The following is a 144,179-nucleotide window of genomic DNA, read 5'->3' on the forward strand; positions in this document are numbered from 1 at the left end:
CCCCTCCCGTGAGATACATTAAGGTATGAATTTTCTTATGTCATATATTTAATACTTGACTATTTGATTATGTTGTCTAGTTGATTTATTTAACATGGTATGGTTGCAAATTGGTTGAATGTTTGATGAATTGCATAATATGAGAATGTGTTCAAATGATATTGTTTTATGATGGTTTTACTTATACATATGTGTTGAGATAGTTGATATGTACTTGAGTGTAGTAGGTGACAATTGTAGTGTTATATCTAATGACTATAAATTGAATATGGATTATGACATGATTTTTAGTCTTGGTAAAGTTTTATTTCAAAGTGATAGATATTATTGTCTCGATATCTTGAACCTGTGGTTGACATGTGTGAGAAGTTGCTGGAAATATGCTTGGTATTAGCGTGACAAGGTTACAGTTGATGTGTTTATATAACTAAACCTCGATTGCAAGAAAAATAAAAAGGTAAAAGAAAGGAATTGGGAAACAATTCCTTAGGCTATGTTTGGAAACCCTAATTCCAAACGAATGTGTGGTTTGCACACAGGAAGTATTCTTAACCTTGATTTGTCTGAAATTATGTGGATATGTGATATATTCATGGGAATGTATTCGAAAAGTATATTAGTTAGTTTCTAGTTACAGGTGGATTTGTCAAGGGGATTGGAGTCCCTTGAGAGATGGTATGGACGTGTTCAACGACAAGACAACCTACTTGGGACAACAAGAAAAGGTATATGGTGTATTGTTATGTTTATTTATGCACTAAGATTTATGTATTTATGGAGGTATGTTGCAAGGGATTGCATGACAAAGGGACTGCCAAGAAAAATTGAAGAAGGCTCAGGTTGAGCTTTCCTTTGGAATCAATGGGAACCATGGGGATTGAGTCATGGTTCTATTATTAAACTTTTGCTTTTGGCTTTTTGTGATTTTCTTGTGCTTAATTTTCAATTTTGTTATGTCTAGTGCATGATCATGCCACTTTGTTTGTGGTGTCATATTGTTGTTGGTTTTCCATGGTTTTCTTATTTTATTATTCTCAACCTTTCCTTTAATGTCTTGAGAGCCTTGGGAATTGGTTGGGAAAAGAGGAAATTAATGGAACTTGATGAGAGTTGTGTGGTATCCAACACATGATGTAAGACTCAGATGAAGCTTTGTGCATGAGTAAGCGCAACAAAAGGTAAGACTATGACATTCGGTTTGAGTGGATGGGTCCATTGTGGTAAATGAATGGTGGTAGCAAAGTCATGAGAAAGGTAACCAAAAGGGTAGAGTAAATGGACCTGAGCCATTAGATGCCTTGATTATGTTGGCAACGACTATTATCAATGTTGTGCATGTTGTGCACAAATAAGGAAGTTCTCTTAACCTAGACCTTATAATATCCAGCAATTTTGTTGTGATCATGATTATGCTAATGTTTATATATGTATACATGTAGGTGTGTATGTATGTCATGTTTGACCAGGTCATCATGGATCATGACAATTAACGCTAACATTTATGTGTGTGTGTGTGTGTGTATATATATATATCATTGTCTAACACGATCATGATTTTTTATGCTAATGTTTACGTATATGTATGTATGTATCCATTCATCTATGTTATTGTCTGACAGATCATCAAGAATCATTCTTGTGGAAGAATGATTGCTTATGTAGGCAAATGGAATGAAGAAGTTCCTAGCTATGAGGAATCAAGTGGGAAGAGTAGTCATGACAAATATATGAGGTCAGTATCATGTGAATATGGATTTATATTGTATGCTTGTACTATTCCTATGCTTATGTTATGGATAGGTTATACCAAGGGATACATCAGCGAAGTGAAAGCAGTGTGGTCTGTGACATGCTACGATAAGCATGGATAAGATGTTGGAAGCAAGGTTTCTTGGTAAGGACAGTGTGGTTTTAGATGTGTGGTACTACTGTTGTGCATATGTTGTATATGTTGTACATGATGTATCTATGATGTGCGCACATGAGGTGTTGTCTATATATAGTATGTGTATATGTTGTTTTTGCAATGTTATGTACAAGATGGTAAATATAGTGTTGTGTGAATATTTCATATGGTGTTGTGTGCATGATTGGATATTCAGTGTTGTGTACAGATGATGTTATGTACATGTTGGATATGCAGTGTTATGTACAGGTGGTGTTGCATGCATGTTGTACATGTGGTGCTATGTAAATATGTTGTTGTGTGCATGATTGTACAAGTGTTTTTGTGTGCCTGTGGTGTTGTGTACATGTTATACAAGTGGCATTGTGTGGGGTTGGTGTTGTGTACATGTGGTGCATGTGGTGTTGCAAACCTAATGTGTGTGTGGTACTATTTACATGTATTGTGTACACATTGTCCAATGGTACAGTGTACATGAGGCATTGTGTACATGTTGTTCAGGTGGTTTCGTGTACATGTGATGCTATGCACATGTTGTGCAGGCAATGTGTTGTTCATGTGGTACTGGTGTACACATGGGATTGGCTGCATGTCGTACATGCTATGTTGCGGGCATGCAGTCCTATGTATGTGCATTGTGTAGTCATGGTATCATGACATATGCATTCATTGTGTTGCACTCTATATATGTATTTGTGTTGTGTTGTACACCGAGTGTAGGTGTATGTGTTGTATGTCAGGTGTAGGTGCATGTATTGCATGGTGTTGTATGCAGTGTGTGATTGTATGTGTGTGATGCACACTATGTGTACATGCACATGGTTTAGGAGAAGGCATTGGGTGTTTGTTTGGTGTGGCAACTGATCTGGAGTGCGTACAGAATAAAGACAAAGGTAGAAGCTAAGGATTGATGAAACGATAAGTATCATAATTTTATTTAGTTTTATTATGCATGTGATTTATGATTATGGTATATGATGATTATATATGATCTATGATTCTGGTTTAATATGGTCACATGTAATTTATGATGTTGATCTATGATAGTTGTGTTTGAGCTAAACTAATGTGATTCATGATGATTTTGTCAAATGTGCTAGTTTGACTTGTTGTGATAGGAAGTAAACATGATTGCAAGTATACTTTATTGATGAGCTACCAATGAGGTATGGTTTGAAGTTATCTCAAATTATTTTAAATCTAATGGAAGTTTTTGTTTGGCACAAGAAGCACAAAAATTCTTAGTTTGATGGTTGAAATCGACTACAAGAATTAGCAACAACAGTGAAAGAAATTGGAACATGCAATAGTATGTTGGTAAATCACTTCAGGAGTAGGACCATTATGGGACACTAGTATCCAATAATGTCTATTGATTTCCATGAGCATTCTATGACCAGTATGATGGTTTTTAGACATGGATATTCCTTTTTCTTTTATCTTCCGATGCGAGGAAGTATTGCCAAGGGATGGACTGCCTAGGATTGGGGTGTCATTGAAACTTGGAAGGTGAGTGACTCCATGGAAGGGGTGATCAGATTCTCGAGGGAATATGTAGCAGAGAAGGGAAGGTCGTGGATGTATTTTTTTTGGTCATTAGAATTTCCAGATGGAATAAAATGCACATTGAGAGTGCACCCTGGAACAATGAGAAGGTAATTGTTTGCTGAAAGGAAAAGTAGCTTAGTATTGTAGCACTAGACATTGGATGCATATTTGACTTTGTAGTTGATTCTGGAATTCCTGGGAAGGAGCTGAATCCTGGTATTAATTTGAGGGTAGAAGTGTGAGCTTCTGGATTCCCTTGTTGATTGATATGGGCATCGTATTCTCCTACTTGTTGGTTTAGCAGATGTGCATATTGTATATGTGGTTATTGTAAATACCATAATGAGTTGTGTTATAAAGCTCTAGTAAATGGTATGTTTCTCATGTTTTGGCAGTGGTCATTGTAAATATTGCAATGATATATGTTCTAAAGCTCCATGGGAAATATGTTTTGTTTTCAGTAGTATTGTTAGTTATAGGTGTCATTGAACACCGAGGGTGATGTTCCTCAAAGGGGGACGGTTCTATAACAACCCTGGGGAAAATTCCATGTAATAAAAGTAAAAAACAATAACCACGGTTGATGGGACATTTATTCCAAGAATAATCTTGTGCAAGACATCCTAGGGGGTGTTCATTTGGATGTTTATGGATAAGGAAATTGGCAAAGGCAATGGCTAAGGCTTTGGAAAGGAAAAATGGTATTGTTGGCATTATGATTTAGGTTTGGCACTATGGCACAGGTGTTGTACTTGATGGCAACTCACTCAAGTGTCAAAACCCTGTTCTGGCTCTCAAAATGATGAAAAATAAGGGGTTCGCAAGTACACCATTCAAAAGGTGCGGACCCGCAGGCACGCCATTCACCAAGTGCGGTCATGTCCACAGGTTATCCGAACAAAAGGTGCGGACCCCAGTCCACTCACTCCAATGTAGAGAAAGCGCGCACACATGGGAATTCTTATGTCTTCCCATGGTATTTAGCCCGACATTCATGATCCTATGGTTTTGGCCCGTGGTATAAGATCTAAATTATTGAACCCCTGTTTGGATCTCTTGTATTGGTTTTTCGATGGTTTTGTCCCATGGTGTGAATAAGGGCCTGCCTATAAAAAGGAAAGGAGATCACTTGGCTAGTCACTTGTGAAATTTGAATATCTTAAGATCTGAAATTTTGGGTGATCGGTTTTAAAAGCTAGATCTAAATCAAGGTGAAATTTAAGGCGAATCTATTGATAGGTAGTGATCTCTCGGGCGCATGATCAGATCTGTGGATCTGACTGACTGTAGCACATTGGAGGACTGTTAATTTGGCTCTATTCAGACGTCCGCAGGCGATCCACAGTACAGGTGCGGGGGTCCGCAGCGCAACAGAAGGTGCAGGTGCGGGGGTCCGCAGTGAAGCAGAAGGCGCTGGTACGAGGTACGCAACACAACAGAAGGCACAGTGTGGAGGTACGCAGAGGAACAGAAGGACCAGCTGCGGATGTACGCTGTCAGGTAGACTATGCAGGTGCGGATTTAAGCAGAGGTACGCAGTGCAGCAAAAGGAGTAGGTGTGGAGGTACGTAGATCAAAAGAAGGACCAGGTGCGGATCTGTGCATTTTAGACACAGAATAGTTGCGGATGTTCGCAGGTTTCTATTGGTGAAGTTGCGGACTTTTCTTGAAATAATTATTGGCTGCCTTTTATATATTGCTACAGAGTTCTGGGTTTAGATTACTGGTATTGCTTTTCTATTTACAACATTCTGAGAAGTTGGGTGATTCATTGGTTGATTGTATAAGGAGACTAGTTGATTCACATGTACTTGATGATTATTTGATGTTCTTGGATCCAGTCTAAAAATTAATGAAATGTGTTCCTTAATGAAGTAGAAGAGCTAAGGGGGTTGTAGCTCCCTTCCTGGAGAGACTGGAAAATGAGAGAGGGTTGTAGCTCTCTACAGGTTGCATCTTGCATATTGGTAAAGGACTGCACTGGTACAAAATCATTGTAAAAGAAGTTTCTAATTGAAAGAAGATAGAGACATATTGCAGTAGGTGGTTTTCACCCACATTGGGTTTCCACCTTATATCTGGTGTTCCTTGGTGTGATTATATGTTTTTCTTATTCTTGCTCATTATTATATGGTACTGACATACAAAATAATGATCAATATCTGAAGAATAAATTAAAGTATAAATCTGGAAGATATATTGAAAAGAATTTGATAATACTGATTCACCCCCCCTCTCAGTATTATTTCCAACAATTGGTATAAGAGCAGGTCCTTCTGAAGAAGCTTGATCGCTTGGAGGAAGATCCATCATCATGAGCAACTACGAGAGAGAAGCATCTATTAGGCCACCAATTTTTGATGGGACAAACTTCATATATTGGAAGGTAAGAGTTACTGCCTATCTTCAATCACTTGGTACAGAAGTCTGGGATATCATAGATACAGGTTACACTTTTCCTTCAGCAACTCCTACAGATCCGGCTGAAAAGAAGAAATATGAAACAAATGCAAAAGTAGTCAATACCCTATTAGGATGCCTATCTCAATCAGAATTTGTCAAGGTAATGTAGAATAAATCCGCAAAAGAAATATGGGACAACATTGTTCTGAGCTATGAAGGAGATGAACAGGTAAAACGAGCAAAACTTCAAACCCTCAGGATTCAGTATGAAAATCTCAGAATGCACAATGATGAAAGTGTGGCTAACTATTTCCTTCGTGTAGATGAGATTGTTAATTGTATGAAAAACTTGGGTGAAGAAATAAAAGACGCTGTTGTGGTTGAAAAAGTTCTAAAATCTTTGTCCCCTAGGTTTGAATCTAAAGTTTCTGCAATAGAAGAAAAGGAGAATCTACGAAACCTTACCATGTCACAGCTACACGGGATTCTAACTGCTTATGAAATGAGGAAAGGAGGACCATCAGACAGGAGAGAAGCAACTTTCAAGGCTTTAGGAAAAGGAGACTACTATGAGTTAGGAAATGTGTCATAAGAGGAAGAAGAATCAAATTTTTTCAAAAACCTTCAACGGGGTACTGGAAGATTCAGAGGTAAGTTACCTTTCAAATTTTTTTCTTGTGGGAGAGTCGGTCACTATGCTGCCAAATGTCCTCATAAGGATAAAACTGACAAAGGGAAGGAACCTGTTAGATGGAACAAGAAACAGAATGTAACTAAGAAAAGTTACTACACTCATGAAGATAGTGATGGTCTTTCAAATAGTGATGAAGATGAATGAGGTGATAACTATAAACTTTTAATGGCTCTTGAAGATGATGATTACATGGATGCTATAGATGTGGATGGCTTTTATGAAGAGATTTCTAGACTCAAAACATGTTTAGAAGAAAAGAATGTGATTATTGATACTCTGCAATTCCAACTTGATGAAAAAGAAAAATTTCTTAAGAAGTTAGAATGTGAAATTGTTGGCCTTAGAAAAGAAATTGAGAAAACAAAGGCTCTTAATCTTAAATTTATTAAAGGATCTGAAACTCTGGATGAGATTATCAATGTACAACATTCTCTACTAATCAAGACAAGTCTGGGGTATAATGGAGAAGCATCTCAAGCATCCACCTCAAAGAGTTATCTCAATCTAGCAAGGAGGAATGAGCAAAAGCCCAATGGAGATCACCAGGTAAAACAGGGATGAACTACATCAAGAATAAACAAAGACTACCAGGTAAATCAAGGGCAATCCACCTTAAGGATGAGCAAAAGCTACAACTAGCCACAGGTAAAATCTCCTCAATTTGCCTCAAGAATGGATGACAATAGAAACTACAATCATTTGGCAGGCAGATTTGATAATCGCAGAAGTTTCTTCAATGGACAATGTTTCTCTTGCCATAACTTTGGCCACAAAGCAGCTCAATGTGTTGCCTATAAAAAAATCATGACTAGAGAAGCTCAGAAACAAAGAAGTATGACTAGGATCACGAAAAGGACCTATAACAACTTTTCGGCCCTTGAAAATGAAATTGAATGATCTATTTGTAATAACTTTGGTCATGAAGATTCTGAATGCAGGAGCAGCTTTTGGCAGACAAAGGAACAAGCCTCAAGTACCAGAACATGGAGAATAAATGAACCACAACCAGAAAGATGTGGGATAGCTTTTTATGCAGAAGGACATGAAAATCAATGGTACATCGACAGTGGATGTTCGAAGCATATGACAGGTGATAAAGAAAAACTTGAATCATATAGTGCTTTAGAAAAGGGAAAGAAAGTTTCTTTTGGAAATGATACCCTTCCAGTCATAAAAGGAAGAGGCACTGCTCAGTTGAAAGAAAAAGTCAAAGCTGGAAATGTTTTGTATGTTGATGGCTTGAAGCATAATCTACTGAATGTCAGTCAGATGTGTTATCAAGGAACCAAGGTAATATTTCGATCAAATGGATGTAGTGTTCATGATCTTGATATAGAAAAAATAGTGATCAAAGGCAGAAGAACTCCAAATAATTTACACATATTTGAAGAAGGACAACAACAATGATATTTGAGCAAGGATGATGAACACTCGTTATGGCACCGTAGGTTGGGGCATCTAAGATTTTCACAAATAAGGAAAGCATGAAAATACCAGGCAGTTTGTGGTCTTCCAGATATCAAAATTCTAGACAACACCATATGCAAATCATGTCAGTTTGTTAAGCAAACCAGAACTAACTTCCCTGAGAGGGAAGGATCAGCCAGCAGGCCTCTTGAACTAGTCCATACAGATGTATGTGGTCCATTTAGGACAAGGTCACCTTGAGGAGAAGAATACTTTATATTATTCATTGACTACTTCTCTAGGATGGTTTGGTTAGGACTTATGAAACACAAAGACGAAGCATTCGAAAAATTCAAATCCTTCAAAGCCTTGGCTGAAAATGAATCAGATCACAAAATTAAGTGCCTCGGGTTTGACAGAGGTGGGGAGTTTACCTCAAATGAATTTTTCAATTTCTGTGAAGAACATGGAATAAGAAGGGAATTCTCTACAGCTAGGACTCCTCAGAAAAATGGAGTGGTGGAAAGGATGAACAGAATGGTTCAACAAATGGCTCGTGCTATGCTTGATAAGTCTGGAACTCCCACAACCTTGTGGGGTGAAGCTACATTTGTTGCGGTTGTTGTTCTCAACAAAACAAACGTCCGAGTGAACAACACTCAAACTCCTCATGAGCTCTGGTATGGTGAGACTCCTTCCGTAAAGCATTTCAAAATTTTTGGAAGCAAATGCGACATTAAGAATAATGATGAACAGCTTGGAAAACTTGAACCTAGAGCAGATGAAGGCATTCTCCTTGGTTATTCTCCCCATAGCAAAGCATATAAGTGTTACAATAAAAGACTTGGAAGAATTGTTGACAGCATTGATGTGGTGGTTGATGAAAAAGGAAACATTCCTAGGCAAGTAAATTATGAAAATATCGAAGAGGATGAAGACTACCCTCCAAATCAGACTGAAGATGAAGAAGAACCTCAAGAGGCACCAGAGGAACAGACAAGGATAGAAGAGAAGACTCCATCCAGGTATGTTCAAAAGAATAATCCAGAATCTCAAATCTTGGGGCAAAAGGAGGCAGGCGTACAAACAAGAAGAAAAATTGCAGAAGCTTCAAGCTATTTGGCATTACTCTCCTCCACTGAACCACAAAATGTAAGAGAGGCATGCAATATGAATGTTGGGTCAAGGCAATGGATGAAGAACTTGAGCAGATCGAAAAGAACAACACTTGGGAGTTGTTTCCTAGACCAAAAGATAAGAATGTCATAGGGACAAAATGGGTCTTAAAAAATAAGTTGAATGAAAATGGGGAAGTAATTAGAAACAAGCCCAGACTTGTTTGTAAAGGGTATGCTCAACAAGAAGGAATAGACTTTGAAGAAAATTTTGCTCCTGTTGCAAGACTTGAGGCCATCTGAATGTTCCTTGCTCTCTCAAGCTTTCAGAAGTTCAAAGTATTTCAAATGGACGTGAAATCAGCCTTTCTGAATGGCGACTTAGAAGAAGAAGTATACATTGAACAGCCAGATGGTTTCATTCTTGGAAAGGATCCAAATCTTGTATGCAGACTGAAAGAGGCTCTCTATGGTCTTAAACAGGCTCCAAGGGCTTGGTACTACTATTTGGACTAATATCTTCATCAACAAGGTTTTTCAAAAGGATTAGTAGATAGCAATCTTTATATAAAAATTGAAAAGGACAAATTGCTAATACTTGTTGTGTATGTAGATGATATTATCTTTGGCAGCAATGAAGAAGCTATGAGTCAAAGCTTTGCCTTGGTGATGCAGAAATAATTCGAAATTCTTTGCTTGGAGAACTGACATATTTTCTTGGATTGCAAATCCAACAAAATGAAGACGGTATCTTTTTGTCTCAAACCAAGTATCTCAAGCAGATCTTGAAAAAATTATGGCATGGAAGATTCAAACCAGTATGTACCCCCATGGTTACAGGATGCAGCCTCAGTGCAAATGATGAATCAGCAGCAGTGCATCAGCCAACCTATAGATCTATGATTGGAAGTCTACTTTATTTGACAGGTACCCGACCAGACATCATGCATGCAGTGGGAATAGTTGGAAGATTTCAGGCAAATCCAAAGGAAACTCATCTTCAGGTAGTGAAGAGAATTTTCAAGTATCTTCAAGGAACTCAAAACTATGTCTTATGGTATCCTAGAAATAGAGATCTCACCCTTCATGCTTATACAGATGCAGATTGGGCTGGAAGCGTGGATGACATAAAGAGCACAAGTGGTGGTGCATTCTTTATGGGTTCCATATTAGTATCCTGGTTCAGCAAGAAATAGAGTTTGATTGCTTTATCTATCGTTGAAGCGGAATATGTGGCTGCCTCATCTTGCTGCACTCAACTCCTTTGGATGATGCAAACCTTGCAGGATTTTCAGATCACTTGTACACCACCTATCTCCATCTTATGTGATAATACAAGTGCTATTAGTATTTCAAAGAACCCAATCATGCATTCAAAGACCAAGCATATACCTATCAAATATCATTTTCTTCGGGAACAAGTGCTTAAAAAAAAGGTCAATTTGGAGTATGTTCCTTCTAAGGAACAAGTTGCTGATATACTCACCAAACCTCTGCCCAGGGAGACCTTCGAATACCTCAGGCAAAAGTTGGGGGTTATTGATGCATCATCTTGTTGTTGAATCTCATCTGTTTCAGAGATTGTTGGTTGTACGCGAGTTTCATATGGGTTAGAAGCGTACATTCGCTGGATTATGGATTGGTCGAAGATCGAATGGCACAGGTTCAGGGGGAGCATATATTCTTATAATAATGCATTGTTGGCATTATGGTAGAAGAACTTGGAGGAGAAAGTACAGAAGGAGAACATGGATGCTGATCTGAATATTGCTGCTAATATGTCTCTATCTCTTTTGTCAAGGTCATTTATGGTGTATGGTGGATTATGGTTCTTCTTGAAGAAAGTTTCTTTTGCAGATCTAGTTTATAGTCAGGGGGAGCATGATCAGCAGAGCAGAAACTTTAGCAAGTTCTCAGGGGGAGTATGGACAACAAAGGAAGAGAATATCTTGGTCCGCCCTTTGCCCTTGATGTCAAAGGGGGAGAATCACTTTGAGGATCTTGGGGTTGCCATCAAGTCTAAAGGGGCAGATTGTTGGCATTATGATTTAGGTTTGGTGCTATGGCACAGGTGTTGTACTTGATGGCAACTCACTCAAGTGGAAAAACCCTATTCTGGCTCTCAAAATGATGAAAAATAAGGGGTTCATAGGTACACCGTTCAAAAGGTGCGGACCTCCAGGCATGCCATTCACCAAGTGCGGTCATGTCCGCAGGTTATCCAAACAGAAGATGTGGACCCTAGTCCACTCACTCCAATGCAGAGAAAGTGCGCACACGTGGGAATTCTTATGTCTGGCCCATGGTATTTAGCCCGACGTTCATGATCCTATGGTTTTGGCCTGTGGTATAAGATCTAAATTATTGAACCCTGGTTTGAATATCTTGTATTGGTTTTTCGATGGTTTTGTCCCATGGTGTGAATAAGGGCTTGCCTATAAAAAGGAAAGGAGATCACTTGGCTAGTCACTTGTGAAATTTGAATATCTTAAGATCTGAAATTTTGGGTGATCGGTTTTAAAAGCTAGATCTAAGTCAAGGTGAAATTTAAGGCGAATCTATTGATAGGTCGTGGTCTCTCGGGCGCATGATCAGATCTGTGGATCTGACTGACTGTAGCACATTGGAGGACTGTTAATTTGGTTCTATTCAGAGGTCGCAGGTGATCCACAGCGCAGGTGCGGGGGTCTGCAGCGAAGCAGAAGGCGCTGGTCTGAGGTACACAGCGCAGCAGAAGGCACAGTGCGGAGGTACGTAGAGGAACAGAAGGACCAGCTGTGGATGTACGCTATCAGGTAGACTGTGCAGGTGCGGACCTGAGCAGAGGTACGCGGTGCAGCAGAAGGAGTAGGTGCGGAGGTACGCAGAGCAGAAGAAGGACTAGGTACGGATCTGCGCAGTTTAGACACAGAAGAGTTGCGGATGTTCGCAGGTTTCTATTGGTGAAGTTGCGGACTTTTCTTGAAATAATTATTGGCTGCCTTTTATCTATTGCTGCAGAGTTCTGGGTTTAGATTACTGGTATTGCTTTTCTATTTACATCATTCTGAGAAGTTGGGTGATTCATTGGTTGATTCACATGTACTTGATGATTATTTGATGTTCTTGGATCCAGTCTGAAAATTAATGAAACGTGGTCCTTAAAGAAGTAGAAGAGCTAAGGGGGCTGTAGCTCCCTTCTAGGAGAGACTGGAAAAGGAGAGAGGGTTGTAGCTCTCTGCAGGATGCAGCTTGCGTACTGGTAAAGGACTGCACCAGTACAAAATCATTGTAAAAGAAGTTTCTAATTGAAAGAAGATAGAGACATATTGCAGCAGGTGGTTTTCACCCACATTGGGTTTCCACCTTATATCTGGTGTTCCTTGGTGTGGTTATCTGTTTTTATTATTCTTTCTCATTATTATATGGTACTGACATACAAACTAATGATCAATATCTGAAGAATAAATTAAAGTATAAATTTGGAAGATATATTGAAAAGAATTTGATAATACTGATTCACCCCCCCTCTTAGTATTATTTCCAATAGGTATTTTTGGCACATTTATTTATGAAAATAATGGAAACTAGGAGAAAGGAAGATGAAAGCTCACAGGTTTCATGTGAGGAGGAAATTGAAGGAAAATGATGGAAAATGAAGAAAATAGAGGCCTCATTGATAAAGTGTTATGAGGTTCAATTTCCCAGCTTGATCAGTTCATTTTGGAGCTCTCTTCTATTCTCTCTCTCTCACTCTTGAACACTTAAAATTTCTTGGAGCACTTTGGAATTGGAGAAAGGAAGGAAAATAAGGCAAGAGGAAGCAAAGATGAAGCAGGGAAAGGCAGGATCAAGAAGCCACAATAGACTTCATTGTAGGTATTTACTTGCATGTGGATCTTCCTTGCTAGATTTGGCATGCATGGGATTTCATGTGTTTCTTTTCTATCATGGCATGGGTTTTTCCAAGTGTGACAGTGTTCTTCAACCTAGCCTTTCCATTTCCTAATATCTTTGATGAGATGGGTTTCTCATATTCAGCTAATTTGGGATGGTCAGATGGATTCGAAGCTGAGTGGGGTGGATCTCCGAACTGACAAACACATGGTCTAGTAGTCCTTGAACTGGATTGTGGATGATGGTAAAGCCAGTGGCCTAGTAACCCCTAAACTATACTCTAGGTTGCGGTAAATCCAGATTGTGTGCCTCGGTGGGCCTAGGAATCCTTATGAGTGAATGGCGGGATATACAGTAAATCCAAGAGGTGGATTTCTCTTTGTTGGGCCTAGTGGTCCCAGAATGGGATGTATGGTAAATATTGGAGAGCGTGTCTCAGTGTAGGGCCTAGTGATCCCTAGATTAGACTGTGGATTATGTTAAAGCCTGAGAGACTAGGAGGTCCTCAAATTCCTCACGGTGTAGGTGGAGGACTCAGGTGGCATCCATGCTTGTTGGTGTTTTTTTTGGTGTGTTCTGTGGGTCCCACATTCATGCTTGGAATATGGTATAAGGGTGATTGGCCTAAGAGAGACTTAGCTCAGCCAATCTATGGTCAGGAGGAACGTGGTACTCCCATCTTCGGTTGGTTTATTACATTCATTAATGAGAAATACATTCCATGATTTTCATGTGTAAATGTATTGATGTATATGTGGATTTTATGGTTGATAGTTTTATGATATTTCTCTCCCTATTATGCTGGTTATATTTATGTTTTATGCCAGCAACTATGTATGTATTTCAACATGTTTTTACTTGTAAATGAATGGATAATGTATCTATGGCCTAATAGATTACGATGCAGCAAATGACATGAGGGAGGAATGGTTCATAGCAATTCTTAAAAATGTATGAGATCCAATTAATTTTGTTTTTTACACCTGTAGGTTACATGTTGATGATATGTTTGACGAAATTCCTATAATGGCTAGTAGGGGCTGGTTAAGGTCTTGTTCAACTTAATGCTTTGGCATCATTGTTTTCATGTTCTTTTACTAATCTTAAGCTATCATTCCATTCTGGGAAGTGACTTGGGCTCTATGCCTAAAAAAGTGGCTAAATCTCAGGGTCCCTGACACATAACTAGCAAATTAGGTCCCTGGTCCCTAGAACATAACTGGAAAATTGGGTCCCTGAATGCTAGCACATAAGCTTGTGAGAGTGACTTTGGCTTTCTAGACGTTGTCATGGATGTAGCATGAGAGAGGCTGAGGCGTGAGATGGTGAAAACTTCAGTAGGACCCAAGGGAAAGTTGTCTGAAGTGTTGGATTAGTTTCTTTGGGTCCTAAAGCTGATGTTGGATGATTGTGTGTGTTGTTTCCATCGATTCCACTTCCTTAACGTCACATAGGAGGTTGAATATAATCATAGTAGCCTCTTATCACATGTTTACCCCTGTGTGCTAGTTACTTGGGTATATGTGGGAGGAGGTTATCTATAGGCCAAAATTGTTTTTGGGGAGGTGCATAGGGATGATGGAAACATGCTCAAAAAATTTCAGGTCAATCCAGTCTACTATTTGATAGATATGGACAAAACAATTTTGCTCCAGGAGGTTGTCCTGAAATGCTACTGGAGGGACCAAAATTTCTACAAGAGGTAGATCTGATTGGAGAAAGAGTAAAAAAGTTCATGTTTTCTTTAGGGAAGTTTGACATAGGTCCTCCAATGATTCACTCATCACCCATCCATCACCTATCCATTCCATTTCAACAAAACTTGCTCAAAATTTTGACTTTTCCCTACCTCTAAAAATAAAAATAAAAAGAGGGAAAAACCACAAAAGCCATTTTTTTCAATTTTTCCAACATCTACTCTACCCCCTCATGACTCCAACCCTATCCTCATGGAATTTCATCATTACATTCAACACCATCATGCAATATAAATACTTCGAGGGAGGACTAAAAGGTTGGTACAGGAAGAAAAATCCTCCTGTATAAACCTGTGTAGTCACAATAGAAACCTATGAGATCTTTTTTTCCACCAACAAAAGCATGATGAAGGCATGTGTGCAATCAAGAAGGGAAGGAATTCCATCAGCAATAGTTTCCTAGACATCTTAGAGGCACCTACACACACACACACACACAACAAAGCTATCAGTCAAGGTATAATCAAGTTCTGAAGACATGCACGAGGATATCATGATGTATATAGCCCAGCAACAACATGTAATCACCTCCAGCAATTTGATCCACAAGTAGATACAGGTATGAAATATTCTTTACCTCTTTTCTTGAGCTTGTTATGGTTAGATATTTGTTGTCAATGCATAATAAATGAGGTTTTATAAGATAAGGATGGGTCAGCAGTCTCGGTCACCCTCAACCAGTTAAGTGCAGCTAACTTCCTCACTCATGCAATGTCGAAAAGCCAAATTTAGAAGGGTAATGATTACAGTGAGTGGGGACAGTGGTTCAAAAAAATGAAACTCATGTATGTCCCATGTCACCAAAGCGACTCAAGACCTTACCACAAAGGGAATATTATGTACTAGGCTCGACTTCATTGGCACCATTGTTCATTTCTAAAAAATAGTTGGAGGAAGGAAAATCTAGTGTTATTAGACTGCCCAGGGTACCAACAAGCTGTTTCAAACTCTGTTTATAGTTGCTATAGGAGGAAGCTACAAGAAGGTATGAACTGCTACATGAGGGCCAAGAAGAAGCTACAGGAGGAATTGAAGGGTGAAAGAGTGCCACAGTGACCTGAAATTGTATTCAAACCCTCATGCACATACAAATATATTTTGAAAAAGAGTAAATGGCTTCTTCCCTCCTTGATTTCCATACAATTGCATGACAAATTCTTCCTGAAGTTGGTAGCCTGTAATATACTTGAGAAATAGGTATTGTTGGAAATTAATGTGTAAATGAAAGATAGGAGCATAGAAAAAAAAATATTTTGTTTGATATAAATTATAGCATCCTTCTTCCTGACTAATAAAAAGGAATTTAATATTGTTTCTACCATTGAGATTGCTCTATGGAAAAAATTAAAATACACCCAAGTAGCCCTGAGAAGGAGCATTAGGATAAATAGGGGGAGATTTCAGCCAAAGGGGAAGTAACGTTTGACACCCATGAGAAGGCCAACCACTAGAGCAACCCCAGCTAAGAAACTCAAAGCACAAACTTCCATGCTATAGGAGAAAACAAGGTTGCTACAAGAGAAATAGGGCTACTATAGGAGACACAGTAGGTGTTATAGGAGACAACCTACCTGCTATAGGATTGTCCCAAGAGGAAAAGTGAGCCCTATATTGAGCATTATTGGCCACAAAAACCTAGAACTTTGAAGGAGTCTTCAAGGAAGGGGTAAGTACATGATTTATCACCTCTTGCAAACAAAATTATGTGAATTTTTGCAAAATTCCTCCACTAAACATCCTGTAGCAGAATCATAAAAAAAATGAATTGTGGAGTTTTCTTATAAGTATTAGAATTATGATAAGAGAATACACTTATTTTGAAATTGGAATACGTCACTCATCAACAAGAAGCACTCCTCCTCCTCATGCGATCCTAAATGCTCTGAAATTTATAATTGGAAGCAGGGTTCCCTTGCACAAACCTTGAGAACACATTGACAAACTTTGTTGACATGGCTAGAGAAGATTTTATTGACTTGAAGAGACATTTAGGAAGGGCTTCCAGAAGAAGAAGAAGAGGGTGGAAAAATAAAAAATAAAAATAAAAGATTGAAACAGAAGAAAAAGTGCCTAGAAAATCAGAACAAAGGATAAAACGAGAATAAGAAGCAAACTGAAGAGATAACCTCCCTACAATCCAAAAGAATGGCGCCCCAAGCCTCTCATAAGAAGCTAAGCACTAGGGGATCCATGACCAAACAACGAAAAGACAAATATGCCCTGCTACATGAAGGTAGAAAGATGCTACGAGAAGGCAAAAAGTTGCTCTAAGAAAGTAGAAAGTTGTTATATGAAAGTGTTAGACAGCTACAGGATAGATCCAGAGGCACTAGGGCCACGAATGAGGTACAATTAGGTCATTAAGTTGCTCAGAAGGATAGAAACACTTTCAGCAGGGTGGTATGATGGGCCTCAAAATTAGACATAGGCCCATCTGACCATCCTTTAGCACATTCAACCTCTCTTTTTTCATTAGATGACATATTTTTAACTTTAATATGTTCATTAGGAAGGTTTATAAATAGTTTCATATTTGTGCCTAATATTACTTATTTTTGTAGAATATTGTGAGAATATTGGGAAGATTATGAAGATTTGGAGGAGGAGATAATCTAGGGACTTGATCCCTACTACAGGAGGATCAATATTGGATAATAAATCAAAAGGATATTATGAAATTATTGCACAAATTCTAGAGCTCCAATGATTGAGAAAATCTAGGAATTTGTTCCATGTCATGTAATGTAGATTCCTAGTGTTGGAAACTAGATCCACTATTTGAGGGATTTTGGAGGGGAAATATTCCTCCTTTCAAGGAGAAGTTTTCCTCATCATTTTGTGTAAGTACAAAATATAATTTCCTCTAGAAGCACGTACTTATTAGTCTTCTTGTGGAGAAAAATTGTATTCTTGTAGTGCCACTTTCATTTCTAACAGGGATGTACTTGGATTGATTCAAATAGTGAAGTTTGGTGCCATTTCTAGCTTCTAAATCTTGGTTTCCTTCATAGGACTCTGAGTATCCTTTATTTTGGCCATCCTTGGAGCCTCAAAGCCCTTTTGTATAACATAATTTTCCTCTTTTCACTTCTTATTCACATGCATCTCTTGTTCTTGTTTTTCCTATTTCTACATTTAGTATTGATAATTTTTTGTTATGGATTGGATTAAATGGATGAAGTGAGTTCTTCTGTAGGTTATTTATAGATTCAAAAGCATTATTTGATCCTTGGAACAACTTTTGAAGGTCATAGTCATCATTTAGCTTCATTTGAGTTTATTCTACTTGAAATATATCATAAAACCATTAAAATTGATTAAAAAACAAATTACCCCATTACATTTTCACTTGATTAGTTTAGGCATTTGATAGGTTAAATAGCTTACGACTTCTCAAATTTCTAGATTTTAGACTAGTAATTTTCTGTTTTTTTTAGCATGTGTGAACAAGGGTATTTTGGAGTGATTTCACTTGGAATGGAGACTTAATAAATCCTACTCAATAAATAACAAATTCTTATCCCATTTTCATTTGATTTACTTGGTAATTTGGTGAGTTCTCTCCTCCTATAGCAATTATGTCTTCTCCTGTAGCAAATATGTCCCTTATTGTAGCAAACATGTAACACCACTTTCCTTCATCAATTTTGATCCCCACTCCAACTATGACTTATTCTAGATAAATAATGACCCTCATATACAATTCTATGATCAAGGAAAGATCCTAAGTCACTCCAGCGCTTCCTTCCATTCACTACAAAAATAAAGTAGACTTAGTTTCTTTATCACAAGTATCATGCAAGTCGGTTACTGATTTACAAGCAAGTGTGAACTAGGTAGATCGTACATGAAATTATAATTGGTAGTTTGGTAAATTATGCAAGATAAAATAGCTTTATTTATGCAAGTAGATTAACATTTGTCATTTCATGAATTTATTAGTTAGCATTTACAAGTTGAGCAAGTAGCATTTCCATTTCTTGAAAATGGAGTAACCATTTGATTTTTGCAATTAGTTTAGGATTTGATTTCATGACATTCACTCCATTGCATAAAATCAGAAAAATAAGGACACATTGTATGTTGCACATATAGTGCCAATACCTTTTAATTTTGTACAAACCCTAAGTTGATAATTAAAGTTGGTAGCCTTGGGAATTGCAACATTCTTATTGCAATTCTAAGGCTCATCAACCTAATTTTTCCTTTTCTTTTCCTTTTGTAGTAGCTTTGAATGTAGCTTCTCTGATATTTTTGATACCCACGTTTCTCATTTCATAGGTTGCTAGAATCCCATGAAGTTTCTCAACCGTAATATTCTTGAAGTTATACATTTCTTCTATGGTAGAAACTTTTGAATCGAATTTCGGAGTTACAGACGTTAATAATTTTTCAACCAGTGATGATTCTTTGTTTCTTCACCAAGATTTCTCATAGATTTCATGATGTCATCTACCCTAAGAAAGAAACTTGTGATACTTTCATCATTGTTCATTATGAGAGTTTCATATTGAATTCTAAGAATTTGAAGTTTGGCACTTTTTACCTTGATGTCACCTTCATAGCTTTGGATGATCTTTTCCCATGCAGCCTTTACTATATTTAGTTGCATGACTTTGACAAATTCTAATTCTACGAAGCTTCCTAACAGAGCATTAATAGTTTTTGCATTGGTCTCATATTTCTTCTTTCCTTCTTCATCTGTGGGAATTGAAGATGGATATTGATAGCCTCCTTCAACAATTCCCCATACATATGCTCCAAGTGACTGTAAGTAAGCTCTTATTCTTACATTCTAGAAAACTAGATTCGTTTTGTTGAACAATGGTGGCCTGATAGATATTGTCCCCTATGGATTGCTCATCTTAAAGAATCTTTCTTCAAGCGATCAAGATTCTTTCGAAGGACCTACTCTGATACCAATTGTTAAGAAAAATACTAGGGGGGGGGGGGGGTGTGAATCAGTATTTTAACAAAACTTCATTTAATTTTCTTATTCTGATTTTTGTACATGTTTATTATGAAGCAAACATGCATATGTACATGACTTTAATGCAAACAACTAGCGTATATCCAGTCAACCTAGGTTTTCAGTCAATTTTATCTTGAGCCAGTGTGTTAGTACTTCATCAGCATTAGATATATAGTAACCATATGTAGTAAGAACATAATAAAACATCACACATAAGCAACACATATGAACACCATGATTTTTAGGTGGAAACCCAATGTGGGAAAAAACCACCATCGTTGTGATCTATGTCTTCCTTTTATTATGATGAAATAATTCTTACAATCTTGTACTGGCTTAGACTCATACGAACATGTAGGCACCCACCTGCAAAAGGCTACAACCTTCTCTCATTCTCCATCACCCACTAGAAGGTATCTCCAACCCCCAACACCTCTTATGGACCACGTTTCATAATTTTTCACACTAGATCCACCTTATACAAAACATCACAACTTTTAGGCCACTTTTCATCAAATTTTTAGACTGGACCCACTACCACCATTTAAGCCCAATACCAAATATCAAAATTGAACTGATCAATGCAAAAAATACTCAATCATTGAACCAACTAAATCAACCAATCTCTGAACCAACTGAGACCCAAATCTATGAACTTATTTTCAAACAACCAAAGCAGTTATATCATTGTAACCAGAATACCAATATTGAACCCAAACACTACATCAACTCATTGAACCAACTAAAAACCCTGATCAATAAAATGTTAGAATATATACGACACTCTACTTTAGCAAATAAGCATGTATACACGACTTCCTTGAAGCATACTACGTATAGATTTCAAAACAATGAACCCTGAAATTGAATCACTATCATTCTAAACCAAACATTGAGTTACACCCTGAACCAATAAATCATTCTTAAATAATCACATAATCATCACAGATATATAGCTAGCAACATCATCATTCTTAAATCAATCAATTCAACTTTAATCGTCATTGTTAATCCCATATCATCAAATAAGCTTCATTAACAAACAACATAAACTTAGTAAGACTAATTAGACTGATCAAACATCTTATTCAACAAAACCCTAGCTTATATACACGATTTACACAAAACATTTCCCTGGGTATAAGCACTTTTCAAGAATCAAACCAACGTACAAAACTAAATCAATATGCGACTTACCAGCATTAAACCCACGTATGTACATGCCTTTTAGGTTATCAAACCATGTAAAAATATTCAATTATTGACTTATAGCTTCATTGTACATCAGGCATTCATAATAAAACCAATCTCTCGACATACATAATAAAACTTGTGTTAGACATAAATGTTACAAATCAAATCAATCAAGTATCAATGTAGTCATTTCATATCTATTGGATCTTATCCATCATCAAATTCTCGGGTGCATACTTAGTTTTAAATCAAACAATTCATTACTAACTTATTACATGCACACTTGCTTCAGATCTAACTATTCATGAAATATTCATCACTTGCACATCAGGTACTTTCATCATCATCTCCTTATATAGCTTATCCCTTGTCCATTACCATAGGTCAAAACCACACTAATATCAATGGTATTCTTTGACAGGATCAAATATCCATTATTGGGATCAATATTATGGGTCAATATCATGGTAAATACCTTTGGTATTTAGAATAACATAGTGCAAAAACTATACACACCTTTTTTTCTTCATACCCACATGTGTACGCAAATTTTCTTCACAGAACCTACGTAAACTTATTCAAACTTCATCTTTATCATTCCACTATCTCTGAACTTATATTGCTTTGTCCAATATTTCTCTCACATTTGTACTGGCCTGAATACTCATCCTACTACCATCATGTGACATGTTTATTAAGTAGGTTGTCATCAAAAGACAACTCATCAAGTAGGTTTCCATCAAGGACAACACATTAGTAATAATGCCAACACTCTTGTCTACAAACTAGACATTTACAAAATGCATGTCCTTTGACAAATAAACATCCTAAAAAGAGAAAGAAACCAATCAAGAAGCCTAAGGGATGGAAATTCCTAGCCCGACAACCTGATGCAGAAGAGGAAGAGGATCCCTTAACTGAGGATAACACAAATCCACAAGATCCCCCAACAAGTGAAGGAATCAATCAGGAAGGAGTGGTGGCAACAAGGTCGCACAATCCAGATGTGGAAGTAAATCTTAATCAAGAAATGCAGAAGGAGAAGGAAATCGAAGGATCCAAATGTCCTTATTCCTCTGAGAGCTTAGACTCAGATAAATAAAAGCTGAGGAAAACAACAGACAACCAACTAATCATTGTAATGTCCACTCCTGATCAAGGAGGATGGCAAAAGGCAGAAAATAAGAAGGGTAGAAAAGGGTGATTAAGCATTTTTTCTTAGTCCCAGTTTCTTCTTTCTAGTTGGTTCTGTCTTTTAGGTGCCAGCTAATGACTAGCCATGTAATTTTATATTTTATTTTTTTGTTTTAATTTTTTTGGGCATCAACTGAAAGGTTGATCTAAAGGAATGCGTATAGGCATCTAAAAAAGTAATTTTATTCCTTAAATTTTAGGTTGAATAAAATTACAATTTTTTTCAGGAGAAAAACATATAGATCTATATAAATATATATATATATATATATATATATATATATATATATATATATATATATATATATATATATATATATATAATTAGTTATATATATAATATTTAATTATATATAATTATAACATAACATAACATAATTATATTTAACTTTAACATATATATATATATATATATATATATATATATATATATATATATATATATATATCAGTATATAAGTTTCAGAAATGTGTCATTGATTTATATATTAAATCCATCATGAAAGGTGCGTTTAGAGTGAATAAAAGCATTTTGACACATTGTCTTCATGTGCTTGCACCCAGTACATTTCATGTGTCAAGTTCAAAAATTATAAGAACTTAAATTCTATTGGAGTATTTGGTTGGCATGGAATTTTATTAGTTTTTCAAATAGGCTTATTTCAATTTTTTACATATATATTTACATATTTATGCCCTATAAATAAAATAATTATTTAGAAACAGAAAAAAGTGTGAAGGTAGATTTTGTCACTTCTTCTTATTGTGTTTACATGGAACTCAATACTTTGGTTGCTAAATTATCAAAAAATAGATTCTAAAATTTAGGACTTCAGGCTAGATTATTCTGCTTGAGTTTAGAAATGGTTTTCCTATCAACATTATTTCTAAGTCAACATTTTTTCTTGGATTAGTTTATATGAATTATATGTAATAGTTTAGTAAACATTTTTTTCTTGGATTAGTTTATATGTATTAGATGTAATATGTAGAGGCATCCCATATATGCGCCCCAACTGTAGGTCATCAAAGTGTGAGGGGATCTATTATACATGGTCGAGCTATGATAGATCATGTAGCCCACCCAGAGTGTGTGTTACACTCATAGATCCTACCTCCAATGCGAGTTGGAGTGTTAAAGGAAGTTTTTTTGTCTCTACTGATGATAAAACTACCTCCAGTGGAACTTCTTCACCTATTTCAGGTACACCTCTTGCATTTTTAAATCCTCTTTAAAATTTATGTGATCATGTCTTGAGATTGTCTTTAATTTTTAAATTTTCTTCAACTGATGTGTTTGAATTTAATGTATATGTTATTATGATTCTAGTTTGTTAAATATATATGTGAAATTATGTTTATGATTTGTAACCACTCAACAGGGTGAAGCTGAGGATCACAATGCAACATTGATCCCTCTGTGGCACGATGCTACAACTCATATCACATTGGAGGATGTTACGTCCCAACATATGTGGATCACACGAGAGATGAGTAACATCCCAACCAGCTCACCTACTAGTCGTAACTTATTTGTAATGCTAGAAAACATCAATAGGTTGATTGAGACATACTATAGGTGGGGCCCACAGATCCGCCTCTTATAGTCCATACAGAGGATTAGGAGGCATGAGGTTAGAGGCCCACATACTTGGGAGGTGGTGAAAGAGACTACAAAGAACATTGATGTTTGTGGGGAGATGTTCAACATCCCTCCAGATCACCCTACTAGACATAAAGGTACGATTCCACTGAACTATTCTAAGAATTTTGATGTAGCCCCTATTGTGTATGATAAATTCATTAGAGCTTGAGGCCAGTTCCCCCACCATGACTAGGTTTTTCGTTCATTTTTCCAAGCATATATATGTATATTTCATGTTACATATGAGGTTGCATTGCACTGATATCGGATCTCATTATTATGGAGTTGTCTTGGGATGTACATATGATCACGAGGGAGCTCATAGGGACCCTGGGCATGTGCCAACACCTCTAAGATTCTTTCCACTACCGTCTCGAAGCATTGTATTGCGTGGGTATTGCTAACAAAGCTGGAAGAGCTATCGCAACTCGGTGTTGAGACTAGGGATACCATTGCATGTAACATGTGAACATCATTGGTCAGTGCGCATGTTGCATTGCATGGAGATATTAGCAGATCATCACCATTGCCTCGTGACTCGCCAATTCCTTTATATGATGATTCATTTCTCTCAATTTTATCTGTTGACTAACTTTTTTCATATGCATGTATGTATTGTGATGCCACCATGACACTTTGAGGGTGCATGCCCCGTGTGATCCACAAACCAGGTACATATATATGAGAAACTTTTGACTCTTATTATAAACTTATGCATAATTATTTATATTAATTTCTAGCTCGTATTAGATTGCATTTATATTAATAATTTCATGTTAACATGTAGACACAACCCAGCTACATGCATGATCTTATGAAGTCATCTGAGGGGGTAGTTGATCAATGAGGCCATCCTCCACTAGAGAATGTTTCCATGGGTTCTCCTCTACTCCACCTCCATTTCATAACACTCATTTGGAGGAGAGCCACTATGTACAACCACATGGACCAACATTTGAGGTAAAAAAATTATTCCTAATATTTGAAAATTGTTTTTTTAATTTATGTGTATAAGATAATTAATTCATAAACTAATTGTAATTTTTCATTCCCATTGTGTACATGGGCCCATATGCGGAGTCTTGTTGATGTCCAAATTATGTGGACACATCAATGGGATGTTGTGTATAGAGGCATTGATGATGCAAGCCTCAATTAATGAGCCATAGGCAAGGGAGCACTAAACCCAGATTCATTAGAACCCCATCCTATCTGATTTGCATTTAGACTTGACTAAGGTTAGTAGATTCATATATCTAATTAAAAATGTGGTTCAAAATCATTTATTTCCATATTGTTTATTTTGTACAAATAATGATCTAATTAGTTTGAATTTGACTGCATTATATTGTAGTACCAACTTATGGACACTTACTTTACATGGTGGAACTCACATAGGAGTTAAGGTGGTATATAGAGTGGATAGTTTGTATATTTTCAGACCCATTTCATAGGGCACATTTACATGTGATACAAACTTTGTATATTTTCATGCATGGACAAGTTATGGATGTACATGAACATTATTTCAGTTTATGGATTCTTATTATTTCAGTTGATGGATTTTCATGTGATATTTATAATTTGTATATATTTCATATGGATAGTCTATTGATACATTCATTATTCCAGTTCATGGATTTGTATTAATCTTGTTTATGGATGTTCATTAATTTTTTAAGTTTAAGGATTTGTTAAAATTATTTTGCTAGTTTAAAATTTTTTCTATATACTATAAATTTTATTATAAAATATAAAAAATTTGAATTCTTGTTTCATAGACTAAGAAAATACGTACAATATTAAGTTATGATTCAAGCCACTTTGATACTTAAAATGAACTAAAATATATGATGGTTGAATTAAGAAATACAAATAGGATTGAAATAAGTTTTAAATTCAATTTTAAAATATGTATGGTAAACAACAAATAAGTTTTATTCAATTTTATTTATTTTGAGGTTATCTACAAGAGCTCAGTTGTAATATGACATAATTACAATCTTACTATGATGCAAGTCACTTTGATACTTAAAATGAACTAAAATATATCATGCATCTATTTAATATTGAGCATGGAAAGAATTACAATCATGCGTCATATTGGCTTGTAGAAAGTTTATTTTAGTACAATCAACATGTATGTTATTACAAATCAAATTTAAAAATAAATTATTTGAATTTTGAAGTCATCCATATTGAAAAAAAATAAAATCTACATATGAATTTTTTGTGACCCACCCATATACCATTGCATGGTCACCTTTTTTAAGTATTTCAATCACTTTCTTATCTCAAGGTTCAATTAAAAAACAAAAATAGGATTGAAATAAATTTTATTCAACTTTAAAAAATGTCATGTAAACAAAAAGTAAATTTTATTCAATATTGTTTCTTTTGAGATTATATACAAGAGCTTAGTCATAACATGATATAAGTCAATGATATTGAAATTTAATATATAGGTCAAAAAAACAATATATGATAACATTTCTATAATCTTATGTAATGTTATCAAACTTCTTAAATTTTCATAGCTATCCAAGTATTTCAATCAATTCCTTATTATTGAAATAAGTGTTCACATTATAACTCAGTTGTTTGGTTGGCATTGATGTCAACCTAGTAGCATTGGTGTTGGATTTTACATTGATGTCAACCTAGTAGTATGTGATTGTTTACACACATGGTTGATTGGTACATGGTTTATTGGTTGATTGGTTTTATGCTAGTGAGATGGTAATTGACTTGTGCATTGGTTGCAGAACTTAGTGTGTGGATGCCTTGGAAGGATGTGGAGCTTCCACACCTAGTTGACAGTGTTAGAAAATTATATATTACAGAGCAATGGAACACATAAAATATATTGCAGAAATATAAACACAAAAAACACATAAAACAAGAGAGACATAGATATACTTGGTTCACCCAATTTTGGCTACATCCACGAAGAAACACCCAGTCCTTCCTTTTATATTATCTAACAAACTGAAGAGATACAACCTACAGTAGATCCATTGTACTTCGCTCTTCGCTCTCACACAATCTCCTCTCTCTTTCTCACTCAGAATACAGATCTACATAAACATGATACAATTCCCTCATATATAGCGAGGGGTTTCCTTCTAGGAAAAAACCATAAACTAAATATAACTTCTACCGTAAGATCTCTACCTAATGAACGACCCAAATTGACTATGAAATTACAACATTTTACAAGGAAATTTTACATCTATTTTAACTTCGTGGGCATTGCCCCCAATCCCATGCCAGGGGGGGCTCCTAAAGATCATTGCCGCCCCCCCATGGACCCCCCTTGTAGCGCAAATATTACGGGCATTGTTGCTACCACATTACGAACTGGGGTCCAATGCGATGATACCTCTGAATAAAGAAGATAATCAAGCTCCACACCCAACAATATCAAAGATTGTAAAGTCATGTTAATGGTACTAGGTGTGCGTATTGATGGGTTTTAGCTTGTACGATCAGTTGCAGGGTCTATTATCATTGATGGTTGCAAATGTTGGAGTAGTTGTGCAGAAGCTTGATGGCTTAAGTGTTGGAGCAGTTGATGAATGGCATTCAAGTCAAACTAGTTTCACTTGTAATGATGATGGAGTTGTGAAATTACTTTTTTGGAGTGTCGCAGTTGATGAATGGCATTCAAGTCAAACTAGTTTCACTTGTAATGATGATGGAGTTGTGAAATTACTTTTTTGGAGTGTCGCAGTGGATACAATTGGTCAAGTTGCTTTAGGAAGGTTGTCATAATGTTCCAATCACTCTCTTGAAGATCAGCTCGAGGAGGTGTTTGAAACAGTTGTAGAACTTGGATTTTTTAATGTATGCGCTACTTTCATGAAGGAAACTAGCATACATACGCTAGTCTTGTGAAGGAAAAGAGCGTATTCCACCTGGAGATGATTTTCCCCACATTCCTCATGCTTGTCATCTATTTTATGGTTTTTCAGTAGTGTTTATATTAGGATTTTTTATATAAGGCCAGAAAAAGGTTATTGTTCTTATAGAAGATGGTTAAAAGAGAATATTCATTAGGAAATGAATTTAGTGGCTTGACTGAGTCAAGAAGTAATGAACCAAACCATTTTCAACATATGAATAGAGCTCCACTATAGAATTGGAATTAACTATATTAACCATTTCAAAATATTACAAATAGATGTAGATTATGAGTCTATTGGGTTCATTCACTAGAGAACAAAGTGTGATGGTGGTACGAACTTGGAGAGGGTGACTAAGTGAAGAGTGGTATGTGAAAACTATGCAGAATATCTTTCCAAAATCACAATGATAGAAGATGGCAGCAAAACTTTGTTTCAGCCAAGATCTTATGCAGTATTGAAAGAGTGTGGAATGACATGTTAAAGAGTTTTAATAACCCAACGTTTTGGACTACAAAGTGAGTCCATCATCAGGGGAACGCTTCGTATCTTGAGAAGATACTATTTGAAAGAGTTAATGATTTATGTGTTTAGGTGAATAATATTTTTTGTAAAGTTTTAGTCGTCTTAAATATTAATATGACAATTTTGTTAATTAATTTTCCCTGTAAACGTGTGTAGTTATTATATATATATATATATATATATATATATATATATATATATATATATATATATATATATATATATATATATATATATATATATATATTAATGAAGGAATTTTACTTGAATAAAAGTAGTGTGCTTAATTTTAATTATCACGAAAAGTATGTTGTAAATAATTAATGTTGATTGTAAAGGTAATAAGGATTAATTAATAATTTAGGATTTTTTTTTTAGTTTATGCTTAAACTAATTAATTATATTTTGATTTAATTTTTAAAAGATTATTATTTTTTTTATATATATGACTATGCTTAAATTATGTTAATTATATTTTGATTTAATTTTTTTTTCATTTTTCTTTTATTTTGTTATTTTTATTTTTTATTTTTTTAAGTTAACTTGTGTAGTTTTATTGAGAGAAGATGTTGTAAGATCATTATATATTTAGAATTTATAAGGTGTAATGGGAGTAACTTTTTAATTTTGTTAGTTTATTGTAATTTAATGTTTATAAGGAGCGATAATATTTAAGATGTGTTTTAGTTTAAATGATCAATTTATTTGTTATATATCAATATTTAGTATACACTCTAATGAATTATTTGTTTGTGAGGCATGTTGACGTTTAGGTGATTAAAAGGATTCTTAGTGTAAAAATTAGAAACCATAGAAAAAGTTTATTATTATTAATTGTTATTAATCAATAATGTAACCTATGAATATTTGCATTAGAGAGGAATCTTTTTTTATTAATAGAAAAGGAGGAACTTATTAAAATTTGAAAGAGGTTAATACTAGAAGGGGTTAGTTGGATTGGTTTGTTAATAAAGGCTTCTAGGTATTGCTTATTTTTATGCCATCATCTCGGTTCATGTTATTTTTTTTTTTCTCAATTTCTATAACTTCCTTAATTTTCCTTTTTAAATGATGATCTTCTTTTATTATGAGTTTTGCTTCTTCAATATACATGTGGTGAGAAGAAGAACAAGCATGTTCTGCTAAGGTGGATTTAGAGGCTCTATCTCTGTAAAGGTCGGCAGTATGCTCTTTGACTCTGATGTTGAGGGATCTGCCAGTTTCTCCTATGTATTCTTTTCCGCAGGAGTGGGGGACAATGTATACACCTTTTTATAAGTTAGGGTTTATGGGGTCTTTCACAGAGTGAGTTAGTTGTCTTATTGTGTTGTGGGGAGTGAAGGCTACAGTGATATCATGTTTTTTTAAGATTTTTGCAATCTTGTCAATAGAATTTCCTTTTATGTAAGGGAGGGAGATTTTAGGAGTCCCTTACATAAAAGGCAAGTCCACTGACAAGATTGAAAATAGGTTTATGTGATCACAAGATCAGGGTGATCTTCTTTTTGGTGAATGTGTTAAGTGAATATTCTTTAATTTTATTAGTGACTTTATTAAGGATTTTGCTGCTTGGGACTTTTTCAATGATTTTGTAGCATCCACTTTGGTTAAGATGTTCTTCCATTTTTTTATCATATTCTAACCTATTCATGATTACCGTTTCATTGCCCTTGTCAACTTTTAAAATGACTATGTCTTTGTTAGATTTGGGAGTATTTAAGGCCCTTTTTTCTTCTTTGGTAATATTGGGTGAGGAGATGTTTCTTTGGTAAGAAGGATTGTAGATCATTTCCTTCACACTTGTTTATCATGTTTTCAACAGATTATTTTTTATGTATGTTGCATGTATTCTTTATTGGTTTGTTGCAGTGATTGAGTGAGTTGTGCAGATTAGTTTTCAATGGTTTTGTTATATGATATTGAGCCTATATGTATAGAGGTTGTTGTGTTGTTCTAGTTGAGAGATTCATATTGACTCCAGTTTGAAATATTGTGAAATGAGGGTCAAATAGAAGAGTCGAGTGGGTGCTCTAGAAAATTCAGTAAAGAGGACAAATTTGTTCATAGGTCTAATGGGTCTTGGGCATGGCTTGTTGATTAGATGGGTGTATATAGAGTCATAGATGAGGATGATAGTTCCCTCTGATAATAGCCAATTGTTGAATTGCTTGATTATTAATATAATTATTTAAGCAGAACAACAACAACAAGGGTGGTTTTTGACTGGGAGGGGGTTTTCCACCAGAACAAATTGGGCACATTTCAACAAATTACAAGAAAAAAAGGATAAATCATTTCAAGAAAAAAAAACTGCTAAAGAAGGAATTTCATCAAATATTGGTCCTGTCAGTTTATAGGTATAAAAATTGTTTTATGGGTATTGTTTCTTCTGTAATGATATTGGTCATAAAAGTGTTGTTTGTAGGATCTATGGAGCAAGGAGCAGAAATCAGATCAACAAAATATTTGAACCTTTTCCTACATTTCTTGAGCACATTAGATGTTATGTTTATGATAATGTGGGCCATAAGGCCAAAGACTACAAGTTTCCCATGTGTTTCAGGAAATCAAATCAAAGGAATAAAGTCATGCAAATCTAATCAACCAAGAAACCAAATAAGAATATGCATGCCAAAGATCAACCTCACAAAATTTGGAGAAGCAAGGAGTAGAAAAGCACTCCCACTAAAAATTGTGGTTGGCATGTTCTCAGGGGGAGAATATGGCTTCATTTTGGATTGCATGCAAATCATTAAAAGTGTTTCCATATTGAAAGTTTGAATGAGAATTAAGTTGCATGATTTTATAGCACTGGAAATTTTTTATTGCAAGAGATTATTTACAGATGGCACATGTGCAAGGGGAACATCTCACATGCTGTCATTTTCTAGTAATTTATTGATAGTATCTTGATCCATGAGATTGTTTGGAGGAGGTTTCTATGTTTCTCATGATGATATATTTATCTAACATTGGCCATTGCAGGAGCTATTAGAGGTTGAAGGGAACCTCCTTGAGTTTATATGCCTTATATGAGTTGCATGCAGTTGATTATTTTCAAATTGTTGGTTATTTTGAGCATTCATGCATTAGTTTAAATGATTAGAAGCCGCATTACATTTTCAAATGAGATCATTTTTATTAAGCTATATTGGTGGTGCTTATGCTCCATATGTATGCCTAAGCCTTTTATATAGTTGCTGGTTTTTGTTACATATGATGTGATGTTATTACTATCATATATTGATTCATTGGTCACCATGTTGCATGATCCCTCACCTATGTTCATTACCTCTATTGAGGAGATTGGTGGATATTTGGCCTATGCTACATTTAGTAGATCTACTTATGGTAAATTTTTGGTTCAAGTTGAAGATTATTTTCTGATACTTAATGGTTGGCATGATACATACATGATTTGGTGGTTTCGAGCTAGTACTAGTTGGAGTTTTTGCTAATCAAATTTATTGTTTCATGGATCCATGGTTCATTGCCATAATAGTTTGAGGCATATCTTATGATTTGAGATGTGTTGATTTGATTCCTTCTACTTTGAGTGGATGATTTTTGTGAAAAATGACGCACATATTTTTGACATGCTTATTGCCGCCATAGCATAGATCTATTCGTTTGATGCATTATGGATGATGTGAGATGATGGCCATATGTTGTTGTTGAATTTCATGAGCTATATTTATGTTGTTGCTGCATATTGGAATTTTACGATGCTTAGTTGATGTCAAGGTTACACGTTATTACTGCTCATTATTTCATATATCATGATGATTGGTTATAGTTTCCATCACTTCATATGCTCCTAGATGATTGTAGCTTGTTATAGATGGATCTATCTTATGCACATGGATGGTTGTATGCATGATGAGAGTTATGTATTGTTGATGATTTATCATCTTGTCAATTGGCCTAAATGTTTGTAGAGTTGGTTAAGGAGCTTATTTGAGTATGTCTTGGTGAGAGGCATGAATTTTGGTCATTATGTAACAACCACATGCTTCATATTGTACTTCATGAGCTTCAATCATGTATCTTGTTTATGAAGCCATGTAATCAAGAGTTCATTGAGTTTATGTTGTCATGAGTTGGTGATAGGAAGGTTATGAGTCATGTCAAGTTGGTGTTGTCATTAGTTGTTTTAGCCATATTTGGAATAGTGTACATCATGTAATAGTCATTTTATAGCCTTGTATCTCATTATAAAACCATGTACTAGATTGTATTTCATATCTTTGTTCATGGTCATGTTGGAGAAAGAGTTATGGTGTCTAGTATCTCTTGTTGAGGGATGAACCAATTATTTATGTGGGTTGATAGGTGTTATTTAAATCATGTATTGTATAAAATTCATATTGTATAGTCAATCCCTTGGTCATTGAGGTGTAGCCTTCAACTCGAAGGCATTGGTTACAGGATGATGATGCTCAGGGGGGGCATATCCAATATTTTTTTGTTGATCAGACATGGTTTGTTGTTGTTGCCGCTATACTATGTAGTTGTTGGTTTGGACGAGAGTGAGATTGATGTAGTTAGTGTTGTTGAGCTAAGTGATTTTGCTGGTATTACTACTTATGATGTGTTTATGCTCATATTACATTGATGTTGTTGATGATGTATTATTTGTTGCTGATAGAGAGAGTGTTGTTTGGAGACTTCCAGAGTTAGTCGTATTGTAGATATTTCTGGAATAACACTGTGTCATATGTGTGATATATCCAACATTTTGGATGGTGACTCCATGTGATACCTGATGATGGATGGATTCACCATCCGAAACGTTGGACAGATCACTCATATGACACAGTGTTATTCCAAAAATCTCTATAAAAAGATAAAGTGTTTCTACTCATGGTATTTGTTGTTGTTTCTCATGTTGTTGTTGAGTTGAGTGTTGTCATTGTTGGTTGAGAGTGATGTTCATGGAGAGTTTGTTTCTACTGTTGGTTAAGAGTGGTTTTCATGGAGAGTTTGTTGTTGTTGCTTCAGGATGTTGGAAATAATATTGAGAGGGCGGCGGGGTGAATCAATATTTACAAATCAATAATTTTTTTTCATTTCCATAATCGGATTTATATACGTGACTTCAATTAAGGAAACTGGCATGTGCACGTAACTGTTCTTAAGGAAACTAGCGTATATCCAGTGAACTTATGATTCAGTTAATTCATCATATGTTGATCTTTATTCAGTGCATCAGTACTTCATTAAACATTAAACAGTAACCATGTGCAATAATAACAAAATAAACCATCACACATAAGCAACACACATGAACACCAAGATTTAAGGTGGAAACCTAATGTGGGTGAAAACCACCTGCTGTTGTCATCTCTGTCTTCTTTTAATAATAAGAAAATCTGATTACAATCTTGTACGGGTGCAGACTCATACCAGTACACAAGCACCCACCTGCAGAAGGCTACAACCTTCTCTCGTTTTCCACCTGCTATTGGAAGGGAGCTACAACGCCCTAGCTCTTGTACTAGCTGATCCATTTACTAGTATGTAGGCGCTGACCTACAAAAGGCTCCAACCTTCACTCATTTTCCAGCTGCTATTGGAAGGGAGCTCCAACCCCCTGGCTCTTGTACTAGCCGATATGTTTACCAGTACGTAGTTGCCAACCTATAGAAGGCTCCAACATTCACTTGTTTTACAGGGACCATGCTTCATGAATTTTCAGATTGGATACTCCTAGATCACAACACCACAATCTGAAGGCCACGTTTAATCAAATTTTCATACTGGACCCATCAACAACATTGAAGCTCAAAATTAATCACCACTGCAATACAGTCATCAAATACATCTACATCAACCAACATTCAGTTAATCTGAACAATCAGATCACTGACACCATAACACTGTGCTGAACCCAAAAACCTGCATCATCATTCAAAACCAGTTGTAACCTCAAAAACCATGCATCAGAATGTATACGCTACTTGGATAAACCAAAACTACGTGTATATGCTACTTCTGTTAATCACACCTGCATATACCTTCAAAACTACTGCAAACATGAACTTTTGAATCAAGTCTGTACCAACCAGCAATATACTGAATATCTACTGTCAACTTACAGAGCTTTACACAAGCAGTGAAAAAGATTACTTCTTCTCACTTATACAATTAATCAATCAAATACCAACCTCCTTATGCATTCAGTTTTACATTTGATCAATCAAATACCCAATCAATCTCTGATATAACTGAAACCCAATCATCAATCTCTGATATAATTGAAACAATAAAACGCTGAAGCCTTTGAACCTCTGACACAACTGAATCAAACAATCACTAAACCTCTGACACAACTAAATCAACCATTCATTCAAACTTAATCAAATTCAACCAATCAACTAGAATAGACAGATCACTGTAACCAATACACATATTTGAACCCAGAACACTGCATCAACAACAAGAACTAACTGTAACCTCAAAAGGCATGTGTCAGAATGTATACGCTTCTTTAATGAAGCAAGCATGCATGTATATGCTACTTCCTTTTGCCCAACCTACATATACCTCTAAATATAATAAATCATAAAACCTCTGAACCACAAACTATACCAATCAGTGACATTCTGAAGATCTATTGTCATATTACAGAGTTCTAAATAGATAGAAACAAGGATCGCCCTTCTTTCTTAATCAATTAATCAATGAGACACAAAATCTTTATGCATTTAGTTTTACTTTTCAAATCAAAGAAGGATTCATTGATAGACAACAGTAAAACAGCATCAAAATAGTAGTATTGTTCTGATAGGACAGTCATCCCTGAACATCAAGATTTTCTTTTTCATATGCTACTTGGAAGATTTGAACCGGTATGTATACACACCTTCACCAAAGCAAAACAGCTTACAGATCTGCAAATACTTACTTCATAACTTCGTTGCACCTCCAGACTTCACACATACCCAGATTAGAACATTTACAGTGTAAATCATGTGTTAGCATTCATATTTAGACTATCCATGATCAAACCATATAATAATAATTCATTTTAGGTCTCATGATCCTAATCCATCATTAGATCTCATCCCCCGTCAACCGCTAAGGTTCATCCTTAGCTCAGATCAAGCAAAGCACCATATTTTCTTTTGATCTAACTCTTCCTAAGATATTCATTACTTACACCCTTGGTCTCCTCCTTATACATTTTTAGTCCTTTCTCAATACCTTGGACCAAATACCTTAGACCAATACCTTGGACCAAATATCTTGGGCCAAATACCTCGGACCAATACCTTGGACCAAAACCTTGATTTTCTATCCCATACGTGCTTTTCCTTCTGTGAAAGTGCGTGTATACGTATATGCTCTTTTTGTTCTATGGACGAGCGTGTATACACTGTTTTGACTAAGTGGACCTGCGTATACTTCTTAAAATTATTTACATCAACCTTTTTCTTTACCTTCTTTATTCTGATCAATAGACCTTAGTTCCATCTTCCTGTTCTTCTGTACCAGTGCCCTGTTACCTCTAAATAGACCTATTACACTGTGATTTTCCATATTACTTCTGAAATGATTCCTTTGAGCTGCCTGCATTTGTAAACACAACTGCCATGCATTTTGTCCCATCTAATATCTCTCATGTAGATTCATCTAGTTACATAGATTCATCTCGTTACCATATACACGTGAGTTGTTCTGCTACAAGTGGGTTTCCATCAAGTACAACACATACATCATAATGCCAACAATCACCCCCTTTGGACTTGATGTCAACCATGTTGGTGTTGATTACTGCAAGCTATAGAAATTGTTAGAGATAATAACCAACACCAAAATACTCTCCCCCTTTGACATCAAGGGCAAAGGGCAGACCAAGATATTCTCCCCCTTTGATGTCAAGGGAAAAAGGGTGACCAAAGTGAAGGCTTTCATATCTGAACAGCTGAATATAAACATTGATCATGCTCCCCCTAGGCACTTGCTGAATTTGTTGATTAAACTCCCCCTTTGTACATGCTATGATGTACTAAAATGTCCATGCTCCCCCTGAGCACATGCAGAGTCTGCAAAAATATTTTTCAAAAGAATAACATGACTCTATGACTCACCTATGTGAGTTTTACCTTCCTATTACCAATGACTCATACATACATCAATCTCCCAACCAAGTGGGGATATACCAAATTTGACTCATCGACCCAACCAAGTGGGGATATACCAAATGTTTATACATGACTGAAATATAGAAATTATTACATCATCCTTCCCATGCATAGTGGGGGTACAAATTACATCATATGACCAAAAAGGACTCATTAAAAGAATATAATAGACATAGAAATATTACTACATCATGGGCCTTTACATGACCTTTACATCAAATGATATACATGACATTTTTAACAAAGACCAAAGACCTAAATAAGACCATGATAGTCATTAGCAACTATCATACACCATATATGATCTGCACCATAAGCATCTGTCAGTAGCATCCAGACCAACAACTTGTATATGTCCATCATCAATTCTCAAGATATGACAATGTAAATATCATCAACCTGTGACAAAGTATGTCATATATAGATATCAACTCATCCTCTTGATCTCATCAAGATCAACTTGCTTCATTTCCTTAGTAGAAAGAGCCTTATCATAACCTTCCATGAATCAACTAAGCATATGTCATATCTCCAAGCAGTAACACAAAATCATTCACATCATATCATATGTATGTGAAAACACCATAGTCATCATCTATGATCATAACATCATCATCAAGAACTGAATGATCTTTCCACAAGAGCCCTCAATATATCAACCATGTATCATCACTAGGGAACATCCCACATTTGATAAGCATCAACCATGATAATCAACATGTGTGAGTATCAAACTTAACATCATAAAGTAAGAAGTCATCATCATTATGTGACTAAGTAAGCCATGTCTCTAAATATCCATGTCTTCAAATAGCTATGTCTTCATGAGACCTGCATTAACACCATTCTCTTGGCCAACCAATGATATTTATCAATATGCAACTTAAGTAATAATCCATGTATCCAACATCATGTGTATCCATCAACTATATATCTATCAAACCATGAGCTCATAGTCATATGTCAAGCTTTCTTGTTACCATCAACAACAACAATCCTCAACCATGTGAGAGCCAAGAACTATAGCAATCCTATATCATACCTACACCATATGAACTTTATGCATCTTTGAATGCATGATGACAGCAACATAAAAGAAATGAGTGGCTCATCATCAAATAATGAAGTTGTGTACTCAAGCTTTGTACTTCTCTTTGTCCTTGTGAAGATCACCATGTAAGCAACATATATGTATTGTATGCATCATCAAAAAGTCATCCACATTCATCCATAAATCTGATCTGAATAACAGCTATGTAACCCCAAGAAATACAAGTATCATCATCATAGGCAACTTATAACCGCAACATAGCATGATGTATCAAAACACTTTAGCCATATAAGCATAAAAAATCATTAGGTACCAACGACATAATGCCAACAATGCATTATTAGTTGTATAACATATTCTCCCCCTGAACCTGTGCCACCTATTCACTGTTAGGTCTGATCATTACATATATCAGTAAGAAATATCAAGGCATCATCATGAATTAGATATACATCAAGTCATCAATGACTTATGAGGATCAAAAGCACTTCTAACTAACATCCACATACAGTGGTCATCAATCATGAAGACATAAAAGATAATTTATAATTTTCTGAACCATATCAAATCACTTTCTGAGTTTGTCCCACTGTTTCTTCATCAAACCAACATATACGCGACTGTGCAACTTCTAACTTGCGTATATATGTGACTTGTCTTAACGATAACTGCATATGAGAATTAGGACACTGAAATTTCATACTTTTAGTTCCTTCTAAGTCTGTTTTTTCTGTATATTGAGCTATGCCACATCTTTCGGTCTGTAATTCCTTATTCTTCCATGCCTTGGAGAGTGATGGTGTTTGTTCCTTTTGGTATGTTGGCTGAAATTTTCTCCTACATTCCTTTGCTATATGCCCAAATTTGTTACAAGCATAACATCTTATATGTTTCATATTACCTCTATAGTAGTCAATGGCTTTGTGACCAAACATATTGCAAGAAAAACAATATCCCTTGAAGTACTTGGAAGCTGATGATGTTTTTGTGTGATGGTTATTAACTTCAACCATTCTTCTTCTGCATCTTGCTGCAATATGTCCAAAATTATGACATATAAAACATTCAACATTATTCATCAAAGGAAAGAACCGATTATCAGTTCCATAGTTAGGAGTAAATGATTTTCTTTGAAGACTTTCTTTCCTTGGTTGTTGATGGGGTTGGCCTCTTATCTCCTTGTTGAGGATTTCATATTTTGCACTAGAAGTCTTTGCTTCAGTTTGTGAGCTAGATTCTCCTTTAATAGTTTCATGAAAACCAAGACCATATTTGATGGTAGGAGACCTTTGACTACTAAGAATATCATCCAAAATCTTAGTACTATCTTGAAATCGTAAAAGCTTATCCTTGTCTTCTAATTTACCTTTTAGGATATTTACCTCAACTTGATATTTCTCTTCCTTTCAAGATACTGCTTCTTCATGATTTCTTCAGCTTTTCTTCCTTCTTCCACTTGTTGCCTTAATTCGAGAACTTTGTCTCCTTGTTCTTCAAATGCTTGGAGTAGTTATTCATTCTTCTTATTTGAATTTTTGAGATCTTCCTTTAGAGAAATGACCATAGCTTCAAGACCTTCACAATAGCTGGTTCTTTCTATAAGTTCCTTGGTTGTCGTGTCCTTTTCATTAACTTCATTTCTCAACGATGTCACTTCATCCTATAGCCTTTGACTTTGATCTTCCTTTCCTTTGTACTGCTTCTTTATTTTGTTTCCTTCCTCCAATTGGGCTTTTAACCTGGTAACTTCTTCTTTGTAGGCACAATCCCTTTTATCAATTAGATCTTTTTGATCTCTAATTTTGACTGTGAGCTTTTTAAATTCTGCCTCTATTTGATATCTTTCTCTTTCACCCATAAGAGTAAATTCAGTTGTTTCGTTGTCACTTTCATTATCTTTAAATTAACAGAGAAATGTATCACCAAAGGACAACAAATTCATACTTGATAGTTCTTTTGCTTGTTCATCTTCATTCTGAGGTGATTATGAATCTAAAGAGTTTCTTCCACATAATCCCTAACCGTTTCTCCCACTATCAGAGTTCCTTTGAGATGCCTTCTTCTTTTGAGGTGCTTTCTTCTTTAGCTTCTTTCCCATTCTTTTTACAAATCTATTTCAAGTGATCAAGCTTCTACCAAAAGAACCCGCTCTGATACCAATTGTTGGAAATAATATTGAGAGGGGGAGTGAATCAGTATTTACAAATCTATAATCTTTTTCATTTCCATAATCAAATTTATATACGCTACTTCAGTGAAGGAAACTCGCGTGTACACGCAACTGTTCTTAAGGCAACCAACGTATGTCCAGTGAACTTATGATCCAGTCAATTCATCATATGTTGATCTTTATTTAGTGCATCAGTACTTTATTAAACATTAAACAGTAACCATGTGCAGTAATAACAGAATAAACCATCACACATAAGCAACACACATGAACCCCAAGATTTAAGGTGGAAACCCAATGCGGCTGAAAACCACCTGCTGCTGTCGTCTTTGTTTTCTTTTAATAATAAGAAAATATGATTAGAATCTTGTACTAGTGCCGACTCATACCAGTATGCAGGTACCCACCTGCAGAAGGCTACAACCTTCTCTCATTTTCTAACTGCTACTGGAAGGGAGCTACAACCCCCTAGCTCTTGTACTAGCTGATCCGTTTACTAGTACGTAGGCACCAACCTAAAAAAGGCTCCAACCTTCACTCATTTTCCAGCTACTACAAGAAGGGAGGTCCAATGCCCTGGCTCTTTTACTAGCCAATATGTTTACCAGTACATAGGTGCCAACCTATAAAAGGCTCCAACCTTCACTCGTTTTCCAAGGACCATGTTTCATGAATTTTCAAACTCGATACTCTTGGATCACAACACCACAATCTGAAGGCCATGTTTCATCAAATTTTCATATTGGAACCATCAAAAACATTGAAGCTCAAAATTAATCACCACTATAATACAGTCATAAAATACATATACATCAACCAACATTCACTTAATCTGAACAATCAGATCACTGACACCAGAACACTGTTCTGAACCCAGAAACCTGCATCATCATTCAGAATCAGCTGTAACCTCAAAAACCATGCATCAGAGTGTATATTGCTCCTTATGCATTTAGTTTTACATTTGATCAATCAAATACCCAATCAATCTTTGATATAACTGAAACCCAATCATCAATATCTAGTATAACTGAAACAATCAATGACTGAAGCCTTTGAACCTCTGACACAACTGAATCAAACAATCATTGAAAATCTGACACAACTAAATCAACCATTCATTCAAACTTAATCAAATTCAACCAATCAACTAGAATAGACAGATCACTGTAACTAGTACATAGATCTAAACCCAGAACACTGCATCAACAACCAGAACTAACTGTAACCTCAAAAGGCATGTGTCAGAATGTATACGCTTCTTTAATGAAGAAAAATGCATGTATATGCTACTTCCTTTTGCCCAACCTTCATATACCTCTAAAGATACTGAATCATAAAACCTTTGAACCACAAACTATACCAATCAATGACATTCTGAAGATCTACTTTCATATTACAGAATTCTAAATAGATAGCAACAACAGCAAAACAACAGTATTGATCTGATAGATCAGTCATCCCTGAACATCAAGCTTTTCTTTTGCATATGCTACTTGGAAGAGTCGAACCAGCGTGTATACACACCTTTACCAAAGCGAACCAGCGTACAGATCTACAAATACTTACTTCATAACTTCGTTGCACCTCCGGACTTTAGACATACCCAGATCAAAACATTTACAGTGTAAATCATGCATTAGCATTCAGATCTAGACTATCCATGGTCAAACCATATAATCATAATTCATTTTAGGTCTCATGATCCGGATCCATCATTAGATCTCATTCCCCATCAACCGCTAAGGTTCATCCTTAGTTCAGATCAATCAAAGCACCATAAACCCATAACACGCATATTTTCTTTTGATCTCACTCTTCATAAGATATTCATTACTTACACCCTTGGCCTAATGATCTTCTCCTCCTTATATAGTTTTAGGCCTTTCTCAATACATTGGACAAAAAACACTTAGGACCAAATACCTCGAACCAATACCTTGGACCAAAACCTTGATTTTCCATCCCATACATGCTTTTCCTTATGTGAAAGTGCATGTATATGTATACTCTCTTTTTGTTCTGTGGACGAGCGTGTACACATTGTTTTGACTAAGTGGACTTGTGTATACTTCTTAAACTACTTTACATCAACCTTTTTCTTTACTTTCGTTATTCTGATCAGTAGACCTTAGTCCCATCTTCCTGTTCTTCTATACCAATGCCCTGCTACCTTTGAATAGACCTGTTACATTGTAATTTTCCATATTACTTCTGAAATGATTCCTTTGAGATTCCCTACATTTTGTCATATCTGTAAACACAACTGCCATGCATTTTGTCACATCTGATATCTCTCCTATAGATTCATCTAGTTACATAGATTCAACTCATTACCATATACAAGTGAGTTGTTTTGCTACAAGTGGGTTGCCATCAAGTACAACACATATATCATAATGCCAACACAGGAGAGAGAGAGAGAGTTATTACTACTAATGTTTGATGTCATGCTGCCATGAGGAGTGTTGTTGTTTGTTGAAGCATTATAATTTGAGCTTGTTGATGCATATGATGTGTTGCTATTTTGTTGGTTATGATATGTTGTTGTCCACAATATGTTGACGGTTATAGTTGTTGTTGCTTGTTGAGACACAATCAATGTCCAAGGGGAGTAGTTTCTTTTTAGCTATTCTTACTTGGATGAGCTCAGTGATTTTCCTTTGATGTCAAGGGGGAGTGATTGAGGATTTTTTCACAGGCCAGCTGGTTGGTTTAGCTTGGGTTGCCATCAATTCCAAAGGGGGATATTGTTGGCATTATGGCTCAGTTGTTTAGTTGGCATTGATGTCAAACTAGTAACATTGGTATTGAAGGTTGCATTTATGTTGGTTTTCATTGATTTCAACCCTGTAGTATGTGATTTTTTATGCACGTGGTTGACTGCTACATGGTTTATTGGTTGATTAGTTTTATGCTAGTGAGATGGTACTTGAATTGTGCATTGGTTGCATACCTTAGTGTGTTGATGCCTTGGTAGGATGTGGAGCTGCTACACCTATTGGATAGTATTGGAAATTTTTAAGTCATGTTTATGGTACTAGGTGTGTGTATGGATTGGTTTTACCTTGTATGATTAGTTTGGGGGTCTATTATGATTTATGATTGCAAATGTTGGAGTAGTTGTGGAGAATCTTGATGGCTTGAGTGTTGGAGTAGCTGATGGGTGGCACTCAAGTTGACCTAGTTTTATTTGTGATGATGATGGAGTTGTGACAATAATTTTTTGGAGTGTTGGAGTGGATATAATGGGTCAAGTTAATTTAGGAAGGTCGTCACAATGTCCCAATCACTCTTATGAAGATCCGCTCCAAGAGGTGTTTGAAACAGGTGCAGAACTTGGATTTTTGAATCTATACACAACTTTAATGAAGGAAACTAGGTGTACATATGATATTCGTATGAAGAAAAAGAGTGTATTCCACTTGAAGATGATTTCCTCACATTCCTCATGCGTGTTAGCTAATTTGTGGTTTTTCTGGCAATGCTTTTATTGGGGATTTTTATATGAGGCCGAAAAATGGTTATTGTGCTTATAGAAGATGGTTAAAAGAGAATATTCATTAGTAAATTAATTTATTGGCTTGTTTGAGTCAAGAAGAAATTAACCAAACCACTTTCATCATATGAACAAATCTCCACTACAGCATTGGAATTAATTGTCTTAACCATTTCATAATATTACAAATAGATGGAGATTATAAGTCTATTGGTTTGGTTCACTTGAGAAGAAAGTGTGATGGTTGTGTGACCTTGGAGAGGGTGAGTGAGTGAAGAGTGGTGTGTACAAACTGTGTACAAATTTATGCAGAATATCTTTAGTAGATCATAGTGATAGAGGATGGCAGAGATACTTTGTTTCATCCAAGATCTTATACAGTAGTGTGGTAAAGGATTATGAAGGATTTCAGATCATTTCCTTCATACTTTCTCATCATTTTTAGCAGATTATTTTTATGTATGTTGCATGTATTTTTTATTGGATTGTTATAGTGATTGAGTGAGCTATGTAGGCTGGTTTTCAGTGGATTTGTTATATTGTATTGAGCCTTTATTTCTAGAGGTTGTTGTGTTGTTCTAGTTGAGCGATTCAGATTGAATCCAATCTAAAATATTGTGAAATGGGTGTCAGATAGAAGAGTGGAGTGTGTGCTCCGAAAAATTCAGTAAAGAGGACAAATTGCTTCATAGATCCAATGGGTGTTGGGAAAGACTTGTTGACTAGATGGGTGTTTGTAGAGTCGTAGATGAGGATCATAGTTCTCTCTGATAGTATCTAATTATATATTGTATGTAATTCAATTGCTTGATGATTAATATAATTATTTGAGTAGCGCAACAAAAACAAGGGTGGATTTTTACCTAGAGAAGGTTTTCCACCAAAAAATTCTTATATCTTCTTTTGCATGATTATTTTGTTATTTCTCATGATTCTCGTGTGTTTTGATATATGATTTAATATACTAATGGGTTAGTGAAGATTGTGTTGCAGTAATTGAAAATGATTTTAAAAAGTAAATATACATTATCACTAATGATTCAACCCCCCCCCCCCCCCCCCCCCCCCCCTCCCCCCCCCCCCCCCCCCCCCCCCCCCCCAAGCAGTGAATACATTCCCAATGATAAGTTTTATTCAATTTTTTAAAACTTAAATATGATTGAAATAAGTTTTATGAATTTTAAAATATGTGGAGATGTAAAAATTACAAATATAAATTTTATTTGATTTTATTTCATTTGAGGTTATTTAAAAAATCTCAGTCATAATGCACATTGTCAATAAGTTTCTTGTGCTTACACTGAAATCAATGCATAATGTTAATCTAATTACCTTGAAATTAATGTACACCATACATTTAGTTACCTCAAATCATTAATCAACATCTTCATTGAAATCAATGCATCTAATGCAAGCAATCAAACAGGATAAGAAATAAACATCTACACTTAAATTAATGCATCTAATGCAAACAATAAAATAGGATTAGAAATCAACATCCAGACTAAAATCAATGTATATAATGCAAACAATCAAATAGGATTAGAAATAAAAATATACCCTAAAATCAATGCATCTCGTGCTAGCAATCAAATAGGATGAGAAATCAACATCTACAATGAAATCAATGCATCTAATGCAAACAATAAAATAGGATTAGAAATCAACATCTACACTGAAATAAATGCATCTAATGCAAGCAATCAAATAGGATTAGAAATCAATATCTATGCTAAAATCAATGCATCTATTTCTAGCAATCAAATAAGATTTGGAATCAACATGTACACTAAAATAAATGCATTGAAATCAATTCATCTAATGCAAGCTCAATCAAACATGCTTAGAAATTAACATATTTAATGAAATCAAATGCATCTAATGCAATAAATGAAATCGAATTAGAAATCAACATCTACATAGAAATCAATGCATCTAATGCAAGAAATCAAATAGGATTAGAAATTAGAATTTGTACACTGAAATCAATGCATCTAGTGCAAGCAATTTTCTTCTCTCTCTTCCCCCTCCATCTATATTGATTTCTCCTTCCATATATTCTTCTTTATCTCTCTACCTCACCCCCCCCCCCACAAACTCACATGCTCTCTCTCTTAATATCTATTTATCTCTCCCTCCCTCCCTATATATCTCTCTTCCTCTCTCTGTCTCTCTTTTTTCATCTCTCTATATCACTCTAAGAACACACACATTGTTTCTCTATATCTATATATATCTCTATCCCTCTCCCTCTCTCTTCCCCTTCTCTCCCTTGGTGTCCCCTTTTATCTCTCTTCCCTCCTACTCTCGTCTCTCCCTCTCTCTCTCTCCACCTTTCTCTATTTGTGCGTATTTATTCTTACCTCCCCTTGTCTCCCCCTCCAACTCCATCTCTCTCTCTCCCTGCCTCTCAATTCCTCTCTCTCTTCCTTCATCTCTCTCTCTTTCTCTCCCCCTCATTTCTCTCTCTCTCTCTCTCTCTCTCTCTCTCTCTCTCTCTCTCATCCTCCAACTTTGTTGACTATCTCCCTCCCTCTCTAATTCTCTCCCCCCCTTCTCCTCATATCTCCTTCTTTGTCTTTTCATCTCACCCCAAAACATACACACTCTCTCTTCGTCTCTCCCTTTTCTCTCTCTCTCTCTCCACTTTTCTCTCTCTATATGTCTTGAACTTCTTCCCTCCCTATCGTTTCCTCCAACTTCATCTCTCAAGCTCCCTCTGTTTCTCCTCCACTCTCTCCTCCTCTCCCTCTCTCCATCTTTGTGTCCCCCCTCTCTCTTTTACCCTTATCTTTCTCTCTCTCTCCCCCCCTTCTCTCTTTCTTCACTCCTCCTCTTCTCTCCCTCACTTTATCTCCATCTCTCCCTTGTCACTCCCTCTATGTCTCCACCTCTATCACTCTAGGTCTTTGTTCTTCCCTCCCATATATATTTGGAGCTAATATACATCCTAATATATTAATTACGTTGTAGGTATGGTCTATATTGGAATTGGGCTTGAGGAATTTTGATTTTCAAATAAATGAGTGGACAAGATTTTATTTCAAGAGAATATTCTTCATCTAATACATCATCCAACACATCATATGAAAAGTATTCGAACAGGTTTTCAGTTTCAAATGAAAGAATAACATATTTAATTTAAATATCATTTATATCACCACTTATCACATTGGAATCAAATGGTTTGATTTGGTTAATAGTGAGTCACAACAACTATAGAGGCAATCCATATCACTTATTTACTACATATTTAAAAAAGACACCACGAACAAATAATTGAAAAAAATTGCAAAATTTAGCACTTGGCTTTAACCAACCGACACCGCTCATTTGAATGCATTGACACTCTTACCTCACTCATGATTATATATTTATATTTATGTATCTCATAAAGAGTTGATTATTGACATTGAAATTTTAAATAAATTTATGTTAGTATTAAATTTTAAATTAAATATTAAGAACTTTTGTTTCTTTTATTTAAATTCAATAGATGATGTAAGTATATTTCTAAACATTTTAAGAATTAAATAATTTAATAAAAAAAAAAATTCAAACATTTTTAAATACTTTGACAATTTAAAAAAATAAATAAATAAATATATATATATATATATATATATATATGGATATATATACACAACAATTTAATTTTTCATATAATTCATTATTTCAAATGTGTGTTGTACATTTAAGTAGAGGGAAAATGATAATTTTTCATGGAAATCTTACCTAAAATTTTCCAAATATTAATGTTCGAGCTACCTCCATCAGAGATACATAGAGCACTTCATATCTTCCAATTGAAACTTATTAGGTTTTATTTCTTTAGGTAGCTTTAGGTTATGATTACTTTAGAATTTTACAAATATTATATTTTATTATTTTTTATTTATAAAAAAATAGGTTAAATAAAATTGACATATTGAGTCAGCTTGTATGACTCTTTTTGTGTTAATGACTTTTTTGCTAACACCTATGACATATATCAACCATATTTATTAATGTGGTTGTGCTAGTATATATTAATAATAATATTAACAATATTAAATTTTTAATATTAATATCGTATTTCATAATTTAATTTAATAATAATAATAATAATAATTTTTTAATATTCGTATTAGATTTAGTAAGGTTTCTACATGACATGATAACCAAAATTATAATAAAATTTAGAATTTTAATGTGGTAAAAACTTTTGTGGAAGATAAATTTATGATTCATTCAAATTAAAGTTATATGATAAGGAACATTTTTAGGATGGAAAGACATACTTACACATTACCCCCGTATTAGGTTGAACATTGTGCCTGTCAACGCAATAACATAAAAAATTATAATGTTGTTCATAACCTAAATCCAGTTGAATTTTCATTTTTACTAAAATAATGTCATATCAACTTGGGTAAATTATTGATGGATTAAATTTTAGATATTTAATGATTTTAAAATCTAAATTATAGGCTACCTAATCCGTGTGACTAGAGGCAAATCACCTTGGAAAATTAACTACGGCAAGGATGTGGAGACCATCCCTCAACACATGGCGGACCCTAGCCTAATTACTGCACTCATCCCCTCACCTCAAAATGCATTGCTCACCTTTTCAACTGCGACATTATATTTTGTAGTTATTTGGCCTCACGGATATTTTTCCCCTGTCTTCCTTCCTTTGCGCCCCACGCTACTCCTTTTGATCTTAAATTTTTGACTCATGAGTCCTGAAACTTAATCATGAGTAGTGACAGAGGTAGAGGAAACTGCCCAGGTTGGGGTAGAGGGCAAGGTCGACCCCTTACCACCCTAGACAATGCCTCCATTTCCACCATGTTCAACCATAAAATATGTGATCATATTTGTGAAAACGTTGTGGTCATGGAAGAAGAGGAGACCCGTAGGGGATCATGCTCATCCCTTTAAGCTCTCTATAATCTCCTGAATCAACATTTCAAGGACAAGGAGGAGGACAAATCAAAATAAACTAATTGGATTGTGGAGCTCTCTACACATATCAGTCACTCATCTACCTTGCTAAAAATATTGGCCAAAGACCTCTACATTTCCTACCCTCCCAATGTCCCTTCCCCTGTTGTGTCTCCCATGTGCTCTACTCCTGTCAACTCATTCCCTACCCCCGCTCAAGTTGCTCCTCCACCTCCCTCTATGTTCCATGTCTCCCCTATGATGAATGAAACACCCCCTCCCCCCCCCCCCCCCCGCCCTGATCCAACCCCTGCAAGTGTTACATTTTGGAGGAGATACCAGAGATCACCAACACCATGCAAGCTAGTGGCAGCACACAAGCTTGCGGAGGCTCCAAATTGGCAATGATGTTGCTTCACATTGGCACGTGTTGCCCACTGACAACATGAAGAGAATAACGTTGGTTTCTTCTCTCTCATTTTAGCTGATAGTTTGCAAAACAACCTTGTTTTGGCTCAATGAGCCCCATTTCAACAACATGCTTTAGATTTAGCCTAAGTGTGCCCAATTTGAGATTGAGAAGCCCCTAGTCTCATTGCAATCAGCCATTGTCCCTACCCCTTAGTCAACTGTCAAGACATCGTGAGGCTCGGCCCTTCTTTGTGACAAATGGCTTCATTTTTTTGCTAAACTCTCTCAACAATGTAAAATTTGGTTTCCCCTCCCATGAGCAAATATATTATGATCACACACTCTGGTTTCCTCGCACTGAGGCAGAGATGGACCTCATTATTGTACAAAATGTATATTTTGTTCAGTTAATATAATATTGAAATCCTTGCTTATAAAAATAAAATCAAAATTACAAGATCCACAAAATATTTTATCGAGGCTTGATCGAGCTACATAGGTCGATTGAGCCATATAGATCGATCGAGACCCTGGTTAACAACATAAATGGATCGATCTATGGTTTAGGACCCTCAATTGAGTTATTTGAATTGAAATTTAAGTGCTCGATCAAGCATTTTATGTGCTCAATCGAGCTTCTAAGGTCCTAAAATCCATAATTTCGGCACCCCTTTTGCAAAATTTTCTGCAACACCTTTTTGTAGCCTAACAGACATAGGGAAAAAAATGTCCATTGGTGGAAGAATTGATCATGTTGGATTCATGAAGGAATCCTCTATCGAATGGCATATAAATTTGACATTTTCAAATTCATATGATATTTTTCATCTAATTTATTTTAAACATAATGCTTGAAATTTTTTTAGACAATTTTAAAGAGGCTCAATAAAAAATCAATAACATAAAATATGCACAGTGAAAAAAATTCAAACACTTGTCTGCAAAATGCAATTGAAATATTACTTTGCCAACTTCAAAAAATAATAACAAATCTAATTTTGCATAAAAAAAAAAATTAATATGAAAAGCCTAGTTCTCTCTATGTAGATCATGCTCATATATATATATATATATATATATATATAAATTACCCATTTTAGACTAAGTTATGCTACATGAACACTCACATACTTCTTAAGATGTGTGAAAAGTTGCAAGGGCAAGCATTTCATTTAATGGAGAATTGACATATTATACGACAATACAAAAAAAATCATTAAAAAATATCATTAGGACAATAACATAATTCTCAACAAATTGTCCTTTTACTCCAAATCAAAATTCACAATGCCTATATGAATTTTTAGGGCTTCAATTCGATAAAAGAGTATAATTTTGAAATTCCATCGCCACATTTATCCCAAAATTGTGACCCATTTTCATGCATTCACCCTCCAAAGAGACTATACCCATGTGTAAATCACATAATGAATAAAAAATGGATTAGTTAAAAACAATACTATATATTTTTGAATCCTACAGGCTTTCAGCAGTTTTGGATATGATGTACTATGTATTTCTAGTTTAGTTCTTACTTAGCTCTTAGAATGATGTGATTCAAAATCCATTTTTTGTGGACATACATGCTCGTATAAATTGTCAATTAGTGTGACAAATGTCAACATAGCTAGATGGCTCACATATGTAACCTCTTAGTCTCACCATGTGTGTGCCCATGACATGCCAAGAGTATGTGACTAACACATGAAAATCAAGCACCAAGAATGATAAGCATCAAACCGAAACAACCCACACTCAAGGATAAAAATTGCTTTCAGCACACGCAAAAGAAAACTAAAATACATATGTACAAGATGCAACAAAATTCAAGTTACATTATGTATTGCCCACCACTAGGCATATGCCAAGGATTCCTATGGATTTGTATGAAAGCATGGTCATTACTGACATCATATGGCATGCCGTATTGGGGTCATCCCATATGGAGTCAAATTTTCACATTCCTAAATGTTGATGATTCTGGTGAAAGCGAAAAATCATATAATTATCGAGAACTACCCAAGGAGATAAAAAATGAGTGGTCTCATAAGCTATTAAAACTCCTTGATAATTTTTATCAAGACACAATGGAAGTATAAGGCATATTTCAACGTGGGGGTTTGGATTGGAAAATTTAGTGGAAAGTTAGTAGTAGAGATCCAAGACTTGATTTAGTCCAAGAGTAAAACATCAATAGGTGACCCAAAAAATCCCCCCTTGGCCTGATTAACCATTTTTTTTTCCAAGCTCCACTATTTACAGATAGGGGAGAATAGAGGCATAATGAGGCATATCCTCCCTTTGATTACCAATTGAATCCATGACCTCCAAGATGATCTATTATGAAGGAAAATTTACATCAAGGGAGTCATGTCAAATAGGTGGAGTGATTTCCCATGTGGAAAAATCATCCTAATCATATTCCATATGGGATGAAGCTTTTGATCAACATTAGGAGGTGCTAATAGGACCACTAAAGAGGCACTATACACGCCTAGAAGTGGGATATTCTCACCATGTGATTCTATATCCAAAGGAGATGACACAATGCAAGGGTCACTAGACCAATTGGATCCACTAGTGATGGAAGAGGTCATATGCATGGGAGAAATAGTAGCATATGGAATATTGAATGGAGGCAAAGGAAAAATTCTCATCAATGAAATATCATTAAAAAAGTTCATACTGAAATTATCATAGCTTAGAGTATCCCCAACAAATAGCACCATGGTTCCTGTAGCAATCAATTTGGTCTTCAACATACAATACTCAAGTTGATCAATCCTAAAAATATTTTCTTGACAGGGAAAGAAAATAAAATGAAAGATAGATGACATGAAAACCTGGTCATATTGTCTTGATCATGTTTTTGTCATTCTTTTGTCTTGAAGATGAACAACACTTATAGTTAGAAATATCAACACAAGAACTACCAAAGTGATGGATCCAAAAGAAGAAGCTCAACATAATTCAAATCACAGAAGCCTCAATTGTGAAATACATGGAAACAACAATAACATAGAAGAGTAGAATGATAATATGACTTGATGTGATAACCCTAACCCACTTCCATCAATGTAAAATGTAATCAAATTTGACTTTGAGGGATGAACCCCTCCACTAGTGAACAATAAGGATTTGCATTGCATAGGACAACTCTGCAAAGCCTCCAAAACAAACATGGCACAAGGAACTTGAGCTAAATCCTTAGAAATATTGTAGTGTTGGGAATCTGTATCATTTGAGTTGTGTGTTGATTTATGGAGAACGCCCTTAGGTGGGAGAAAAATTCAATATAAAAGCGTATTTAGTGTGAGAGGTCCATTGGATGAAGTGGGGATGATCAGGTCTTTCTATGTAGAACTAGAATTAGGAGTCTCATATGTTTTTACTCTTGTAGACAAGTTTACTTTCTCATTGCACATAAGGATATGCAACAAGCCTCCCTAAATATTTTGTTCCTCCATGCCCCCAAGTGGAGGAGGGGGAACTATTGCAACCATTTTTTGTTGTGTTTGGATAGGGAATGGATGTGTCAAGATGGTAGGCTACTTCTTAGTAGTTGGTTGCATTAAAAGTCGATGAATCTCATTCATCTGAGGGAACTGATGAGTAATATGGTCACCCTGACGAATATTGTGAGTAAAATTGAATATATATCATCATTCATTCATTGTCCCACCTATGCTTGCTTGGGTTTGTTGTGTCCCTTAAGAAACTTAAAGAGTATTATTTTTATTTTTTTCTTCTTTTTTTCACTAGGTTGCTAAAATTCTTTAGTTGTGTGGACTACACCATAAGAATCTTATTGATCTACTCATGAGATTTTATGCTCTTGACCTACAAGAAGATACCAGAATACCAAATATGCAAAGAAATATGCCCAGAACACAGAACAATAAGAAATAACAGCAATTATTTTATTATTCAGAAAGGAAAGCAATGTTCACTTGCCTCTTCGAGGGGGGAACTTCCAATAGAGCTGGGCTCAATTACAAAATAAGACACGATGCTCCTCGAGGGGAATCTCTATACTTTATATAGGATTCATACATGTAATACCATGGTTCTTATGAATACCATGGCCCATTTGCAACTAACTGTGGTCCCTTCTTTAAATGTGGGTCAACCACTTATAATTATTAATATGGGCTTTATTGACTCTTTACTTAACTATAACTATGACTCGATCCTATTACATAAATAACGGGGTTAGGGTTGGACCCTACCCTAACATGCCCTCCCCCATAAGAAGAGCCTTGTCCTCAAGGCTACAGCTGCGGAAACTGCTAAAGGATAGTGGTTGGTTCCCAAGCCGCATCTTCTGGAGAGGTGTCTTTCCACTTGATGAGGACTTCCTTGATTGTGCGTCCGCGCAGGTGCCATTCTCATGTGTCAAGAACCTATTCAGGTTGAAGCCATATTAATCCTTCTTCATCCAATTTAGGTAGACTGGTTTGAATTCGGCAATGGTTCCCGGTCACTTTCTTGAGGCATGAGACATGGAAGACTGGATGGATTTTTACAGTGGGTGGCAAAGCTAGCTTGGAGGTGACTTCTCCAATGCATTGAAGTACCTGATACGGTCCGTAGAATTTTGGAGATAATTTCTGACAACCCTTATCTTTAAGTGATGTTTGCTTATATGGTTGCAACCTCAAAAATACCTAATCCCCTTCTTGAAATTGTCGTTCTGAATGATGTCGATCTTCCTGTTGCTTCATGTGATTTTAAGCTTGATGGAGATTCTCTCTGAGATGGGCCAGCATGGTTGTGCAGTTCTGTAGGAGTTGATCCACTGCTTATACCTTCGAGTATCCCTTGATATAAGAAGTAGGTGAAGGAGGGAGTTGACCATAAACTGCTTCATATGGAGTCATCTTGGTGGTGGCATGATAGTTGGTGTTATACCACCATTCGGCTAGATGTAACCACTATACCCATAGATGTTGCTTTTCTGAAGTGAAACACCTAAGGTAGATCTCCAGAAATTTATTGACTGCTTTAGTTTGACCATCAGTTTGGGGATGATAGGAAGTACTGAGTTGTGGTTGGGTACCTTGTAGCCTGAATAGTTCCTGCCAAAAGTTACTGGTGAAGATCGGGTCACGATCAGACACAATGGAAGTGGGCATCATGCAATTTAAAGATCTGGTCCATGAAAGATTGAGCGACCAAAGTCAGTGTAAAAGGGTTGGGTAGGGTGAAAAATTGAGCATACTTAGAAAGTTTGTCCACAACCACCATGATGACTGACTTGTTTCCTGACTTCAGAAGACCCATAATGAAATCCATAGAAACCTTCGTCCAAATAGAGGCTGGGATGAGAAATGGCTATAATGTGCCTGGGGATTTGACTATTTCTCCTTTATGGCGCTGGCATACGTGCACTCATCTACAAAAGTAAGAATATCCTTTTTCATGCATGTCCAAAAGAATGAACGTCGAGTGTAAGCATAAGTCTTCTGAAAGCCTTAATGGCCTGCAGTGGGAGATGAGTGCAACTTTGCCAAAAAACAGCTTTTGAGGGTGGATATTGGTGATATCATGACTCTTTCCTTGTAGCGAAGAATCTCATCCTGCCAAGAGTATCCCGCTGTGGAATTTGGATCCGCCTACAATTGATTAATGAGTTGGGAGAGCAAGGGATGTGAAAACCATTCCTTGCGAGCCTCTTCAATCCAGTCTAGAATGGGAAGGGAGATTGCGAGCAGGGTGCTTTCCTCCTCAAATTGGCATGATAACGCATCTGCTATGACATTTTCGCACCCTTTCTTGTAAATTATCTCATAATCATACCCCAACATTTTGGCGAGCCATTTATTTTGTTGTGGCAAGGATAGGCGTTGCTCCAAGAAATATTTAAGGCTTTGATGGTCTGTGTGGATTTGGAAATGTTGCCACAATAAGTATGGTCGCCAGGTAGCTACTGCATGTAAGATGGCCATCATCTCCTTCTCATAGGTAGATTGTCCCAGATTTGTCCCACTTAGTTGTTGGCTAGTGAAGACCAAGGGTTGACCTTCCTGCATTAAGACCGCCCCAATATTTGTACCTGAAGCATCACATTCAATCAAAAAAGTTTCGGTGAAGTCGGGTAGTGCTAATACGGGAGTAGAACACATGGCATGTTTGAGAGCTATAAATGCCTGTTGTGCTTCATCATTCCAAAGAAATGAATTTTTCTTGAGGAGGTGAGTGAGGGGTCTAGCAATGCAACCATAATTGTGGAAAAATTTGTGATAGTATCCCATGAGACCCAAAAATCCTCTCAAGCTCTTCAAGGTCTTTGGTTGAGGCCAATCCTGCATTACCTAGATCTTTTTGGGGTCCACCCTGACACCTTCACGCCCCACAATGTAGCCCAAATACTCAACTTCTTCCATGCCAAAAGAGCACTTGGACATCTTGACAAATAATTTATGCTTCCAGAGCAGTTGCAAGAGCAGATCTACATGCTGAAGATGTGTGGTCTAGGTGCAGCTATAGATGAGGATGTCATCAAAGAAAAGAAGGACAGATTTTCTGAGATATGGTTTGAGAAGGTGGTTTATAAGGCTCTGAAAAGTGGATGGGGCATTACAATGACCAAATGGCATGACCAAGAACTCATAATGGCCTTCATGAGTTCGGAAAGCAGTCTTTGGAATGTCTACTTCTTTCATGCAAATTTGGTGATAGCCCGAGCGAAGTTCGAGCTTAGTAAAGAATTGAGCCCCATTTAGTTCATCCAGCAAATCATTGACAACCAGGATGGGAAATTTATCTTTGATTGTCAACTTGTTGAGGGCCCTGAAGTCTGGACACATACGCCATTCCCCATCTTTCTTGAGCACCATGACCACAGGAGATGAATAAGGACTAATGTTAGGACGAATGATGCCTGCTTCCAAGAGTTCCTTGATGATTTTTTCTATTTCACACTTTTGGGAGAACGGATTTCTATATGGGCGAACATTTGGTGGTTGGGCCCTTGAGACCAAAGTAATGTTATGATCATGTTCCCCTCTCGAGGGTGGAAGCTCACGAGGCTTGTCAAAGACTGGTAGATGGTTGTTTAAGATCTATTGCATCTCAGGATGAATATGAAGAGAAGTGGGTTCGAAGGCCTGGATGGCATTAAATTGGGCTATAACTCCATGGTAGCCCTTTTTTAACAATTTTTCCATCCTATGTGAACTGATGATAGAGGGATCACCTGCCTGGAGTCCGTGGAGGGTATGTGTGTGGTTGTTCTGCTTAAAGCTCATATATAAGTCCTAGAAATCCATTGTGATTGGCCCAAGTGTTCGGAGCCATTCAGCACCCAAGACAATGTCACACCCTCCCATGTGTATGGAAAACATGTGGGTCTTTAACTGATAATCCCCCATTTGAAGTTTGACATTTTCACAGCGGCCTTCACATTTCATTGTCCCCCCATCGGCAATTTGGACCTGGAAGTTAGAGACTGCTATGACAAAAAAATGCACTGCTTCTACAACTCTTTTATGGATAAAGTTATGTGTACTGCCACTATCAATCAAGACTATTACATGGTGATGCTTAATAAAACCTCTGATTTTGAGAGTTTGGGGAGAAGAAATTCCTGCCAAAGCATGAAGCGAGACAACCAGTTCTTTAGGTACATTGTCCGGAGGGTACCCATAGGGGTTACAAGGGAGTCCAGCAAGCATGACCACCTCTTGTATTTCCTGTGTGCATGCCTCCCCAAATCCGTAGGTTTATGTGCTCAACGACAAATCCTATGGTTTAAAGATGTCGGAATACGTCTCTAGCCAAAAAAACAAATTGCTAAAAAATGGAGATCCCACTGGCCCTAGAAAGTTCTTTAATACCACTTGTTATCCTCTTGACCTACAAGAAGATACCATAATACCAAATATGCGAAGAAATATACCCAGAACACAGAACAATAAGAAATAACAACAAGTATTTTATTATTCAAAAAGGAAAGCAATGTTCACTTGCCTCTTCGAGGGGGAAACCTCCAATAGAGTTGGGCTCAATTACAAAATAAGACACAATGCTCCTCGAGGGGAGTCTCTATCCTTTATATAGGATTCATACATGCAATACCATGGGTCAATACCATGGTTCTTATTAATACCATCTATCTAATACCATGGCCCATTTGCAACTAACTGTGGTCCCTTCTTTAAATGCGGGTCAACCACTTACAATTATTAATATGGGCTTTATTTACTCTTTACTTAACTATAACTATGACTCGATCCTATTACATAAATAAGGGGGTTAGGGTTGGACCGTAACATGAGACATTTATTATTGAGAACTAAGCACAATTGCAGGGGCTTGTGATGTAATAATTAGTTTCCCCATTTGAGAAGTTTGCTGGCTCATAGCATCAATAGAGATGAAACCAATCACACAATTAGAATGTGGTCATGGTTTAAGTTGTTGTGAATAGAAGAATGGTCAAGGAGAATTTGGAATTATATTATACAAATTACTTGACTATGAATCAATCAAGTCCAGATGCTATGCACATAAGATGGGTTTCTTATTGGTAGCTGCCTTAGCTATGGTGGCATCCTTGGAAATTTTTGGTAGCAAGGATTAGGTGAACTAATATTTAAGAAATTATTCAAGAATCTTGGTCCTAGTTAATCATTTACATTACCTCACCTCATGAATATGGTCATATATGTGGATAAAGGTATTTTTCTTGAAGGTAGATAGGAGATCAATTTCAATTTCTTGCCACAAAGGTAATTCGAAGTGGTTCAGGAATTTTCATTTACAATCATGGAAGGATGCCTTATTGAGTTTGATGTACCATTTAGTGGAATCCCTAGTTAGGTCTTGTTGAAAGAGATGTAACCTAATACTATCATCCAAAAAAGAGTTTGATGAGCACCATAAATGGTATGTAGTAATATGGGTGGTCGAGTTCTCTCCCATATTTTCATTGACTGAAAGTGTATCAGGGGGTAATTTTATGAGAATGGGAGGCTACCAAGGGTCATGGAATATTGGACCATTAGTGATTTTATCCATATTTCGAAAATCAAGTGATGTTATAAATGGAATATTGGTTAAATGGGTATGGAGGTAAAGATGGAGCCCCAGATAAACCTTGTCACCCTTGCATACCATAGTTTTCGAAAGGATGATAGTAATCACAGGGATTGTTTGGCCCAAATTGTTAGACTCCTATACTTCCCCCAATTGCATTTCCCTCGAGGAAAAAGAAACTCATAAAATCATGGTTGTTAATGGGATTATATCTAACACTAGAAGGATGATCTCCTAGTGTGAAAGTGCCTCTATAAGTGTAAATGCTTGTAGGTAAAGTGGTACTAGTGGGAATGATGTCCCCAAATAAGTTATCTCGTTCAAAGGCATTCAAACCTCAAAAAAAGGGCATTCATCCTAAAGCAAAAGTAACCCAAGAATTGTACATCTCTCCAAAAAAAATATTGCCCCTAAACTGACTAGGAATAGGTGTAGATGACCTTAGAAGATTCCATGAAGATTGTTTCCTTGGGATACAGATCATGAAAATAGGGATAGAAAAATTATGCGGGAACAACCCAACTCTCATAAATAGAATTTGGCTTTCCCCATATTGAAAAAAAATATGACAGAAGGGAGGGATATAGATAGACTAGGAAAACTACTTGGGGTGGTTGTAGAAGCAATGGGTCATGGTAGGCCCCAAAGTGAGGAAAGATGAGTTGTTTAAATAAGAATATTGGACCTTATCCCATTGATCAATGGAAGCAAGTACATCACAAATGAAATCTCAAACATATATGGTGAAGAGGGTCCCACTTCTCCCATAGTGGAAGCACCACTCTCACCAAATATTTTTATAAGATAATAAGGAAAATATGTTGAGTAAATCAAGCATTCACTTGTAATAGTAAGGGGTCAATAGGAATTTTCAATGGTAGGTTGAAGTGTGGTGGTGGACTTTTATCTACTACTTTAAGGATCACCTCATCTTCCCCCTTTGATCCAAATGTAACAGTCTCGAGTTCAGTTTGATCTAAGCCCTCTGAATATGGAGTTATCCTAGTCTCTATGATGGTGGGCCATCCTCTTCAAGAGTTAGGTTACATAATTTTCAATATCGATGGATAGTTTTTCCAGCCACAGTGAATATATAAGTTTTATTAATTAATAAATTAAGAAAACTCTATGGCCAAACAGACTTGGACCAAACAACTCACAATATAAAAATCCCTGAGAGATGCAATAAGAAAACCAAGTACAAAGATACCTCTAGAAAGAAAATATGCTTGATGTGATCAAATCCCTAAGTAAATTGGACTAACAAAGGATTAAGAAGCAGCTACAAAACCTCCTTATACTAGTCTTTATTGACACAGGTGACCTCAATGAAGCTCAATGTCACCCCCAAGAGCATTGATATGGTAATTGACATATACCATAGGTATTGTGGAGACTTCCCACCTCTAATCATCTAGGTAAGAGCTCTAAAAGATAGATCATCAAGGTTACCACCTCATAACCAAATGAATGATGGGACACATTTTAGGGGCCATATGCATAGGTAGGGTAATTGAGTCCAAAACCTCCCAAGTGATTGCTCAAAGCGAGTCATATGTCTCTCAAAGAGATTCTCATTATCATGCACAATCTAGAAAAAAAAATGGTATCAAGGGAGTGGGGATGTCACACTATAACTTCCTTATTCAAATGTGTGCTTGACTCCCATGTGAGAGGATCTTTCCAGCAACTGTTTGATGTGGTAATGTATTTATGCTCTTTATTGAAACTAGTTTTAGTTTTATAACTAAAGATATAACCAAAAGTCTGTATTCATTTTATTAGCACTTTATTTTATGGTTGTTGTTTAATCAACGGTATGGAGTGAAACTAATATGTTGTGTAAGAGACTCAAAACCAATCTAATATGCAAGCTATATGAATAATGAAATCACTTTTTAAATTCGATGTAAACTAGCTAAAGGAAAACTACAAAGTTGTTTTATTTTCCCCAGTGACAAATAAAACCTCACAACCTCTCTTAATAATCTCTCTATATACAAAAAAATACTCACAAGAAACCAAATGATAAAATAATTCACGAATCAAATCAATTATTTATGCAAATTCAAAAGAACCAAATAAAATCACTCAAAAGCATCAAACTATGGCTATGAAATAAAGAGGTGTGAACTATGGCCCATCAAATCAGAAAAACAAAAATCTCACACATAACAGAAAGAAAGTTCCAATCTATAACTTAATGCAAGAAACTTGAAAGCTAATCCTATAATTATCTATAAGGGAAAATAATCGTAAACCCTAACAAGGGAGCAAGACTTAATACCCCACAAAAAAAAAAAAAAAAATCTTTGCATCTCTTCAAATTAGAAAGGAAACAAATAGTATTAAGAAGTCTAATTCAAAATCACAACGTCAAAAAAATGATCTTAAGATGAATCACCGAACAAGGAAATCAATAAATGAGAAAATATCACACAAACTAGGGAAAAGTGCAAGATGAAATCAAATTTCATAAGAAAAAGGGGTTGTGGACCATATCTCAAACAGATCTAGCCCTTCCATATTCAAGTAAAAAATATTGTAAAGGCTTCAAAAAAATATATGGAAATTCCATACAAAGTCTTCAATTATTCCATTGCCATGTCCCTATCATAATAGCCAATAATGTTGTCCTTCTACTTATTGCATGGACAAACCTATTAGATATCTTAAACATGTGCTTCAATGAGGTAACTTTACAAGAATTATATCCACTTTTTGTGCTCCAACTAAATTTTTCTTGGATTTTTATATATTACAGTGATAAATTCCTTGAGAAACAAGTAATGGCTCCAATTATTTATTGCTTGAATGATGGCACATAATTATTGATCATACTACTACTTTGTGTTGCTCAACTTCTCACTAAAGAACATAATTGACATACCCTCTTAGCTAAGAACCAATAAAATTGTTGTCTTGTTGGCATCACAATCCGCTTGGAAGACTTTCATAGAGTTTGAGAAATCCAACTATCTTCTCAATGACCTTCTTCTTCAAACATCCAAATCCATTTTGTGCTACTACGTTCCATAACTCTCATTTTCTCATGCATCTTGTTAATGGCACATACACACCATTGCAATTTCTAATAAAAAGAATCTAGTTAAGCCATGAAAGCTTGTTACCTAAAATGTAATTCTTATTATTGACCACTCCATTATGGCTTTTACTTTCTCCAAATCCATTTTCAACCCATTTTATGCCTCAAAAATCCTAAGTAGACAATTTCTTCCTTTCCAAAAGAACATTTTGTAGACTTATGAGCCTAAGATGACTCATACTTCTCTTTCTCTTTTATCTTGTTGGAAAATTAATGTCATACAACTAAATCACTATAAAATTGCCCAAAAAATGTCTAAACACTTCATTCATTAGTCTCATAGAAATTTTGAGAATGTTTTTCAACCCAAATGGCATAACTACTTACTTTCATAACCCTTCTTTTGTCCTTAAGACTATCTTCCACTCATCTTCGTCATTGCTTTCAATTTGGGCATATTCAAATTTTATTATTAAAGAATATACATATAGCAAATATGGCATCAATAATAAAAAATTAAAGCATTGTGTTTTCAACATACATCTACTCTAAAATGAAATACATAAATTTACCAATTAAGTTAGAGGAATGCAAATGAGAAAACATGCACCTCAAAAATAATGCTTTTCATTTAAAAAGTGAGGTAGAAAAATATAGCCAAAATAATTAGATATTATAAATTCAAGATCTCAAAAACAAATTTGATAAGAATTTATGAAAGAAGGAAAAATTTACAGAAATTACCTACAAACGAATTTGACCATGCACTTAAATTACCTGCAAATGGATTCTTAAAACACAGAAAAATATACAATGGCGAGAAACACAAAACAAATACACAAATATTTTCCCTTGGACCCCAAAAACGAGCCTACCAAATTGATTTTTCATTATATTCCTTTCAATGTTACAATACTATCTATATATATATATATATATATATATATATATATATATATATATATATATATATTGAAGCATCCATAAACCCCAATTCATGGGTAGAAAACCATCATGCCCAAAATCATGTGCAAAAACCATGCACAAAACCATAGGTAGGTCTTCCCACCTAATATAAGGTCCAAAAAACCATAGCATGTGCGGCTAGTCGTGAAAAGAATATAACACACACCCAACAATAATTATTGTGGGAGCCATTGTTGTAGTAGATCCCAGGTTCCGCAAATAAGAGTGCATGTAATCTCTTAGAGTACTTTAATAAATGTTAGTTGTAGAATTTGATTTCTATTGCATGAATTTACTGAGTAAAATTGATTATCAGTGGCTTCACAATTTTATTGTGCTAGAACTCTTTAATTCCATGGTAGTTCTTGCAAAAATGTTTATACAATCCCTGGAAGAAAATTTGAAAAAAAAAATATGAAATATTTTAAATGGGATATTGCAGGGGAATGTTTTTGCAAGGTTCAACATTGCTAGGAAATTTTTCCATTAGATGGTGAGCGACAAATGGAAAGGTTAAATGTCAAATATTTCATATGTTAAGTGACAAATTATAGACCCGCCCCTCATTAAAGACCCGATAGTCGAGGATGGTGAATTGCCTACCATCGGATTTGATTGTTACACAAGATCTCTTGGAACACTTGGAATAGATGAGGGTAAGTTAGTCACATACATGACAAATTGAGGACCCCACCCCCTCTTATCAAAGATCAAATGGGTAGGGGGTATGTGAAATAACTTGTTCACCATCAATGTTAATCAGATCATTTGGCACGGTTCAAAATTCGATGGTTGTTTAGAACACATTGGAGAAAGGTTATTCGGGAAATCCATATATCCAAGGAATGTCAACATCTCTTTGTGGACCTGAACTCCAGAAATATTAGAACTAGCCATTAAATTTATGGTCCCAACACCTAGTCATATGGTCATGAAAGTTAAGCCCTCGAGAAGTCAATGAGCAATGAAAATAAGAATCATCTCAGTCATTTGGACTGGATTTCCAATAATGAAAATGAAAATAATAATTCAATTTTTCGGAGCGTGTCGTCCTTCCCATAAATTGTGGATCTAATCTACTATAAATAAGCCATTTATGTTTGGAAGTGTGGTGTCATTTTGATCAAGGAAGTTAGAATTGGTTTCTTGTATGTTGCAGTTCGGTGTTGTGAAAGGTGCAAAATGATTGTGGCATGAATCTGTAGAGGACGTGTGATCGTAAAAGAGGTCAAAGGATAAGTCCAGAAGATGGTTATGAAGCCAAGTTGAGGATATAAAATAGGGAGTAATGTGTATAAGATAGGACAAGTACAAAAAATAGAGATAAAGACATAAACAAAGAGTTTAGTTAAGAATTTTTAGGTTGGTGCCTATTTTTCTCAGGGGTAGGCACTAGCAAAAAAAAATTAGGGGTTTAGTTCCTCCTTTTGGCTGGTGCCATAAAATCAACGTAACAATAGGTTGGTGCATACAACATCATCCATTAATAAAAAAAGTTTTGTATATATTTAGTATGTTTCTTATTATTGATGTGATTGATTTTATATGTGCATTAAAAGTGTTTTGATTTTTTAAGATTGGTTATTATATTGATTCTTCCCCCTCTAAGTATAACTATATTTCCAACATTATCTTAATGCTTTTAAAACATAAAAACAAAATGCTAAGGAATTCCATGTAATCTCTTACTTTCTTAAGGTTCCAGACCATTTCTATCTTAGTGGATGTTAATCATCTTCATCACTATAAATATTTTACATTAATTTATATTTTAAATAAAATATTTGTGTGGTGGATATCATCTATATCAAATTCCAAGGCTCTATGTTAAATTAAATCTATGATTGAAATTTAAGCCTTAATTTTAATTTGAAAGATAAGAGAAAATTAAAATATTATGAATAGGTGATTAACCCAAATCAAAACATCAAAATTATTTTTGTTATTTCTAATTTTGAAAAGAAAATAAATATTATTAAATTGAGAAGTAACTTTGACTACTTGAGAGTGAAACATATAGTTAAACAATTCATAAATGGTGCAATGTAATTAATTGAAGTTTTGTCATTTTTGTCCATGATAGATTTTTTTGCAGCATTGTGAATTTTATTTGTTTAAATTGTATTTTCAATTGCACAAACGGATGTAATGGTATGTAAAACTTCTAAAACACTCATTGTGAAAATTACAAAGCTCAAACTTACCATTCTAAGATATTCCTAATAAATTTCAAACAAAATTTATTGAGAAAAATGAAAAATATGAAAGAGGAATTGAATTTTCATAAAGTTTTAAATCCATTGAAAGAGGAATTCAATTTTGATAATGAAGAGTATTATACATTGTCTACTAACATGCTTAGAAATGTACTAGTAATGACAATGTGGTGCTTGCAAATACGAATAATTGAATGCATGTTATATTTTTAGGAAAAAGGATGAAGCATTTATAAAATGATTTCCCACTTAGACGTGTATATGGTTATCAGGGGCCATTGAATGAACATTCAACATTGCACAAAATCATAAACCAAGGTTCAAATTTGAAGTCGTTATTGTCTTTGGACAACTTCCTAGGTCCTCATAGAAGGGTATAAAATTACTTTCCATGCAAATGAAAATTAAAATAAAAAATTATTTGTCAAATTTAAAATGTAAATTATTTTTTACGTTTTCTATTGAAAGATAAGAAAACTTTTCATAATATGTTCTACTTGACAGTATTTTTATATATTTTTTAATTTATTATTATTATTATACATATATCAATTAAAAAGCAAAGAATATGTTAGGGTCCTATATTTTATATTATAGGATAAGCTGACTATTTGTTGTTGAGTTTTATATATGAGATGTTGTAAATAATATTTTATTCTGCAAGTTATTTCCAAAAGAAAAAATAAACAAAGGGGATATATATATATATATATATATATATATATATATATATATATATATATATATATATATATATATATATTTGTGTGTGTGTGAAAAGAATAAAAAACCAAAAGATATGAAAAAATAGAAACAAGAATGAAATATACCCCAAAAATAATAAGTGAGCAAATCTAAATGCCACTCAAAAAATGAAAAATTCATTAGTAATACCTTAGAAATTTTGAATAGCGTGTTGCTAGTCAAAATGCCACAAAGAAGTAGATTAGTTGTTTTAACCACATTGTTTAAGTGTGATTAGGATAGATTAAATAAAATTAGTTTAGATTAGTAAATAAATCAGCCACACAGTTTAATTTTTGTTGAAATAAATTAGTTAGAATAAAATTAATAGGCTTGCATGTTTAAATGTGCCTTTAGAGGTTACTTAGATAGATTTAATGTTAAAATGAATTGCTAAGTTAAATGGCAATTCCAAATTCGTAAATAAAGTTTTTTGATGCAACATATTTTTTCGCTATACAGTAAAGTGTGGTGCTTGTTTGAATAGCCACGATCCACCCCACCCGGATCAACGACAAGGGATCATATTCAGCCCCTCTGATGTTTAATCACAAGGGTGGGTCTGAAAAGGTGGTAATCCTCATTGACATGGCAGATTTTGGACATTTCATACCCCCCCCTGGGAGCCTAAAACCACTAACCACCCCTCCCCCCTCCGAAAACTACCATCCCTCTTTCCTGTTGGTGTTGACCATTGACTTTGTTCTCTCCCGTTCCACTTACATCCCGTCAGGTGGACCTCCTTTCCCCACCTTGCTCCTATGTCACTCCCTTTTCCCCCACTTCCTATCTACCACCTCATACCTGCGGACACCACTCCCCTTCCACCAAAACACCCTCCCGTCACTACTTCTTCCCTAATAGGATGCTGTCATCTGGTACTCCAGCCACCACATCAGCAAACCATTGAGAGATAAAAGTTATCTACTCCCGCCATAACGGACCTAGTCCATTGTAATGTTAAATTAACAACGTTAAGCCTGTCTTTTATATATAATGCCCCAAAACCTGTTACATCACCTCCTTTCACTGTTTCATGATAATAGGAAATGAGGAGTTGCAGTGCATGGTCGATTAGACAAAATCTGCTCTAGCATCCAGCCAGTTATCCCCGCCATCTCTGAGACCAGCTAGCATAACCAACCACCTACAACCAAGTACCTAGTTGTCAATTCACATCCAGATACCATTTTTCATCTATTTTTCTCAGAAAATTCTAAATTTACTTTTCTTTCCTCTTATGTCGTGGCACCTAAAGGAAAATCCAAGATCTCTAAGGACAATCCTATTTTTCCCCCACCATATATTTAGATCACCAACCATTGTGTTGTTGGGAAAAGTATCCAATACAGAATGACCCTATCCCACTCTAAGGGTGATAGTACCTCAGCAACAACCGAATGCAAAGCTATTCAAGATTACTTCTTTATGAGATGTAAGAGAGAGGAGAAAGAGATCCACTAACCGTTATCTTCAGCTAATGATTGATCCAATCTTCCCTCTTTGTCGCTTGCTCCCAGCTCCTTGCTCTTTCACTGGCCCAGCTACACAAAGATCCTGCAAAAGCACAAGAAAAGGAAACTACAAGAAGCATACATCCATAACTAATTCAAGGATTAGAATAAATCAAATATACAAGCATCAATATGCCATTGAGACACATGCATATAGAAGAACCTCAAATGCTTTATTAATGGAAGAAGTAAAGTTCTGAGAGTGTTACAACCATAAGAGGCCCAATCCAGCAACACCTCCCAGCAGAAAGAAATCTCCTCTTCACCTCCTTCAAGCAAATCACCCAATAGTTCTATACTCAAACCAACAGCACTTCCTTACAGTCACAAGATTCCAGCCCCCTTAGACCTCATGAGAGAGCTCTATATATAGGAGATTTGGAGAAAGGATGAGTCAGCTTGAGCTTGGCATGGAGCTGACTAGTGTCCTCTCCCACTTCAGTTATTCTTCAGTTCTTGAGTCCACTTGGAGGTTCTTGCTTCCACTTGGAGATCTAGACCCTCTTACTCATCACCAGTCGAATTCTCTGACCCAAGTGTCATTTTGGAAGCTTCCTGGGCATTGACACCTTGAGGAATGAGTCTGCCACATGTCCAAACTCGTTCAGCGCAGGTAGCTAGTGTTGGAGTTGACATTCAGCGCAGGTAGCCAGTGTAGCAGTTGACATTCAGTGCAGGTAGCCAGTGTAGCAGTTGACATTCAGTGCAGGTAGCCAGTGTAGCAGTTGACATGATCCAGAATTAGCTTGTTTTTGAGTGTTTTCAGGTGGAGAACTGATATTTAGTGCTGTGGTTTGCTGACCTTGTTCCTCTAGGGGTAGGAACAACATGTTTAGGGACTTTGGATCCCTTAGATTATGGACATTTCATGCTTCATGCTGTAAGGCACAAAAATGTCTATAACAGTTGCCCCCTAAAGTATGAGGTCGTTTATCGGGTGAAATGCTTTATCAGGAGGATCCGAAGTTCATTCAATCGCAGAGAGGTGACCTGTAATAAAATACAATACAATACATTATTTTTCATTCTGCTTTCATGATCTAGCTGAGGTGGGCATTCCCATGCTCAGCTTTATAAATTCATTTTGGTACATAGAACAGACAATCGTCTGATGGTAGACTGATAATTCTCTGCTGAAATTATCATCCTTTGAGTAGGATGATCATCTGCTGCAATGATGTACATGTCAAATGTCTTTATATTTCCTGAATATATATCGCAGCCTGGATGGATGAAACTAGATCCGGGGTCTTCAAACTCGTTCGATCTTCACTCTAAGTACAAGTCGATCCATGTGAGAATTGCGCTGAAGTCGAACATGGAAAGACATCGCTTGATTACCGGTCAATAATGTAAACCGTTAACAAGCGCGAGAGGAATCACCAATAATGATAATGACCCTCAAGGTACTACAGTACAATTTACGTGGTGTGAATATAGGACTTGGCGTCGAACACTACGCAAAATCTTCTGGTCGAAGGTCATTGATGTATACCTGTCACCGGAAGTGAGAAACTTGCCATTGAGGCATGCAAGCTTCAAAGTACTGGGGGGGGTGTTCCTAGATCAACTTCTTGGATAATGAGCTGAAGTCGACAAGAAGCGATCCGTCAAAGGAGGGCCTTAATGAATCCCACATCAGTGACACGGAACAGAGCTAATGATTTTAGTGGAGGTGAAAACAATCTGTGAAATATGATTCAGGGTGGCGATCATGGGTGGATGAAGGATAATGTATGGCAGTGGATGGGACACGGTTGACTCTTTCTGAACAACATCTCTTGAACATATAACGACACTGATGTGATGGATCGGTAGCATTACCCCAAATGTGGATGGTTTGGCGAAGACCATGGTGATGAGACCGGTGAATGAAACAACCCAACCCGATGTGATACGGAGGACAAAGTGTCATGTTCAAGAGCGACTTGCTACCATTAAAGCTTTGAGGTTCTCCCAATTTTTCCCCAGTCATTTCTGACCAGTACCTCTTTATTTTTGTCAAGCTTGAGGAGGATAACATATGCTTGTTCTATAACCTGCCCTTCGGGCAAGCCCATCGCTATGTTTTAACGAGCCTAGCGATAGGGAAACTCGTTCTCGTCTAAAGACAAGTTTGTCGCTATTTAATCATTTTAACGAGTCTAATGACAAGGAAAACTCGGTCCTTTTCATTTTTAGAGAGTCTGAAAAGGTACAGAAAGTTAACTCCAAAATTCCTTTTTCGTCATCTAATCCCTTAAGTCCAAAAAAGTATAAAACAATACAGAAGGGATGAGTTTTCGATAGTTTTAACGAGCCGAACAAAACAAGCGCTCGATATTTTTGTGCAATAATCCCTCAGGTCCAAAAAGATTAAAATCTAGAGGAGGGATAGCTCTTCCGGTCGTTTAACGATCTGGAAGGCCAAAACTCGGCAATCTTTTCATATTTTACGAGTCAGTTGAAAAGAGCTTAAAGAAGACTTGTCTTTTGAGGAACTAGTGATGAACAGGGATAGCAGCTGATTCCAGGTACAGGTTGGAATTTTCCAATCACGGCAGTGTCACAAGGATGGCTAGGTGAAATCACTCTTCGCAGCTGTTCCTCAAAATGGGTAAACAATTATATGGAGGTGAACGATCGGCCAAATGAAAGTGGAGGTGGCAGGTGCAAACACGACCAAGGCTTTTATGGTTGATCAGGTTACATACTTAATGGTTATTTACCGAGATGGGTTCATTTTTTAACGAGCTTGAATGCGCCAAAACACTGCTCAATCTTATGTTTATTTTTTAACGAGCATGAACTATGTGCTAAAACTACTCGGTGATAAGTTCGCGTGCCCCCAGCATAATAACGCAAATCGAGGTGCATGCCCCCCAAGCTTCATTGCATTCAACTCGGTGGTTGGAATGAAGGTTTACCTTTGAGAAAGGGGATTTGTTTCATTTTTTAATGAGGTTGACACAAGATAAGAACCGTCCTCTGACTCCTTGTTTCATTTTTTAACGAGGTTGACATGAGATAAGAACCGTCCTCGGAGTCCAAATCCATCAGACATAGAAGGTTTCATATTCCACTGTGGCCACTTCCGCCAGATTACTTGGAGGCGGTAGGGAAAAAGTACCCATTAAGGCAGGGTCTTTTAGGAGACCTACTCCGATATTTTGGAGCGAATGATTCCTTCCATGGATCATTGGAATGCTTCCCGTAACTTGTGAACTATTGGGGAGAAAAGTTTGTTGGTCGATGATCGTAATTCCTCCTTGGAAGGGAAATGCAATCTTCCTGAAGTAGGTCGACACAACTGCGGCCATGGCATAGATCCATGGTCTTCCGAGTAGGATGTTGTAATCGAGGTTTCCATCAATTACTTCAACATCAATTCCTACTGTTTTGCCCCCCAGTTCAACTTGCAAGTTACTTAAAATCCCGTATGGAGTGTATGATCGTCCATCAAATGCTTTTAACGTCGTTGACGATTTCGACAAGGGTGGTGAGCCTAAATCTTTCCAGCAACTCATCGACATAAGACATCTAGATGCCCCCTCATCAATAATTGTTCGATGAACAGTTTTGTTGAGGGCTTTCACTTGAATAAGGAAAGCTAGTTGAGCTGGTAACTGAGGGTCATATCCTTTATGATCAAAGGCCACAAGATTGGAATCCATTGGGCCAATCCCACCTATTGCTGATAATAAAGCTTGCTCTTGGGAGGGGCAATTTTGCGGTACCTCAAGTGTCGACATAACGGACGGCGATTGGGCCAGGTCCTCTATCTGTGCTATTCTCGCACAAGGATTAAATGTCGATTTGTGTACTGCTCCCTTTTGCGACTTTATCATTGGCTCAGGGACGATGGGTGGCACAACTTCGGTCAAAGTTGTTGTCGAACTACTAGGTTGTTCATTAGCCTTGTTGTTCGACAGCTTTGGATTCCTGTAATCCTTATTCCTCGTCAAAGCATCATTTTGCTGCTTTGATACAGACAACATAAGCACTTGGGATCGGGAAGCATTTTGATTAGCAACCAGATTTTGACCTGGATTGGGAAACGGATCAGTCAATACTGCTGGGGTTTTTGGACTCTTAAAGAGTTTCTTAACTTCAGCTATATGTGGACAATCTTTCGTCCAATGATCCTCATCGCATATATGACACCCTGCAGGGGGTTTCCTTTTCCTCCCTTTTTTCTTATTGCCCCCTGGTTGCTTCAGTCGTTTGCCTTTGTCGGTCGACATGGCATTTACTTCTGAGGCAAGAAGTTCCTCATTTGCATTTTGACTAGAAATTTTGTGTTTGCCAATCACGCCATCGCCGACATGAGAGTCATTGTTTGATTTAGGAGGAGGAGGAATTGAGAATTCCGGTCTAGGGGCGTCAGGTATTTTGTCGTAGAGCGTGTCGGACTGAGTATATACCAAGTCCAGATATTGTGCACGAACGATAACCTGCTCTTCCATTACGACTCCCCCCTTTGCCACATCTTCCGTGATGGCAGGAAGTAATGACTTGATAAACCATTCAGCTAATAGCTGATCGGGAACGTACGTTTTTACCATCCTACGACGACGTCGCCACTCATGTATATGATCAGATATGTGGGTAGCGGTCGTCTGTTTGAAGTTGGTAAGGAGTTCTGTTCCCGTTTCATACCTTATCGGTAATTGAAAATGGGTTAAAAAGGTTGTGGCTAAGGTACTGAAGTTGTCGAACGAAGCTCTAGGCAATTCAATGTACCATTTTGCCGCTGGACCCGTTAACGTCCTCTGAAAGAGGCGAAGTCTTATCGAATCATCATTCAGGGTGTTCGATGAACACCATAGATGGAATGTCATCACATGATTCGACGGATCTTCACCCGGATTTCCATTAAATTTAGGAATATCTGACGGAAGTTTATGTGGAATCGTTGGCCACCAAGGGGCATAAGCAATTGGATCATTTGTCAGCCGGTTTAGATTTGGTAATTCTAGAGTTGCTACAAAGGGCAACTGTTGATTCAGGTTAGGCGAAGCATATCCGGGATAAGATGGGATCGCCTGAGCAATGGGTCTTTGCAAACCAGCATAATGCTGGCAACTTTGACAAGGTTGATGGGCATAACCATTATAGTATGGTTTCCCATTACTTGCAAAGACTTGTTGCTCAGGTCCTTGATATGATTGCTGGAAAGGCGGTTGTTGAGATTGAACCAGCTCGGGTTGTTGGACCATTTGCTGTTGACCAATACTGGATGATTGACCAAGATGAGGAGTCACAGTACTTGTTTGAGCCTGAGTCGCTCCAGATAAGGAGGCACTACCCTAAGATTGTGATTGAGTCGTTGAGACAAGAGGCTGTTGTATTGCAACTTGAGAAACTTGGGGTCGACATACAACAGGTAGCGCTTGTACTTGCGACGCATTCACCATAGCAGGTGTGGTGGGAATATTCGACACAGGGTGTACTGGTTGCATTGAATATACAACCCCTAGTTGTTGAGGCAGTATTGGTACCCAACCGCTGGGTGTAATTCCAGTTTGACCTGAACTTTGTTGTAAACTCCCATATGGTTGTTCTCTGGGAGGGAACAATGAAAGAGCATACTGCCCTCCATATGGTGGGAATCCAGTACTTAAAGGGTAAATTGGCCTTTGAAGACACATTGGATCAATTTTTTGAGTTTCAACATAAGAAATACCATATGATAATCCGGATGAAGAAATAGGAACTAACCATGTCGTCGTCCCTGATTGGACTCCGGCTTGTTGTTGACAATTTTCCGGGACAGATGGTATACCAGCGAACATCGTTGGAGTAGCAGTAGGAGGCTCTGCTGTTGCTGTGTCAGACGACACAGTCCTAGATGTCGACGGTTGTTCAGACATATCTAGTCTATCCAAAAGATTTCTTAGCGATTCTACAAGAACTTACGATGCCAAAAGGCTAACTTCAAAGATCAACGAGGGAATGGTGATGATTATTCCGTTTAAAATAAATTTTAACGACGCTTAGACACAGCTTGCTTTTTCACTTTTAAAGAGTCGAGAAAAAGCTAAAGATGACTCTAGTCTCCTTCGATTTTTTAACGAGCCCAAAGTGACAAATGCTCGGATGGACTTTTTCAGTTATAGAGTTTGAAAAAGGCCAAAAGAAACTGCTCTGGAGTTCTAGGCAGAGGGTGTGCCAAACTTTTCGCAAAACCACAGAATACGTTTTACGGTACGGGTGGTCGATCTTCGTGAATGTTGTGTTCACTGCATTGCGATCAGTGGGGCGGCCGACACGGCTTCCTATGAATAAAGGCTTTATTCCTATAGGGGTCTCCCAATATATACGCGACAGTACGTGGGAGCACAAGTCCGTATTGATACTTATCGCTTCACCGTGGAGGAATCACCCAACCACTCGACGGTAAGATATCACGTTTAACGACGCCAGAACACGTCTCTAGCTTAGACCTCTATGTGTTTGCGTTATGTTTCAAAGCGTTGTTAGGTTCATTCAATATATTTTAAGTTGATCTTTTTAAAGTTTGCCTTTCAAGGTTCACCACGAGATGTTTTGATACAAATTCCTAAATGCAATCTAAGATGAGAAGCAAGCTTTTTCGATCTTTTCGACTTATGAAAATCTTAACTACTGAGGGAAAAGAGAGATAAAATCTTCTCACACAGATCAAAGAGCATACACTAATGAACTTTTTCCCTAAATCAACATACAAACTTATATGCAAAATGCAAAATGCAAGTATTTCTTTTCTCTTTCTTAATGTTTGTGCGACACAAAAAGAAAGCTGTTGTATAATTTCGAATTCAATTTCAAGTGAAAGCAAACAAGCTTGTCCAAAATCAAAAGACACCTTAATATTTACTTGTTTCGACACTAGAAATATATAAACTCAAACCATATGACGAAAGCAAAAGCTCAATCAGCTATGAACAGAAAATAAACTAACTCTTAAGATCAAAACGACACTTAATCACAGGTCTAGATCTAAGAGGTCACAGCAAGACCAGTTCACTTTCGTTATGGGAAACTGTAAATGATACAAGAAATACACAAAGAACAAACACAGCTTCTTTATACAACCGAGGCGGAATAGTGGCAAGGAAGTTGGTTTCAGATAGGTACATTGACTGGTAACAGGCAGCAAAAACAAGAGTGAAAACAGGGCAAGAAACAACAGGAAACCCCAGTAGCACTAGGCAAAACTGGTCCAGCGCAGGTAGTACACAGGCATTTTGACCTTCAGCGCAGGTAGCCCCTTCGGGAACTGCGCTGAAATGCAGACAACCTTCACACAGCCTGCACTGAAGAACGAAACTTTCGTTTCTCTTGGTTTCCGGGTCACAGATTGCTCAAAAATTCACAGTTTTTGGCCAAATCAGAAGCTATCAGTCAAGTACACACTAAGGGATGAAAAGGAGGATGAAAAGCTATCACTAAGAGCTATTTAGAGTCCTTGTGAATCAGCTCTTCAAATCATAAACTTGCCCAGAAACTGAGCTAGAGTAGCTGCCCTCTACTTTGCATTTGAAAGATCCAAATGCAGTTCGATTCGGTACTCCCTTTGTTTATGAAATGAATAGCAAAAACACAAACAACCAAAAAGATACGATCCCCAGCGGAGTCGCCAATTTGTTGTTGGGAAAAGTATCCAATACGGAATGACCCTATCCCACTCTAAGGGTGATAGTACCTCAGCAACAACCGAATGCAAAGCTATTCAAGATTACTTCTTTATGAGATGTAAGAGAGAGGAGAAAGAGATCCACTAACCATTATCTTCCGCTAATGATTGATCCAATCTTCCCTCTTTTCCGCTTGCTCCCAGCTCCTTGCTCTTTCACTGGCCCAGCTACACAAAGATCCTGCAAAAGCACAAGAAAAGGAAACTACAAGAAGCATACATCCATAACTGATTCAAGGATTAGAATAAATCAAATATACAAGCATCAATACGCCATTGAGATACATGCATATAGAAGAACCTCAAATGCTTTATTAATGGAAGAAGTAAAGTTCTGAGAGTGTTACAACCATAAGAGGCCCAATCCAGCAACACCTCCCAGCAGAAAGAAATCTCCTCTTCACCTCCTTCAAGCAAATCACCCAATAGTTCTATACTCAAACCAACAGCACTTCCTTACAGTCACAAGATTCCAGCCCCCTTAGACCTCATGAGAGAGCTCTATATATAGGAGATTTGGAGAAAGGATGAGTCAGCTTGAGCTTGGCATGGAGCTGACTAGTGTCCTCTCCCACTTCAGTTATTCTTCAGTTCTTGAGTCCACTTGGAGGTTCTTGCTTCCACTTGGAGATCTAGACCCTCTTACTCATCACCAGTCGGATTCTCTGACCCAAGTGTCATTTTGGAAGCTTCCTGGGCATTGACACCTTGAGGAATGAGTCTGCCACATGTCCAAACTCATTCAGCGCAGGTAGCTAGTGTTGGAGTTGACATTCAGCGCAGGTAGCCAGTGTAGCAGTTGACATTCAGTGCAGGTAGCCAGTGTAGCAGTTGACATGATCCAGAATTAGCTTGTTTTTGAGTGTTTTCAGGTGGAGAACTGATATTTAGTGCTGTGGTTTGCTGACCTTGTTCCTCTAGGGGTAGGAACAACATGTTTAGGGACTTTGGATCCCTTAGATTATGGACATTTCATGCTTCATGCTGTAAGGCACAAAAATGTCTATAACACATTGGTAGACCAAAACTATAAGATTTTTGAAACTACTTGTGAATTTGACCTATTCAAGCTTCACAACTAGTTAAAACAGAATTTCCTAGACCAAAGAGACGAATTGAGCCTTTGGGATTCTCTCCTACCACAATTAATCTTCCCTCAGTCATATCGCTTCCTTGAATTCATCTCCTAGTGTCAATTCAAGTATATCCCAAGTCAGAGGGTAATTAAGGCCCAAAATAGTGATATACGCTACACTATCACTTCATAATCCATCTCCCAAATGCTTCACTTTCCAAATTCTGATTCTATGCAACCACTTTCAATAGAATCCCTCATGGAATTCTACAAAAGCCTGACTTTCCCACAGAAAGCCAAGATTATTGAGATTTTTCTCCCTGAAGATGCCCAATTATCGACCAAGAAGAATCCACCATACTCATCCTCCTCTATGTTCCCTATGATGACTAAACAAATAATTTCAATTATTTCATGCATACTTGGCTATCAATCTGATCAGTGGGTTGATGAGGCCATTTTTGGCTTCTTATCAATTTTTGCAACTAGTGAGAAACCCCCTATTTTCAATTACAGTGAGTTCATTGTAGAATCAATTCATGACCAGTTCCTCAAGTTTTCTACTGAAGGGACTTTTAAATATGCTTCAGTGTTGGTTTATTTATTTCTTTATCATCAACCAAATAGTTTTTCATTCCCTTTGCATAATTTGGATGAGCAGGCTAATCCACAGTCAATAATCCATTGGACATCCTTGGTGAGAAAAAATTCCACTGAGTACACCTTCTCTGATTATGTTGATCAATTTTTACACACAATATCCTATTTATTGAACCATAATATAGAGCCTAGGATAGGAAATAGATACAAAGAATTATGCATCTCACTGAACTAACTAAGACACGAGATTGGTAATTGTACCAAAATTATACCGAGATCAGAGTTTATGGGTGTGAATTGCCACCATACAACGTGCCAATTTTTTTTCCTAAGAGGATCTTCTCACTGGAATATGTAAGGCAGATGATTCATATGTATGATCTTCATTTTATTGCAGCACAAAATAAGTCTCAGTTCAAATTCAAGGCACAGGTTGGACCATTTATTTGTAACACCGGAGAAGCAGGTAAAGAGGCAGACTTGCTCCTTAAGCAGATGAACTTCAAATTGAGTTTCACCTGGTCAGATGACCCTTTTGGCATCATTTATAAGTTGAGAGTGGAGCAGAAAACCACTCCTTACACTCACACTCCTAGACCAGAAATAGAAAAGTTCATGAATCAAAGTCAGTGGGAGGAGAATACACTACAGGAGGCAAAAGAATAGGCGATATCTACAACTTCCTCACAAACTCTAGTACCTAAAGAAAAAGGATACCAAGGGAGGATGATTCCCCTTCAGTGATAGAGATTGGAGTCAAGGAATTTCTGATATACAAGAAGAAGCACAAAACTAATACTAAATCAGTTTTTTAGTAGGAGGATGAGGGGTAGGCCACCATAGTCCTAATAGGCCATAATTTTCCTAAAAGAGGAGAATATATCTTTACAGGGTCTCAACCTTCGTCATCTTCCCAAGATCCACTAGATATAACTCAAACATTAGAATTGGTTCAAGAGTAGGATGAATCAAATATCTTTGCAAAATATAGAGAAATTAAGAAGAAGAATGAGTAGCTCAAGGCCTCCACGTACACCTAATTCTAGAAGAAAACAACTTCTTCACAATGCATGCTTCTTTCAGTCTTTGATACAGAAAAGGGGAAAATGAAAATTGCATTGCTTCAAGCATAGGTTCCATTTCCGAAGGCTCCATTTGATTACAAGAAACCAATTTTCTCCTTTGATGCCGAGTAGATTCACCCCATTGACCAAATATACCTGCATAAACAAACTCGTGAAATGTTGTACTATACTTTGACCAACACTTCATGATAGCTTCCAAGTTGTAGGCCTCACTCAGCAACATACAATCACAATTGAAACTTGAAAATATTTCATCTTTGGCTAAGGCCACCAAGATCAAATCATTGGAGGACCTAGTAATTAAACTTGAGTACGACCCCAAAGATGTGAAAGCAATAGAAGAAATTATGAGGAGGAAAAATGCAGACATAGCAGCATTGACAAAACAACTCAAACTTCCCTCCATTTAATATCCCCAAGACAAGGTAGTTGGGGAGCTTGAAAAATAAAAAGAGAACATGTTCAAGATAACAATTGAACAAATCATCCAGATTAAGGATATGGAAGTGGAGATGGAAATATTTCTCAAGGAAAAAGAGAATTCATCACAGCTAGCCATAGTCCACAACATGATAATCTACATCGACAAAAACAGAAGCCCAGATGGAAAATTATTCAAATGTATTAGTTAAATCCATGGAAGGCCTGTCCATCAGAGGGCATAAATTGAAAAATTAAAAGCCAAAGTTAAAACTTTTCAGGATCAGAAATTAAAGATAGCCAATTCATACATAGCAAAGTTGTAGAAATCTCACAGGTTAGCCTAAAAGATTGAGCTGTTGGAGAATGATTTTGTGGTGGTTCAAATGCTAGAACAGGCTAAAGAATGCATCTGGGTTGAGATAAATCAGAGGCCATCACAAAAATCTAGCCTTCAATTGAGATAATATTTGAACATGAGGACTTAGTGTATAGATCAAAGGAGTTAATGGAAGGAGTTAGAAGTAGCTTGGAACAGAGGCTAAGCAAAGCTAGCACCTTAATTAAAATTTTGAATTCAAAAACCAAGGATGAGTTAGAAGATTTTGAAATTGCAGATAGGATGGGGACTATCTTGGAAGTTAGGAGAGTGCTTACTAAAAGGAACTTACTAGTACAGTTGGAAAACAAGTGCTAACACTTGGAGACCAGCATCCAGAAGTTTCATAAGAAGATCAATGCATTACATTTGAAAGGGATGTCAGGACTAAAAGGAATTGGAGACAAGTTGGTGCCCTACCAGATTATCAGCAGAAATTGTACTCATTAGCTCGAGACAAATCAAAGTTTTCATCTATCAAAGGCTCAATTACAGGAAAAGATTTCATGGAGGCTTTGGAGTTCGATATTCATATCAAAGTTAAAGTCAAGAACTTATTTCTGGTCAAACCAAATTTCCAGAAATACACTGAGGTAGATGAGACTTACAGAAAATTGGTTAAAATGCCAATTCTAGATGAAGACAGGTGGGACCAACTATGTCAAATTTTGGAGTAAAAAAGTAGTTTTATCTTCAGTAACAGAGCAACACTTTTTTAGGGCTAGTCATATATAGCAAGCCTCAAAGAGAGTTCCAGATCATCACATATTTTTAGTGATCTATATTTTTGTTCTATTTTTACAAGCAATTTAGGATATTTTGTAAAAAGCTTGAGGTTTTAACTCAAGATATTTTTTGATAAATTTTGTATAAGTACTTCCCAAATCGAACTACAAATGTTGGGACTTGTAGCACGAAAGGACTACCATCTGATTTAAAGTTCTTCATTGAGCTAAAGTGATCATTTTTTATTAATACAGACAACATTCCAAGATTCATGTGTCAGCCTTAATTGGTGATGTTTACTCTACTTGTAATTCTATAATATCTCAGTTCTTTTTCATATGTGTTTCTTTCCTCTATTGTTTAAGAGAAAATTATGGGCTGAACTTGTTTAATTACACTTTGTCCTAGCTTTAAACAATATATATGTTTCCAACTGAAATAAAATATAGAATTCTTAATTTCTCTATGTTCGATTGATTCTGAACATTTTTCCTCCCTGTCACTCCATCAAGCTCTGAAGATCCAATGGCCTGCCTACCTTGCCCTGTTATTTCTGATCTTATATTTATGCACTTGATCACTCTAAGGATTTGACTGCATTGCCCAATGGCTTTACATTGTAGCCTCAACCAAACAATTCAAAAAACCAAATTCTGAACCTTACATCTAGCCTAAAATCCCACCACAACAAAGCTAAATATGACAAAGAGATCCCTCTCTGAGTTTATAAGGGCTATCTTCTATACTTAAAAGTGTTTTTGTGGTTACCTCCGGATTTCTTCCATAACCTTAAGAAATTACGGAGTGATAACATCCTGCTTAACTTAACTTAAAGTTATTTCTAGTTTTTTTGTGGCTTAGAAATATGTTTTGATATAAGGTTGTATTCCACCTTAAAATTTATATATATCTTATCTTTGAATACTTAATAGTAGGTCTGGCTCCTAAAAAATATTACAATAGAGCTAATCCAGATCCAAATCCACCGAAAATTGTAGATAATCCAGAAAAAATTCTTAGAAACAAAAGTTTAGCTAAGAGCGAGGCAAGTAATAATCCTCTCCCTAGGGTTAATTCTCTACATGAAAGCTTTGAAACAGTAGAAGATACAGAATTTTATTTACCATTTGAACATAGTCGCTTCCGAACTAAATCTAATAGTTTTTTAGCTGAAATTATTTTTTATGAAATCATCTTAAAACCCTACCTTTCAAAGCATAAAACTGTGAAATCAAACTCTGAGAATGATGTCATCAAACAATTTAACAAACTTGAAGCATTGGTGTCTAAACTAGATCAAGTTGTATAGAAATCTCTTGAATCACCTAAATACTCACATTCTTCTTCTACTGCTGCATCCCAAACCTCACCATTATTTCCACCTAGTTTTTATATTCCATTTGAAATTCTTGTTGTTCATACTACCCCTTTAGAGATTCCTATTATTTTTGTTCCTCTGCAGTTTCATGTTGTTTCTATTCCTCTAGAAATTCCTTCTATTCCTACTGCACCTCTAATAATCACCCCCATTTTCACTACACCCATTTCATCTTCAACCACTACCACTTGTACATCAACATAGAAAAGTGTAAATATACCCCCCTTCATACCTTCCATACCCACATCTATTGCAGTCCCATCTAAATCTCAAACACAAAGCATGGCAGCTCGATATTCTCCCTTAGTCCTACCTCCACAACTCAATTCAATGCCTCAATATTACTAGAGTAGGATTCCTCAATTTGATAGCACTGGGCCCATAATTGCTCGACATTATATTGATAAAATTAATGACTACTTAGAACTCCAAGAGATAGATGATGTTGATGTGAATATGAGAATTTTTGCTCAGAGTCTCACTAGTGAGGGTTTAAAGGGTAACAACCAACTTTATCTCAGACCTTGCTCAATTTCATGACACCTTCCTTAGAAGATGGGAAGTGAAACAAAACCCTTTACAAATTTTAGTAGAGTATGAAAATATCAAAAGAACCCCAGGCGAATCACTCTGGGACTAAGGTATCAAATTTAATAATTTCTATAACTATATCCCTACAACAATACAACCTCCTCTAGGGCTAGACCTGATTAAATGCCCAGATGGTTTTGACCCTGATATGTCTTACCAATTAAGAGAAATGAACCCTGCAACCCTTGAGGAAATGCAGATAAATGAAATTAGTGTTGAAGCCAATCTGTTAGCAAAGAGAGCTAGAATAAAAGTTGAAAGGAGAGATACTATGAAAGAGGAACATTCTTCTTCTTCCTCTAATGTTAAATTGGACACTTTAGTAAGAACAATGGAAAAAATGATGGATAGAATTTGTATAGCTGATAGAACTCCTCCAAGGGAAAACCAAGGTGGTTCCCAAATTAGAAATCCAAATTTTAGAAAAAACCAGCCTCGGATTAAACAAAGAGAGCAGAGATGCCAAAATGTTCAGCAACATATTAGACCTCCATTTCAAGAAAACTATGCAGATAAAGAAGCTGACATACTTGAAGATCCTGAGGAAAATAAAATAAATTTGTTTGAGGAAACCAAAGTTGATCACATTTTCCTGACTAAGGAAGAGCAAGTAATTTTCTTACTCTCACAACTAGAAGCCATTCCATTAGACTTTTAAGACTACAAACAAGGATATCAAAATGCAATTATGGAAGTACATAGGCAATATAACTTGAGGAGTAAAAAGACTGTTGACACTCCTCCCAAGAAGAACCCAAAGTGATACCCCTTCTACTAGTCAGCCTAAAGGTGATTCTCAGAAGGAAACTTCTAAGAAACAAGATGCAGCTGCCAAAGAAATAGAAAAACCTCCTACATATTTTAGCATTGAAAATGAAGTGGCCAAAGTAAAAATTTATATTCCCCTCACCAAATTAATCAACAAAAATTCATATGAATCACAAGTCGTAAAAGCCTTGAAGATAGGGGAAGCAACTGATATAGTCAATTTGGCTGATGACTGACTTGAGTTATTTTTTGGGTCAGAGGTTGAAGGAAAATCTCAGGATGGTAGTGTACCCCCTTTCTACAGTAGCTTGAACATTCATGATAAAATTATACACAATGCTATGCTTGATTCTAGAGCCTCACACAATCTAATGCCTAGAGCTATTATGGAGAAACTAGGCTTAGACATAACCAGGCCCTACAAAGATTTATATTCATTTGATTCAAGTAAAGTAATATGCTTAGGATTAATCAAAGATTTATGTGTTACTCTAGTCCAAATACCAGCAAAGAGATTGGTAATGGACATTGTAGTAGCAAACATACCTCCTAAGTATGGAATGTTTCTCTCTAGATCCTGGGGAGAAAATTACAAGGCACTTTACAAATGGATATGAATTATGCTACAATTCCAGTGTTTGGTCAGCCAAGAAGATTATACAAGGAAACACTAATGAAGTACATGGTTAGTAGTCAAGACAAACCCAAAAATTACCCCTTGTATTCAGTACATTCAAACATGGATTCTTTTACCTTGTACAAGAACAAATGTGTAGAAAATGAAGTCTCACACTTAGAAACTAAGATCAATAATACAGAGGAAATAAAATTGTATTCTGAAGAAAAAGATGTAGAGGGAGAGGCTCTTTGGAATATGGATTTCGATGGGCTATAAGTAAGGATGGAGCAGCGGCAGGTGTTTTCATTGTAAATTCATCCACAAATATGGCAAAGGGACACGGTTACAAACTTAATTTTTAGTGCGCTAATAACATAGTTGAATGTGAAGCACTGATCTTAGGCTTGCAAATTTTAAAGAGATTAGGAGCAAAATGAATTTTTGTGCATGGGGATTATGAGCTAATAATTAATAAAATTAAGAGTGAATATGTTGCTAAACACCCTAGACTAAGAGCCTAGAAATGCAATTTTGGATTTTTTGCAATTCTTTCCTGAATATGATTTATTTGTTATCCCTAGAAGCCAAAATATTTTAGCTAATGCCTTGGTTGTTTCATCCAACACTTGCAAAATTCCTTTTCATCCCAATAGGAAATATGTGGTGGAATTGAAACACAAGCTAGTTGTTCTTGATAATGTAAGATATTGGCAAGTTTTTAGTAATGATAAAAAAATAGAGAACTTTTTACAAATGAAAGATGAATTTGAATCTGTAAATATTGATATTGAAAATGATAGAGATGAAAATGACAAAGAAAATGTGTTTAATGAAATTGATGATAATCAAGAAGAACTTGAGGTTCTGCAATTAAAGAACAATGTGTTACCAAGAGGATTGGTACCATTGGAAGAGATTTTTGACTTTGATGATGTAGCCAAGAAGCCAAAAATAGAACCTATAGGAGCTAAGGTAGAGGATAGTAACATAGGAACTGCAGAGAACCCCAAAATTGTCAAACTGTCTAAATCCTTACCTCCTAAAGAGAAACAAAAATACATTGATATTTTTAAATAATTATCTGATGTGTTTTCTTGGAGTTATGAAAAAAAAAAAATCGTGTGTTACGAGTATAATTCAACACACCATTCCCATCAGGGAAGATCAAAATCCTTTTAAATATAAATTGAGGAGAATAAACCTAGTCTTACTACCTTTTATAGAAAAGGAAGTCAAGAAACTTTTCGATGCAAAGATCATTGTACCCCTCATATTTTCAAAATGGGTCTCAAATCTAGTGCCTACTAGAAAGAAAACAAGTGAAATTAGGATTTGTATAGATTTTAGAAATCTTAACAAGGTTTCCTTGAAAGATAATTATCCCTTGCCCAAAATGGATCACATTCTACAAAAGGAAGTTGGCTCCAGCATAATTTCATTGTTGGATGGTTTCTCAGGATACAACCAGGTTCTAGTTCATCCTAATGATCAACACAAGACAACATTTACTATACCATAGGGCACTTTTATGTATGCAAAAATTCCTTTTGGCCTTGTGAATGCTAGGGCCACTTTCGAAAGAGTCATGGGCATAGAATTTGTTGATGAAATTGACAAATTCATTGTGATTTACCTAGATGATATAACTATGTTTTGAAAGACAGGTGAAGAACACTTGCTGCATTTAAGAAGAGTTTTTGAAAAGTGCAAAAAATATGATATCTCCTTAAACCCTAAGAAAACTCTCTTTACTTTAGAGGAAGGAAATATTATAAGGAGTATCATTTATAAAGAAGGTATTATAATTGATCCTAACAGAGTCGAAGCCATACTTAAAATCGACCCTCTCAAAAACAAGAAAGTTAAATCCTTCATTGGTACTTAAGATAAATTTTCTCAGAAGATTTATTCCTAACTTAGCTGAAATCTTAAAATCCATTACAAATTTGTTAAAGAAAGACATGAAAATAAAATGGAATATTGAAGCCAATAAATCCTTTAGTGAAGTAAAGTTATCTTTAACTACCGCTCCTATTTTGATAAACCCTGACTTTACAAAAGAATTTTATAATTTTTTCTTTTGCATCTGAGCATACTATTGCAGTTGTTTTTGTTGGAAATAATACTAAGAGGGGGGGTGAATCAGTATTATTATATCAATAATTTAATTTTTCAAAACTGATTTGTATACGTTACTTCAGCTAAGTGAACTAGCGTGTATACACAACTGTACTTAAGGCAACCTGCGTATGTGTAGAGATCTTTTGATTTACCCAAATTATCATGCATTGAAATTTAACCAGTATATCAGGAATTCATTAGACAGTGCAATAAAAGCAGAATAAAGCATCACACATATGAACACCAAGATATAAGGTGCAAACCGAATGTGGGTGAAAACCACCTGCTGTTGTCGTCTCTGTCTTCTTTTAATAATAAGAAAATATGTTTACAATATCTGTACTGGTGCAGTCTTATACCATTACGCAAGCTTCTACCTACAAAAGGCTACAACATTCTCTCATTCTCCAGCTTCTATTGGAAGGGAGCTACAACCCCCTATCACTTGTACTAGCCGATATGTTTACTAGTACGTAGGTGCTGACCTACAAAAGGCTACGACCTTATTTATTCCTCTAGGGACCACGTTTCATAAATTTTCAGAATGGATCCATAAACAACATCAGAAGTGTAATTCAATCAAATATATCTGCATCAACCAATAACCTTTTGAACAACCCGCAACTGAATCAATCAATCACTTTGACAACCCATCAATCTGATCCTTCAGACTATTGTCACTAGACTACAGTAACCAGAACCCAGAACTCTGCAACAGTAAACAATAGAAACTAAAACATATTCTATAAGGTATACGCTACTTTCATGTGTCGAACCTACGTATATATGTGCTTTTCTCAAATCCAACCAACGTATACATCTGCAAACATTAGGTCATAATTCTGCAGCTATTCGAGACTTCAGTTATACCTAGATCATGTCATTTACAGAATAATATATGCGTCAGAATTCAGATCTAGAATATTCATGAGAAAAACACATAATGATAGTTTATTTTACGCCTTAAGATCCCGATCCATCATTAGATCTAGTTCCTCATCATCTGGTAAGGTTCATCCTTGGTTCAGATCCAGCAACGCACCATAACCTAATAACTTGCATACTAGATCTCACACTTCATCAAATATTTAATACTTCCACACCTTGGCCTAATGATATTCTCCTCCTTTTATAGTTTTAGGCCTTTCTCAATACCATGGACCAAAACCACTTAGGAACAATACCTTGGACCAAATACCTAGGGTCAATACCTCGGACTAGATACCTTGGACCAATACCATGGACCAAAAACTTAGTTTTCCAAGGTATACGCACTTTTCCTTTTGTGAAAGTGCATGTGTACGTATATGCCACTTGTATACAGTGAACATGCGTGTATACGTGGCTTGGTCAATGGTGAACCTGTGTATACCTCTCTTTCTTCATTCCGTGAAGACTAATCTGTAATTCTTTGTTGTTTACCTGCTATACTGTGATCTTTCATCTGCACTCTGTCACATCTGATATATCTTCTGTAGATTCATCTAGTTACCATATACAAGTGAGTTGTTCTGCTACAAGTGGGTTTCCATCAAGTACAACACATACATTATAATTCCAACAATCTCCCCCTTTGGACTTGATGGCAACAACAACACCAAGTCACTCTCCCCCTTTGACATCAAGGGCAAAGGGCTGACCAAAATGATGACTTTCAATAGCTGAATATTGATCATGCTCCCCCTAGGCACATGCTGAATTCTCTGATTGAACTCCCCCTTTGTTCATGCTGAGATGTACTGTATCATCCTTGCTCCCCCTGAGCACATGCAGAGTCTGCAAATATTTTCAAGCAAAAATAACATGACTCTATAACTCAACTGAGTGAGTTTGACCTCCCTATCACCAATGACTCATACATACATCCATTCTCCAACCAAGTGGGGATATACCAGATTGAAATATAGCAATTATTACATCATGCTTCCCATGCATAGTGGGGGTACAAATTACATCATATGCCCAAAAGGGACTCATCAAAAGACTACAACAGACAGAGACAAATTATTACATCATGGGTCTGGATATGACCTTTACATTGAATGATATAACAAAGACCAAAAATCAAAACAAGACCATGATAGTCATCAATAACTATCATACACCATGTGTGATCTACTCCATAAGCATCTGTGAACAACATCCAGACCATCAACCTGTATATGTCCATCAAAAATAATCACCTAAATCGAAAACAACTATGTGGATGTGTACCAAGATCTTCTAAGATAATGCCAACAATGCATTATTAGAAGCATATGCTCCCCTTGAACCTGTGCCAGATGTTCATTGTCAGATCTAGTCATTGCATATATCAGAAGAATTATCAAGGCATCATCATCAATGAGATATATGTCAACTTATCAACAACCTATGAGAACCAACATATGTCCACATGTCATCAGTAGATTGTAACCATCATCAAACAGAGCAGATAATTCACTGTACCATATCATACCCCTTTCTCCTAAGTCTGGTCCACTAATTTTCCTCAAACCAACATATACGTGACTGTGCCCACAGAAACCAGCGTATGTATGCAACTACACTTCATGAAACTCACGTATAACAGGCTTTCTAGAAAAATGGATTTTAACAACAAGATGATGCTACAACTACTCCCAACTTCTGTCTGAGATATTCAAATGTCTTTGTGGGTAGTGGTTTAGTGAATATATCAGTAACCTGTTCTTTGGAGGGAACATACTCCAATTTGACTTTTTTTTCAAGCACGTGTTCATGTAGAAAATGATATTTGATGGGTATGTGCTTGGTCTTGGAGTGCATGACTGGATTCTTTGAAATATTGATGGCACTTGTATTATCACATAAAATGGAGATGGGTGGAGTACATGCAATCTGAATGTATTGCAATGTTTGCATCATCCAAAGTAGTTGTGTGTAGTAGGATGCAACAACCACATATTCTGCTTCAGCTGTGGATAATGCAATTGAGCTTTGTTTCTTGTTGAACCAAGACACTAACCTAGAACCCTTATAGAATGCACCACCACTAGTGCTTTTTTTGTCATCAACACTTCCTTCCCAATCGGCATCTGTATATGCATGAAGTGTAAGATCTGTATCTCTAAGATACCATAAACCAAATTTCTATGTTCCTTGAAGATATTTGAAAATCCTTTTGACTGCCTAAAGGTGTGATTCCTTTGGATTTGCCTGGAATCTTCCAATTATTCCTACTGCATGCATGATGTCAGGTTGGGTATCTGTTAGATAAAGCAGACTGCCAATCATGGATCTGTAAGTTGGTTGATGTACTGCTACTGATTCATCATTTGGGTTGAGACTTCATCTTGTTACCATTGGGGTACATACTGGTTTAGAATCTTACATGTCGTACTTTTTCAAGATCTGTTTGAGATATTTGGTTTGTGACAGAAAAGTACCATATTTATTTTGTTGAATTTGTATACCAAGAAAATAGGTAAGCTCACCAAGCAAGGACATCTCAAATTTTTGCTGCATTACTAAGGCAAAATTCTGACTCGTGGATTCTTCATTGCTACCAAAAATGATATCATCAACATAAACAACAATTATTAGCAATTTATGATTGTCAATCTTTGTATATAAATTGGTATCTGTTGATCCCTTTGAAAAACCTTGTTGGTGAACATATTTGTCAAGACGGTAATACCAATCCCTTGGAGCTTGTTTTAGACCATAGAGAGGCTTTTTTAGTCTGCATACAAGTTTTGCATCATTTCCAAGAACGAATCCTTCTGGTTGCTCAATATAGACTTCTTCTTCTAAGTCTCCATTAAGAAAGGAAGATTTTACATCCATTTGGTATACTTTGAATTTCTGAAAACTAGAAAGAGCAAGAAACATACTTATGGCTTCATGTCTAGCAATAGGTGCAAAATTTTCTTCAAAATCTATACCTTCTTGTTGAGCATATCCTTTGTAAACAAGTCTAGCCTTGTTTCTAATAACTTCTCCATTTTTGTTCAACTTGTTTTTGAATATCCATTTAGTTCCTATGATATTTTTATCATGAGATCTAAGAACTAATTCCCAAGTATTATTCTTTTCAATTTGTTCAAGTTCTTCATTCATGGCCTTGACCTAGCATTCATCTTTGCATGCTTCATTTACATTTTGAGGTTCGGTGGAAGATAGTAATGCTAGATAGCTTGAGGCTTCTGCAATAGTTCTTCTTGTCTGCACACCTGCCCCTTTTTCCCCTAAAATTTGTGTTTCTGGATGATTTTTTTGAACATACCTAGACAGAGTCTTTTCTTCTACTGTTATCTCTTCTTCTGGTGTTTCATTGGTTTCTTCTTCAGAATCAGTGTGATTTGATGTGGGAAAATGATCCTCATCTTCTTCATTGTCATAATCTTCATTTTTTATCTGTTTTGGATTTTTGCATGCTTCATCAACCACAAGATCAATACTTTCAATAATTTTCCCAAGTATTTTATTATAACATTTATATAATTTACTTCAGGAAGAGTAGCCAAGAAGAATACCTTCATCTACTCTGGGTTCAAACTTACCAAGTTTTTCATCATTCCTTCTGATGTAACATTTGCTTCCAAAAACTTTGAAGTATTTTACAGTAGGATTCTTACCATACCAAAGTTCATGTGGAGTTTGAGTGTTGTTTACCCAGACATTTGCTTGGTTGAGAATAGTGACAACGGCGAATGCAGCTTCACCCCATAAAATTGTAGGAGTTCCAGATTCATATAGCATAGCTTGAGCCATTTGTTGAACATTTATTTTCATCCTTTCTACCACTCCATTTTGCTGAGGAGTCCTTGTGGTGGAGAACTGTCTTTTTATTCCATGTTGTTCACAAAATTCAAAGAATTCATCCGAGGTAAATTCCTCTCCTCGATCAGATCTGAGGCATTTGATTTTGCGATCTAATTCAGCTTCAGCTAAAGCTTTGAAGGCTTTGAACTTTTCAAATGCTTCATTTTATTCTTTATAAGACCTATCCAACACATTTATAAAAATCATTAATGAATAATATAAAGTATTCTTCTCCACGAGGTGACTTTTTCCTTGATGGTCCACATAAATAAGTATGAACAAGTTCAAGAGGCTTACTAGCTAACCCTTCCGTTTTGACAAAGTGAGATATGGTTTTCTTACGGAATTGACATGATTTGCATATAATATTTTCAGGAATGCTGATATCTGGAAGATCACGAAAAACCTAGAATCTACATGCTTTTCTTATTTGAGAAAAGCTAAGATGTCCCAATATTTTGTGCCATAGCCAGTTTTCATCATTTTTGCTTAGATAGTGTTAGCACCAAAATAGGACCCTGATAGGCTGCTGATCAGACTATCTCAGTGTAACTATTTCAAACCAATCTTTTAGCTAAATCTTAGCCTCCTCAGCCTGAGAGGGCTCTCTCAAAGGGTTAATGATTTTGATTAAAGATATGGATAGATGGCTAACTCTATGGTTTGTGATTGTATATGTTTATAGGTTGAAAGATGAAGGTTGGATACCATTGGGCTATGGAGTCAAAGTATGTTTCAGTACCACAACAATATCATCTTAACATGAAGTCAGGGCATAAAGAGTTTTTATGCATCAACAAAACAAAGATACAATGTAAGGAAACACAGTTTATAAATACATGAAGGAAGTTAGAGCATCATTCATGAGTTCTAAGTAACATGTATTCATACCAATGCAAGTAAGTGAAAGAGGAAATCCATGAGACAATAGGACATTAAAAACTCTCTTTGAATCCTGAGTAGTGAAGCCAAAACATTCTACCTAGCATGGAAGTCAAGGCATTATAGAGTTCAAGTGCAGAAATGAAAATATAAAACAGTGAAACACAGTTAGTTTATCTATGAAGGAAGTGAGAGCATCATTGATGAGTTCTGAGTATCATAAGTAAACACCACTTCAATGTAAGTATTGGAAGATGCCATCAAAACAAGAACATACAAGAACTCTTCATGAATCGTGAGTTGTTTAAGTAAAAACTCTGCATTAGGTTAAAAATATACACAGTCTACACATAGAGTAGCAGCTGAGCCAAAAAGTCTCCAAGCCTTTGCTAATTCGACCTATTGCTTTATATATAGCATTTAAAACATGTATTCCTTCATCCCTCATCAAGAGAATTTGAATTTGCTATGAGTTACACCTATTCTAACCATAAAACAAACCATTAATTAGAACTAGTTGTTAACTAGCAGTGCTAGTGACCTAATACAACTAGGAGTGTAACTCCTTATTATGATTACAACAAACTTATATAAACATTGAAAGCATTCTTTGACAGCTACAACCTCATGATTTCAAATTTGATGAAGCCTCGCACGTTGTCACCTTACTGCTGATGCTAAACCCTAGAAATTAGGGAACATGTTTCCCTGTTTTTAGGTTTAGGATCCTTGAAAATTGGCACGTGGGACAGAGCCTTTATCTTCTCATCCATGACATATTTTATGAAATTAAAGGAGTTTTTTGTATTACATGCTGTCTAGAACAAAAACCTCTCTTGGTTTTTTAAAACACTTCTCCAGCAGTCCCGCGTTTGTCCTTGAAAAACACGTGTAAAACAGGAAAAATTTGTTCTCTAAAATTAGGGTTTCAAAGAAATCTTAGTATCTCCCAACTGAAAACACTTATGAATAAAGTGAGATAGGTTATTGTATCAGGAGAGCTTATTAATAGAAACCGCCTTCAAAATTCCAAAATATCTTTTCTTGTGACTAGAAACTAATCTTGAAAAAGACTGCTCAAACCAGAAGACAAAGCTTGACTTTCAGCAGTTTTGTAGCGCAAGTTTAACCATAAATTCCTCCCACCTCAGAACGAATTTGAAGAAACTGAAAGAGGTTTTTGTATTTAAGTATGTTAGGAATAAAAACCTCTTTTATTTTTTAAAATTGAGTTCTCAGCTGCTCAGGAACCCTTCTGAAAGTTGACTAGTAAAATAAAAAAACATAGTCTTTTATGCTGAAACAAGCTACTTTAGGGGTTTCGTAGCGCGCTACGAAAACTCCTAGTTCAGAATCCCCGATTTCGTAGCACAACCAGTGAAAATTCTAGGTTTTTCTCTTTGAAAACTCCTAGAGTGAGTTTTGCACTACGGAAACATTTACACAAGTTTGACACATGGAACTTATGTGTGTTGGGGGACCAGTGATAGGCAAGAACAGAGTATTGAACCTATTTGACCATACCAACAAGACTCTCTTTTAGATATTAGACTCTAAAAAAACCATGGAAAGACTAGACCAAGACTAACATCAATCCTTTGGAATTAAACTGATGTCAAAACACACAGTGAGGCTTCTAGGACATGGAATGAGGCTGTGAAACTTTTTTTTTTGGAAAAGAGAATGACACTCATTGAGATGAGATGACTCAAAACCTATAAGACTATGACTATAAACAAGGAAAACTTTCCAAATCTTAGAAACAAAAATTTTAGGGTGATAATAGATAGCATTGTTGTTGTCCTCCCTTGAGTATGTATAGTTTGTTTGGGGTTCTTGTACCTTTGATCACAGTTTCTCCTGTATCAAGCTCACGAACAACATATCCATTTGATCGAAACGCCACTTCATTTCCTTGATCACACATTTGACTTACACTCGACAGGTTATGCTTTAAACCATCAACATACATAACATTCCCAGCTTTAACTTTTTCTTTCAAGAAAACAGAGCCTTTACCTATTATGATAGCAGGAGTGTTGTTTCCAAATGAGACATTCTTTTCCTTTTCTAAGGCATTATATGAGTGTAGTTTTTCTTTGTCACATGTCATGTGTTTTGAGCATCCACTGTCGATGTACCACTAGTTTTCTTGTCCTTTTTCATACAAGGCTACACCACATCTTTCTGTTTGCGGTTCTTTCTTTCTCCATATTTTGGGATTTAATGGAGTTTTCTCCTTTTGAGATATTTGCCGAAATTTACTCCTATGTTCAGATTCTTCATGGCCAAAGTTGTTACAGATTGAGCATTCTATTTCATTTTCAAGAAGAGAAAAGTTATTATAGGAACTTTTCTTGATCCCTGTCACATTCCTTCGATTTCGTGCTTCTCTAGTCATGATGGTTTTGTAAGCAACACATTGAGAAACTTTGTGTCCAAAATTATGACATGAGAAACATTGACCATTGAAGAAGTTCCTGTGATTATCGAATTTATTGATCTGGTGATTGTAGTTTCTATTCATCTTTGAAACAAATTGAGTATGATTTACCTGAGGTTCGTTCTGACTTCTGTTTATCCTTGGAGCAAACTCAGCCTGATTTACCTGGTGATCTGCCTTATGCTTTTGCTGATGGTTGTCATACTGTTCACTGTTCTTTGTTGTATCAAGATAGCTTTTAGTGGATGTTGACGGCTTCTATGCTTCTTCAGTATATCCAAGACCTCAGGTCTTTATCAGAGGAGAACGTCGTACTTTGATAGCTTTTGATGCTTATGATTATAATATGAAACTTCAATTTTCCAACAGGGCAATGCATCAATTAAATGTTTGATAGTAAAGTGCTCAATATACCAGTGTAAAGTATAAAAAATCTGAAAAATAAAATTAGAAATAAAATCTGATTTTAAACAAAAAAGTGAGGAAAAAAAAAATGAAATCACTACTGTTACAACTAATGTTACAACACAATTGGGATCATTTTGAAATAATTTCTTTTTTACAAGGATTGGCTAGAATTATGAAATTCGAGTAATTGCCAATTCCAACTTGTGAATTAGAAAACGAAATATGATTATGAGTATGAATGAGAGCTTGATCATGATATGAATCATAAATCAGAATGTTTTCTTGAATAGGGAAATCATGAAGATAATTTGCTGCTTTAGAATGAGGATTAGTTGAAATAATTTCTAAATTGAAATGTCCCTCATTCTCAGATGTTATTTGAATTTTATCATGAGGATAGTAATCAACATCCTCAATGTTAGAGTAATTATCATAAATGACTTCACAATATTCTCTAGAATTACCTTCGATCTCATCCAATATATCAAAACAAGGAGGAACAAAAATTTCATGTTCAGTAATGGAAAAATAATAGTCAATAATCGTTTCTCTATCTTGATAAAAACTTAATGGTAATTCATTTAGATCATCCTCTTTATCTTCTGAAATATCATTAATACTAAGACGGGGAAAAATTACCATAATTAAAAATATCAGGATAAAGGGAAAAGTGTGAACCTGAAACAATGCATTTAAAATTGTCTCTGTTTGAGAATTCTTATGCATTATGGTCATTGTAAATTTCATATTGCAGATCATTCCTTTGCATACTCATGCTTTTTTTAAGAAGATTTCTTTGCTGCTCTGATTTTGGCATTTCCTTGTCATGAAAAAATTCAAAAATTTGTACAACAGTTTCCGTGTTATTATTTACTTTAATTGCTGCTTGTACTTGTTGATTTGCGATCTGATTTTCTGAATTTACCTCAAAGTAGCTTTCAGATTTCAAGACGGATCTTTCTTCGAATTTTCTGTTGTTGTCTTCTTGCATTTGATAAGAAATATTTTCTAAGTTTCGTGAAACCACTTCATCATAATTTATTTGCACATGCAAATTGGAATTTTCATTTATATTAGAAGGGGATGGAACAAAACTTGAACTAATTTCATATGGATTGAGAATGGGAGGAAGAGAAAAAATATATTCAAACCAATCTAGTGATTCTTCTTCCGTAGATTTATCTTCGACTTTAAATCTTAAACAATTCAAATGAAATCGAATATTAAAATCAATAACGGACTCATTTCCAAACCTTCATAGATATTCAATTTCATCACATCCCTATTCATAATCATAGCCATCAAATTTACAAATGAAAATTGTAACAAATTGATCCCATCTGCGAATTGAGGCAACTGGAAGAGTTTTACACCAATTTCTGGCTTTTGCCGCAAATGTGAGAGTAAAAATTATGCATAAAATGCCTTCATCAATTCCTTGAAAATCATAATTTGAAACCTTTTGAATAAATTGAAAGACATGATTAAAAGCAGAAGAATTTCTCTTACCATTGAACTTTACCTGAAACAAGAATCTTACCACTTCGGGTGGAGTATTGGAATATTCACGTCCATGGATACAACTCCAAATTGGCAGTTTAAGAGAAGCCATCGTGATTAAAATAAAATGTTAAAATTGAAAAGGCTCTAATAGACAAAAAGTCTCAGACCCTCTTTCTAGCGCCAAAAGTGTTGAGGGACAAAAATATCCACCTTAACATCGGGGGATAACCACCCGGTCCAGACCTTAAATCAGCTCCTTTTCCGTTTGGATTAGTGGCTCCGACTGGTTTAACTAGGTCCAGCTACCTTCTCCCCATCGCTATTAGTTTATGATGTATCTTTAACTACCAATAGACAAGGATATCAAATCACTTCTTCTTGCTGATCAGGGAAGAAAATGATCCTTAAACTGATTTGGGCTCAGCCAAGCCACAACTAAAATTTTGCCTCTTTGAGAAGAGGACTTAAAAGAATGTAGAACTTACTCTAAATGCAATCTTATTCTATAATACAAGCAAAAAGAAAGTAATTTTAATCCTATCTCAATTAGGTAGATATAGATCTAACCCAACCAGGAGTAAGATATTTAAATGATTGAGATTTAAATATCTCTGGTTTATGATTAATATCCACGTAACGAAGTAGTTCAATTAACTGACATTATGTATATCAAGACACATCCTATTGAGACCTCTTAAATGAAATAATAAATCAACAACATTTCGGGAAGTAATTCATAAAAAATAATATTGACTATCAAATCAGTAAATCCAATAATTAAACAATAATATGCAGAAATAGTTCATAGCACATTACTATTCAATAAATCAATTTTATAAGACAGATTTCTCAGTAAATAGTTACTCAGAAATCATAAATTAATTCATAAGAACGGAAATACATAATAACAACATTGAGACAAATTACCCATATTGACATAAGTGCACAAACATGAATAAAATGATAAATTCATGTTATTATAAAAATGAAACTGATATTTGAAACAGCGGTATTAGAAATACCAATTTATTGCATCCATTTCTCTGACCTTGGTCTCCAACAATCCTTTACTTTGCTTGAACTTCTGCTTTCAAAGTTAGAGCCCCAATTGTGCAAACTCTGTCCATCATTCATAATTCAAGATACAAAAGAAAAATTTTCAATAACCCGCAGATCCGAGATTTTCTCTCCTCCCTCCTACAACTCTACATTCCTATTACAGAAGTGCTTTTAGAAGTCTAAAATTGCAGAGGAGAGTAGCCCTTTATTACATTTTGCAATCTGTTATTTATAATATTTGCAAAGGAATTCTTGAGAGAAACGTTTGTTGAAGAGAAATCTACCCAATCCAATTTTATTTACTTAAAATTCCAATCTTTAATTTTTGGAGCATTCTCATTGATTAAGATCTTTTTCTCCATATATCTTCTATTGTTTTCCTGCAAGAAGAAATCCAAATAAATTAAAATGCAACAATAAAATCAAAATATCATTTCTGGCATTTAAAACAAATCCAATCAAATACAATTAAATAAATAATTGAAAATAAAATGTAAGCTTTCTATTGATGCCTACGATGGTTTAATTGGCCAAAGATATCATTGAAGAATGGATCTGCATTGAGAAGAGGCTTGAACAAATGAAAATATAGAAAATAAAACTCAGAAAATTGATTTTGTTTTAGAAATTCAGAGCTTGATCTTCTATCTGATATTTGACCCAATAAATGACCAAATCTGTTAGTGAAACCTCCTCAGAAATGTTCTCCTTGATTTTATTTTTCCAATGAGCCATTCTGGACCTCATTTGGCCAAATAAAACTCAATCTATGAGCTTCCAAAATATATGAGTTAATTCTAGCACAATTCTAGAATTTCTGTCACGGCTAAAAAATCAGAATTTTAATTAAAAATTTAATCCTAAATTAGAATTCTAATTTTCTAATAATTAATTCTAATTCAACTCTTACTCATAAATTAAATCAATTATTTAATAAACTATTTATTAATCTAACTAATTATTATGATTAACTATTTATAAACTAACTAATATTAATTTAAATAATTAAATTTTAATTCAATTAAATTAAATAAATTTTATATTTAAATTAATTAATATAAAATTTATTATTTTAAATATTGTATAAATAATTTAATTTAAACTAGTCCTACCACTCTCATACTCCTTTCACTCACGTATGAGTGAGTTGAAAACAATTAAAACCAAAAACCAAAGTTTAATATAACCTATGCCTTTTGACTTTTCTCAATCCGCGATCAGCGTCGGGGAAGGATGCGATCGAGGATTTATAAGGGTGTGTCCCGATTAGAACCTCCAATCCGATCAGAAATCCCGGTGCGATCGAAAGAATTTTTTATTATTTATTTGTTATTATATATGTTTTATGTGTTAAATGTTAATTTAATTAAATTAATTATATTAATTAATTTAATATTTAACAGTAAACATTAATTTTTTATTTTGTTTTATTTTATGAATTTTAATTTATAAACTACAGCCATTATAATAAAAATGAAAATTAAGCTACAATTACTTCGAAAATAAATAAAGATTAAACTACAATCACTTCGAAATTCTAGGTTTTCGAGATTAGTAATCAATTTGGAAATTGGAGTAAATTACTAAAATCCAAATACTTCATGATTTGGCTGTAAAAATAAAAATGAAAAATGTTAGTAATAACTAATTATGGTTAAAAAAAAAATACATTATCGAACTAACTTATTTACAAAAATGGGATATTGTACATTTTATACATTTTTAACCCAAGATAGATAAATGATCAGACTTCAATGGAGTGCCATTTACAAACTAATTTTCCAAATTATGCGAAACAAGTATCAACGGGAAGCTTATAAAAAATATTTTTTAACAAAGAAATCAAAGCAAGAATCTAAAAAAAATGAAAAATTGACAAAAGCATAGGATAATCATCTAAATAAAAATCCGAGAAATTGTTTAGCCAAAAATTTTATAGAAAGGGTCCCCATTATTTAAAGTGAACAAGTCAAAAATTTGGGGGAGGGGTGGGATTGTGTTTTACCTCAACATGCATGTATCTTGATTTTTCATCCCAAAACCACATAAAAACAAAAATGAAGACCAATCTCTGTTGATCCTTTTGAGTTCATGTAAAACTATCATTTTAATTAGACCATGATGAAAAAGGGAGGTTTCATATCCTTGAGATTTCATTTGCACTTTATCTGCCATCTTAGCTATACTTCGATACAGGAAGAAAAGTAAATCTAAAGAAATCATACCAGTAAAATGCAACAGGAGTTTAAAATGATATGAATATACTTTATGATATCTTGCCGCACAGGTAAAATATCGTTGAATGTTGAAAAGCAAGTTGGCATAGATGCCTTTGATGTAGTTCCTTGGAATTGCCTTGGTTAAGTTTGTTTCGACAAACTCTGGCTTCATAAACACTTTACATGGTTTCATGTCAAATCTGAAGTTTTTGAACCATCTATCTCACCCGCTAGGAATCTTTGTCACTGAAGCTATGATCTCAAGAGTAATTGGCAAGTTTAGGATTCCAACTTTTGTGTTTGAACCAGTGAAATGTAGAGCAAACTCCTTTATCACCTGAATGTGTCCTCCCTGCAATTTTTCACAAAATTTCCAACATCCTTTTTTCTTAAAGGCTTCCATTATTGATTTATCTTTGGCTAAGACCTCGGTGCTTTCAGGCTCTGTTCTTAAACAATGATCAGACCTGCGTTTTTTCCTTTCTTTTATCATCTTTACCTCTAAATTCCTGTAACAAATCAGCTTTGCTTGAATTTCTGTTTATTTGCCTCGCTTGCTTATGATGGTCAGCCTCGATTGAATCATAGATGAGAGAAGCTTTGGTAAGAGATTACAAAAGCTTATCATTCGAAAACGGTTTGTTTAAGTGTTTGCATGTAAACTGTAATAAGAAACCAACCAGCCCTTTTGAATTTGAAATTACCTCTCATGATGACCCCTACATTTGAAATGAAGAATTTGGATGGTTGCATGCTTAAGATTTGACTCCTAGTTGACACCTAATAATGAAAAATTAACAGAATTTGAATGAATTGATGTTTTGACAACACTGTCTATGAATCCGCGCTTTCGTAGCACGCTTAGTGTTTTCAGGGAAAAGTGCTACGAAAAGAGCAGCATTTTCGTAGCATAAAACAAACCTTTTACACTGTCTGTGCTACGAAAACGTGGTTTCGGTGCTAATTCAAAAAAAAATTCAAAATGGATCAAGATATGAGTTTTAAACAGAATATGGGACTTCTAAGACATGGAATAAGGTTGTTAAACTTTATTTGAATATGAAAATGAGACCTTTGAGACTCTTAACCTATCACCTACCCTTTTATCAAGACTAAAATGACTTTTAGACCTCCTTGAAATGATGACCAAAAGCAGAGTTGACACAATGATGTTTTGAAAATTTTTTGGTGATAACAGTGGCTCCACTAGGGATAATGTGCCCCAATGGTACACTAAGAATCGGTAGTTCCAGTGTTGCTATCCATCCTTTAGAATAAAACTCTGAAATTTTGCCCAATCTTCTCCCCAAGCTTTAATGATTTCTGCAAGAAAGACTCAAACTGCACCTACTAAAAAATGCTCAGTCAACCTACCCTAAGCTTATTTTCACATTCCTACCTACCCCATTGTCGGAAATAATACTGAGGGGGGGGTGAATCAGTATTATCAGGTTCTTTTAATAAATCTTCCTTATTTAATCTTTGAATTATTTTTGCATGTCAGTACCATAAAATAATGAGCATGAACAAAGAAAACAGATAGTCACACCAAGGAACACAAGATGTAAGGTGGAAACCCAATGTGGGTGAAAACCACCTGCTACAATATGTCTCTATCTTCTTTCAAATTAGAAACTCCTTTTACAATGGTTTTGTACTGGTGCAATCCTTTACCAGTACGCAGGCTGCAACCTGCAGAGAGCTACAACTCTCTCTCGTTTTTCTAGTCTCTCCTAGAAGGGAGCTACAACCCCCTACTTCTTTTCTTTCAAGGATCACTTTTTCATAAATTTTCAAACTGGATCCATAAACATCAAGAGATCATCAAGTACAAGTAAATCACCCAGTCAACTGCAATAACCAGATCAACAATAATAGTAAACTAAACCCAGAACACCTTATCAACAGAGAAAAGTCAGCCAACAAAAGATCTTAAGAAAGATACGCAGTTTTTCTTTCTCTGGCCTGCGAGCGTACGCACTTCACCTTCTGCTCCTCTGCGTATACACGCAGAGACCCTTCTGCCGCACTGTGTACCCACGCACTGTTTCTTCAATCACACTGCGTACTGTTACTGTAGGCACGCACCCACCGATACTATCGCGCCGCGTACTGCTACTGCAGCCACGCACCTGCAGATGCTATCGCGTTGCGTACCCACGCACCTGCGGCTTCTGAAGCACCGCGTACTTTCCCTGTGCCTACGCACCTGAACCTCTGTCACGCTGCGTACCCACGAACTGCGCCTTCTTCTGCTCTGCGTACCCACGCACTTCTCCTTTTTCTGCTCTACGTACCCACGCACTTGCACTGTTAATCACCTGCGTACTTCTGGTTAGGGCCAAATTGGCAGTCCACGAGTGTGCTACAGATCGTCAGATACTCAGATCTGATCATGCGCTCGAGAGATCACCCTTCACAGATTCGCTTTCAACTTCACTTTTATATAGATCAAGCTTTTAAAAACAATAACCCAATATTTCAGATCTTAAGATATTCAATTTGCAAAAGATACTTAGCCAAGTGATCTCCTTTGCTTTATATAGGCAAGCTCTTCCTAAAAACATGGATCAATACCATAGATAACCAATACAAGGGGCCCAAAACATGGGGCTCAATAATAATAATAATATAAAACAATACCACGGGCCAAAACCATAGAATCAGGAACGGCGGGCTAAATACCACGGGCCAAACATAAGAAACCCCACGTGAACGCGCTTCTCTGCCTTGAAGTTAGTGAACTGGGGGTACGCACCTTCTGAACGGATGACCTGCGTGTACGGCCGCAGTCCCTTCATGTTGTACCTGCGGGTACGCATCTTTTGAACTATTCTCCTGCGTACCTCTTAATTTCCAAGATTTTGAGAGCCTGATCAGAGCATTGCCACTTAAGGGTGATGCCATCAAGTACAACATCTGTAACATAGAGCCATACCAGAATCATAATGCCAACAATCTCCCCCTTTGGACTTGATGGCAACCTCAAAATCTTCAACGTCATTCTCCCCCTTTGATATCAAGGGCAAAGGGGTCATGCTCCCCCTTAGAACATGCTCCCCCTGACTATAAACCAGATCTGCAAATAAGAACCATAAGCCACCAAAACACGATAAAGACCATGAAAGAGATAGAGACATATTGCAACAATATTCAGACCAGCATCCATGGTCTCCTTCTGTACATCCTCCATAATGCCAACAATGCATTATATGTTCCCCCTGAACCTCTGCCATTCGATCTTCAACCAATCCGCAACCCAGCACATGTAACCATCAGAAGAGATTCAACAAGATGATGCATCAACAACCCCCAGCTTTTGCCTGAGGTGGTCAAAGGTCTCCCTGGGCAATGGTTTGGTGAGTATATCAGCAACTTGTTCCTTAGAAGGAACATACTCCAACTTGACCTTTTGTTCAAGTACTTGTTCCCGGAGAAAATGATACTTGATCCGTATGTGCTTGGTCTTTGAATGCATGACGGGGTTCTTTGAAATACTGATTGCACTTGTGTTATCACATAAGATGGAGATAGGTGGTGCACAAGTGATTGAAAGTCCTGCAAGGTCTGCATCATCCAAAAGAGTTGAGTGCAGCAAGATGCAGCAGCAACATATTCTGCTTCAGCTGTAGACAAGGCAATCGAACTTTGTTTCTTGCTGAACCAAGATACCAATCTGGAGCCCATAAAGAACGCACCACCACTTGTGCTCTTCCTGTCATCCACACTTCCTGCCCAATCTACATATGTATAAGCATGAAGTGTGAGGTCTGTATCTCTAGGATACCATAAGCCATAATTTTGAGTCCCTTGAAGATATTTAAAGATTCTCTTCACTGCCTGAAGATGATTTTCCTTTGGATTTGCTTGAAATCTTCCAACTATTCCCACTGCATGCATGATGTTTGGTCGGGTACCTGTCAAATAAAGTAGACTTCCAATCATAGATATGTAGGTTGGTTGATGCACTACTGCTGATTCATCATTTGCATTGAGGCTACATCCTGTGACCATGGGTGTACATACTGGTTTTGCATCTTCCATGCCATATTTCTTCAAAATCTGCTTGAGATACTTGGTTTGAGACAAAAAGATCCCTCCTTCTTTTTGTTGGATTTTCAAACCAAGAAAATATGTCAGTTCTCCCAGCAAGGACTTTTCGAATTCTTTCTGCATCACCAAGGCAAAGCTTTGACTCATAGCTTCTTCATTGCTGCCAAAGATAATGTCATCTACATACACAACAAGTATTAGCAATTTGTCATTTTCAACTTTTATATAAAGATTGTTGTATGCTAATCCTTTTGAAAAACCTTGTTGATGAAGATATTTGTCCAAACGATAGTACCAAGCCCTTGGAGCTTCTTTGAGACCATAGAGAGCCTTTTTCAATCTGCATACAAGATTTGGATCATTTCCAAGAATGAAACCATCTGGCTGCTCAATGTATACTTCTTCTTCCAAGTCTCCATTCAGAAAGGCTGATTTCACGTCCATTTGAAATACTTTGAAGTTTGAAAGCTTGAGAGAGCAAGGAACATTCGGATGGCCTCAAGTCTTGCAACAGGAGCAAAGGTTTCTTCAAAATCTATTCCTTCTTGCTGCGCATACCCTTTACAAACAAGTCTGGCCTTGTTTCTAATTACTTCTCCATTTTCATTCAATTTATTTTTGAAGACCCATTTTGTCCCTATAACATTCTTATCCTTTGGTCTAGGAACCAGCTCCCAAGTGTTGTTCTTTTCGATCTGCTCAAGTTCTTCATCCATTGCTTTGACCCAACATTCATCTTTGCATGCCTCTTTCACATTTTGTGGTTCAGTGGAAGAGAGTAATGCCAAATAGCTTGAAGCTTCTGCAATTGTTCTTCTTGTTTGTATACCTTCTTCTTTCTGTCCCAAAATATGAGATTCTAGATGATTTTTCTGAAGATATCTGGATGGAGTCTTCTCTTCTATCCTTATCTGCTCCTCTGGTTCTTCTTGAGGTTCTTCTTCTTCATCATTCTGTCTTTGAGGATGGCCTTCATCTTCTTCGATATCTTCATGATTTACTTGCCTAGGAATGTATCCCTTTTCATCAACCACTACATCAATGTTGTCAACAATTCTTCCAAGTCTTTTATTGTAGCACTTGTATGCTTTGTTGTGTGGAGAATAACCAAGAAGAATGCCTTCATCTGCTCTAGGTTCAAGTTTTCCAAGTTGCTCATCAGTATTTTTAATATAGCATCTGCTCCCAAAGATTTTGAAGTGCTTTACCGAAGGAGTCTCACCATACCAGAGCTCATGAGGAGTTTGAGTGATGTTCACCCGGACATTTGTTTTGTTGAGAATAATAATTGCAGCATGTGCTGCTTCACCCCAGAAGGTTGCGGGAGTTCCAGACTCGTGAAGCATAGCATGAGCCATTTGTTGGACAATTCTGTTCATTCCTTCCACCACTCCATTTTGCTGAGGAGTTCTAGCTGTAGAGAATTCTCTTCTTATCCCATGTTCTTCACAGAAATCGAAAAATTCATTTGAGGTAAACTCCCCACTTCTGTCGGATCTAAGGCACTTAATTTTGTATCCTGATTCATTTTCAACCAAGGCTTTAAAGGATTTGAATTTTTCGAATGCTTCATCTTTGTGCTTCATAAGTCCTAACCAGACAAACCTGGAGAAATCGTCAATAAATAATATCAAGTATTCTTCTCCTCGAGGTGTCCTTTTACTGAATGGACCACATGTATCTGTATGAACCAGCTCAAGAGGCATGGTAGCTGATCCTTCCTTCTCCGGAAAGGTAGTTCTGGTTTTCTTTCCAAACTGACATGATTTGCATATGGTGTTTTCTAGAAATTTGATATCTAGAAGACCACGAACTGCCTGATATTTTCATGCTTTCCTTATTTGTGAAAAGCTTAGATGCCCCAACCTCTGGTGCCATAACCAGTCCTCATCATCCTTGCTCAGATAGCATTGTTGTTGTCCTTCTTCAAATATGTATAGATTGTTTGGAGTTCTTTTACCTTTGATCACTGTTTTACCTGTATCAAGATCACGAACAAGACATCCATTTGATCTGAATATCACCTCGGTTCTTTGATCACACATCTGGCTGAAACTTAGAAGATTATGCTTCAATCCATCAACATACAGAACATCTCCAGCTTTGACCTTTTCTTTTAACTGAGCAGTGCCTTTTCCTTTTATAGTTGCAGGAGTATCATTTCCAGAAGAAACTTTCTTTCCTTTTTCTAGAGCAGAATATGATTCAAGTTTTTCTTTATCACCTGTCATATGCTTCAAACATCCATTGTCAATGTACCATAGATTTTCCTGTCCCTCCGCATAAAATGCTATCCCACATCTTTCTGTTTGTGGTTCCTTTATTCTCCATGTTCTGGTGCTTGAGGCTTGTTCCTTTGTTTGCTTAAACCTGCTCCTGCATTCAGAATCTTCATATCCAAAATTATTGCAAATAGAACATTCAACTTCATTTTCAAGAACTGAAAAGTTGTTATAGGTCCTTTTTGTAATCCCGGTCATACTTCTTTGTTTTTGAGATTCTCTAGTCATGATCGTTTTATATGCAACACATTGAGCTTCTTTGTGACCAAAATTATGGCAAGAAAAGCATTGTCCATTGAAGAAACTTTTGCGGTTGTCAAATCTTCTGGCAAAACGATTGTAATTTCTACTGTCATTCATTCTTGAAGCAAATTGAGAGGATTTTACCAGTGGCTAGTTGTAGCTTTTGTTCATCCTTAAGACGGATTGCCCCTGATTTGCCTGATAGTCTTTGTTTGTAATTGGTCCCTGCTTTACCTGGTGATCTGCATTGTGCTTTTGCTCATTCCTTCTTGCTGCATCAAGATAACTCTTTGAGGTGGATGCTTGAGAAGTTTCTCCATTATAGCCCAGACCTGTCTTGTTTAGAGGAGAACATTGTACATTGATGATCTCATCCAGAGTTTCAGATCCTTTGACAAACTTAAGATTAATAGCCTTTGTTTTCTCAATCTCTTTTCTAAGACCAACAATTTCACCTTCTAACTTTTCAAGATATTTTTCTTTTTCATCAATTTGAAGTTGTAGAGTATCAATGATCCTATTCTTTTCTTCTATACATGTCTTGAGTCTAGAAATTTCTTCACAAAAGCTATCAACATCTATAGCATCCACGTAATCATCATCTTCAAATGCCATTAAGAGTTTATAGTCATTACCTCGTTCATCTTCATCACTATTTGATAGACCATCACTATCTTCATGAGTGTAGTATCTTTTCCTATTTGCAATCTGTTTCTTGTTCCATCTAGCAGGTTCCTTTCCTTTATCCTTATGAGGACATTTCGCAGCATAATGACCTACTATTCCAAAAGCAAAGCATTTAAAAGGTAACTTACCTCTGAACCTTCCAGTACCCCTTTGAAGATTTCTGACAAAATTTGATTCTTCTTCTTCTTCTTCTGGCACGTGACTTGCTTCATAATAGTCTCCTTTGCCCGAAGCCTTCAAAGCAGCTTCTCTTCTGTCTGATGGACCTCCCTTTCTCATTTCATAAGCAGTTAGAATTCCGTGTAGCTGAGACATAGTAAGAATTCATAGATTTTCCTTTTCTTCTATTGCAGACACTTTAGATTCAAACTTCGGGGACAATAATCTTAGAACTTTTTCAACCACAATAGCCTCTTTTATTTCTTCACCCAAGTTTTTCATGCAATTAACAATCTCATCTACCCGAAGGAAATAGTTAGCCACACTTTCATCATTATACATTCTGAGATTCTCATACTGAATCCTGAGGATTTGAAGTTTAGCACGCTTTACCTGTTCATCTCCTTCGTAGCTCAAGACAATCTTGTCCCATATTTCTTTTGCGGATTTATATTGCATAACCTTCACGAATTCTGTTTGAGATAGGCATCCCAGCAGAGTATTGACTGCTTTAGCATTTGTTTCATATTTCTTCTTTTCGGATGTATCTGTAGGAGTAGCTGAAGGAAAAGTGTAGCCTGTATCTATGATATCCCAAACTTCTGTACCAAGATATTGAAGATAGGCAGTAACTCTTACCTTCCAATCACTGAAGTTTGTCCCATCAAAAATTGGTGGCCTGATTAATGCTTCCCTCTCGTAGTTGCTCATGATGAATGATCTTCCTTCAAGTGATCAAGCTTCTCTGAAAGACCTGCTCTGATACCAATTGTTGGAAATAATACTGAGAGGGGGGGTGAATCAGTATTATCAGGTTCTTTTAATAAATCTTCCTTATTTAATCTTTGAATTATTTTTGCATGTCAGTACCATAAAATAATGAGCATGAACAAAGAAAACAGATAGTCACACCAAGGAACACAAGATGTAAGGTGGAAACCCAATGTGGGTGAAAACCACCTGCTGCAATATGTCTCTATCTTCTTTCAAATTAGAAACTCCTTTTACAATGGTTTTGTACTGGTGCGGTCCTTTACCAGTACACAGGCTACAACCTGCAGAGAGCTACAACTCTCTCTCGTTTTTCCAGTCTCTCCTGGAAGGGAGCTACAACCCCCTACTTCTTTTCTTTCAAGGATCACTTTTTCATAAATTTTCAAATTGGATCGATAAACATCAAGAGATCATCAAGTACAAGTAAATCACCTAGTCAACTGCAATAACCAGATCAACAATAACAGTAAACTAAACCCAGAACACCTTATCAACAGAGAAAAGTGAGCCAACAAAAGATCTTAAGACAGATACGTAGTTTTTCTTTCTCTGGCCTGTGAGCGTACACACTTCACCTTCTGCTCCCCTGCGTATACACGCAGAGACCCTTCTGCCGCACTGCGTACCCATGCACTATTTCTTCAATCACGCTGCGTACTGTTACTGTAGGCACGCACCCACAGATACTATCGCGTCACGTACTTCTACTGCAGCCACGCACCTGCAGATGCTATCGCGCTGCGTACCCACGCACCTGCGGCTTCTGAAGCGCCGCGTACTTTCCCTGTGCCTACGCACCTGAACCTCTGTCACGCTGCGTACCCACGCAGTGCGCCTTCTTCTGCTCTGCGTACCCACGCACTTCTCCTTTTTCTGCTCTGCGTACCCACGCACTTGCACTGTTAATCACCTGCGTACTTCTGGTTAGGGCCAAATTGGCAGTCCACCAGTGTGCTACAAATCGTCAGATACTCAGATCTGATCATGCGCTCGAGAGATCACCCTTCACAGATTCGCTTTTAACTTCACTTTTATATAGATCAAGCTTTTAAAAACAATAACCCAATATTTCATATCTTAAGATATTCAATTTGCAAAAGATACTTAGCCAAGTGATCTCCTTTGCTTTATATAGGCAAGCTCTTCCTAAAAACATGGATCAATACCATAGATAACCAATACAAGGGGCCCAAAACATGGGGCTCAGTAATAATAATAATATAAAACAATACCACGGGCCAAAACCATAGAATCAGGAACGGCGGGCTAAATAGCACGGGCCAAACATAAGAAACCGCACGTGAACGCGCTTCTCTGCCTTGAAGTTAGTGAGCTGGGGGTACGCACCTTCGTAACGGATGACCTGCGTGTACGGCCGCAGTCCCTTCACGATGTACCTGTGGGTACGCATCTTTTGAATTATTCTCCTGCGTACCTCTTAATTTCCAAGCTTTTGAGAGCCTAATTAGAGCATTGCCACTTAAGGGTGATGCCATCAAGTACAACATCTGTAACATAGAGCCATACCAGAATCATAATGCCAACAATCTCCCCCTTTGGACTTGATGGCAACCTCAAAATCTTCAACGTCATTCTCCCCCTTTGACATCAAGGGCAAAGGGGTCATGCTATCCCTTAGAACATGCTCCCCCTGACTATAAACCAGATCTGCAAATAAGAACCATAAGCCACCAAAACACCATAAAGACCGTGAAAGAGATAGAGACATATTGTAGCAATATTCAGACCAGCATCCATGGTCTCCTTCTGTACGTCCTCCATAATGCCAACAATGCATTATATGCTCCCCCTGAACTTGTGCCATTCGATCTTCAACCAATCCGCAACCCAGCACATGTAACCATCAGAAGAGATTCAACAAGATGATGCATCAACAACCCCCAGCTTTTTCCTGAGGTATTCAAAGGTCTCCCTGGGCAATGGTTTGGTGAGTATATCAGCAACTTGTTCCTTAGAAGGAACATACTCCAACTTGACCTTTTGTTCAAGTACTTGTTCCTGGAGAAAATGATACTTGATCGGTATGTTCTTGGTATTTGAATGCATGACGGGGTTCTTTGAAATACTGATTGCACTTGTGTTATCACATAAGATGGAGATAGGTGGTGTACTAGTGATTTGAAAGTCCTTCAAGGTCTACATCATCCAAAGGAGTTGAGTGCAACAAGATGCAGCAGCAACATATTCTGCTTTAGCTGTAGACAAGGCAATCGAACTCTGTTTCTTGCTGAACCAAGATACCAATCTGGAGCCCATAAAGAACGCACCACCACTTGTGCTCTTCCTGTCATCCATGCTTCCTGCCCAATCTGCATCTGTATAAGCATGAAGTGTGAGATCTGTATCTCTAGGATACCATAAACCATAATTTTGAGTCCCTTGAAGATATTTAAAGATTCTCTTCACTGCCTGAAGATGAGTTTCCTTTGGATTTTCTTGAAATCTTCCAACTATTCCCACTGCATGCATGATGTCTGGTCGGGTACCTGTCAAATAAAGTAGACTTCTAATCATAGATCTGTAGGTTGGTTGATGCACTGCTGCTGATTCATCATTTGCATTGAGGCTACATCCTGTGACCATGGGTGTACATACTGGTTTTGCATATTCCATGCCATATTTCTTCAAAATCTGCTTGAAATACTTGGTTTGAGACAAAAAGATCCCTCCTTCTTTTTGTTGGATTTTCAAACCAAGAAAATATGTCAGTTCTCCCAGCAAGGACATTTCGAATTCTTTCTGCATCACCAAGGCAAAGCTTTGACTCATAGCTTCTTCATTGCTGCCAAAGATAATGTCATCTACATACACAACAAGTATTAGCAATTTGTCATTTTTAACTTTTATAATAAGATTGTTGTCTGCTGATCCTTTTGAAAAACCTTGTTGATGAAGATATTTGTCCAAACGATAGTACCAAGCCCTTGGAGCTTGTTTGAGACCATAGAGAGCCTTTTTCAATCTGCATACAAGATTTGGATCATTTCCAAGAATGAAACCATCTGGTTGCTCAATGTATACTTCTTCTTCCAAGTCTCCATTCAGAAAGGCTGATTTCACGTCCATTTGAAATACTTTGAAGTTTGAAAGCTTGAGAGAGCAAGGAACATTCGGATGGCCTCAAGTCTTGCAACAGGAGAAAAGGTTTCTTCAAAATCTATTCCTTCTTGCTGTGCATACCCTTTACAAACAAGTCTGGCCTTGTTTCTAATTACTTCTCCATTTTCATTCAATTTATTTTTGAAGACCCATTTTGTCCCTATAACGTTCTTATCCTTTGGTCTAGGAACTAGCTCCCAAGTGTTGTTCTTTTCGATCTTCACAAGTTCTTCATCCATTGCTTTGACCCAACATTCATCTTTGCATGCCTCTTTCACATTTTGTGGTTCAGTGGAAGAGAGTAATGCCAAATAGCTTGAAGCTTCTGCAATTTTTCTTCTTGTTTGTATACCTGCTTCTTTCTGTCCCAAAATCTGAGATTCTGGATGATTTTTCTGAACATATCTGGATGGAGTCTTCTCTTCTATCCTTATCTGCTCCTCTGGTTCTTCTTGAGGTTCTTCTTCTTCATCATTCTGTCTTTGAGGATGGCCTTCATCTTCTTCGATATCTTCATGATTTACTTGCCTAGGAATGTATTCCTTTTCATCAACCACTACATCAATGGTGTCAACAATTCTTCCAAGTCTTTTATTGTAGCACTTGTATGATTTGATGTGTGGAGAATAACCAAGAAGAATGCCTTCATCTGCTCTAGGTTCAAGTTTGCCAAGTTGCTCATCAGTATTTTTAATATAGCATCTGCTCCCAAATATTTTGAAGTGCTTTACCGAAGGAGTCTCACCATACCAGAGCTCATGAGGGGTTTGAGTGCTGTTCACCCCAACATTTGTTTTGTTGAGAATAATAACCGCAACATGTGCTGCTTCACCCCAGAAGGTTGCGGGAGTTCCAGACTCGTCAAGCACAGCACGACCCATTTGTTGGACAATTCTGTTCATTCTTTCCACCACTCCATTTTGCTGAGGAGTTCTAGCTGTAGAGAATTCTCTTCTTATCCCATGTTCTTCACAGAAATCGAAAAATTCATTTGAGGTAAACTCCCCACCTCTGTCGGATCTAAGGTACTTAATTTTGTATCCTGATTCATTTTCAACCAAGGCTTTAAAGGATTTGAAGTTTTCGAATGCTTCATCTTTGTGCTTCATAAGTCCTAACCAGACAAACCTGGAGAAATCGTCAATAAATAATATCAAGTATTCTTCTCCTCGAGGTGTCCTTTTCCTGAATGGACCACATGTATCTGTATGAACTAGCTCAAGAGGCATGGTAGCTGATCCTTCCTTCTCCGGAAAGGTAGTTCTGGTTTGCTTTCCAAACTGACATGATTTGCATATGGTGTTGTCTAGAACTTTGATATCTGGAAGACCACGAACTGCCTGATATTTGCATGATTTCCTTATTTGTGAAAAGCTTATATGCCCCAACCTCTGGTGCCATAACCAGTGCTCATCATCCTTGCTCAGATAGCATTTTTGTTGTCCTTCTTCAAATATGTATAGATTGTTTGGAGTTCCTTTACCTTTGATAACTGTTTTACCTGTATCAAGATCACGAACAAGACATCCATTTGATCTGAATATCACCTCGGTTATTTGATCACACATCTGGCTGACACTTAGAAGATTATGCTTCAATCCATCAACATACAGAACATTTCCAGCTTTGACCTTTTCTTTTAACTGAGCAGTGCCTTTTCCTTTTATAGTTGCAGGAGTATCATTTCCAAAAGAAACTTTCTTTCCTTTTTCTAGAGTAGAATATGATTCAAGTTTTTCTTTATCACTTGTCATATGCTTCGAACATTCACTGTCAATGTACCATAGATTTTCCTGTCCCTCCGCATAAAATGCTATCCCACATCTTTCTGTTTGTGTTTCCTTTATTCTCCATGTTTTGGTGCTTGAGGCTTGTTCCTTTGTTTGTTGAAACCTTCTCCTGCATTCAGAATCTTCATGACCAAAATTATTGCAAATAGAACATTCAACTTCATTGTCAAGAACCGAAACGTTGTTATAGGTCCTTTTTGTAATCCCGATCATACTTCTTTGTTTTTGAGCTTCTCTAGTCATGATCGTTTTATATGCAACACATTGAGCTGCTTTGTGACCAAAATTATGGCAAGAAAAGCATTGTCCATTGAAGAAACTTCTGCGGTTGTCAAATCTTTCGGCCAAAACAATTGTAATTTCTACTGTCATTCATTCTTGAAGCAAATTGAGAGGATTTTACCTGTGGCTGGTTGTAGCTTTTGTTCATCCTTAAGACGGATTGCCCCTGATTTGCCTGATAGTCTTTGTTTGTAATTGGTCCCTGCTTTACCTGGTGATCTTCATTGTGCTTTTGCTCATTCCTTCTTGCTGCATCAAGATAACTCTTTGAGGTGGATGCTTGAGAAGTTTCTCCATTATAGCCCAGACCTGTCTTGTTTAGAGGAGAACGTTGTACATTGATGATCTCATCCAGAGTTTCAGATCCTTTGACAAACTTAAGATTAATACCATTTGTTTTCTCAATCTCTTTTCTAAGACCAACAATTTCACCTTCTAACTTTTCAAGATATTTTTCTTTTTCATCAATTTGAAGTTGTAGAGTATCAATGATCCTATTCTTTTCTTCTATACATGTCTTGAGTCTAGAAATTTCTTCACAAAAGCTATCCACATCTATAGCATCCATGTAATCATCATCTTCAAATGCCATTAAGAGTTTATAGTCATTACCTCGTTCATCTTCATCACTATTTGATAGACCATCACTATCTTCATGAGTGTAGTAGCTTTTCTTATTTGCAATTTGTTTCTTGTTCCATCTAGCAGGTTCCTTTCCTTTATCCTTATGAGGACATTTCGCAGCATAATGACCTACTCTTCCACAAGCAAAGCATTTAAAAGGTAACTTACCTCTGAACCTTCCAGTACCCCTTTGAAGATTTCTGACAAAATTTGATTCTTCTTCTTCTTCTTCTGGCACGTGACTTGCTTCATAATAGTCTCCTTTGCCCGAAGCCTTCAAAGCAGCTTCTCTTCTGTCTGATGGACCTCCCTTTCTCATTTCATAAGCAGTTAGAATTCCGTGTAGCTGAGACATAGTAAGAATTCATAGATTTTCCTTTTCTTCTATTGCAGACACTTTAGATTCAAACTTCGGGGACAATGATCTTAGAACTTTTTCAACCACAATAGCCTCTTTTATTTCTTCACCCAAGTTTTTCATGCAATTAACAATCTCATCTACCTGAAGGAAATAGTTAGCCACACTTTCATCATTATACATTCTGAGATTCTCATAGTGAATCCTGAGGGTTTCAAGTTTAGCACGCTTTACCTGTTCATCTCCTTCGCAGCTCAAGACAATCTTGTCCCATATTTCTTTTGCGGATTTATATTGCATAACCTTCACGAATTCTGTTTGAGATAGGCATCCCAGCAGAGTATTGACTGCTTTAGCATTTGTTTCATATTTCTTCTTTTCGGCTGTATCTGTAGGAGTAGCTGAAGGAAAAGTGTAGCCTGTATCTATGATATCCCAAACTTCTGTACCAAGATATTGAAGATAGGCAGTAACTCTTACCTTCCAATAACTGAAGTTTGTCCCATCAAAAATTGGTGGCCTGATTAATGCTTCCCTCTCGTAGTTGCTCATGATGAATGATCTTCCTTCAAGCGATCAAGCTTCTCTGAAAGACCTGCTCTGATACCAATTGTTGGAAATAATACTGAGAGGGGGGGTGAATCAGTATTATCAGGTTCTTTTAATAAATCTTCCTTATTTAATCTTTGAATTATTTTTGCATGTCAGTACCATAAAATAATGAGCATGAACAAAGAAAACAGATAGTCACACCAAGGAACACAAGATGTAAGGTGGAAACCCAATGTGGGTGAAAATAACCTGCTGCAATATGTCTCTATCTTCTTTCAAATTAGAAACTCCTTTTACAATGGTTTTGTATTGGTGCGGTCCTTTACCAGTACACAGGCTGCAACCTGCAGAGAGCTACAACTCTCTCTCGTTTTTCCAGTCTCTCCTGGAAGGGAGCTACAACCCCCTACTTCTTTTCTTTCAAGGATCACTTTTTCATAAATTTTCAAACTGGATCCATAAACATCAAGAGATCATCAAGTACAAGTAAATCACCTAGCCAAATGCAATAACCAGATCAACAATAACAGTAAACTAAACCCAGAACACCTTATCAACAAAGAAAAGTCAGCCAACAAAAGATCTTAAGACAAATACGTAGTTTTTCTTTCTCTGGCCTGCGAGCGTACGCACTTCACCTTCTGCTCCCCTGCGTATACACGCAAAGACCCTTCTGCCGCACTGCATACCCACGCACTGTTTCTTCAATCAGGCTGCGTACTGTTACTGTAGGCACACACCCACAGATAATATCGCGCCGCATACTGCTACTGCAGCCACGCACCTGCAGATGCTATCGCGTTGCGTACCCACGCACCTGCGGCTTCTGAGGCACCGCGTACTTTCCCTATGCCTACGCACCTGAACCTCTGTCACGCTGCGTACCCACGCACTGCGCCTTCTTCTGCTCTGCGTACCCATGCACTTCTCCTTTTTCTACTCTGCGTACCCATGCACTTCTCCTTTTTCTGCTCTGCGTACCCACGCACTTGCACTGTTAATCACCTGCGTACTTCTGGTTAGGGCCAAATTGGCAGTCCACCAGTGTGCTACAGATCGTCAGATACTCAGATCTGATCATGCGCTCGAGAGATCACCCTTCACAGATTCACTTTTAACTTCACTTTTATATAGATCAAGCTTTTAAAAACAATAACCCAATATTTCAGATCTTAAGATATTCAATTTGCAAAAGATACTTAGCCAACTGATCTCCTTTGCTTTATATAGGCAAGCTCTTCCTAAAAGCATGGATCAATACCATAGATAACCAATACAAGGGGCCCAAAACATGGGGCTCAATAATAATAATAATATAAAACAATACCACGGGCCAAAACCATAGAATCAGGAACAGCGGGCTAAATAGCACGGGCCAAACATAAGAAACCCCACGTGAACGCGCTTCTCTGCCTTGAAGTTAGTGAACTGGGGGTACACACCTTCTGAACGGATGACCTGCATGTACAGCCATAGTCCCTTCACACTGTACCTGCGGGTATGCATCTTTTGAACTATTCTCCTGCGTACCTCTTAATTTACAAGATTTTGAGAGCCTGATCAGAGCATTGCCACTTAAGGGTGATGCCATCAAGTACAACATCTGTAACATAGAGCCATACCAGAATCATAATGCCAACACCTATCAGCTGAAATTTCCACTTTAGGTCAAGCAGCATGATATTTCCAATAAATCCAATCAATTGTCTTTTCTAATATTTGAGGCACTTGACTGCATTCGACCTCAAAATAACCATGATAGTGAGATGACCAAATCAACTTATAATGTATTTGATCTTCATAATGCAAATGAAAATGAAATACTGGTGTGCAAAGCTTTTCCATGTATTCAGTTATAAGGTCAAAGAGGACATGGTTAGTTTGATGATCATCATAACATTCTATATCTTTAGACAATTGATTCTCAGCCACACAAGATTCTTTTGATATGCTATCCAACTGATTTTCTGAATGATCCCACAAACAATGTAATTTTCCTCATTATTATGATGATTCTTTGATGTAAGCTGTTCCAAAGTATGACATAAAAAATAAACCTTTTCCTCTACCTAAGGGTTATAAAAGCTATCTTCCAGTATTTCTTCTTGGTGTTTGCAATAATTTTCATACTCTTTGTGATCAAAAGACTGGCAAGTTTGTTGCATCTTTACATTAATCTCAAAGGATGTAACATGGTTTTCATAAGTAAACCCCGGTTGATTTTCCTGCTGCATTTTATGGGATGTTATCCTTTCTTCTTGGTGTTGAAATGCGTTGGTATGAAGAGCTTCTAAAATTTCTTCATCCATGAACTCATCATCATCATAACAATCCTCCAAATATTGAATAAAACCCATAGAATGTTTACAACAATCTTTGACCAGCAATAAGGAGGGATGACACTCTTTATACCTCTCATAGAATACATCATGGAAATTAGCAAGAGAATATAATGAACCATTTTCCAAGCCTTTATACCAAGACCATGCTTTTCCTTCTAAAGTGGTCATAAACATCTTCATGAGACAATCTTCAAGGAACTGAACCTTAAGACTGTGTAAATGCATATGGAACCTAACCAAATGAAGAGCAGCGTTGTCTTTCTTTTCATCTTTGAATATTGGAAGATCATCTAACCATTCAACCTTTGGCATAGGATTTGGAAAACCAAGGATATGAGACCAATTCATAGGGGAATACCTGGCATTCATTCTTGCAATGGCACTCATCTTGAAACTTCATCAACCTACTAATCTTCTAGCAGTGGAGTCACCTTCCAATTTGTTATTTGATGTGTGGAGTCACCAAGGTAGAGGCAGCCTTGAACAATGTCCTGAGCTCCTGCTACCTTCAAAAGTTCAGCTTCTTGATTTCAAGAATTAGTAATCTTCAAGCTCCTGGCAGACGCACCAAAATATGACCCTAATAGGCTACTCATCATATCAATCTTAGTGTAACTATTTCAAACTAATCTTTTGGCTAAGGCTTAGCTTACTCAGCATGAGAGGAATTTCTCAAGGGTTAATGATATCGATGAAAGATATAGATAGATGGCTAACTCTATGGTTTGTGATTTTATATATTTATAGGTTGAAAGATGGAGACTTGCTGCCATTGGGCTATGGAGTTAGTGACAGAGATAAAGATAACAAATAGCTCTTCTTATAAAGGCTTGTATATACTTCAGCGAAAGAGTAACACATTCAGGAAACTCTAAATAACTTGAAGTTCATAGAAGTCAGAGCATGTGGTCATGAATTCTGAGTAACGATACATCAAGGTATTTAGAAGGAAAGTATTAAAAGTGATTCATCAAAGTTTAATACTTAAAGGAAGTCAGAGCATGAGTAACCATGAATTCTAAGTAATATGTATTAAAACATTGAAGAAAAACATCCAAATATAGGACCCAAGAACTCAATTCACCATAGTTTAACACTTAAAGGAATTCAGAGCATGTTACTCCATGAATTCTGAGTAATAATCATTAAGACTATGGAAGTAAAACATATCAAAGATAGGTAAAGCTCACTGAAGTACACTAAGAATATCAGATTCAAAAAAGTTAAACTGCTTCTGTATATATCAGTCCCTTCACAACATTTACAAAAGTAGTCCTTTTTCTATAACATTTTCCAACCCTGTGTACATCGAAGTTTACATTACTTATAGGCATCTAGACTTTACAACAAATCTCCCAAGTGGATAGACCATTAGACTTTACAACTGACACCAAATCTAACTATTAACTAGATTCATAAAACTAGGATTGACACCTATTCGAATTAAGAGTTAGATTCCTACTATGACTCAAACATCTAATTATTACATTTAAACCAAAGTGATCCAAATCTTCCTCGAAAGGAATCCTATATTTTAACCATGTTGGCCATCAACAAAACATTAATATTCTGACTGCCTTCGTAAAGTTACTCTGCCTATCATTAAGGAGATATCAGTTTGATGACTTGGCACATGTAGACTAGTGTCTTCAAACTCTTCCTTTAACTGAATATCTCCACTTGTCAAATGACTAATCTGATACTCTTTGTCATGCTCTGATACTCTTTGTCTTTTGATGTGGAACTGTTTTAAGTATGTTTTACCTTTCTCCCTCTACCCAACATTAATGAGGAAATCTAACCTTGTTGTCAAAACTCTGTTTTGAGCTACGAAAATAGCCTGTTCTCATAGTGCAGCTTTTATACCACTGTAAAACTCTTCTTTGACCATTCTTTCTTCTGCTTTTCAATTTGAGTCTTCATCTGTGATCTTAATCTTTCCATCAGCAACACCAAAATTTGAAAACCAGTAGCCTTTACCTCCCAAATAAATGCATAGTGCCCAAAATTCACCTCCAACAGTTTCGTAGTGCACTATGAAACTGCTGTGTATTCTCCCTTTAACACAATTTTAAAAATTTTACAATTTGAAGATATTTAAAATTCTTCAAGGATTGGTGTCAACATCAAAAATCATAACAAATTGACCTTTAAAAGTGTTTTTCCTCAAAATTTGGTCTTCACCTTAATGAAAGGCTGACCTATAAATTTATCATTTTCTGCATTGTTTTTATCTAAAAAATAAGTGTTGAGATAGAGCTTATATCTTTTTATCCTTGATAGATGTTACAAAAATTGAGGAGGTTTTTGTAGTAAGAATGTTTATAAGAAAAAACTCTCTCATTTGTTTGAAACCCAGCTTCAGTTGTCCGAAATCTGCATTATAAAATCATGTATAAAATAGGGAAAATTCAGAATTCTAAAAATAGGTCTCAAAGGAAACTTCGAATCTCAAAATTGGTAGCACCTAGGAGAAATTTGAAAGAGGTTTTTGTTCCTTGTTATGTTCTTAGAAAAAACCTCCTTCAGATTTTTGAAACTCATCTTCATTTTCCTGAAAATTCCTTTTGAAACCAACATCTCAAAACAGTCCAAGAAACACACAAATCCCCTTGCAGCTCCTGGTAGAAATACATGTAACCTGTCTAGATGAAAACTTGTGTGAAGTTGAGGTCATCCATGATCAGTTAAAGCTCTATAAGCTCCTATCCAAACACATAGCCTTCTCTTTATGCTTTCATCTTCATGGCAATTTTCCTATATAACCCAAACTGCCCTCTTAAAAATATGACAGCTGTAAAGAACTATTTGGACAGAAAGTTGTTTGTCACAAAGTTACCTTTTCAAAGATGATAGATGACTGATCTTGTGTCATTTATTTAAATTCAGCTATCCTTTACTTTACAGATTGAGGAGTCTCAATAATAACCACCGATGTTTTACTCACTTGCTCATTTCACCTACTTTCTAGGTTTCAGCTTAATAAATCTTTTTGACCTGGTCATTACAGGCTTACAAATTTCTGTTGGTGGAGTTTCTTTAACCTTAGGGTTAAGGCCTGTATCTTGATTTTTCATCATAAAACCACATAAAAACAAAAATGAAGACCAATCTTTGTTGATCCTTTTGATTTCATGTAAAACTATCAGTTTAATTAGACCATGATGAAAAAGGGAGGTTTCATATCCTTGAGATGTCATTTGCACTTTATCTGCCATCTTAGTTATACTTCGATACAGGAAGAAAGGAAAATCTAAAGAAATCATACCAGTAAAATGCAATAGGAGTTTAAAATGATATGAATATACTTTATGATATCTTCCCTCACAGGTAAAATACTGTTGAATGTTGAAGACCAAGTTGGCATAGATGTCTTTGATGTATTTCCTTGGAATTGCCTTGGTTAAGTCTATTTCTACAAACTCGGGCTTCAGAAACACTTTACATGGTTCCATGTCAAATTTGAATTTTTTGAACCATCTATCTTGCCCCCTAGGAATCTCCATCACTGGAGCTATGATCTCAGGAGTAATTGGCAAGTTTAGGATTCCAACCTTTGTGTTTGAACCAGTGAAATGTAGAGCAAACTCCTTTGTCACCTGAGTGTGTCCTCCATAAAACATTTCACAAAATTTCCAACATCCTGCTCTCTTAAAGGCTTCCATTATTGCTTTATCTCTAGCTAAGACCTCGGTGCTTTCAGGCTCTGTTCTTAAACAATGACCAAACCTGTGCTTTTTCCTTTCTTCTATCATCTTTGCCTCTGAATTCCTGTAACAAATCAGCCTCGCTTGAATTTCTCTTTATCAGCCTCGCTTTCTCATGATGGTCAGCCTCACTTGAATCATAGATGAGAGAAGCTTTGGTAAGAGATTACCAAAAGATTATCATTTGAAAACGGTTTGTTTGGTGTTTGCATGCAAACTGCAATAAGAAACCAACCAGCCCTTTCGAATTTGAAATTACCTATCATGATGACCCCTATATTTGAAATGATGAATTTGGATGGTTGTGTGCTTAAGATTTGACTCCTAGTTTACACCTAATGATGAAAAATTAACGGAATTTGAACGAATTGATGTTTTGACAAGACTGTCTATGAATCTGCGCTTTTGTAGCATGCTTAGTGTTTTCGGGGAAAAGTGTTAGGAAAAGAGCAGTTTTTTCGTAGTGCAAAACAGACCTTTTACACTGTCTGCGCTATGAAAACGTGGTTTCAGGGCTAATTCCAAAAAAATTTCAAAATGGATCAAGATATGAGTTCTAAACAGAATGTGAGACTTCTAAGACATTGAATAAGGTTGTTAAAATTTATTTGGATATGAAAATGAGACCTTTGAGACTCTTAACCTATCACTTGCCCTTTTATCAAGACTAAAATGACTTTTAGACCTCCTTGAAATCATGACCAAAAGAAGAGTTGACACAATGATGTTTTGAAAATTTTTGGGTGATAACAGTTGTCATTGATGAATTATTGGATGAATTACATGGAGAAATTTACTTCACCAAGTTGGATCTTCGTTCAAGATATCATCAAATCAGAATGAAAACTGAAGACATTTACAAAACAACATTTAGAACTCATGAGGGTCATCATGAATTTTTGGTGATGCCTTTTTGCCTTACCAATGCACCTTCTACATTTCAAGGTTTTATGAATTCCATTTTCAAACCCTTCCTTAGAAAATTTGTGTTAGTATTTTTCAATGATATACTGATCTACAATAAGTCTTGGAAGGATCATGTTCAAGATGTTGACATGATGCTCAAACTATTGGAGGAGAAACAATTATATGCAAAAGCCTCCAAATTTTTCTTTGGAGTACACAAGGTGGAATATCTGGGTCATATTGTATCTCATGAAGGTGTTAAGGTAGACCCTAGCAAAATTAAAGCCATTAAGGAATGGAAAATCCCCATGTCCATAAACCATTTGCAAGGATTTCTCAGGTTGACAGGGTATTATCGCAATTTTGTTAAGAATTATGGGAGAATATGAGAACCTATAACAACATTACTCAAGAAAGATGCATTTTCTTGGACTCCAGAAGCAACAAAGGCCTTTGAACATCTTAAAGAGGCAATGTGCCAAGCACCAGTCTTATCTACGTAGATTTCAAAAAACCTTTATTGTGGAATATGATGCCCCATGAAATGGAATTGGTGTTGTTTTAATGTAAGAAGGAAGACCCATTTCTTTCGAAAGTCATCCAATCAAAGGAAAGTATTTACACAAAGCTTTTTTTGAGAAGGAAATGTTGGCAATACTACATGCACTTAAGAAATGATGACCTTACCTAATGGGAAGACACTTCAAGGTAAAAACAGATCATGATAGTCTTGAATACTTTTTAGAACAAATATTATCTTTAGAAGAGTAACAAAAATGGGTCACAAAGATGTTGGGTTATGAATTTGAAATCATCTACAAAAAGGGGAAGAAAAATGTTGTTGCAGATTCACTCTCAAAAAAATAATGAGGATATGGAAGCATTTTTTTGTGCCATTTCTATTATCCAACTAGATTGGATAAACGAAGTAGGGGATGAATGGAAGAATGATGAAAAAGTGTGGGAACAGATTCAAAAGTTGTAGGAATATCCCAATACATCTAATACATTTAGCTGGAAAAATGATTTGTTATCGTACAAATATTGCTTATACCTCAGTAAGAATTCCCAACTCAAACAAAATATTCTTATGGAATTGCACACCTCTCCCTTTGGAGGGCACTGAGTATTTTTAAAAACTTACCACAGGGTTAAGAAGGAATTTTTTTGGGATGGCCTTAAATTTGATATCCAAAATTTTGTGGTGGAATGTTTGACTTTCCAACAAAATAAAATTGAGACAATTAAGACCCCGGGTCTGTTACAACCTTTATCCATTCCAAGTCAAAGTTGGAAGGAAATTTCAATCAATTTTATCACAAGTTTACCCAAGTTGGAAGGAAAGAGTGTCATCATGGTGGTAGTTGATAGACTTACCAATTATGCACACTTTTGTGCATTATCTCATCCATTTAAAGCCAGTACAGTTCCTACTACATTTATGGAAACAATTCAAAAGCTACATGGAAACTCAAAGATTATTGTAAGCGACAGAGACCTCATTTTCACTGGAAATTTTTGGACAGAATTATTTTCTTGTTTGGTTACTCAGTTAGCTCATAACTCATCTTATCATCCCCATTCTTGTGGGAAAACTGAGATAGTGAACATACAATTGTAAGGATATCTTCGTTTCTTTGTATCTAATAAACATACACAATGGGTCAAGTGGTTGCCTCTGGATGAATGGCGTTATAAAACTTCCTTCCATACTGCAGCAAAAATGACCCCATTTATGGCACTTTATGGATATCATCCACCATCCGTCACATCATATTTAAGAGAAAATTCTAAGGTTGAAGAAGTGGAATATCACATTGAGCATAAAAAACAAGTTCTCCAACTCTTAAAGGATAACCTCACTTTAGTGCAAAATAGAATGAAACAACAGGCAGATCAACATCGCAGCGAAAAAAGTTTTGATGTATGTGATTGGGTATTTCTACGACTACAACCATACAAACAAATGTCCCTCAAGAAAGATAAGAAAGATAATAAATTATCACCAAAGTATTATTATTCATACAAGGTGTTATAAAATATTGCTACTATGGCATCCAAATTTGAGCTTCCTGCATCTTCATGAGTGCACCCAGTTTTCCATGTGTCAAGCTTAAAGAAGGTTATAGGTGACAATATCCCAGTTAAAACAATACTGCCAGAACTTGAAGAGGAAGGAAAAATCATATTGGAACCTAAATCAGTCACAGAAACAAGAAATCGACAACTACGAAAACGATCAATTTCAGAGTATCTCATCAAGTGGAAGAACTTACCCGCTGAAGATTCCACATGGGAGGATGAGAATTTTATACAGAAGCATCCATAACTACTCAAGCATTGAGGACAACACTTTTTTTGAAGGAGAGGGGCATGTTAGGTCCCTATACTATTACTATATCCCCTTATTGTTATTAGTGCAACCCTCTTATTGTGGGCCCATGTAGTCCCCATATTGTTATTATTGTGCCCCATAGAAGCCCACTATTGTTATTATTGTTCCCTTAGAATATTATTGTTATGTCAGCTATGATTATATGTTGACCCCTTAGACTCCTATATATAGAAAGAAGGCCCTTTCATTTATATCATCCAATAATTGTTCATTTGTGTAATGTAAGGGAGGTTTCCCCCTTGAAGAGGTTGATTTTGAAGTCATTGATCTATCTTTTCTTCTATTTTGTGAGTTGATTGCATAACAGTCTATCCAGGGTTATTGAGAGTGTCCTGAACCTTTATTTTTGTATGAGTCTTAGCAACCTGAGTTTCATCGGCCTTATAATTAAGAGCTTTATTGTATTCCTCCCATATTTCTTCTAACCTAGCATTAGGCACAAAACATTCTACCTGAGAAGAAGAATAGGCAATTTTTTCTCTTAGTTGAGAAGTATCAACAGTTTTTGTAGAGCTAATAATCACAACATCATCAGGAAAAATCCTCTCTTGAGGAATCTGTAATGAGTCCATAGGAATCTTTTCCATCCTAGAGACGTTGTACTGAGGGAACTGATTCATTTCCTCGAGAGTTAATTGTTTCTCTACTTTTTGTGCATCCATTGAATAATAAGAATCTCCCTCAAACAAATCATCAAACTTATTTGGTTCATGGGAAAACTGCCTAATACTTTATGCATATGTGATATTTTTAACCACTTGGTGAGCATCATACTATCTATTGGGTATAGTAGGAAAGCTGAGATACTAAATGACCTTTATTCAATCATTGTATGCTTGTATTTATCTAAGGCATATATACCAGACTAGGCTAGAAAGACAGACCACATCTTTTTATTGGACTCTTTCAAAACTTTAGAAATACCATTTTCGATAGTCTGATAAGCTTTCTCCCTAGTAAGAAGTTTATCAGGAATGAATAGAGGTAACACATGAGGATTTCCCAAAATCCCATAAACTATTATATAGGTGAATTCTTCTCCACCAAACCAATTTCCTACTCAGAGCAAATCAGTTTCAGCCTCTAAAGACATTCGGGGAACCCTTTTATCAAAGATAATCTGATATGTTGGTAACATGGCCCCATGAAAATTTTTATATAAATGTGGCTGATATTTGGAATCCCAAATAATATCATGATATATATGAATAGGGGTTGGGTTTCCCAAAGTCCACTTCCAACCCATATATGAAAAGTCCAAGGAAAACATAGAGCGTCCACAATATGAACACTCATATAAAAAGTCAGTATTATGTTCTCATATAAAAAAGTCACATATAAAGGCGAGATTGTGTTCTCAGAAACTTTGCATTTACTCTTGAAAGCCAAGATATGGGAAGCTAAATCATCTGAAAGTATAGTAGCCCAATCAAAATTATACCCCTCTGAAGCCCCATCTATAATAAGTACCCATTGTTCAAGATATTTATATGCATTAACATGTGCATAAATCCTACACATCATAGCTTCTATCTGAGAATACACACCATCAAGGGAATCTACAACATACTTACTACTTTCCTCCTTCTTGTGTTTTTTTGCATCCCTTCTCCATCCTTTAATCGGCTATGATGCATGTTCATGTTCTTTAAGAAATTCCTCAATGTATTTCTTATCATATTTGCATTGTGCCTTAGGGAGATGATACATCCTCCTCAAGTCTTCAGTAGCAAAAGATATGGTCCCTGTTTTCTTATTTGTAACAATTATTCTATTAGCAATAATCATATTATCTATGACCCACCAAACCATATCGATATAGGGAATAATTTTAGGCCCATACACAATCCTGTGTAAGAAGTAATTTACCACATCATTGTAAGTAGTGTTTGAAACTGGAGTAGAGTCATCAAAAGTTATTGTCCTTTGGGTAACCCTGGGTCCTTCAACTTCAAAGATTTTGTATATCCCTTTCCATGAATATTTTCCAGAGTCTTTAGAACAAACTGTATCAAAGAAAAACCCTGGAATATCATTCTTTTCTCTAAAGCTTTCAATTGAAGGAGTGACAGATTGGCTGCAGTTTTCTTCTTTCCCTTCCCTGCTTCCGACATCTCTTCAATGTTACAGCGATCAGAGCTAGCCTGTAATAGAAAACACAAGGATGAGAAAAACACTTCTCTTCAGAGTCGACTTAGTGCAAACAATGAAATTTCACAATACCAATATTTTCTTTAAAGTGAACCTTCATAAAATTGAGGTAAAATGAATGAAATCATTTAAAATTTAGAAAACAATAAATATCCACTATCAAACATTAAGTGCGTGAATGTGAAATGATGTGGGCCTTCTAAGTCAGCACATTGGAGGAATTATATCGAAGAAATATTTCGAAGAACAATCTTAGAAAGTTGCAATAATTTGAACTTCCGATGTGTAAGGATTTTAATATAATAACGGTCATGATAGATATCAGACAACAAGCTCCAATGATAGAGGCGTGAATCATATCAGGGAAGTCATATAAGAGGTTTCATATCGGGGGTTTTAGTGAAAGGTTTCTGATAAAAGAGTTTTGATAAAGAGTTTCAACAGAAATATTAGAGATGTTAGATATCAAAGGTGAGAGATATCGAAGGTGAGGCATATTAGAGGTTCCACATGATAAAACTCATGATAAAAAATGCGTCGATATAATAAATAACAAATGTGGGGCCAAAGCATAATTATAATATTCATTTATATAAAAGCATGCAAGTCTTATTATAAATATTGGTAAAAGCCCTTTATATGATTTATTTTAATAAAGCAAGAATTAGGGAGAAAAACATCAATGAGGAGTTTTATCATAACATTCTTATGAAGGAAGTTACGATATAATAGAGTTAAAGGAAGTCTTTTGATATACCTTTGACTTTGTGAGTAGGGCCTATCAAATTTTACGTTTATCGTAACTTTTTTAAATATGTAACTCCGATATGTAAAGTTCTGATAAAGGAAAGACCTCAAGCCTATTAAACCTTACAACTAATTCAAATATGTTCCATCTTTATTATAATCAACTATTTCATTAAAAGGGATTGAAACATATAAAATGAAGGGTCCCCATTATTTATTGATAATTAGGTGTAAAACCGGGGGGCTGTTGAATGCTACAACAATTGGGGACGTAATGGGCGAAACAATTATCTTTGTAATCATAGATGGAATTTTGATAACTAAAGGAATAAGAATTAGAAAGAACAAAAACTTTGAAATTTATATTGATTGAGATTACTCTGAATAAAACATAACTCATCATTTTGCAAACTTCATAACTTGTTATTTATAAGAACCAGCGTTATATTTGTCAGTCATTTTATCAGTTGAAAAGATGAAATAAAGGACTATGGAAGCTTAGCATTAAGATAGGCTTATTTTTCATTGGTACAACCTTTGTTGCCAACAAGCATCCATAGCCTCGACAAGGTTACCATTTAACCGAATAATACTAGTATCCCATCCACTATAATAAATCTTAGAGGTATTGATCTTTTTCTAAAATTTTCTTTTATTTGCTTGAAAGCCATTGTCGTCGTTTGTTAGCCAGATGTTGACAATGTCATTCACAGGTTATAATGATATTGAACAAGTTGGCTTGCGATGAGACCTCTTGTCTTATAGTTATGCAACCATAAGAATTATTCAGCCTTGGTGACCAATTATGATAATGTCAGTATCATTAGTTTCCTATGATCTGTTGAAATATGGCAACAAGAATATGCCAATTTAATTTGTCCTTGAATTAAATTGTGAATTAAAATCGAATTTAGTCTTAACAACTGCTTGGAAATAACTAATTAATTTATTTTAAATTAATTAGTTGGAGAAATTCAAGTTAGAAGTCTTTCTGAAGTCATGTAAGAGTTATCCCTTAAATTAAGGGATAAGATTGAGTTATATTTGAGTTGTAATTAGTTAACTCAGTTTACCGAGTTAAGTCCACTTAAATTAGTTCCAAACTATTTGAGGAACTAATAGTGAGTTAACAGTCAATTGATGCATTAATGCACTCAACTAGTGCTACTCCAGTTAACTGAATGTTCCCTCATCAAAAATGCATGCGTGTCTATTCTGAGAAATACCTAGTTGAGATTAATGTCAAGGACAATGTACTATCAGTTGCATGTGTTTTCTCATGGAGAAAACTCATGCATGTAGTTAAGGATTTAATCCTTGAGGATTGCGCATTTTTGGAGGAAGTGTTCCACTTGGTAACTGGAGAATCATCCACAAGGAACAATGCAAGGAATAGGAGCTTGGAGGGAAGAGAGGAAGGCTGAAGAGAAGCCAAAATTTCCTGTGAGCATCTGTGAGGATTGTACTGAGAGTTGGCTAGTTGTGAGAGCTAAGGCTTTGTATAACTCCTATGTATTTCCACCATGTATGATAATACACTAGTGTGGGGTTTTTAGCTGAGGCTTTCTCCAAAGTATTTTCATGTGTATTGTGCCATTGACTCTTGTTTTTTTTGTTATATTGTTCAGTTTGATCTTTAAGCTTCCGCAAATTGATAGTAGAAGTAGGTTATAGTATTCTGCTTTGATTTATATTGCATTATCGGATTAACCTACATCATATTTTCTACATGGTACCAGAGTTGTGAACAGTATACTGGGAAGAGAATTCGAAGTTTGAAGTTTAGGGTTGCAGGTGAAAATCGAATTCATATCATACTTCAAGGTTGGGCAATGGCGTTCTATGGCTTGAGACTCGAGTATGCCTTGAAAGGTAGCTCAAATTAAATAGCATGGAAAGATAGAATGGAGGATATATTAGAAGACAATGGCTTGAAGGAATTCATTGATCAAGAAATCCCAAAGGCCAACTTCAACTAATGCACAAGAGTTGGCTAAGTGGAAGAAGTGTGTAGCAAAGGTGAGACAGATCATCCTTGAGGGCGTTTGAGACCATATTTTCTCGAGTCTCCATGGGAAGGATACTCCTTTTTCAATGTGGAAGACATTGAAGGACCTCTACCAGAATAGTAGCGGCTAGGGGAAATTGGTGCTCAAGGATAAGCTTCAAAGAATTAAGATGGAAAAGGGCGATACTATTTCCACATATCTGAACAAGCTCACCACCTGCAGAGATGAGCTTGGTAGTGTGGGAATAACTACTGTTGATGATGATATGGTGAGCCTCGCTCTCGTTGGCCTTCCAAAGAGTTGGAATAGCTACCAAGACTCTGCGAATGGAAGGGAGAAACTGCCGGATTGGGAATGACTGTGGTCGGATCTTATGCAGGAGGAGATCAGGAGGATCACATGAGATGGTTCTTCTTCCAAGAATGATGATGAAGAAAATATGGCCTTAGAAAGTAAGGCAAGGAAAGGGAAGGGGAAGGCTTCCCATTTCAAATCAAATTCTTCTCATGGATGGAAGGGTGACATGCCTAAATTAAGATGCTTTAATTGTCACAAGATGGGATAGTATGTGACTAATTGCCCATCAAAGAAGTCCAAGAAGGGATCCTCGGAAGGATTGGAAGGTGAGGCATTATCCTCTCAGTTCGAAATGGAATTTACCCTCATTGCATACATGGTGTCATCGATGATGGGTTGTGTCTAGTACCTTGACAGTGGAACCTCATTCTACATGACTGGTGATAAAAAATTATTCAGTGCCTTGGAGGAGAAAGACCTCAAGATGCGCATAGATATGGGTGATGACGGAAGGTATAGTATTTCAGGAGTGGGCATGGTTGCTTTTTAGAGGGAGCATGGAGCTCCTCTCATCTTGACAGATGTGAAGTATGTGCCTCGACTGAAGAAGAACTTGGTATCAGTGACGATGTTGGAGGACAAAGGCTACGATGTTGTCTTTAGTAAAGGAAAGGCATTCCTAAGACATATAGCCACGGCTCAGACCAAGAGGATAGGGATTCAGGTGAAGAATCTCTATAAACTAGAGGTAGATGATTGTGCAACATTGAGTACGAAAGCAGAATTGGTGCAAAGCCAAGACATTGGCGAGTTGTGGCACAGGAAGTTGGGCCATTTGCATCATGGGGCTTTGAAGATAATGCAACAGATATCTATAGGACTTCCCAAAGGTAAACTTGAGCAAGTTTACACATGCAAAGGTTGTATGTTGGGAAAGTACACCAAGTCTTCCTTTCATGATCGAGACAGTCAAGTTGAGGTTATCTTAGAGAAAGTTCATACTAATGTGTACGGACCATTCTCGATGGCATCCACAGCGTAGCAAAGGTATTATGTGATTTTCATTTATGACTATTCTCGTAAATGTTGGATTTATTTCATGCAAAAGAAGGACCAAACTTACAAAATATTTTGTGAGTTAAATGCTTTGGTCGAGAAAGAGTCGGGGAAGAAGATCAAGGCCTTGAGAAGCGAAAATGGTGGAGAATATGTCTCTCAAGATTTTAAGGACTTCTGTGCAGTAGAAGGAATTAAACGGGAGTTGACGACACCTCATAACCCACAGCAGAATGGGGTGGCCGAGAGGAAGACTAGAACTATTTTAGGGGCAGCACAGGCAATGTTGCATGACCAAGGCCTACCACTTCACTTGTGGGCTGAGGCATGCAACACAGCGGCCTATTTGCATAAAATAATCTCGCATCGCATACTTGGGATGAATACACCAGAGGAAGCTTTCTCCGGTAAGAGACCAGATATGGGTCACTTTAGGATCTTTGGCTCATCGGTATATTTCCATGTGACAAAGGATGCATGGAAGAATCTTAAGCCGACAATAGAGTTGGGGATATTTGTGGGGTACACTGATACACCTCACAATTATCAGGTGTACTTGCCTACTAGTCGGAGGACAGTGGTTTGCAGAGATCTCAAGTTTGATGAGCAGAAGGCCATGTGAGTTTCTCTTGAGAGGAAGCTCCAACTATAGGTTGTGGAGGAACTATTGGTTCCTAAGGAGGAGGAGCCTCAGACTAATGTGAAGCATCTGCATGCAGAGGTTCCAGAAGTGGAGACATCCACTCAAGCAAAGTCTTATAGAGATGGACAAAAGTGCACAAGAGAAGCTAACAGATTGTTGGAGGATGCGAGAGAAAATGTGGGAGCACCATCTTCTCAGCGCAGACAGAGGAGGTCACCTGAGAGGTACATTAGATACATGGACCTTGCTGAGGAATGTGTTGAGACCGAGCCATCTTCCTTTGAGGAAGTAATGCAGCAGCTAATTTGGGTTGATGCTATGGTGGAGGAGTATGACTCCATAGTTCGTAACAGTGTTTGAGACATGGTTCTGAGACCAGAGAACAAGTCAATTGTGAGTTCTTGTTGGATTTACAGGTAAAGCAAGCTGCTAATGGTAGTGTGGAGAAGCATAAGGCAAGATTTGTTGCCCGTGGCTTTTCACAGATCGAGAGGATCATGTTGCTGCAGTATATTTCGACAGAGGAGCAAGATGCTGACATTTTGACAAAGGCATTGTCAAAGTGTAAATTCGAGTTCCATAGAGACAGGATCGGGGTGGCAGATAAAACCTTTTTTGTTTAGAGGGACTGTTGAAATATGGCAACAATAATATTCCAATTTATTTTGTCCTTGAATTAAATTGTGAATTAAAACCGAATTTAGTCTTAACAACTACTTGGAAATAATTAATTTATTTATTTTAAATTAATTAGTTGGAGAAATTCAAGTTAGAAGTCTTTTTGAAGTCATGCAATAGTTATCCCTTATTATGTCTTTATCAGAGGAGAACGTCGTACTTTGATAATTTCATTTAAGGATTCTGATTCGTTAGCAAATCTAAGATTGAGAGATTTTGTTTTCTCAAGATCCTTTCTTAGACCCACAATTTCACATTCTAGTTTTTCATTGTGTTTTTCTCTTTCAGCAAGTTGATATGTCAAGGTATCTATAATTATATTATTTTCTTCTAAACAGATTTTGAGTTTAGAAATTTCTTCATGAAGTTCATCTTCTTCTAAAGCATCAAAAAATTTATCATCTTCATAAGCCATTAGAAGTCTATAGTCATTCCTATTTTCATATTCATCACTATTTGATAATCCATCATTATCTTCATGAGTATAGTAGCTATTTTTACTTACACTTTGTTTTCTATTCCATTTTGAAGTTTCCTTCCCTTTATCATATTTATCTTTATGAGGACATTTGGCAGCATAATGATCGACTCTACCACAGGCAAAACATTTGAAAGGTAGCTTACCTCTAAATCTTCCGAAACCCCGTTGAAGCTTCTTGACAAAGTTTACTTCATCTTCTTCTTCTGAAATATGCCCTGATTCATTGAGTTCTTCTTTTCCTTTTGTTGAAGATTTAAATGCGGCTTCTCTCATATATCATGGGCCTCCTTTTCTACATCTCAAAGGAGGTTAAGATTCCATGAAGTTGTGTCATAGTAATAGTTTGTAGATCCTGTTTTTCTTCTATGGCAGATACTTTTGATTCAAATTTAGCAGACAATGATCTTAAAACTTTCTCAACTAAGGTAACTTCCTTTATCTCTTCACCCAGATTCTTCATGCAATTAACAACCACATCTATACGTAAGAAGTAACTAGCTGTACTTTCATCATTGTGCATCTTAAAAGTTTCATATTGAATTTTGATAGTTTACAGTCTAGCACATTTTACTTGAGAGTCTCCTTCGTAGCTTAGAACGATTTTGTCCCATATTTCTTTGGATGATTTGAGCTGCATAATTTTGACAAACTCTGATTGTGACAAACTTCCTAATAATGTATTGACAGGTTTGGCATTGGTTTCATATTGCTTTTTACCTATCGTATCTATACGAATTGCTGATGGAAATGCATATCCTACTTCCACGATTTCCCAGACATCTGTTCCAAGTGATTGAAGATAGTATATGGTTCTTATCGTCCAATAAACAAAGTTTCTCCCATCGGAGATTGGTGGTCTAATGGATCCCTCGCTTTCTTGATTACTCATGATGATGGATTTTCCTTCAAGCAATCAAGCTTCTTCTGAAGGACCTGCTCTGATACCAATTGTTGGAAATAATACTAAGGGGGGGTGAATCAGTATTACTAGATCAATAATTTAATTTTTCAAAACTTGTATACGCTACTTCAGCTAAGTGAACTAGCATGTATACGCAACTGTACTTAAGGCAACCTGCATATATGCAGAGAACTTTTGGTTTACCCAAATTATCATGCATTGAACTTTAACCAGTATATCAGTAATTCATTAGAAAGTGCATTAAAAGAAGAATAAAGCATCACACATAAGCAACACACATGAACACCAAGATATAAGTTGGAAACCCAATGTGTGTGAAAACCACCTGCTGTTGTCGTCTCTGTCTTATTTTAATAATAAGAAAATTGGTTTACAATATTTGTACTGGTGCAGTCTTATACCAATACATAGGCTTCTACCTGCAGAAGGCTACAACCTTCTCTCATTCTCCAGCTTCTACTCGAAGCGAGCTACAACCCCCTAGCTCTTGTACTAGCCGATATGTTTACTAGTACGTAGGTGCCAACCTACAGAAGGCTACGACCTTATTTCTTCCTCCAAGGACCATGTTTCATAAATTTTCAGACTGGATCCATCAACAACATCATAAGTGTAAATCAATCAAATATATATGCATCAACCAATCACCTTTTGAACCAACCACAACTGATCAATCAATCACTTTGACAACCCATCAATCTGATCATTCAGACTACTGTCACCAGACTATAGTAACCAGAACCCAGAACTCTACAACAGCAAATAGCAGTAACTAAAATGTATTATATAAGGTATACGCTACTTTCATGTATCGAACCTGCGTGTATATGTGCTTTTCTCAAAGCCAACCAGCGTATACATCTACAAACATTAGTTCATAATTCTGCAGCTATTCTAGACTTCAGTTATACCCAGATCATGTCATTTACATAATAATATATGCATCAGAATTCAGATCTAGAATATTCATGAGAAAAAACACATAATGATAGTTCATTTTATGCCTTAATTTCCTGATCCATCATTAGATCTAATTCCTCATCATCCGCTAAGGTTCATCCTTGGTTCAGATCCAGTAATGCACCATAACCCAATAACCTACATACTAGATCTTACACTTAATCAAATATTCGATACTTCCACACATTGGCCTAATGATCTTCTCCTCCTTTTATAGTTTTAGGCCTTTCTCAATTCCATGGACCAAAACCACTTAGGACCAATACCTTGGACCAAATACCTAGGGTCAATACCTCGGACCAGATACCTTGGACCAGTACCATTGATCAAAATACCATGGACCAAATACTTCAAACCAAAAACTTAGATTTCCAAGGTATACACGCTTTTCCTTTTATGAAAGTGCGTGTATGTATATGCCACTTGTATACAATGAACCTGTGTGCATATGTGGCTTGGTCAATGGTGAACCTGCGTATGCCTCTCTTTCTTCATTCTGTGAAGACTGATATGTAATTATTTTTTGTTTACCTGCTATATTGTGATATTTCATCTACACTCTGTCACATCTGATATATCTTCTGTAGATTCATTTAGTTACCATATACAAGTGATTAGTTCTGCTACAAGTGGGTTCCATCAAGTACAACACATACATTATAATACCAACAGTTTTATTGCAGCAAAACAGTGAAGGCCATGAACAGCCCATAGCTTTTTTCAGTAGATCTCTGAGGGATGCATCTTTGAAGTACAACATCATGGAGAAATAATCCATTGCTTTGGCAAAGGCATTAAATGATTTTAGAGTTTACATACTACATTCTCATATAATTGCATTTGTCCCAATTGTTGTGGTAAATGATATTCTCACATAGAATGACCCAGATGGCAAAAGAGGGAAATGGATTGTTATGATCCTATATTATGACATTGAGATAAAACCAACCAAGCTCATCAAAGGTCAGTGATTGGAAAATATAATGGTCGAGTCCAATTTTCATGCACTAGATATCAATTATATTATTGCACTAGATGAATAGAAAGAGTCGGTAACTCCACATATATGAGAGGCCTTTGCTACCTCACCATGGTATGTAGACATTATTTTTGTTTTACAAAACTTACAAGCTCCTCCTGGTTTAACCAAGACAAAAGCCAGGTTTCTAAAAATGAAAGCTATGAAATTTTGTATTTTAGATCAGAATGTATATTGGAAATATTCTGGAGGTATTTTGCTAAATTGTTTATTGAAATATGAAGGAGACAAGGTCATGGAAGAGTTTCATCAAGGAGACTATGGGGACCTTTTGTATTGGAAAACCACAACAAAAAAATCCTAAGATAGGGCTTTTACTGGTCTACCTTATTTGCAGATGTGCATAAGAAAGTCAACACTTGCCACGAGTGTCAAATTTTTGAAGGCAAGAGAAAGCTTTTTCCTTTACCATTGAAACCCATTTCAGTTGAAACTCCTTTTCAGCAGTGGGCCGTGGATTTCATTGGTGAAATCCATCCCAGCTCCTTAGGCCAACATAGATGGATCTTAGCAGCCACTGATTACTTTGTTGGGTTATGTTATATTCTTTCCATGACTAGCCCCAGTAGTTAAACCAGGGGGGCAGAGCGCCCCCTCCGTTGCGTCGATGTGCAGTGGGGGGGGGGGTCACAGGGGGGCGGCATCCCCCCTATACAAGGGGTTTGAGGGGGGTGGTAGCCCACCTCTATGGGGTTCAGGGTAGTGCCCCGAGGAAATTTTTTTGGACTCTATATTAGGTGGGTGGACCTACCTGTGATTTTTTGCATGATTTTCACACATGTTTTTGGGCGCGATAGTTTTCAGTCCATGGTATTTTGTAGATCCAGTCAAGGGAAATACAGTTATGTTCTAATCCAGGGTTAATGGATTGGGGTTTATGGATGTTTTGGCATGTATATATATGTATTTTAAAATTCAAAGGAACATAATGAAAAATCAATCTGGTAGTCCCAGTTTTGGAATCCAGGGGAATATCTTTGTGTATATTTGTTTTATGTGTTATTCTCTCACTATTGTTTATTTTCTGTTTTTAGAATTGTTATGCAAGTTAAAAAAGTCTTTGTATGGGGTTAAAGGCTACATTTGGTATCAGAGTTGTTTTGGCTTCAAGGGGATGCCTTTGTTGCTAAGGGGTTTCGCTCGGGCCTTTGGTAGACCATGTTCAGTGGGAGATCTGTGGGATCGATTTTGGTGGTGAAAGAAGATGGCGAGTAGTGGAAAGATAGAGATCAAGAAATTTAATGGTCATAGTTTTGAGTTGTGGAAACTCAAGATGGAGGATCTGTTGGTGGATAAAGATCAGTGGGTCGTGGTAGATCTGGGTACTAAACCAATGAGTGTGTTTGATGAAGAATTAAAGAAGTTGGGTCAGAAAGCAAAGAGCACAATACGAGTGTGTGTCTCAGATTCGGTATTGTTGAATGTATCAGGGGAAGATATGGTGAAAGCTTTGTGGGAAAAGTTAGGGACTTTGTACCAATCTAAGTCTTTGGTGAATAAATTGTTCCTATGGAAAACGATGTATAACCTGAAGTTGAAAGATGGAGACTCCGTGATAGAGAATCTGAATGTATTTAATACTATGGTAAATCAATTATTATCTGTTGATATTAAAATTTCAGATGAAGATAAGCGCATCAGTTTGTTGTGTTCTCTACCATATTCATGGGAGAGTCTGGTTATTGCAATAGGTAGCAGTGCAACTGCCTTGCAGTTTGATGAAATAGTCTCATCCTTGTTGACGAAGGAGATGAGACGGAAAAATATGGAGAGCCAAAATGTTGATTCCTTGTTTGTATGAGGATAGTCCCAGAACAGAAACAAAAATAAGTCATCGAGTGGGAGATCTAAATCTAGAGGGAGATCTAAATTTCCAGGAAAATTTGTAAAGATGTGTTGGAAATGTAGAAAGGAAGGGCACTACAAAAGGGACTATGAATCTAAAGTTTCTGAGAAAGGAAAGGGATTCAATGATCCTCCTTCTATAGAGGAAAAAACCACCTCAGATGAAGGTGTGGATGTGTACCTAGTTTCTTCTTCAAGTACACATGTAGATCATGAGGCATGGTTGATTGACTCAGGTGCATCCTTTCACTTCACTCCCCATAGAGAGTGGTTCTATGAGTATGAGAAATATTATGGTGGTGATGTCTTCTTAGGGGATGATAGGAAGGCTAGAATCGTTGGTCGTAGAAAAGTAAAGTTGAAGTTACAAGGTGGAAGGATTAGAACACTTCCGGGTGTTCTGCATATTCCTACATTAGCCAAAAATCTAATTTTTGTAAGCAAGTTGGATGATGCAGGTGTAAAATCAATGTTCGAGAAAGATACATGAAAGATGGTTCAGAGAGAACTAGTATTGATGCGGGGAGTTCGGATTGGAAATCTTTACAAGCTACAAGGTAGCATTGTTTTTGATGGGTGCAACGGTTCTATGGTTCCTAAAGTGGAGCAGAAATCTACTGGTCTCTGGAGAAAAGACTATGCTATGGCATCTAAGGCTTGGACATATTGGAGAGAAGGGACTTCAAATGCTTCATGGTAAAGGTATGGTAGAAGGTATGACTAATAGATCTCTGGATTTTGACTTCTGTGAAAATTGTGTATATGGGAAACATAAATAGGTGAGTTTCCCCTCAGGTGGTAAGAGGGCGAAATAGATATTATAGCTTTTGCACAGTGATGTGTTTGAACCTGTGTCGATTCCATCACTAGATAAGTATGTGTACTATGTATCATTTATAAATGACTTCTCAAGGAATACATGGATATATTTCCTCAAGAAGAAATTTGAAGTGTTTGACAGGTTTAAAGAATTTAAGACTCTGGTGGAAACTCAGATAGAGAAGAAGATAAAGATGTTGAGGATAGATAACGGTGGAGAGTTTTGTAAGAAGGAATTTGAAGAGTTCTGTAAGAAGTGTGGTGTAGCACAATAGAAGACTACTCCATACACACCTCAGAAAATGGAGTTGCAAAAAGAATGAACAATACGTTGATGGAAAGGGCAAGAAGCATGCCCAGTGGTGTTGGGTTAGGACAGGAATTCTGGGCAGAGGCGGTGGAGACTACATGTTACCTGGTCAACAGATCACCTTCATCAGCGTTGGAGGATAAGACTCCACAAGAGGTATGGATTGGTAAGAAACCTTCTCTTTCACATCTGAGGGTATTTAGATGTGATGCATATGTACTGTTCCAAAGGAGAAAATAACAAAATCGGATAGTAAATCTAAAAAGTGCATCTTTATTATGTATAAGGATGGCTTAAAGGGTTATAAGCTTTGGAACTCAGTAACAAGGAAGGTTATGTAAAACCAAGATGTGGTGTTTAGAGAGGTGAAAGTTGTTGTTAAACATGAATTCTCATCAAAGGAACCTGAGAAGATAAAGTTTGAGCTAAAGGAGGAAGAATCAAACTCTACAGTATAAGAGGAATCAGAATACGAAGAGCCACAAACTCTGGTTGTGAGAAGATCAGTTCAAGAAAGAAGGAAGCCAGAAAGGTATAGTCCATCTCACTTTTGTTCAAATTTTGTTTCATCTATTACTGATTATGATCCCAAAAATATGAAGGAAGCAGTAGATTCAGAGGATGGTAAACTTTGGAAAGAGGCCATGGTTGATGAAACAACATCTTTGCACAAAAATGAGGCTTGGGATTTGGTGGAGTTGCCAGCTGGAAGGAAACCCATTGGTAGCAAATGGGTGTTCAAGAAGAAGATGAATGTAGAAGGAAAGGTGGAGAAACACAAATCTCAGTTGGTAGAAAAAGGTTATTCCCAAGTGCAGGAATTGATTTTGGTGATATTCTTTCTCATGTTTCCAAGATAGCTTCTATTATATTACTTTTATCTATTTCTGCTAGGTTTGATTTTGAGGTAGAACAGATGGATGTGAAGACAACATTTCTTCGTGGGGATTTGGAAGAAGAGATCTACATGAAGCCACCTGAAGGCTTTGCGATGAAGGGTAAGAAAGAACTGGTATGAAAGTTACAAAAGTCTCTGTATGGGTTAAAATAGTCACTAAGGATGTGGTATCAGAAATTCGATACATTTATACAGGGACTTGACTTCACCAGAAGCAAAGTAGATCATTGTGTGTATTTTAAATTAATTGGTGACCGTGTTATTTATCTGGTCTTATATGTGGATGATATGTTGCTGGTTAGAAATGAAAAAGAAATTATCCAGGATTTGAAGACGCAATTGTCCTCCAAATTCAACATGAAAGATCTTGGTGTTGTAAACTATATTTTGGGAATGGAAATTAAAAGAAATCGAACAAAGAGGAAGATATGGTTAAACCAGAGGAAGTATGTCGAGACAATTATGCAAAGGTTTAATATGCATGATAGTAAATTGGTGAAGGTTCCTATTCTTGTAGGTGTTAATCTATCTAATGAACAATGTCCCAAGACATAAGAAGGCGAAGAGGACATGTCATGTGTTCCATATGCAAGTGCAGTCAGTAGCCTAATGTATGTGATGGTCTATACTAGGCCTGACATTGCACATGAAGTGGGAGTATTGAGCAGGTTTATGTCAAAACTAGGGAAGGAGCATTGAACATCAATGAAGCAGGTTTTCAGGTATTTGTGTGGCACTAGTGATTATGGTCTGTGCTACCAAGGAAGACCAGGATTGGATAGAGTTTTGGATATTCGTAGCTTTGTTGATGTAGACTTGGCTGGAGATCTGGATCAGAGAAGATCTATAAGTGGGTATGTGTTCAACCTATTTGGAGGTGCAGTTAGTTGAATGAGTAAGAAACAATCTGTAGTGTCACTATCAACTATAGAGGCAGAATACATGGCAGCCACTCATGCAATCAAGGAAGAAGTTTGGTTGTAGAGATTGTGTTCAAGTATGGGGTTAGTATAGGAAGTTATAAGGATATACTGTGACAACTAAAGTGCAATTTTCATAGCAAAGAACCCTGCTTACCATTCAAAGACAAAGCACATTGATGTTTAGTATCACTTTGTGAGGGATATGATAGAAGACAAAAAGGTGTTGCTAGTAAAGATGGACACTTTAAATAATATTCCAGATGCATTGACAAAATCTGTGAGCTTTGAGAAGTTCTCTTGGTGTAGAGAAAAAATTGTGTTGTAGGGCTAGATAAATAACTAAGCTCTCTTGTGGCCCCCTGTGGAAATAAAAAAACAAGTGGGAGATTGCTGGGTTGTGTTATATTCTTTCCAAGATTAGGTGGGCAGACCTACTGTTTGGTCAATTTAGTGATGTCTAAATTACAACTTTTAAATGTCAACCCGGGGCTCGTAAGCTGATGAAGTGATGTGTACTGTATGTACTTAGGCAACTGTTTCTTAAGTTTTTGTCGTTTTTAACTTTTCTAAGTTTGTTTCCAAATATATTTCTCCTACAATGATGTGATGGAAATGAAATGAAGTGAGTGAAGTGTGTGTGATTGTGATGAGTTCTAAATGATTTCTTAAAACTTAAAAGTAATCTACAAGAAAGCTTTCAACAACAACTGAAATGAAATCAACTCTTAAATGTAAATAAAGGCATCAAATAAAAGACCAATGGCATCGGCCCAGTACCTCTACTGCTGATGAAAATGAAATTGAAAATGACATCTACATTAACTCAAATAAAAACAAGAACAACTACTTTAACTCTTCAATTAAATCCTAAGTAATGTAAAATCTAGGTGACAAATCACACCACTTAACTTTCCCTTAACCTTTCTGCCTTCAGCTGGATTGATCATATAAGAAAGAGTTATGAGCAAGTTAGCAACGTGAGTCTTAAAACAAAATAAACCAAGCTGCACTAAATAATATTTTGGCTCCACTAAAGTTAGTTGATTATGATAAAAAGAGCCATTAAAAGATGAACAACTTGATAAGCTATGAGTAGAAGGTAAAATGCAAACTAAAGCAATGATACTAGTGAATCAAAAATAAAGATCAGCAGTCTAGATAAGACGATCACAAATGCCACTAGTTGTAAAAAGAGAAGAAAGAAAACTATCTCGGGCACCTAAGAAATCTGCAAAAGCACATTGATCAGTCATGGAAAAGTGCAGAAATATAAATGAGCAGAATTCAACGTTTATATACAGCTATTGTACATGATCGAAACACAGCAATCAAAGGCATTCTGTACAACTATTATACATAAAAGGATAAAAAGAAATGCAGGAAATGAAAAGCACTGTACAGGCCTTAAGTAAACAGGGGCCCTCTGCCTACTCCAGCCAGCTCAAAAGATCAGTTACACGCTTAGAAACAGAACAGTCTTCTCATATATTATGTAGCAAAATAGAAAGTACAGTGGGAGATCAAAATTACATCTCAGCAGCTAACACAATGACTAACTATCCAGCGTTCAAAGACGCTTTATTTATAACAGAGGAAACAAAACTAACTTAACACAAACTACGCTATTCTATCAGCTGTGTAAAAACACGTAATCTGGCAGCGTCCTCGGATTTAGGCAACGGTCGTGGTGGGCATTAAATCTTCTTTTGGATTTGTGTTTCCCATCATCTTCGTGGCTAAGGAAGAGGCCAGCTATTCTTCACGTGCTCTAAAACCGAACACGCAGAGCCGTGCCACCGCCAATGACCTCTGTTTGACCGTAGTTGCCCCCTCGTTGACCATGGGTTTTTATGACTGGTTTGGATGAGCTGGAAGGACACACACCATGTCCTTGGTTCCACGAACTTGCCCATGTGGCTCTTCTTCCCGGAGGACACCTGGAACATGCCGTTTAATAAAACAACTGCGGAATCCGGGGTTGGCTGCGGAAACCAGGATCAGCTGCGGAAACCCTGTGTGAGCTGCGGAAAGTGCAGCACTTGAACCAAAATTCTAAACCAACAACGCAGTCATTAGCATAATTAACAAACCATGTAAAAAGTCCTAAAATACAATGATTTGAGCAATTTGATGGAGGGAATGAGTGGCAAAAGAAGGAAATGAATAGGAAAAGGAGGCTGAGAGGATGTGTAAAGAAGTGCAGGTTTGAGGCTCAACATACCCCCACTGTGAAGGTGTTGCATGTCCTCATGCAACCAAAACTTTGTCATTGCTGTTCAGTCCATGTGTTCAGATGCTTCTGCCAAAACATCTAGCCTTCTTTTCTTTCTTCTTGTTGCCAAAATTGTTCTTGGCTTCTTAACCAAACACTTGAATTTCAAATTTATCAAGGCCCTGCTCAGTTTCTTGCATTTTCTCTTCAATTTTCTGTTCTTCTTCTGCCAGAGTCCTAAGTGAAGCATGGTGTTGTCATGGACAATTTTTTCCACCTTGCTTTGTTCTTTCAATGCTTCGTTTTCTTGTTTTATATGCCGGTTCAGGACTTCTATCTCAAACACCTCTTGTTTCAAAGATTGGACCTGTTCATTAAGAGGCAATATAGTGCTTGGACCTGCAACTGATTGCTCCAAGGTCTCCAAATAATTGTATACCTCCTGCTGGTCAGGGTCAATTTCAGGTGTTCTCCTTGGGCTATGTTGAAAATGAAATTCTGTTTGAAGTTCTGGCTGAAAGGGGCTCTCTTCCCGTGGAGGAGTGGACTCAAGGTCAATCTGAGTTGGAGCCTTTTCAGGTGTACTTTCTCCCAAATCAATGAAATGTGACTGTTTTACTTTAGTCACACTCATTCTTTCTTTAATTCTACTGCTTCTTCTCACTTGTGCACTAGTGCTCTTTGGCTGGACACTCTGTTTTTCTTTTTGTTTCTTCTTTGGGAGGGCAGCAGCTTGAAGTTGTGAGAGTCTATTAGCCAAGGTTTGATAGTCTTCTTCTATTGAATGTTCAGGTGATGGACATGATTCTTGAACAATTGCTTTCCCTTTCCCTTTTTTCTGTTTTTTAGCTTTATCTCTCTTTACCTCTTCTTCCTGAGTAGTCTCCTGAGTTTCTACAATAGGAGGATCTTGGGCTGCAACATCTCTTTTCATTCTCCTACTTCTTTTTGGGACTCTAGGAAAACTGCGAGCAGAAGCTTCAGTTACCTCTTGAAAATGATTCCTGACTAAAAACTTTTCCCATGTATCATTGTTGTTTTTCAATTGGTCTTCTATGAGAATTCTAATGAACCTGTGATGATACAAGTGAGGTTCAATATGGCCTATATTCTTTTGGACAGTGGAACTCATTTTCGTTAGGTTTCTTAACAGAAAATAGGGTAAATTGATGGCATGGCCTTCCATGAAGTTCATCATAATTCTAGCATGGTACATATACATAGTTCCAAAGCGGCCCTCACATGTAACAAATTTTTGAACAAGTAATAACAATGCAATCCATTCTTCCTTAATCACATGTACATGAATCCCTTTGGTGAATATTGAAGTGTCCATACCTGGGTTCTTAAGCATATATTTCCATCCCTGATCTTCCACCATTCTGTTCTTAAACCATCGGTCTCCCACCTGAGGTAAGCTGGTTGTTGTTGCTATGGAGTTCTCTGTGATTGTGAATTTCAGGTCCCCTACTTCCACAGTGCGTCCATTGAATGATCGAGCAAACGCTTTCGTTACCTCCTTATCATATCCTCTGAATTTTTGGATGAACTTCAACCATTTTGCCTTCTTTAATGTTTCCTTTGTCTGTGGGTATACTTCTAGATACTTTGAACCTTCAGGTTCAACTCTAAGCAGCTTCCCCATCTTCGACTCTTAACTTCGGCTGAAGCTTTGACTGTGTATGGATGCTCAAGGAGGATGCTCACGGGAAAACCAGATGGACTACGGCTGTAAGTGGAATAGCCGCAACGTAATGCAAGGCAATACGGGTTTGAAACGGAACTGTGGAGTTTGAAATAGAGCTACGGGGTTTGAAACAGAGCTGTGGAATTTAAAGCGAAAATGAGAGTGGAAATGCTGTGAGTGCGAGGGAGTAGAAGACAATCACGAGAATGAGTTCAAATGCGTGCGGAAATGGGGTGATAAGAGAATGGAATAACGGCCGAATCCCTTGAAGTTCGGGTGGCTTACGCACACATTTAGCATTGGCTGCGGAGATCGTGGTTGAGAAGAGACATAGTACGATAGGTCTCTTCTTCCTTGTACGACTCATAAATGAAAGCGCAGTCTCAACTTGAGTTTGAACTAAGAGTGATTATGAGACCGTTAGGAGGTGGATGAAGGATTATCGTGGAGGAGAAGTGGGATGATCTTGCCGAATCATTGCATTTAGTGGCTCTGTCCACGATTTAATAATTATGCATAAATGACATTTAAATGATTGTTTGGAAAAGATTTTGATCATACCTTCATGGGTTTGCCATTTGTTGATTAAGGTTGCTGATCCATGATTGCTTTTTGATCCTGCAGGTGCCTCATATCCTTGTTGCCTTTGGTGATGATGATGATGTTAATCTTTTTGAAACAGAGTGCTGCTAGCTGTAGAGACAAAGTGGTGCTGGCTGCGGAAATCGTTTCTGGCTGCGGAAAATGGTGCGAGCTGCGGAAACTAAACATCTTTTAACTGAATGGAAATAGTACTGAAGGGGACTTTTATTAATGGAATGAGATGGAGTGAATGGAGTGAAGTGGAAAAATGAAATGGAATGAAGTGAAATGGAGATGGAAAATGATGAAGGTGAAGTGAAATGGAATGAAGATGAAGTGAGGATGGAGAGAGAGAGAGAGATTTTTATTTTTGGAAAATATAGAGTGTCAGGTGTCCCTGATTTTTACTCCATATTTTCTGTATAAGACTGCCAATCTGAGATTGGTTTTCAGGCTTATACACATATTTTTTTTTTCTCTTTTTTTTTTTTTTTTTAATTCATAAAGAAACAAATATTAGGCTGATGGAGGAGAAGAATTCTTCTCCACTAGCCTCATTGCAGAATTTTCTTGGAATATTTTGACAAAGTTCTCTTTTGAGAGTGGCTTATGATAAATTTTCAATCGGTGGCCATTCACAATGAGAGGAGTTTGAAACTCATCAATAGTCTTGATTCGAACTGCTCTATTGCTAAAGACTTCATCAATCTCATATGGCCCAAGCCAATGAGTTTGAAATTTCCCTTTGAAGTCTTTAAACTTTGAATCAAACAGTAACGCCCAATCTCCCTTTTGAAACTTCTTCTCTTTGATATATCGGTCATGCCACTTAGTTCTTTGGTGCTGAACTAGATCGGTCCTTAAAATTGCATCTTGTCTTATTTCATCTAGCTCATTTAGCTGCTCCATTCTGTGCTTTTGGGCTTCTGATAGACTCATCCCCAACTGAACTGCCATCTTGAAGGTCTTGATTTGAAACTCAATGGGGAGCAATAGTTCTTTCCCATAAACAAGTTTATAGGGAGAATGTCATGTTATGTTCCTCCATGTAGTTCTATAGGCCCATAAGGCTTCAGGAAGCCTTTCTACCCAATCTCTTCTGTGGAGATGAACAGTCTTGGTGATGATGCTTTCAAGAACTTTGTTTGTAGATTCCACTTGACCATTTGCTTGCGGATGGTATGGAGTAGATTTTCTATGCTTGATTTTGTATTCCTCCATCAGCTTCTCCATCAATTTAGATGTAAATTGACTTCCCTGATTTGTCACAATTTCTCTTGGGACACCAAAACGAGTAAAAATATCCTCAAAAAGAAATTGAACAACTAAATTTTCAGTGGCAGAAGGCAATGCCTTGGCTTCTACCCACTTAGTAACATAATCAGTGCAAACCAATATATACTTCTTTTGTTTAGATGGTGGATTAATAGGTCCAACGAAATCTAAAGACCATTTCTCAAAGGGTTCGATGAGTACCTGTGGCTGTAGTGGCATTTCATTTGAAGGAGTTGGTCTCCCAACTCTTTGGCAGCTGTCACACCTTCTAACATATTGCTTTGCATCTTTGAAGAGAGAAGGCCAATAATATCCTAAAGAAAGGATTTTATAGGCCGTCCTCTTATCAGCAAAGTGTCCACCACACGGTTCATCATGACATGCTTTAAGGATGTCAGGCATTTCATCTTCCCGCACACATCTTCTGATCACACAATCTAGCCCTATTTTGAACAATTCATTAGAAATCCAAGAATACTTTGAGCTCTCCTGAATGATTTTCCTTTTCTCATTAGGAAATAAGTGTGGAGGTAGCTTCCCTGTAACCAAATAGTTAGCAATATCTGCATACCAAGGAGTTTTAGTAGTTACTGCAAACAGATATTCATCTGGAAACTTATCCTCTACGGGAGAATCTTCGTTAGTATTTGAATTCTAGACAAGAAATCAGCTACTGTATTTTGTTTTCCTGGTCTATCTAACACAGTAATATTGAATTCTTGTAGAAGTAAGAGCCATCTTGTAACTCTACCATTAGTAACAGGTTTGTTCATGAGATATCTAATTGCAGAATGATCAGTATGGACAAAAGTTTCATAGCCTGTTATATAGTGTCTAAACTTGTTGATTGCATGAACAATGGCTAAGAACTCTTTTTCAGTCACAGTATAATTTAACTCAGTGGGAGTCAAATTTTTACTGGTGTAATAAATGGCATAAGGAACTAAATCCTTTTGACCCAACACAGCTCCTAGAGCTGTATCTGAAGCATCTGTAGAAATGTGGAAAGGGAGTTTCCAATTTGGCCCTCTCAAAATGGGTGCTTCAGATATTCTAGTTTTTAAAGTTTAAAATGCAGATTGACAGTCAGGATCCCACTTGAATTCACAGTGTTTGGTAAGTAATTTGAAGAGTGGAGATGCTATCTTGGTGAAGTTTTCAATAAATCTTCTATAATACCCAGTAAACCCAAGAAAACTTCTAACATCTTTTTGACAATTTGGAATAGGTAACTTGGATATGACTTCGACTTTTGATCTATCAACTTTGATTCCATCTCCTGAAATATGATGTCCTAAAACAATCCCTTCAGTAAACATCATAAAACATTTTTCATGACTTAATGAAAGATTTGTTTCTTTACATCTTACAAGGACTTTTTCCAACTTTTCTAATGCATCTTCAAATGAATTACCATAAACTGTAAAGTCATCCATATAGACCTCTACACAATCATGAATTAGATCAGAAAATATTCCTAGTACTGCCCTTTGAAATGTTGCAGGTGCATTACATAACCCAAAAGGAAGTACTCGGTAAGCAAAAGTTCCCCATGGGCGGGTAAATGTGGTCTTGTCCTGGTCTTCAGGTGCTACCTGAATTTGATTGTAACCACTAAAACCATCCAAAAATGAGAAATACTTTTTACCTGCTAGAGTATCTAATACTTGATCGATAAAGGGTAAAGGAAAGTGATCCTTCAAGGTTGCTTTGTTCAATTCTCTGTAATCAATGCAAAACCTCCATTTACCATTCTTTTTAGGTACTATAACCAAAGGGG

This window comes from Pinus tabuliformis, chromosome 1_1 (genome assembly GCF_031772625.1).
Source record: "Pinus tabuliformis cultivar Carrire ecotype Pingquan chromosome 1_1, CPIR1, whole genome shotgun sequence".
NCBI lineage: Eukaryota > Viridiplantae > Streptophyta > Pinopsida > Pinales > Pinaceae > Pinus > Pinus tabuliformis.